The 101,359-nt window shown below is 38.5% G+C and overlaps 2 protein-coding genes across 9 annotated transcripts; both read right to left on the bottom strand.

The window, feature by feature from the left end:
• Positions 1-5,876: 5,876 nt before the first annotated feature.
• Positions 5,877-28,565, bottom strand: NUP42 (nucleoporin 42). 4 transcript variants are annotated; one of them, XM_073898950.1, is made up of 7 exons: positions 28,482-28,565; positions 25,114-25,342; positions 23,113-23,207; positions 18,068-18,144; positions 17,227-17,313; positions 14,177-14,261; positions 5,877-6,493 (listed from the first exon to the last, which is right to left on the bottom strand). In XM_073898950.1, exons 3-7 carry the CDS (start codon positions 23,186-23,188, stop codon positions 5,916-5,918), a joined length of 903 nt encoding a protein of 300 aa, XP_073755051.1. In that variant the 5' UTR covers positions 23,189-23,207; positions 25,114-25,342; positions 28,482-28,565; the 3' UTR covers positions 5,877-5,915. The 4 variants fall into 4 exon arrangements, with proteins under 4 accessions (XP_073755051.1, XP_025728795.1, XP_073755050.1 ...); XM_025873010.2 differs by lacking the exon at positions 28,482-28,565 and adding an exon at positions 27,740-27,952; XM_073898949.1 differs by lacking the exon at positions 28,482-28,565 and adding an exon at positions 27,437-27,582.
• A 5,965-nt stretch (positions 28,566-34,530) lies between these two features.
• KLHL7 (kelch like family member 7) lies at positions 34,531-101,043 on the bottom strand. 5 transcript variants are annotated; one of them, XM_025873007.2, is made up of 12 exons: positions 100,667-101,037; positions 84,868-84,998; positions 80,272-80,374; positions 79,274-79,367; positions 78,876-79,000; positions 73,891-74,066; positions 71,042-71,216; positions 61,431-61,573; positions 46,447-46,687; positions 43,664-43,865; positions 37,886-37,983; positions 34,531-35,971 (listed from the first exon to the last, which is right to left on the bottom strand). In XM_025873007.2, the coding sequence occupies exons 3-12, from the start codon at positions 80,348-80,350 to the stop codon at positions 35,688-35,690; spliced, it is 1,617 nt and encodes a 538-aa protein (XP_025728792.1). In that variant the 5' UTR covers positions 80,351-80,374; positions 84,868-84,998; positions 100,667-101,037; the 3' UTR covers positions 34,531-35,687. The 5 variants fall into 5 exon arrangements, with proteins under 5 accessions (XP_025728792.1, XP_025728793.1, XP_073755048.1 ...); XM_025873008.2 differs by having other exon boundaries at positions 100,964-101,034; XM_073898947.1 differs by lacking the exon at positions 100,667-101,037 and adding an exon at positions 100,017-100,207.
• Between the last annotated feature and the right edge of the window lie 316 nt (positions 101,044-101,359).

Below are 101,359 nucleotides of genomic sequence, written 5' to 3'. Positions count from 1 at the left end.
AGAACTGTGAGAAATAAATATCTGTTTTTTAAGCCACCCAGTCTATGATATTTTATGGTAGCTTGAGCAGACTAAGACACTGTTTTTCAAAAAGATTGACAAAATTGACAATGCCCTAGTTAGACTAAGAAAAAGAGGCAGAAGACTCAAATAACTAAAACTAGAATTGAATCAGTGCATATCACAACTAATATCACAGAAATTAAAAGGATTATAAGAGACTACTATGAACAATTCTATAATAACAAATTGGATAACCTAGAAGAATTGGATAAATTCCCAGAAATATACAACCTATCAAGACTGAATCATAAAGAAATAAAAAATCTGAACAGATTTATAACTGGTAAGGAGATTGAAGCAGTAATCAAACACCTTCCAGCTAGGACCAGATGACTCACTGAAGGATTCCACCCAACATTTAAAGAATTAACACCAATCCTCCTCACAATCTTCCAAAGAATTGAAGAAGGAAGACTTCCAAACTCATTCTGTGAAGCCAGCATTATCCTGATACTAAAACTAGATAAAGACACAAGAAAATAAAACCATAGAAAAATATTCCTAATGAGTAACAATGTAAAAATCCTCAACAAAATACAGTAAACTGAATGAAACAGCACACTAAAAGGATTATACACCATGATCAAATGGGATTTACACTTAGAATGCAAGGATGGTTCAATAATTAAAAAAATCAGTAGAACACTCCACATTAACAAATATAGAACAAAATCCACATGATTATCTCAGTTGATGCAGAAAAACACTTGACAAAATATAACACTCTTTCATGATAAAAGCACCTAACAAACTAGGAATAGAAGGAAACTACCTTAATATTAAATACATACATATATATTATATATATATATATATATATATATATATGAAAACCCCACAGCTGACATTATACTCAACTATGAAAGACTGAAAGTTTTTATTCTAAGATCAGAAACAAGGTGAGGATGCCTTCTTTTATCACTACCATTCAACAGAGTACTAGAATTCCTAGCCAGAGCAATTAGACAAGAGAAAGAAATTAAAAAGCACCGAAATTGGAAAGGAAGCAAAATTATCTCTGATCACAGATTATATGATCTTATGTGTACAAAACCTTAAAGACTCAACACACACACACACAAACACACGGTTACAATTAATAATTTTAGCAAAGTAGCAGGATACAAAGTCAACACACAAAAATCAGTTACATTTATATACACTACCAATAATTAATTCAAAAAAGAAATTAAGAAAATAATCCCATTTACTATAGCATCAAAATGGATAAAATATTTAGGAATAAACATAACCAAGGAGGTGAAAGACTTGTACATTGAAAACTCTAAAGCATTGCTAAAAGAAAAGAAAGAGGATACAAATGCATGGAGATATCCTCTGCTTATGGATTGGGAGACTTAATATTGTTAAATATGTACACTTTTCAAAACGATGTAAAGATTCAGTGCAATCCATATTAAATCCCAGTGGCATTTTTTTTCTACAGAAGTAGGAAAAAAGTCCTAAAATTTATATGGAATCTTAAAATATTCCAAGTATCCAAAACAATCTTGAAAAAGAACAAAATTGGCAGCCTCACAATTCCTGATTTCAAAACATAATACAATGAAACACTAATTAAGACAGTGTGGTACTGGTATAAAGGCAGATGTATAGACCAACAAAACAGAATAGAGCCCAGAAACAAACCCGTGCATATATACCCTAATAATTTTTGACCAAGTTGCCAAGACTAGAAAATGGGGAAAGGACAGTTTCTTCAACAAATAGTATTGGGATACCTGGATATCCAAATGCAAAAAAAAAAAAAAAAAAAAAAAGGAGTTGGACTATTACCTTACACCAAATACATAAATTAAAATGGATTAAAGACCTAAATGTAAGACCTAAAGCTATACACTTCCTAGAAGAAAACAGCAAAAAAGCAAGACATTGGAGTTGGCAATGATTTCTTGAATATGATACCAAAATTACAGTGAACAGAAACAAAAATAGCCTACATCAAACCTAAAAACTTCTGTATGTCAAAGGAAACAGAGTAAAGAGGCAGTCTATGAAATAAGAGAAAATATTTGCAAATCATATATCTGATAAAGGATTAATATCCAGACTATACAGAGATTTTCTACAACTCAACAAGAAAACAAATAACTGGATTAAAAAGTAGACAAAGGGGGTGCCTGGGTGTCTCAGTCGGTTAAGTAGTTGACACTTGGTTTTGGCTCAGGTCATGATCGCAAGGTCCTGGGATAGAGCCCCGCTCTGATACAGTGCGTCAGGCTCCATGCTCAGTGGGGAGTCTGCTTGTGGATTCTCTTTCTCCCTTTGCCTCTCCCCTGGCTCGTGCTCTCTCTCTCAAATAAAAATAAATAAAAATCTTTTTAAAAAAATAAATAAAAGGGGCACCTGGGTGGCTCAGTTGTTAAGCGACTGCCTTCTGCTCAGGTCATGATCCAGGGTCCTGGGATCGAGCCCTGCATCGGGCTCCTTGCTCCACGGGAAGCCTGCTGCTCCCTCTCCCACTCCCCCTGCTTGTGTTCCCTCTCTCACTGTGTCTCTCTCTGTCAAATAAATAAATAAATCTTTTAAAAAAAATAAAATTTATTTATTTATTTATTTGAGAGAGACCGAGTGAGAGAGAACACAAGCCAGGGGAGAGGCAGAGGGACAGGGGCAAGCAGAGCCCCCGCTGAGCAGGGAGCCCGATGTGGGGCTTGATCCCAGGGCCTGGGATCATGACCTGAGCCAAAGGCAGATGCTTAACTGACTGAGCCACCAAGTGCCCCTAAATAAATCTTTAAAAAAAAAATTAAAAATAGGCAAAGGACTTTAATAGACTGTTCTCCAAGGAAAATATACAAATGGTCAACAAGCAATTGAAAAGATACTTAACATCACTGATTGTAAGAGAAATGCAAATCAAATCAATGAGATATCACCTCACACCTATTAGGATGGCTACTATCAAAACAAGGAAATGAGTGCTGGGTAAGACCCGGAGAAGTTGGGAACCATGTTGATAGCAATGTAAAATGGTGCAGCTGCTATGAAAAGTAGCAGATAGGTTCAACACACTAAATGTAAGAGTTGCCACTGACTCAGCAATCCCACTTCTAGGAATATATCAAAAAGAATTCAAAGCAGGATCTCAATGAGATATTTGCACACCCATGTTCACTGCAGCATTATTTACAGTAGCTGAGAGGTGCAAACAACCCAAATTCCACCAACAGATGAATGGATAAAGAAAATGTGGTTCATACAGACAACGGAATAGTTTCAGTATAGCAAGATGAAGTAGTTCTAGAGATCTGTTACACAACAATGTGAATGTTGTACACACTACTTAACACTACTATAGACTTAAAAATAATTAAGATGGTAAATTTAATGTTATGTGGGGTATTTTTTACAGTAAAAAAATTTGAGCTATTATTACCTTTTAGGCTTTCCTTTCCCTATGAATATACACTTTCCCCCCAAATTGGACCACATTGTATGTACAATTTTGTAACACGCTTTTGCCCAATGACTACAGAATAAAAGCCTTTCCAAGTTATTCCCTATTCTTTTCGGTCATTTAGAGAGGTTGTCTAGTATTCCAACATATGAATCTACCACAATTAAAGGATTTCCTGTTGCTGGACACTAGATTGAATTTTTTTTATCCCTGTGAATAATATTGTGTAGCCAACTCATGTTATGCCTTTTAAATAGTGTTAATACCAGCTGTTTTCTCTCTCTTCTAATCAGCTCTCAGCTATTACACTCCTTCCCTTCTAATCTCTGATTAGATAACCAAGCTAGCTAAATCAGTTTACTTGTAATAAAACCTTGTTTGCAGTTCTGTCACTTGCTCCCATACTAGGTAAACAGCTGTTGCAGCAGATGCTAAAGGAGGCGGTTTTTGCTTATTTGGGGTAGACTTTCCAGTTAGACCCGCTCTCCCAGAATTGGTTCTTGCCTCACTGAATAAATCCAGATGGTGGCACACACTCTTGCTGTTGCTTTTCCCCCCTTCCACTCAGGCTACCTGGCCACCACCTCATCGGTACCTGTTTCTGATTTTCTGAAGCCCTGCTGCCCCTTAGCTAGGTCTAGGAGTTCAGGCCTTCTTGGACTCCTGATACCGGTATGCGTAAATACTGCTGGTTTCTACTTTGTGAACTCCTTTGCTTTAGTTTCTCACACTTTTAGGTAACCCATAGCACTTACTTGTGCTTTTTGACAATAGCACTACTTCACCACCTTGGATCTAAGTTCACCACGTGTGTGTGTGCGCACACACACACACACACACACACATAAAATAGGCTTCAACAATTACAACAAAACTCCCAAATCGCATATTACTAAGTAGCCTAAATGCAGCTAGATAGGCTCCTGTTTCCCAAACTTGCTTATAGAATCTCATGAAACACTTGGTAAAAAAACACATCCCCAGGCCTAGCCTAGTGGATATATTATTCTGGATATGTAATTTAACAAACACCCCATGAAATGCTCATAATCAGGCAAATTTAGAAATCCTACATCCTTAATTTGCATCCTCAAGAGCCTCCGGGACACTGGGAAGTTCAACTGGGACCCACAGGGGACTGGTAAGCCTGGTAGCATAGGGTTTATTCCATCATGTAGGAAAATCCTAGGAGTGAACCATAAGGTGGAATAAACATTGGAAAGTCTTTAGAGCTTGAGACCAAAGCAGGAACTTAGGATCTTTTTACTCTTTCTACACCAAGGATGGTTTCAAACATACACCCCTGGGCTACAGATTCCATCCCAAATTTGGGGTTTCCATAAATGTTAGCTGGGAGTCATATAGTTCTTTGAAAGAAGTAACATAGAATCTGGATCTTCTGAGGACTGAATTCTTTGCATAAACACTAAAATCATTTGGGGTGCATATCTTTTATTAGGTAAGGTTCTATTTTCACATTAAAAAGCTCAATCCCAGATCTATGTCAGGTAACTGTTCTGTAGTGTGAGCTATGTCATTATAGAAGCTTGAGAGAGAACAGAACTCTGACACATAAGCCTCAACTCATGACAAGTCTTTGGCTTCTTGGATCAACTATATGTAAGATATACAAGATATTACTCTATCTGAGGGCACAGGGAGATCGAAACATGTCTGAGAATTCTAATAGAAGCTCACCAGAGCTGGTGAATCCTGACCCCACCACATACAGTATTTATTCACATGAGACCACAATTTCCATTCCTCTTAAAATCTGCCAACTTGATGGGATAATATGAGGAATAAATAGAATTATACAAAAGTTAGGCCCTGATAAAAATCAGTCTAAAATTGTTGAAGAAAACTCAAATGGTGGTCCATGAAAGAGTCAAAATTGGAGGGGTCACAAAATTACAGGGGTAAAATGCCTTTTGTAGGTCTGAAAAATAAAAAGAAGAAGTTTAAAAACTGTTATTTCTCTAAGAGAATTTTCTTTAACATGAAGGATAGTCATGCTACTGATGTTTATTTGGTAAGTAAGCGAAATACTTAAGCATTTTTTTCCCCTAATGGCTTTAGAAATATTCTTCCTAAAAAAAAAAAATGTTTAAAGGTAAACCTCTAAAAGGTAAGACAGTAAAGTTATATAGATGAGAAAAGCACTTTATTCAGTGCACACTGACAGTTTTTTTCAATTCCATTCATAATTAAAGTAAAAAAAAATCTTGTGGAGTATTTTTTATGCTTTACTTAGAAAAAAAGATTGATTTTCAAGACCCCTAAAGTTATTAATGAAAGCTTATATTCCTTTTAAGTATATATGTACATATATACATACATACATATATATTTGAACTACTCAAAGCAATTTTAGACAAATCACTCAAAACAATTCTAAGAGCTGTTCTTTTCTGTATTTAAAATTGTCCTTTCAAATATTTACAAGTTCCGCAGGTGGTGGCTTTAAAGGAATTTTTCCCAGAGTAAATTTCTTGGATTGAAATTGTTCTAGCTCTTCTGCTGTTAATTGATCCCTGGGTGTGAATAATTCATTATCTGTTGTGGTGCTGCCATTTGAGACTGGGAGAGAGGTGGATATGCTACTATTTCCAAAGGTGTCACTAGATGACTTGGAAAAAGCAGTGTGAGAATGTGAGCCTAGACTACCAAAACCAGCCATAGAAGTGCCACTTCCAAAGGCTGGGGCCCCTGGAGTTCCAAAAGAGCCTGCTGCCATGGAAGCTGGAAATCCTGAAAATCCAGGTGATCCAAAACCAGAAGCTGCAGGACTTTTAAAAGAAAATGAAGCAGCAGATGTGACTGCAGGTTTCCCAAATCCAAACGATGGAACAGAAGTAGTGATGGCAGAACTGGCAGAGGATGCAGCTCCAAAAGCTGGAGTATTCCCGAACACAGGAGGACTTCCAGAAGGGGCAGAGGCAAATCCAGAGCGTGGTTTAAAACTAAAATTCTGAGCATTAGCACTGCTGCTGTTATTCACTGGAAAACCTAAAAAAACCAGAAAAAGGAAAAAATAACCCATTATAGTCAGAAAATGTAGCTATATTAACCACTCCTCCTTTTTTTTTTCTTATTTCTGCCACATCTGAATGTTGAGAAGCTTATTGGATGGAAGGAAAAGTGAAAATAAGAAGCTAGAACAAACCCACAAAACCCTATTGTCCTATCTTTCTGCTGTACTGATCTCATTTACCATCCTCACTCATGGAGACAGCTTTGAGAAACCTCTGGGATTAGCAGATGGACTTTCACTTTCTGCCTCAACTCCAAATAAATCAGCTACATCCATTATCAAAGAAGTAACTCTTTCTTTAGCTATATTCGTTTAAGCAAATGTAGAGGGGTCACTTCATTTCAGTTTCCTCTTGTATAAATGGAGTGATTCTCAAGCCCCTTCCAGCTCTCAACTAAGATGAATCTGATGAAATCCTACTCTAATAATTGACATCTCAAGTTTTTGGCTAAAATTTTTCCTGAGTTGCCATTTTTATTTTTATACTTTTTATGACAGTTCAAACTCCTCAGTCCTAATTTGCCTTTTTGTCTCTGAGAACCACTGGGTTACCTGTGTATCCTAACTTAAAACAATTTTTCTTTTAAACAAAAAAAAAAAACCCCAAAAAAAGCCAAAAAAAAAAAAAACCAAAGCGATGCAGTATTGTCACTTGAGAATACTATACTGTTATACACAGTCAAAAGAAGGTCCTCAAGGTGCTGCTACCATAGCTATTATGTATTCCTATAAAACTTTTGAAAAACCATTCCTAAAATATACTTTGAAAGCTGGAGCCATAGGGTCTTTCAAAAAAACGTGCCCAGTCTGACCCCTATTTTACAAATGATTGATGAGCCAAATTCTTTGAAGCTCCATTATAGAAGGTAGGAGAATCTGCAAGGATGATTTAAAAATCACTTAAACAGAGGGAGGAAGATGGTGGAGGAGTAGGAGACCTTAGTTTTCTCTGGTCCCTGGAATTCAGCTAGATAGCTATAAAATCATTCTGAACACCTGTGAACTCAACTGGAGATCTAAGAAAAAAATTGCTGCAATTCTACAAATAGAAAAGCGACCACTTTCTGCAAGGTAGGAGATGCAGAGAGGTGAATCCAGGTGATGTATCCAAAGATAAACCACGGCGGGGAGGGAGCCTCTGCAAGCTAGCTATAGGAAAGTGATACAGCAGTGGAGCGCAAAATGGGAACTTGTCAAAGTCTGCTCAGGTGAAGGACATCCCTGCCCGAAAGGCGCTCAGATGGTGAACTGGGCAGAATCCTAGGTGGGACAGTGTGATCTCAGGATCCCAGGGGGCAAAGGAAGACCAGGGGGGCCTGAGTGTGGCAGAGTTCCCAAGCATCAGAGCCACGAAGCTGGCTGCAAACAGCGAGCTCAGGAGTGGGCTTTCTGCTTAGTGTTCCCACAAAATGTGAACCGTGGCGTGGTCAGGCAACCATTCTCTGAGCAGGGGCCCAGCAAGTGGGAGAACTGTGGCGAGACTCCCCTTTTTCCCCAGGGAGGAGGGGTGCAGGTGCGAGCTGCAGGAGTCTGCAGGGTTTGGAGACTTGAAACAGAGTTGCGTGCCTGAAATACAAACACTTGGTCACAGGCTGGGTGAGCACAGAGTGCTGACAGAGACCAGGGAGACAGCTTTTCCCTGAGGGTGCACTGAGGAGCGGGGGGTGTGAGCCTTCAGCTCCAGGGTTAGACTGGGAGACTGCCATTTTCATTCTCATCCTCTAACGCAGCATGGAAAGCCGTCAGGGAACTAAAGCCACACAGAGCAATCTGGAGCACTTACACTTAGCACGGCTCCCTGGCAAGGGCAGTGCAATTCCATCCAGGACAAAGACACCTGAGAATCAGCACAACAGGCCCCTCCCCCAGAAGATCACCAAGAACATCTGGCTACAACCAAGTTTACTGATCACAGAGAACTGCAAAACTTCAGCGCTAGGGGAAAATAGTATATAGTATTCGTGGTATTTTATCATGATTCTTCAGTCTTTCAGTTTTTTAAAAAAATACTTTATTTATTTGACAGAAAGAGAGAGAGAGAGGTGCACAAGCAGGGGGAGGGTCAGGCAGAGGGAGGGGCAGGCTTCCTGCAGAGCAGGGAGCCTGATGTGGGGCTTGAGCCCAGGATGCTGGGGTCATGATCTGAGCCAAAGACAGACGCTTAACTGAGCCAAACGGGGGCCTTACAGTCTTTCAATTTAACTTTTTTTCCCTTTTCCTTTTCAACCAATTTCTTATTTTATCAACTCTTCTAAGTCTTTTTTAATTTTCATTTTTACAGTTACATTCTATCCTTTCACTGCATTTAATTTTATTTTTGTACATACATAAGTTTTTCTTTCTTTACAACTTTAGGATCTAGTTTTCTAACAAACAGACCAAAATACACCCAGGAACTCTTGTACTGCTCTGTTCTGTTCATTTGTCTAATTATATTCTCTCTCTCTCTTTTTAATTTTCTTTTCAGTTTCTGGCCTCTTCTGATTTGTTCACTGTATATTTCTCTGGGGCTGTTGTTGCTATTTTAGTATTTTGTTCTCTCATTCATCTATTCTTCTATGGACAGAATGACAAGACAGAAAAACTCACCTCAAAAAAGAGAACAGTACTGACTGCCAGGGACCTAATCAGTATGAATATAAGTAAAATGTCGGAACTAGAGTTCAGAATAACAATTACAAAGGCACTAGTTGGGGTTGAAAAAAAGCAGATGACACTAGAGAGTTCCTTTCTGGAGAAATAAAAGAGCTAAAATCCAATCAAGTTGAAATCAAAAAGGCTATTAATGAGATGCATTAAAAAATGGAGGCTCTAACTAATAGGATAAATGAGTCAGAAGAGATAATTAGTGATACAGAAGACAAAATGACGGAGACTAAAGAAGCTGAGAAAGAGATAAACAACTACTGGATCACGAGAGGAGAAGTCAAGAGGTAAGTGATACCATAAAGCAAAACAATATTAGAATAATTGGGATCCCAGAAGAGGAAAGAGAGAGAGGGGGGCAGAAGGTATACTGGAGCAAATTATAGCGGAGAACTTCCCTAATCTGGGGAAGAAAACAGGCATTCAAGTCCAGGAGGCACAGAGAACCCCCCTCAATATCAATAAAAATAGGTCAACACTTCGACATGTAATGGTGAAGCCTGCAAACTTCAGAGACAAAGAGAAAATCCTGGAAGCAACTCAGGACAAGAAGTCCTTAACCTAAGAGGGTAGAAACATTTGAGTGGCAGCAGACCTATCCACAGAGACCTGGCAGGCCAGAAAGGAATGGCATGATATATTCAGGGTGCTAAATGAGAAAAATACACAGCCAAGAATACTTTATCCAGTAAGGCTGTCATTCAGAATAGAAGGAGAGATAAAGAGCTTCCAGGACAAACAGAAACTAAAAGAATTTGTGATCACTAAACCAGCCCTGCAAGAAATATTGAAGGGGATTCTTTAGGCGGAGAGAGCCCAAAAGTAACAAAGACCAGAAAGGAACAGAGACAATATACAGAAACAGTGACTTTATAGGTAATACAATGGCACTAAATTCATATTTTTCAATAGGTACTCTGAATGTAAATGGACTAAATGCCTCAATCAAAGGACAAAGGGTATCAGACTGGTTAAAAAAGCAAGACCCATCCATATGCTGTCTGCAAGAGATTCATCTTAGACCTAAAGACACCTCCTGATTGAAAGTGAGGGGGTGGAAAACCATTTATCATGCTAATAGACATCAAAAGAAAGCTGGGGTGTCAATCCTTATATCAGATAAATTAGATTTTAAACCAAAGACTGAAATAAGAGATAAGGAAGGACACTGTATCATAATTAAAGGGACCATCCAACAAGAAGACCTAACAATTATAACTATTTATGCCCCTAACATGGGAGCAGCTGTTTATACATAAACCAATTAATAACAAAATTAAAGAAACACATCAACAATAATACAGTAATAGTAGGGGACTTTAACACCACACTCACTGTAATACAGATCATCTGAGCAGATCAACAAGGAAATAAGTGCTTTAAGTGACACACTGGACCAGATGGACTTCACAGATATAGTCAGAACATTCCATCCAAAGCAACAGAATACACATTCTTCTCTAGTGCACATGGAACATTCTCCAGAAAAGATCACATCCTGGCTCACAAATCAGGTCTTAACCGGTACCAAAAGATTGGGATCATTCCCTGCATATTTTCGGATGACAATGCTTTGAAACTAGAACTCAACCACATGAGGAAAGTCAGAAAGAACTCAAATACATAAAGGCTAAAGAGCATCCTACTAAAGAATGAATGGGTCAACTAGGAAACCAAAGAAGAATTTTAAAAAACTCATGGAAACAAATGAAAAGGAAAACACAACTGTTCAAAACCTTTGGGATGCAGCAAAGGCAGTCCTAACACGAAAGTATATAGCAATACAGGCCTTTCTCAAGAAACAAGAAAGGTCCCAAATAGAAAACTTAACCTTACATCTAAAGGAGCTGGAGAAAAAACAGCAAATAAAGCCTAAACCTAGCAGGAGAAGAGAATTAATAAAGATTAGAGCAGAAATCAATGAAATAGAAACCAAAAGAACAGATCAATGAAACTATGAGCTGGTTCTTTGAAAGAATTAATAAGATCAATAAACTCCTGGCCAAACTTACCAAAAAGAAAAGAGAAAGGACCCAAATAAATAAAATCATGAATGAAAGAGGAGAGATCACAACCAACACCAAAGAAATACAAACAATTATAAGAACATATTATGAGCAACTATATGCCAACAAATTAGGCAATCTGGAAGAAATGGATGAATTCCTAGAGACACATAAACTACCAAAACTGAAACAGGAAGAAATAGAAAACCTAAACAGATCCATAACCAGCAAGGAAATTGAAGCAGTCACCAAAAATCTCCCAACAAACAAGTCCAGGGCCAGAGGGCTTCCCAGGGGAATTCTACCAAACATTTATTTATTATTATTATTATTTTCTACCAAACATTTAAAGAAGAATGAATACCTATTTTCTGAAGCTGTTTCAAAAAATAGAAATGGAAGGAAAACTTTCAAATGCTTTCTATGAGGCCAGTAATACCCTGACCCCACCAAAAAGGAGAATTACAGACCAATATCCCCAAAGAACATGGATGTAAAAATTCTCACCAAGATACTAGCCAATAGGATCCAACAGTATATTAAAAGGATTATTTACCATGACTGAGTGGGGGATTTTTTCCTGGGCTGCCAGGGTGGTTCAACATCCACAAATCAATCCATGTGATACACTACATTAATAAAAGAAAGGACAAGAACCATATGATCCTCTCAATAGATGCAGAAAAAGCATCTGACAAAGTACAGCATCCTTTCTTGATTATAACTCTTCACAGTGTAGGGATAGATGGAACGTACCTCAATATCATAAAAGCCATCTATGAAAAACCCACAGTGAATAACATTCTCAAAGGGGAAAAACTGAGAGCTTTTCCCCTAAGGTCGGGAACATGACAGGGCTGTCCACTATCACCACTATTATTCCACATAGAAGTCCTAGCTCCAGCAATCAGATAACAAAAAGAAATAAAAGGCATCCGAATAAGCAAAGAAGAAGTTAAACTCTCACTCTTTGCAGATGACATGATACTATGTGGAAAACCCAGAAGACTCCCCCTCAAAACTTCTAGAACTCATACAGGAATTCAGAAAAGTGGCAGGATATAAAATCAATGCACAGAAATCAGTTGTATTTTTACACACCAACAATGAGACACAAGAAAGAGAAATTAAGGAGTCAATCCCACTTACAATTGCACCAAAAACCATGAGATACCTAGGAGTAAAACTAACCAAAGAGGCAAAGGATCTGTACTCAGAAAACTATAGAATATTCATGAAAGAAATTGAGGAAGACACACAGAAACGGAAAAACGTTCCATGAGCATGAATTGGAAGAACAAATACTGTTAAAATGTCTATGCTACCTAGAGTAATCTATATATTTAATGCAATCCTTATCAAAAGACCATCAACTTTTTTCACAGAATTGGAACAAATTACTCTAAAAATTGTATGGAACCAGAAAAGACCCTGAATAGCCAAAGGAACAAAACAGACACAGATCAATGGAACAGAATAGAAAACCCAGAAATGGGCCCTCAGATCTATGGTCAACTAACCTTTGACAAAGTAGGAAAGAATATCCAATGGAAAAAAGACAGTCTCTTCAACAAATGATCTTGGAAAATTGGACAGCCACATGCAGAAGAATGAAACTGGACCATTTCCTTACACCATACACAAAAATAGACTGAAAGTGGATGAAAGACCTAAATGTGACACAGGAATCCATCAAAATCCTAGAGGAAAACACAGGCAGCAACCCCTGTGACCTTGGCCACAGAAACTTCTTGCTAGACAAGTCTCCAAAGGCAAAGGAATCAAAGGCAAAAAAGAACTATTGGGACTCCATCAAGATAAAAAGATTTGCACAGCAAAGCAAACAGTCAACAAAACCAAAAGACAACTGAAAGAATGGGAGAAGATACTTGCAAATGTCTTTTCAGAAAAAAGGCTAGTAGTTAAAATCTATAAAGAACTTTATCAAACTCAACACCCAAAGAACAAATAATCCAATCAAGAAATGGGCAGAAGACATGAACAGACATTTCTGCAAAGAGGACATATAAATGGCTAACAGACATATGAATAAATGCTCCACATCACTTGCCATCAGGGAAATACAGATCAAAACCACATTGAGATACCACCTTACACCAGTTAGAATGGCTAAAATTAACAAGACAGAAAATGACAAACGGCAAGGATGTGGAGAAAGGGGAACCCTCTTACACTGTTGGTGGGAATGCAAACTGATGCAGCCACTCTGGACAACAGTATGGAGGTTCCTCAAAAGTTAAAAAGAGAGCTATCTTATGACCCAGCAACTGCACAACTAGGTATTTATCCAAAGGATACAAACACAGGGATTCGAAGGGGCACATGTGCTCCAATGTTTATAGCAGCAATGTCCACAATGGCCAAACTATGAACGAGCCCAGATGTCCACTGACAGATGAATGGATAAAGAAGATGTGATATGTGTGTGTATATTATTACTCAGCCGTCAAAAAAAAAAAAAAAGAAATCTTGCCATTTGTAACGACATGGATGGAATTAGAAGGTATTATGCTAAGTGAACTAAGTCAATCAAAAGAAAGTCAATCAGAGAAAGACAATTATCATATGATGTCACTCATATGTGGAATTTAAGAAACAAAACAGAGGAGCATAGTGGAAGGGAGGGAAAAATAAAACAATGACATCAGAGGGAGACAAACCATAAGAGAATCTTAATCACAGGAAACAAACTGAGGGTTGCTGGAGGGGAGGGGGTTGAGGGGATGGGGTAACTGGGTGATGGGCATTAAGGAGGGCATGTGATGTAATGAGCACTGGGTGTTGTATGCAACTGATGAATCACTGAACTCTACCTCTGAAACTAATAATACACTATATGTTAAATAAATGAATCTAAATTTTAAAAAATAAAAATATTTAAAAAAATAAAATGCCACTTAACACACCTTCAGACTTTATGATCTAAAACCTCTAAAATCCTATGTTTCTAAAATTGACGAAGTCTTGCATTACTTTATCATTTACCTGGTGATCCAAATGTTACTGCTTGTGTACTGCCAAATCCAAATGCAGGTGCTGCTTGATTTACTCCATCCTTTACATCTGAGAGCTTTAAAAAAAAAAAAGTAGGCAAATAATAATTGATGACTAATTCTCAATTACCTTTTCTATACATTTTATAGCCAAATTCAATTTTAAAAATGTACACTTAGGGGCGCCTGGGTGGCTCAGTCAGTTAAGCGGCTGCCTTCGGCTCAGGTCATGATCCCAGAGTCCTGACTGAGCCCCACTGAGAGCATGCTTCTCCCTCTGCTGCTCCCCTAGTTGTGCTCTCTCTCTTTCTGACAAATAAATAAATAAAATCTTAAAAACCAAAAAAACCCCTGCACACTTAAAAATATGTTTAACATAGAAAAATGCCCATAATATGAATATGCACAGAAAAAGATGGACCAATCTCAACGAGGTAAGAGCAACTGGCTGATGAATTATGGGTGATTTTAATTTTATTTATGCTTCTAAAATAGTTTCTAAATTTCTTCAATGAATATATATTAAAATGAAAAAAAATTTTAATAATACATTTCAGCGTCTCTAGGTTGATTATCAAGAAACCTAGATTTCGGGGCGCCTGGGTGGCTCAGTTGTTAAGCATCTGCCTTTAGCTCAGGTCATGATCCCAGGGTCCTGGGATCGAGCCCCGCATCAGGCTTCCTGCTCTGTGGGAAGCCTGCTTCTCCTTCTCCCACTCCCCCTGCTCGTGTTCCTGCTCTCGCTCTCTCTGTGTCAAAAACAACAACAACAACAACCAAACTAAAAAAAACCCCTAGATTTCATGTAAAAGCCTTTAGAGGCTATCCAATCTGCTTACTTTAATACTGGAACTGAAGTTGATTCACAATTACATTAAAAGCTTACTATTAAAATCTAGTATTTCCTATTCCCTGAGAATACTTTCTGTTCTTGCTATGTTCTACTCTAGAAATGTCTTTCATCTCTGCATAGTGAAATCTTAATCTCCTTCTCTTTTTTTTTTTAAGCTTTTATTTATTTATTTGAGAGAGAAAGCATGAGCAGGGGGTGAGGGGCAGAGGGAGATGCAGACACCCCGCTGAGCAGGTAGCCCGATGTGGGGCTCAATCCCAGGACCCTGAGATCATGACCTGAGCCAAAGGCAGACGCCCAACTGACTGAGCCACCCAGGTGCCCCTTTAATCTCCCTTTTGAGGAACCTTCCCTTACTCCATACCTCCAAGAACCTTTTCCTAATCAACTCAAACAGATATGATTTCTCTCATTTGGAAGCCTCAATAGCATTTTTCAAAAATCAGTTTCATTGCGGTATAGTTTGTATGCAATAAAATGCATCCATCATACATACATATGGATTTCAATGAGTTTTGATAAACTTAATAGCCACCACCACAATCAAGATTTAAAACATTTCCATCACCCCTAAAAGATCCTTTGTGTTCCTTCTCAGTCAAGCCTCTCCCAAACCCAAGGTACAGTGAGCCACTTATCTCCTTCCTATCACTATAGATGAGGTTTATTTTTTTTTCCAATGATTTTTATTTTTTATTTTGTTTTTTTTTTTGAAGATTTTTTATTTATTTATTTGACAGAGAGAGACACAGCAAGAGAGGGAACACAAGCAGGGGGAGTGGGAGAGGGAGAAGCAGGCTTCCCGTGGAGCAGGGAGTCCAATGCAGGGCTCAATCCCAGGACCTTGGGATCATGACTCGAGCCAAAGGCAGACCCCAACGACTGAGCCACCCAGGCACCCCCAAAGATTTTTAAAAATTTATTTATTTGAGAGAGAGAGTGAGCAGGAGGGAGAGGGAGAGAGAATATGAAGCAGACTGCACTGAGCACAGAGCACAATGCAGGGCTCAACCTCCACTCTGAGATCATGACCTGAGCTGAAATCAAGAGTCAGACGCCTAACTGACTGAGCCACCGAGGCACCCTGATGAAGTTTGTTTTCTTCAGTTTTTATATAAATGAAATCACATAATACGTACTTTTTTTTTGATGTTGTTCTAGCTTCTCTCCCTCAGTGTAATATTCATTAACAGGTAAATAGATAAACATATACATATGCTGGATTAAAAGAACAAAGAATGAACTACTTGGCATAAAGAATGAACTACTGATTCACGCTAAGCCCCTTGTGGGTGGAGTGTCCAAGACCCTCACCTATGGAGGGGCCCCTAGGCGGCTAGCAAAGAGCAAGGAAGTTCTAACCCCAAGGGAAGTTCTGCAGTTCTTTGGACTCAGTTATCCCTTCTGCATTAGCAGTGGTGATGGTGGGCCACCTCTCACACAGGAAGAATACTTCCAAGAAGTCCTACTAAAATTAAATGGCATCATAACAACTAAACAGTGAAGAAATGAGCTTACCCAAGAGTCTAACTGTTTAGGAGGTACATATTTAAGAAAGGGGTGGGGTGCTGGAATGGTCACATAGTCATTTACTAAGTTAGGCAATCACAACTCTTACATCCTTTTCAGGAAGTAGAAACATCACCTGAGAAACTATAAATATCTTATTTCAAAATAAGGTTCTTAAGTTTTTATGGGAATAAAACATCATAACTTTATTGACAGAGATAATGAATATGATACAGTCAGGACCATGTATCTGTGGAGACAAATGGGTATATATCTACTAAACGCATTTCTATATAAGTCAGGGGACATATGGTGAGTGTTTTTCAGTCACAAAAGTATACGTTAGTCTAAATGTATATTCAGATCATTTTTCAGAGCAATTTCTTTGTAAATGCTGATAACCTTATATATTTGAATTTATGTAATATTTTCAAAACTAGACCACTGAAGTAAAAAACTTTACCCTAAAAATAGTTTTAGGAAAGCAAAGTTATCTGTGCTTTTCTGACTAAGCAACAGAGAGAAAGCAATTCCAGGACTTTAAAAGATGATACAGTCTTGAGAATGTGTGTATCATAGTTCCTGACAGGATTTTAGCTTTGCTTTCCAAATCCAAAGTGAAATTCTCTGCAAATAAGCAACAGATAAGATACTTTCATAGAAAACTCTCCAATACTCACCAAGGCTATGTTAGTTGATGTATTTAGACTCTTCAGTTCATTTATTCTGTTTCTCCATTGATTTATTAACTGTTGAAGGGAATTTAGCTGAAAAGAGAAGACAGAAAAAAGTGAGTCAACTTTGAGGGTTTAAGTTTGTTTCTCCAACAACTTCATGTGGTTTATTTGCCAAAATCACAAAAAGTTGATAAAACATTTTTATGGCCCATAACTTGTACAATTTGCCCAAGATGTTCCAGCTGTAGCTCCCTCCCTGTTCTCCAACTCCTGGTGTCAGCTGGTTCAGAATCTCAAGTATGTGGCAGCAGACAGAGAGTTATATCGGGATGGGTGGCAAACAGGTGTACTGGTTGAAATGTCTGATCATGACTGTAGACAACACAAAAATACAGTTTATGTCATTTCCTTTAGGCACCATACTTAATCAGGCCCAGCTTTTTTATTTTTTGACATCTGATACGTGAGAATGTTAATATGTATAAACAGACTGTCTTTTTTCACTTTGTTTTTCTAGTATTCATCATGGTGTTTGCACCTAAGAGACGTTCCATAAATGTCAAATGATGAAAGGGTCTGAATTTTTCGGACTGATCGCTAGATAATTTGTAATAAAAATAGTGACATTCCTAGTTACATAGTGAAAATATATTATTACCATTTTAGAAAACCAACCAATTTCAAAGAAAATAATTTAGAAAATAAAAATAACAATAGCCTTGTCTTGAGAAAAATTATAGACCTCATCCACTTTGCCAACATACAAGCAAGCCACTACAAACAGAGAAGACAGTAATTAACAGCTAAGCTGGTATCAAGGTAGATGAATAGGAAACAAACTTACATAACTCTGTAAGTTATTGCTGGTTAAGAAGTTATGGTATTCAAGCCTCAACTCCTCTGGTGAAATGTCTGTAAAACCTGAAGTGAGGAATCAATTGGAATCTTTAAAATAAATACCAATACTTTTAATAGTATAGTAAAGCTAGAAGTGCTAGACAAGAAAATATGCTGATGTTGATAAGAAAATTTTCATAATCATAAGGAAAAATTTCAAAGCCTATAATCTAATGTTGAACAAAGTATAAAGTTAGAATAAAGTATAATTGGATATGTGATTTTCAAAGGGGGAAATTTTCTAAAGATAAATGGAATGGAAGGGATAACAAAGAAAAGAAAGGGTTGACCACATATACATTCAAACTTCTGTCTAAAAAATATTCAGTATGCCAGAAACTATAATAGGCAAAATTAAAAGGCAAACAGTAAACTGAGAAAACCGTGACTGCAACATATATGATAGGAGAAGAGCTAATGTCAATGTATAAATGGTACTTACAAATCATTAAGAAAAATAAGCTAATATGGGCAAAGATAATAAACACCCAATGCTTTACTTAATGGCAAAAATTAAAAATGGATGGTATTTATTGTTATTAAGGGTGTGGTAAAATGGATATTCTCCTAAATTGCCTTTAAGGGAATTAAAAAGGTATTTTTCTGGGAGGAAAACTGTCAATAAGCGTTAAATGCCTTAAATATGTTCACACCTTCTGTCCTTAATAGAATTTCTAGGATTTAACCTCAGGCATTAATTAGACATATAAAAAAAGAGTTTTATGTATGAAGATGATCATTCTGGTATTTTTAGTAGAGACAAACTGAAAACAACAAAGTAGAATATAAAACTAGATTATGATTCTAATTTCATATATTTATATGAATGCAGGAAATATGGTTATGTGTGTGTATTTGGAAAGACTCTAAAATGTTATAGTTGTTATCTCTATGAGATCAGGTGATCTTTATTTTATTTACATATTTCCATGTTTTTCAAGTTTTCTATGGCAACAGCCATAAATTTATAATTAGGAAAACTTTATAAGAAAGTTCAGAATGTTCAGGATATTTTCTACAGAGAATTACTTGTAACCCAGATATCATTAACTCCATGGACCCCTACACCCCAGAATAAATAAAAGACTAAATATTCAAATTAGAACCTTGGATTCTTCTAACAACTTATCTTTATACCATCTTTATTAACTGTTCAGGTCAAAAAACCTAGGAATCCCCTTGCCTTTCTCTTTCCTCACATCTAATTAATCAGCATCCTGCCAGTTCTTACTCCAAACAGATTTAACCAATTCTGTCTCCACTGCTAGTAACTATAACCCAGTCAGTCACAAGCATTTGTCCCCTAACTCGTCTCCTTGCCTCTATTTTGCTTCCCACCCCCTACCATTCCCTACACACCATTTCTTTTCATACAACAGTCCAAGTGAGTTTTTTCTAATCAGATCATGTCCTTTTCCTGCTTAAAGCTCCACATGGTTACCTAGTACAATTAGGCCCAACATGACCTGGCTCCTGGCTGACTCCATGGCCTTATGTCCTGTGACTCTTTCCCTCGTTCACTCTCCTCCAGTGGTTCAGGCCTCACTAGTCCTCAAACTTGCCAACCTTGTTCCTATAAGGGCCTATGCACTAGTTACTCCTATTGCCAGGACTGTTTTCCCCAAATATTCCCACAAGTGACACCTTCTTTTCACTTAGGACTCAGCTTCAATACTGTCTCCTAAGAATGGATAACCACTCTAGCTAAAGGAAACTGTCCCTCTAGTTACTTTCTCCTCCTTCCAGCTGTTCCTCCTCTGAACCACAGGACATGGAAAATTATGTGAGTGACTATTTTCTTAATTCTCTCAGGGGTGGTACAAAAGTAGTATCATTTTAGATACATAGGAAAAGTTAATTCATTATAATTGATGTCTAAGGACAGCAGTTGGGTGCCTGGGCACCTCAGGAGGTTAAGTGTCTGCCTTCGGCTCAGGTCATGATCCCAGGCTCCTGGGATCAAGTCCCACATCGGGCTCCCTGCTCAGCAGGGAACCTGCTTCTCCTTCTACCTCTCCCTGCTGCTCTTGATCTGTCTCTCTCTCTCACACTCTCTCTCAAATAAATAAAAAAAATATATATAAAGACAGCAGTTCTCCAACTTTTTAGTCTCAAGACCCAAATATGTTCTTAAAAATCATTAAACAATCCCAAAAAGCTTTTGCTTACATAGGTTATATTTATCAATATTTACCATATTTAAAATGAAAAATAAGAAATATAGAACATTATTTGTTAATTCACATAAAAATAAGAAACCAGGGGTGCCTTGGTGGTACAGTTGGTTTTGAGCGTCCAACTCTTCATTTCGGCTCAGGTTGTGATCTCAGGGTTGTGGGATCAAGCCGTGTCAGGCTCCACGCTTAGCTTGGAGTCTACTTGAGATTCTCTCTCTCTCTCCCTCTTCCTCTGCCCCTCCCCCTGCATGCACTCTCTCTCAAATAAATAAATCTTAAAAAAAAGGAACCAATTACATATCAACATAAATGAAAAGACTATTTTTCAAAGCAAAAAGTAAAAATTTAGTGAGATGAGCAGCATTGTCTTATGTTTGTAAATTTTTTTTATGTTTTTATTGCTAAAAATTTTTTATTGCTAAAAAATGTTAACCCTCTTCTGAACTTTCAGTGAGTCATCAGTTTTTTGCTGATGGAGGGTCTGTTTGTAAGTTTTTTTAATGTTTGACTTTAACAGAAGACTGCAGGATTATTATATCTGCTTCTACATTCAATCTGTTGCAATATATTGCCTGAAGTATATGAAGAAAGTCTGTTCTAACACAGATAAGTATTTGGAAATGGAGGACTTAAATAGCTTTTTCACGTAATTGTGGATTTTCTTCTTTGACCCTACATCAAAACTTGATAGGTGGTGGTTTCTTAAAGGCTAGCTATAATGCAAACTCAAACCATATTAATTAACCTTTTGTACTATTATATTAAATCCAGTGGTTTATCTTGCACTTAGGATGGATTTTTCAGCCATGCATAATTCTTACTTGAAAGCTTGAATTTTGTCACTGGCAATAAACAGTCAGTTGTTTTCTTTGAAGTGACAGGCTCACTTCATTAGTTTTTTTAGGAAATGTTGCCAAATACCTAAGTCTAGATAACCACAGTGATCAGTCATTCTTTCAAGTAAAAATTGTCTGTGAGAAAAGTGGATAGTTCAGTTTACAACTCAAATGATAACCAGTGCCTTCCCTCCAGATAACCATCAGATGTGAGTATGTGGCAGAAGCACTTTATGTGCACTTCCCATTTTGTCACACAGATCAAAAAGGTGTGCCTCAAGGGTCAAGATTAATAAAATCAGTATTTTTACCTCTTTATCAAAAATTTTAAGTGAAAAATGGCATTAAAAAAATTTTTTTTATTGGGGTGCCTGGCTGGCTCGGTCAGAAAAGGATGTGACTCTTGATTCAGGGTTGTGAATTTGAGCCCCACACTGGTTATAGAGATTACTTAAATAAATAAAACGTAAAAAAAAATTTTTTTTGTATTGACTACTATAGTCTGCTAGTACAGTAGGTTGCCTCTGCCTTGACTCATACTAAGATACAAGGAGTTTTACTCATCAATGTTTTTGCAACAACACTGCAAATGTCAACAGAGTGAAAATGGCAATTAATGTCTTAGTACTATTATGAAAATTGAGTTTTGAGCCTTTGAAAGGGTCTCAGGAATAGGACTGCCAGATTTAGCAAATAATAATACACGATGCCCAGTTAAATTTGAATTTCAGATATATAACACTTTAGTATAAGTATGTCCGAAATATTACATGGAATATTCAGATACTAAAAATATTATTTCTAAGGGGAGCCTGAGTGGTTCAGTTGGTTAAGCGTCTGACTCTTGGTTTCAGCTCAGGTTTTGATCTCACGGGTTGTGGGATAGAGCCCTGTGTTCGGCTCCCCGCTCAGCAGGGAGTCTGCTCCCCCCTCTTTCTCTCCCTCTACCCCTCCCCTGGCTTGTGCACTCTGTATCTCTCTCCCTCTGGAATAAATAAAAAAAAATCTTAATTAAAAAAAACCCCACTAGTGAAATTATCTTATTTATTTGTATTACTTACTGTCTCCCTCAAGAACATAAGCTATGTTAAGGGAGGGACCTTGTCTGTCTTGCTCATCACTATATCCTTAGAGCTTAGAATAGGGCCTGGCACAAAAGAAATTCTGTAAGTATTTTCTTGAATGATTGAGTGAATAAATAACTAAGGACTGGTGTGACACCAATGCTCACAGGGAATGAGCAGGTAGAGCTGAGACAGAGCAGGGATCCCAGAGTTCTGAGGGATTGCAAGGGTTCTCATCTGCTAGGTACTTGCTGTTTACTCAATAGGGCAGAGGCCCAGGACCATCCAAAGTGGGATTAGAAAATGTGGTGCTCTAGGTTTCAGCTCAGAAAGGGCTTAGGGACTATGGACCAAAGAAAACAGAAGGGAAAAGGGTGTTCTAAAAAAATGCTATCCCTGTAGCCCAGCTAAAGCTCTTTACCTTCACACATTATCTCCAGGATAGGTCTCAACATGCTTTATGAAAAATAACTATCTTTAGAAGAAAATACAGGGAAGAAAGGGAGAATAGAATCAGGCAGCCAAGGCCTTAATTGCAAGTAGGATGTGTGAATCTTCTATTCACTGCAGGCAGCTAAGAGGTTCTGAAGTTGTACCTGTAGGCAACCAAGAAAGCAGAGACTCTTTGAGGGCTTACAGAATTGGAATTGTGGTGGGTGCTGATTTCAGTATTTTCTCATGAGAACTACGTATCTTAAAAGAACTGTATCTTCTAAAAAAAAAAAAAAAAAGAACTGTATCTTCTAATCTTTATCTCTGAATTACGAAGTTCTGCCAGAATAGTGGGATACTTCAAACAATGTCCAAACTTTCCTAGCTGTAGCTAAGTATGTGGTTAGTTTACTTGGCATGATCTTGGTTTTAGAAAATAAGAGTTGTAAAACATATTTTAAAAACATACAATTTCTCAATTACCTGAAATATTAGGTTTCTTTTTCATTGGCGAATAAACAGAAAACATCCACTGCCCTGATGATTCCCAAATTTCCATATCTTTTATAATTCCTTCCCTGGGGGAAAAAAAAAGCAAAGGATCTTTTTCAATTGCTTATTAAAATTTATTGTTTATAATTTTCAATGATTGAAATTTTAAATTGTAGTAAATATGTAATTTTAGATTTTTTTTTTAAAGGTTTTATTTAGTTTAGAGAGCGAGTACACGTGCCAAGGGGGATGCAGAGGGAGAGGGAGAGGGAGAAGCAGACTCCTTGCTGAGGGTGGAGCCCGACCTGGGGCTCAATCTCAGGACCCTGAGATCACGACCTGAACTGAAATCAAGAGTTGGATGCTTAACGGACTGAGCCACAGGCGCCCCTAGATTTTTACCATTGTATTTTCTGAAGACTATTCTTTTTTTTTTTTAAGACTTTATTTATTTATTTGACAGAGAGAGAGAGAGCACAAGTAGGCAGAGAGGCAGGCAGAGGGAGAGGGAGAAGCAGGTTCTCTGCTGAGCAGGGAGCCCGATGCGGGGCTTGATCCCAGGATCCCGGGATCATGACCAGAGCCGAAGGCAGCCACTTAACCAACTGAGCCACCCAGGCGCCCCTGAAGACTATTCTTTAAAGCAGAATTCATGAACTAAGAACTATATTTCATGATTTTAACTATTATAGTATCAAAGAAGTTCATAGTTTTGGTTTTCCAGTAAACTGAACCATTAGTCAACAGATTTGGTAAGTGAAACTATTAAACTATACATATATTTTTTTAAAGGTTTTATTATTTATTTGAGAGAGAGAGATAGAGTGAGAAACAGCATGGGAGGGTCAGAGGGAGAAGCGGCTCGAGCCTGATGTGGGACTCGATCCCAGGACTCTGGGATCATGACCTGAGCCAAAGGCAATCGTTTAACCAACTGAGCCACCCAGGCGCCCTATACATATTTTAAAGAACTAAAATAAAATATACAATACTAACTTTAATCTTTCTTTGTTCATTATCATAAACATCAATGATCATTTAACTGGAAAAAGACAGAAAGCACCATGTAATATAGAACCATAAAATTTTTAAAGTGGGTAGGACTTTAGAGATCATTTTGTCTAATTCTCATGTTTGCAAAAGGGGACAACAGACCCATGCCCATATAGTTAATTTACTGGCAAAGCGGTGGATAGATTCGACTCTAAATTCAATGTTTCCCTCCCCCATCCAGAATGCTACGATTAATAAAATGATAGCTACCACAGAGACACTGTATTAAATTCAGGACTTTTACAACATCAAATATAGGAACGAGGGCTTTATTTGCTCCTTTACCTTTAAAAAAAAAAAAAAACTGTATATGATACATGGCTCAAAATGTTTTCCACTCATTCTAATTTATTATGGGAAATAAAAGACTAATGACTGTATTTAAGTTCTGTCCTGGGACCTGAGGCAACATTTACAGAAAGCCAGGGACTATTTTGGCACCAGTCACACATTCTACCATGATCAGGAAATAATAAGGAATCTTCTCCACAGTAGTGAAGGACATCAAATGAAACCAGTTTCAATGGAATAGCTGAAGTAAAAGTTTTAGGAAGAAATATACCAGCTGCTGTAAGTGACCACCAAGAGTACAAACAGCTTTAAATTACCTCATACTTTGTAAAGAACTAATATTATACAACAAACTTAAGCAGAACTACCTTAGAAAGATAGTCACAATATAGTGTTATCAATAGAAAAATGGAAAAAGCATAATTAGCCCTGAGAAGTTACTGTGCTGGTATGGAAAGGTGAAATAAAGTATACTCTGACATATGCAAAACAGTGGTTATCTCTGAGTGATAGGATCATGGGTGCATTTTCTTTTTGCTTATTCTGATTTTTTAATAATGTATCACTTCTTTTTTAAAGAAAATATTGTAGGTACTTTTGAAAAAAATGAGCAAATGGGTAGTAATTTCTCTGAAGGCTTCCACTTACAAAAGCTTCTTATCATCTTTCTGCGCATCAGAGCTGGGTGAAGCAAATGGATTCTGGGACAATCCAAACCCTCTGTTCCTGCTAGTTGAAGCTCCAGAATCGAAGGAACTGAAAGAAGGCTTTTCTTGATCTCTGCTGCCCCCCCATGGTGTTGATTTGGAGAAGCTGGATGGCTGGATAACGCTGGAATATCTTTGGCTGGTGGTATTCCATCCACGTCTGTTACTACCTGAAAAAAAACAATTTTATTGGCAATTCCTCTTTTAAATCTCTAAAAATTTCATTATATTATCTTACTATGTGCAGACATTATGTAAAGATTCAACAAGCACCACATTTCCACTCATTTTAAATCATAAAACTCTTCATTTTTCACTTATTTTTAGTTACTTGTAACCAACAAATCATGTAATGGTCTAATGGCATTTTTTAACAAGATTGAGAGGACTGCAAATCCATAGAAAAATAATGATATATTAGTAAGTTCAGCTGATATAACCTTATTAAGTAAACAGTCCCTTGACAGATTTAGGATGTATCCTAAATCATAAGCTCCTTCAGGATAAAAAGCTGCCTTTATCATTCTTTGCTCTCCTACTGGGCCCTATATAGCAGTAATGTCTGAAGAATGGACAATGTATTAAAAAGTTTGTTGAATATAAAATATTAGATTCTACCCTCTGTCCTTGAATAGATGCCTAAATCTATTTGACTCAGTCTTACCTCTGGGAAAACAAGACCTACCCACCTATCTTTCACAGGGAGGTTATAATTTACATTTGAATAAAATGTATTCAGTTCTATTATCAGCAGATTCTAATATTTCATAATTATCACAATAAGCCAACAGGACTCTCTTCCCTGTATCTGTATTTTAAAAAATCTTGGGGTGCCTGGGTGGCTCAGTTGGTTAAGCATCTGCCTTTGGCTCAGGTCATGACCCCAAGGTCCTGGGATCAAGCCCTGCATCAAGCCCGCATCAGGTTCCCTGCTAAGCAGGGAGGCTGCTTCTCCCTCTTCCTCTGCCTGCTGCTCCCCCTGCTTGTGCTGTCAAATAAATAAATAAGTAAAATCTTAAGTAAAAAAATAAATAAAAAATCTTATCACTTAAACTACCTCATTTACTCATCACTTCCTAGTTGGGACCAAGATAATTTGCCTTGTTTCTGACTGAATTAAGAGATATGCCATGAAATATATTAAAAACTGGAATGATGGGAGATCTACTCCTTCATGAAAATTCATCTCCCAATTCTAAAACTACTTAATAAAACCAAAGAGAAAAGGGAACAGATTGCTGGGCCAGATCCCTCATTTAAGGATTAGTGGTCTTTTATTTTTCTGAAGTTCCAAATCCTTTGGGGGATGACACAACCGAAGAAGTTCATTCTTTCTTTTCTATATAGCTTTTGGCCTTCACTTATTAATTATAGAAGCATTTGTTTCTGGGAGATAAATACTGTTTACTTGCTGAGTTTTATTTATGTTTTCTTCACCCATAGACCCATTCAATATTTATTTTCTAATTACTACGTCTATAGTGAGTCTCCACAGAATGTCAAATATTAAGTAACTTCTTCCAGGAAATACACTCACAAATATCAGACCCCGAATCCTAATTTTTGGTTTGGAATATTTCACAGGACTAATTCTGGGTGATGCAAAAGGACTGTCTTCAAGAAGAGGGATCAGACGTGAAACCACTATGCATCACAGACTAAGGGTCAGATGAACAGTCCTAAAAGAGGGAAGGGAAGGGAAGGAAAGGAAAGGGAGGGGGTCAGCATCTTGTGATACTTTTAAGGACTAAGTTTCAATCCTAATAAAGACCTAACTATTCATCTGACCTTAAAAACCTTGTGTTGGGTTTCATTTCTGATCCCTCCTCTCCTTGAACACAGTCCTTTCACATCATCTGCAATTGGCTTAAATATTCCAAAAACTTTGACAATGACTTAGACCCAGGAAGTAGGTCAACGCGGTCCTCCACACCCCCTTCCCTCACAGCTTAGAGTTCTTTACTGGGCAACCAACCCTTCCAGTTTTACCACCAATGTTATGAGCATGTACATTCGCCTAAGGTAGAGCTTTGCAGCTATTAGATTTTCCAAAGGCATTTGCTACTTCCCCAACGTTAAGCATCCAGGCTTTGATCCCAGCTGCTAGCCCTTCTCTCGAAAGAAGTTTAGTAACAATTGTATTTAGGGTAGCAAGGGAAAAAAACAGTACGCTTAAGGGTAGTAAAGCAAGGAGGCGTCTGGGTCGAGCTACACCAATTCTCCGGACCATTACCACCCACAGACAAGGTAGTTTTGACACGTACTTCCGACCTAAAAACTCATTGTTTGCACTAGTACCAAAGGCCAAGTCCCTGCCTTCATCCCCTCAACCACAATCAGCCGAATGCCCACACAGCGGATAGGAGCATTGTAGAGAACCTGTGCCGGGCCCGGTGGGCGGGGCCGAAAAAAAGGACGACGCGAGCACGTCAGCGTCACCTGACTGGTGCGCCGCCGCGCTGCGCCGAGCGGCAGGCCCCAGGCCGGACGCCCGTTCTCAGCCCGACAGCCCTAGCGCTAGGCCTTCCCCTGCTCTACCAGCGGCGGAGGATGGAGGAGAACGTCACCTGAGGGCTGTTGCTGCCGTCCTCCGCCCGCACCCCCGGCGCCGGGATGTTCGTTCCAGCACCGGTCTCCAAAGCGGCACCGGCCTTGAAGGAAGAACTGACAAATGGTCATTGCGACGGCGTCGCCCACGGAACGGTCTTCAGTCAGCACCCTCAGCGGACGGAGAGCCCAAAGCAACCGCAGGTCCCTCCCTGCTACCGTGACGTCATCTTCTCGCGCCCCTCCCCCCCGTGTCCAGCCCTGAGATTAGAGGCGTAGATTTTACCCAATAGGATTTGAGAAGAGCGGGGCGCCCCCCCCTCACTGAGTTGGGCTTGGGAAAGCGGAATGCTTGAATGGTAAACGTGGAGGAAGAGGTTCGTTTGCGCGTTGGGCAGGGCCTCGGACTTCAAGGAAAGCTTGAGGGTCCGGAATGAGAGGAAAGCAGGTTAAGGAAATTTAGATTTTCAGCAAGGCCCTGGAGGGGAGGAATAGTTGTGGTTTGAGAGACCGAGTTGTATTATTCATTTGTACTGTTGAGAAAGTAAAAATCCGCGCAGCCATTCATCAGGTGGATAACAGATAAAGCCAGTTATAAGGTAAACAGGAAACAGTGTTTCCTTCAGGGACAGCCTGCAACTGAAAAGTATCATAACCCCATCTTTGGATAAACACTACATTCTTACACTCTGAGAAAGCTAGTTCTTTAAAGTCCCCGTACACGCCGCTGTTTGAAATTGTATCAATAAGAATGAAACATACCACTCTTGCCTGGAGGAACTAAGACACTTTGACACAGAGAAGCAGTATCGATTTCTTCCCAGGTACAGAGCTTTCGATAAGACGTTCCTGAAAAAAAACATTCCGTATCTTTCTTAATTTTGTAGTTTCCAAGGAAACACGATCCTACATCCACTTCTCAGTCCAGATCCGATGTTGGTGCCCTTACACACAGCTCTGCTTTGCTTTGAGCTTATAAAATTTTACCTAAAATCTACTTAGCTCACAAATCTTACAGTTGTCTTTTCCTTTGGTGAGGCACCCTACTGTTCCTCTGGTTCGCGGTCTCCTTGGTTGCCAGGAGGCAGTGAGTATGACTGGGATTACAGGTTTGTCCCTGGTGGCTGAAGGTGATTGGCCATTGTTCTTGCTCACATCTTTGGATTTTGAGTACAGTGGAATCTACAGGAGCACTGGGAATAACTGCTACAACGTAGTTTAAAGTTTTTATTTTAAGTAATCTCTACCCCCAAGTTTATTTAAACCTAGTTTATATATATAAATACTAAGTGGGGCCCCTGGCTGGCTCTGGCAGTAGATCCTGCAACGCTTGATCTTGGGGTCATGAGTTCAAGTCCCACGTTGGGTGTAGAGCTTACTTTAAAAAAAAATCAATTTACTTATTTAGAAACGTATTGAAGATTTACAAATTCAGAATAAGAGACTGTATTGCAGACCTGATACCCCATCACCCAAATACTTTATTTCCTACAAATAAAGACATTCTCCTACATAACCACAGTACAGTCACCAAAATCAGGACATTTATCTAATCCTTAGATTCTGTTCATGTTTTGCCAAATGTCCCAGTGTCTTTAAAAGAAAAAGATCCAGTTTAGAGTTATTGTTGCCTTATTCATATTTCTTTTTTTCTTTATTTAGCCTTACTCTTACTTCTTTAGTCTCCTTCATCCTGGAACATTTCCTCAGTCTTTCCTTGACTTTCAAGACGTTAACATTATTAAAGAGCACAGCTATTTTGTAGAAACGCCTCAGTGCAGATTTATCTGATGTTTTCTTGTGATTGGATTCAGATTAAGCATCTTTGGCAGGATTATCGCGGAAGTGATGCCATGGTTTTCACATTGCACCTCTCAGGTTGTGTACAATTTCAACTTGTCCCATTACCTGAGGTGTTCACTTTGATCACCTGGTTAAGGTGGTGTCTGCTGAGCTACTACAATGACTTTTCGCCTTTGTTATTAATAAGAATATTGCGAGGAGATACTTTGAAAGTATAAAAATGCCATTCCTCCCCAAGCTTTTTGGTTCTTTCATTTATTTATTCCTATCAGTATGGCCTCCCAATTTTCCATTTTTATTCAGTGGGTTATAATCTATTACTGTCATTATTTTGAGGTTCAAATCATCCTCAATTTGACCAGTGAGAGACCTGTGATTGCCTTTGTTTTTTAACATATCCCATTAATTCTTTGAACACTTCTTTACTCCTTGGCCCAAAAGATGCTCCAGGCTCAATCTTATACTTTCCCTGATCTAGTCCTAGAATCAACCATTTCTCCCAGGAGTCCTGGGTCTTTAATGGTACTTAGAGGCCAAGATCTGAGCTTTGAATTTTCTCATTGTGTTGTTAGGTCTTTGCTCCCAAGCCCTTTCATGAGCATTGCTAGGAAATATATACTATAGACATACATTTACATCAATACGTATTTCTGTATATGTATTAGAAACTATGAGTTTACACTGATAACCTCCAGTTCGATCCCAAGACCACAGAATTTATTTTCCTCTTGTATTTCTAACTTCCTCCTTTGATAGAAGCTGGGTTCCCAGTATTCATACTTATTTTGAGCAATTCCCTTGTATTAGCCAGTTTCTCATTGTGGCCACTGACTTCTCGTCTATGCAAAGACCAACATGTGTAAGGACTCTGCTGGGATCAAAGATCTAAAATAATGCCAGTGGTGGCTGAAGCTTAAATAAGAGTGGGCATGGTGCTGTGTGAAAGTGGAGAGGTAGGCAAGGCCAGATCCCCCAGTTGAGATCATCTAGGTGGAGTGCTGATGAGACAATGGGAGACTAGGGCTGAGGAATGCAGAATTCAGTAGTGATCAGTTAGGGCAGGGGTAGGTGGAAATCAGGAGTGGGGTCACAGGAAGGAAACTTCTAATTTCAAAATGGCACAGTAAAAATAGTTCTGCCCCCCTTTCCTCTTGAAAATCATCTCAGAGAAAACAAGTAAAAACATCATCTTCGATTATACTAGGAGATAACCATAATCTCAAACCACAGTTTGTGAGGACTGAATGCACATGGAGGAATAGTAAATTACTTAGAAGAGAGGAGGAAGGTCCCATTCCTGAAAGGTGCACCCTGATGTCCCTAGAGAAGTCTGAAAAAGCCTCAGAAATTAAAAGCCACCAGTTACCATAGAAGGGTAGACTGAAAATCTCTATGTGGTTCAGTTAGAATCTAGCTCCATAAATCCACTCAGTTAGGCAGCTATCCCCACCTGTTGGGAGATAGGTTTTTTTCCTTGGAAAAAAAAAGGGTGGGGTGGGGTGGGGACAAGAGAGGCTTCGAGTCCGGGACATCAAGTACAGAGGGGAAGTTATGGTACTGACAATGCAAGCTACGTTTATTGAATGGTGAAGTACAGTCCTCTTTGCCTAAAGTCTAGAAATTCTGCAGCCAGCCTTAGAGTCCCCTTTTTTTCCAACTTGCCCTATGCACCCAAGGTGTAGGGGTTTGGAAGATTAGTTTTTTGAGAATCAAACATCCCTGAAAAGTATCTATAGATCTGATGGATTCCCAACAAAAATAGGTGGCCATTCACTCATCATATGATGAAGCTCACTGATAATTAGGCCCACCTTTGGACACACAAATTATCAACTTATTCAGTGTCTCATTTTAAATATAAATGTGCAATAAAAACTTAAATATATATTGATAAAAAAATAAATGTAAATGTGCAGCCAGGGACCAGAAAAGAGCAAACAGAAAAAATAAACAGACACACACTAAGTGTATAGAAAATGTTAAAGAAACTAAAGTATCTCCAGAGAGGATAACATGAAACAATAACAATGCTATATGAAATAATTATTTTTAAAAAAATATTCTTAGAAATTAAACATGGGTAGTGGAAACAAATTCAATGGATGGTTGGAAGATAAAATCAGAGAATCCCCTGCAAGAATTGAACAAACCAGATCCTGAACCCGTATTATAGCTGTTATTAAGGGTCAGATGAACAGTCCTAAAGAGGGAAGGGAAGGAAAGGAAATGGAGGGGGTCAGCATCTTGTGATACTTTTAAGGACTAAGTTTCAATCCTAATAAATACCAGAGGCTTAAAGCTCTGGAAAGGAAAATCTTTCTAGTTAGTAACATTTCAGTTTCCCAGCACAAACTTTTAAATTTTTATTTCTCCCAAAGTAGTTTGAATAGCCTTGTGAAGGAGAAAGTTAGGAAGATGAAAGTAAATTCAAGCTTTTAGAAGTCTTTTGAGGCAAATATAAGAGGAATATTTAAAGGATTTAGCACACGTTGAAGGATGCAACCTGAAAACGTCTCTTCATATTACCAACTTTTTGGGACTTAGTTTGGTGGCTTGTCGGAGTGGATTGAATTTTCTGCCATTGTTGGGGTATATTATTTTTTTTTAAAGATTTTATTTATTTATTCATGAGAGACAGAGAGAGAGAGGGAGAGAGAAGCAGAGGGAGAAGCAGGTTCCCCGCTGAGCAGGGAGCCCGATGCCGGACTCGATCCCAGGCCTGGGATCATGACCTGAGCCAAAGGCAGACGCTTAATCATCTGAGCCACTCAGGCGCCCCTGTTGGGGTATGTTAAAGGTGTCACCCTTAAAAAGCAAAATTTCTGGGGCACCTGGGTGGCTCATTCGGTTAAGTGTCCAACTCTTGATTTTGGCTCAGGTCATCATCTCAGGTTGTGGGATCGAGCCCCAAGTTGGGTTCTGAGCTGGGCATGGAGACTGCTTAAGATTCTCTCCCCCTCTCTCTGCCCCTCCCCTTCTCCCCCCCTTTTTTTTTTAAAAGGCAACATTTCCTTCAAATACTCCTTTATCCTGGTCTAGGCAGCAAATCTCAATTTTTAGCTGTTAATAGTCTATAAGGCAAAAGGAATATAGACTGCTTGGTTAATAATTGTTTATTACATGGTTCATTTTTGTGATTCAAAATTTCCTATAAGATTGTATGTCAGGTTTTTGAAACCTCGGTCACAATTGTAATTAAGTACTGTTTTTTATAGCAACATTTTTTTCCAAGCCATTAAACTTTCAGGTTCAAGTTGTGATTTTTAAAAAAGTATAAACACTGCTGTGTCATCAAAATAGTGTCAATGCAAAGGATGGAACATTAACATATCCCATGTTAGAAGAAAACAGAGCCCTTTATATGAAGGACAGGAATTTTGTGGGGGGAAAAAAGGAATAGAAAAAATACTTTCCGGGGTGTCCGACTTTTGGTTTTGGCTTGGGTCAGGATCTCGGAGTCTGGGGATAGAGCCCTGCCTCTAGCTCCATGCTTGACAGAGGGTCTGCTCGAGCAGTCTCTCCTTCTGCCCCTCCCCCTGTCAAGTAAATAAATCTTAAAAAAAATACTTGCCAATATATTGTGCCATTATCCTGGCATTGACAATTTTATAGAATATTTCCAAGGCAGAAAATAGGTACTAATGAGTAATTACTGAGATTACTAACACCATCTCCCCTAAAAAAACCCCAAACCCAGGTTTAATCTACATCAAACCTGTCTACATACTTATAACAGTGTGTTCTATCTAGTCAGTTGATACAGCCTAAAGAAAAGGCTAATCCATTTAAAATATTTCAAACAGTGCTGCACATTCCATATGGGAAAGTATTAATATAAGTAAATTGTAATATGACAAATGGATGTTCTTTTCTCCAAAAAAACTGGACATTTTTTTTCCAGTGGAGTACAGAATTGAAAACTCAACATAAAAATGTTCAAGACAGGCAAATCTAGAGACGGAAAGATTTAATGGTCATCTAGGTCTAGGGTATCTGGGGGATGTAATTGGGTTGGATAATGTCCCCCCAAAATTCATGTCCACTTGGAATTTCAGTATGTGCCCTTATCTGGAAACAGGTTCTTTGCAGATGTCCTTAGTTAAGATAAGGTCATGCTAGATTGGGAGGAGGGTTGGCCAAATCCAATGACTGCTGTCCTTGTCACACCATATGAAGACACAAGGGACGCACAGGAAAGAACATGTGAAGCCAGAGGGAGAGAGTGAAGTGGCACAGTTATGAGTCAATGAAGGCCAAGGACTGCCAGCAGCCACCGGAAGCTAGGGGGGAGGTGGGCAATTTTTGCCTTAGAACTCCAGAAGAAGGCAGCCCTGCCAACACCCTGATTTAGGACTTCTGGCTTCCTGAGCTGTGAAAGAGTAAGTTTCTGTTGTTTTAAGTCACCAACTTTGTGGTAATTCATTACAGGAGCCAAAGGAAACTAATGTGGGGGAAAATGGGGGAGTGACTGCTAATGAGCATGGGCTTTCTTTCTGTGGTAATAGGAATGTTCCAAAATTGTGATGATGATTGCACAACTCTGTGAATATGTTAAAGATCACTGAATGATACACTTTAAATGGGTGAATTGTGTAATGTGACTTATATTTCAATAAAGCTGTTACATGCATAAAAAGTCCTAAATAAAAATACACTTTTTTAAAAAAGATTTATTTTCTAGAGAGCACACGTGCGCGAGCACAGGGGAAAGGGGCAGAGGGAAAAGGAAAGAGTCTTAAGCAGCAGAGGAGCCCCACACGGGGCTTATCTCATAACCCTGAGATCACGACCTGAGCCGAAACCAAGAGTCGGATGCTTAACCTGATTGCGCAATGCAGGCGCCCCTATCATTATGCTTTTTATAATCTCTTTCATTTAAACATTTTTAGGATTTAAGATCATAACCCCCATATAAATAAAGCAATGAAAATTAGAAGCACAGCTTCACAAATTTTAAAAACCACTGTCTAATACATTTAAAATGAAGGATGAATAAAACTTAGCAGTCTATTTTAAGTTAAAAAATATTTAATATTATTGGATAAAAACACCGATGGTGACAGCTTTACATGGCTCATTCCATACATTCCATAATGTAAAAGGGCAAAACATTACTAGGAAAGAAATGAGTAGTTGGGTTTGTAGAAGATTTATTGACCAGATAAAAGCAATTAATACGAGATGACAACATTTAACTCAAATTATAACAAAACTTTTAGGGAGATAATTGGGTCAAATCTCTCTGATGTGTCCTGCTAAGGAAAAGAAATGTATCTTTTTAATCCATAAGAAGTTCAAAGTCAACATTGATATTGTGTAACTATCAGTGCTATTCTAGTAACCTAGAAATTTGCTATAAATAGCTTTATCTTTTGTTAATCATTCTTACTATGATTTTATTTTATTTAACAGTGAGGACTGAAGAGGCATAATCATTTTTTAACCACTGGGTAAAAGAGTACTATAAATTAAAGAGGGTGCTAAGCTTGACATTTTGTGTTTAAAAGATGGAATATATTTAATTGGATTGAATATATTTCATGAGGGCTTGGGTACATTTTTAAGCCCAAAATGTGTTTATGAAGTTCTGTGAGAGAATACATGTATGCCTTGACTCACTCTGGCTTGCTTTTAAAATGAAATCAATTTGGCACTATATGGAACAAATGAAGACAAGCAAAATTAGGTGAGACTAAGATGCTTCATCAGAGTTGCCTGTCTTGACTTACAATTCTTACTATTTCTTAGTTCTTGACCGAACAGAAACAAATAGACCTAACTACAGAGCACTTCTATGATGTATGAAAATAGAATCTAGAGCTAAGATGAGACTGCTTCACTGATGAGCCAATCCCCCACTCTGCCATAATTATAGTTACAAATGTGAAATTCATTCAGGAATTCATATTTTCACGAAATGCTTATGATTTTTCAAGTTTTCTTGCTAGATATGTTGTAGTTAAGTGGCCAGCTAATATATGGTCTTTGAATTAAATAAGGAAATTCATATAAAAGAAACACCTATTTTATAGCGATCTTACTTTACTTGAAATTTCCTTTAAAAAAACAAAACACCAAACTAAAACTTTGTAACCAAACTCTTGGAACAAAGCACTGGTGGCCATATTTTTGAGTCTCCGATAAATCTTGAAGTCCATTCACTTTTCATGTTTCAAGTGTTTCTTCATTTGCTCCACAAGTATCAACAACACAAATTAAACAACTTGTTACTGGAAAAGCTCGGACTTTGGAGTTGGCGACCCATTTGTCTGTCTCAGTATTATATTCAAGGATGTGTCCTAATCGACCCACACCTTGAAAACCAGCCAAGACATAAACTATAGAGCCAACTGCTGCACACTTCACTGTTACACCTTTCCATGGCATTGGTGAGACCATCTTCCATTCGTTTAATTTAATATCATAATATTCCACGTTGTCCAGACCACCTTCAAAAGAATAAAATAACATGAACAACTACAATTAACAATTCTAAGATCTCTTAATGTAATAATTCTTTGCATCTTCCCATCATTTTATTATGAACATTTTCCAAATATGCAAAACAGTTAAGAATCTTACAATGAATGCCCATATATCTACCATCTATTCTTTTTTTTTTTTTTAAAGATTTTATTTATTTGAGAGAGAAAGAGAGAGCAGGAGAGGGGGGAGGGTCAGAGGGAGCAGCAGACTCCCCGCCAAGCGGGGAGCCCAATGCGGGACTCGATACCAGGACTCTGGGATCACGACCTGAGCTGAAGGCAGTCGCTTAACCAACTGAGCCACCCAGGCGCCCTCTACCATCTATTCTTATTTTTACTTTAACACAATAAAAATTTAACTTAATTGTTACTTGAATCCTGAAATATGTATATTTATTTTTACAAAATTATAAATGTTCTATCTGTTCTGGGAAAGCAAAAAAGTCAGTGGATTTTCCTTCTGATTAACTTTGACTATAATTATTCAAAAGTCTTCTATCTTTCTGCCATTTATCTTTTAGCAGTTTATGGAAAATAGCAATGGCAAGAGACAGGAGAAGGGAAGAAGGTATTTCTTTGTTATACTTAAGTAATGCTTAAAGGTACTGACTACAATGAAGTTCGTGGACTATAGATTCAGTCCAGATTCTCCATTATTTAAAGAAATAATTTCAGATTTTTTTGATATTGTTTTGGAAGTTTTAATTAATGAAATAAGACATAATACATAAACATCAAGAATACATATTCTGTATTCAAAGATGGTAATAGCTATATGAACATCTAGAAAATCCTAGAGAATTGTTCAAAAACTACTGGAATTAACAAAAGAATTTGTAATTTGACCATGTAGACAATAATCATGGAGAAATCAATAGCATTTCTATATACCTTCTAGCAGATATGAAAAGGGAATGCTTTCATACTTTGTGAAAGTATAAAATGCCAAGAAATCGATTTTGAGATTTTTTTTTTAAAAGACTTGCCCAGAGCTCAAAGGTGAGTTGATTAACTAGTGAGAAAGACTGTGTTCCAGTTAAGAATAGTAAGTTACTTAGAGATGTGAATTTTTTACAGAATTTTTCAGATTTTTTTACTACAAATTATTTAAGGAAATAAAAAGTGAAATTTACATAAACTATAGTTTATGTAAAATAGTAATTTAAAAATATTAATATTTAAAAATTTAAAAATTTAAATTTAAAATTAGTAATTTTAAATAGTTTAAAAATTTAAAAATAGTAATATTGACATTTTTAATGCAATATTTAAAAATGTTAAGGAAACTTTGCCATTCAGGGCCTGTATACAAGTCTTTTTTTTTTTTTTTTTAAAGATTTTTATTTATTTATTGAGAGAGAGAGAATGGTAGAGAGAGAGCATGAGAGGGAAGAAGGTCAGAGGGAGAAGCAGACTCCCCGCTGAGCAGGGAGCCCGATGCGGGACTCGATCCTGGGACTCCAGGATCGTGACCTGAGCCAAAGGCAGTCGCTTAACCAACTGAGCCACCCAGGCGCCCGGCCTGTATACAAGTCTTAAAAGTTGTATTTAAAAGTTTGTAAAAATTCAAATGTTTCTGTCACTTAATAGTTAACTAATGTGACACTATTACCCAGAGGGTGTTTGGAAATGTGTGAAGCTGAGACTGTCGCAATGACTGATGGCCATTATAGGGATGTTAAATGTACTACAATGTTTCTTAAAATATATTAGTTCTCAGAAACTATAAAAATAAGTATAATAATATATATGATAAATGCTTGTATTTATTTTTTTAAATGCTTGTATTGAGATTTTAAGAAATGTTTCAAAAATTTATGAGAAGGAGGTATCAGCAAACTCACTGGGAAAGCTGAACAGTGAATTAATGTCACATACCCAAGCCATTCTGACCACCTACAGCAAATATCTTGTCTTTTACAAATACCAGTCCATGATTCTTCCTGGCCTCAATCATTGGACACAGCTCAGTCCATCTGAAAAATAAGAAAGCTTTTAGAGTACTTGTTCACAGGAAGTAAAGTACTCATACTACTTTAAAAGAAAGGTCTGTTATCCTAGTTAAGTGCTCATTTAGTACTCACATATGTTCACACCCACACACAAACACACACCTGAAAAGACTAGAAAACAAAAGCTTAATGTGGTTTTGGGTAATTCATTTACAGGTGGGGTAAACGGGGATTTTATTCCTTTCAACTCCGACAGAGTATGAGAAAGAGAGAACATCTGGAGACTAACACATCTTTGGAAGAAATCCATTTCCTAATTCACAGTAACTTGTTAAAATGGTAACAAAAAAGAAAGGGAGGATACTTAAGAAAATATAAAATACTATTATTGTCACATATGGTTTTTTAAAGAATTTTTTAAAAAAAGATTTTATTTGAGAGAGAGAGAATGAGAGAGAGAGAGAGAGCATGAGGAGGAGGGTCAGAAGGAAAAGCAGACTCCCTGCTGAGCAGGAATGCGGGCCTCGATTCGGGACTCCAGGATCATGACCTGAGCCGAAGGCAGTCACTTAACCAACTGAGCCACCCAGGCACCCGTCATATATGGTTTTAATTAATATTTATGTAGGAGTCAAACAAATTTAACACTGGGCTCTAGCAATCAGCAAATTAGTAGTATCTGTTACTTTTCATATGTCCACCTTCAAATGTACATTTAGAACTTTAGGCAGCACTAGTAACAGAAGTACTGTCATTCTGTCAAATTTAATAACTTACCAGCATGTTGTTTTGTTCATGGCCACTACTATAAATAATGAGATTGAGGAGCGCCTGGGTGGCTCAGTTGGTTAAGCGTCTGCCTTCGGCTCAGATCATGATCCCAGGGTCCTAGGATCAAGTCCCACATTGGGCTCCCTGCTCAGCAGGGGGGTCTGCTTCTCCCTCTCCCTCTGCTGCTCTCCCTGCTTGTGCTCTCTCTGTCAAATAACTAAATAAATAAAATCTTAAAAAAAAATAACAGGAGGGGTGCCTGGGTGGCTCAGTTGGTTGGGCAACTGCCTTTGGCTCAGGTCATGATCCTGGAGTCCCAGGATTGAGTCCCGCATCGGGCTCCCCTCTCAGCGTGGAGTCTGCTTCTCCCTCTGACCCTCCCCCCCTCATGCTCTCTCTCTCTCAAATAAATAAAATCTTTAAAAAAAAAAACAAGACAGAACGTAAATGTGGACACAAGTGTTGAAGAACACTAATTCATAGGTAGCAGCCTCATATACACAGACAAGTGTTATTTTTTTCTGTGAGACTCAATCCCTTCTTTCGCATACAATCCCACACATACGATTGACGTTTGTGATTGTGAAGGTGGTACTGGCACACAGGCTTGTGTCTTAATAGCTAACATAAACCAAAAGCGTCCAAGCAACAAGAAAAGGGTAACCTGACATAAGCGTAACTCTTTAATATAGTTATTTACATCTCTTCTTTCAAATAATTTACTAAATTTAACTTTTCAAAATATAATTAGGACATGATTAACTCTGAAATATTAACTGTTTTGTTGCCTTATATTCATAAAATTGTTTTGTTTTAAAAGTCGTTTGGCAGTTGCCACATTCATTTTCAGAGCACTCTGTAAGGTGAGGTGGGCAACATTGTTCCTTTCCCCCCCGCCCCCGGGGGTAAACACACATGCTCTTTCAGGTGAAAAGAGCAGCATTCAGCTCAGAGGTGGGAGCTAGTACTGGCCCTCCACTCCATCTCCATGCAGTGAGCTGCAGACAGTGGCTGTCAAAGTGTATTAAACATAGTATCTGACTTGGAAAAATTCAAAATATATACCCCTTTCTTCTCCACACATGTCCATGATATAAAGTAAGAGCATATTTTTATGTAGGGTGGTCCTTGACTTACAATGGTTCAACTTAGAATTTTCTCACTTTATGATAATGCAAAAGTGAAACACATACAGTAGAAACTGTACTTCACATTTTGAATTTTGATCTTTCCCTGGGCTCGCTAGATGATATTCTCTCATGATGCTGGACAGCAGCAGTGAGCTGCAGTTCCCCGTCAGTCGGGATCACGAGGGTGAAGAACCGATACACTTACAACCGTTCCGTACCCATACAGCCGTTCTGTTTTTCACCTGCAGTACAGTAGTCAATACATTACATGAGGTATTCAATACTTTATTACAAAACAGTTTCTGTGTTAGATGATTTTGCCCAACTGTAGGCTAATGTGAGTGTTCTGAGCATGTTTAAGGTAGGTTAGGCTAAGCTATGATGTTCAGTACCTTATGTGTATTAAGTGCCATTTTCAAGGTAACAGTATTTTCAACTTACAGTGGGTTTATCAGGATGTAACCCCATTGTAAGTGGAGGAAGATCTGTGTAACTAAGTCTCCTGAAGGTTTAGAGTTAGGAAGTTCCACAAAATATACTTTCTTCTTCCTGTAACTTCACATGCAGAGTATGTAATAGGTGCTTGCTCTCCCCAACCTGGACTTTAGTGTTTAGAAGCTTTTCTTAAAATTCTGACTGCAGAAATTGTGTCATGTCATTTCCATAAGGCTTCAATTCTTAGCTTCCAATTAAACCAGTGTAGTTACAAAACATTTAAGAAAACTGTAAAAATTGGAAAGAATTCTTATAAAAAGTAACTTAGATGGATAGATCACATTAAAAAAAGGAAATCACTGTAGCACATAACTTTTCATTTTGAGATCTGGAAAATTATAGTCACACTAGCTTTTCACTTAGGAAAATTTAAGGGCATTGAAGAGAATATAGAATATTCAAGTTTCATGCATAAGCTCAATATGTACAAAAGAAATGCTAACTTGTGTGAGTTTTAAGATATTCCCCAAACTAAATATATCCACCTAGTTTTAAAAAATATTGAGTTTGCAGAATTCCTTTATACCTTTTCCCTGCTACTATGAATAGAATATATTGATTTACACTCATAGTGCCTGAATAAAGATCTCAAAATTTAGAATCCTGGACTTTATCTAGTATGGGTTCTACTTTAGGAGATTTTTTTAGAAATGAAAAAATAATTAGGAAGCAAGATAATGAGACCAAAGTTTTCTAATTAGTATGCTGTAATACTTTTTGAGCATAATGTGTCTGGGAGGTAAAGTGGAGACTGATATAGGAGGGAAGAGAGTTGGTATACACCCCCCTCTTATAGTTTGGGACAAGATGGGGCAGATAGCTCAAGTGATAGAATGAGATAAGGGGTATCCCCAGAGTGCCCAGGCAAGTACAAAGATACATTTTGAAAAATACTGAGAATTAGTAAATTTGATGATCTCAAAGAGATTTTCTAGTCTCAACAGTTTTTTTAATTTAATTTTTTTATTTTTTTAAAAGATTTTATTTATTTATTTGACAGAGAGACAGACAGCGAGAGAGGGAACACAAGCACGGGGAGTGGGAGAGGGAGAAGCAGGCTTCCCGCTGAGCAGGGAGCCCGATGTGGGGCTCCATCCCAGGACCCTGAGATCATGACCTGAGCCGAAGGCAGTCTCTTAACCAACTGAGCCACCCAGGTGCCCCTCAACAGTTTTTTCAAAAAAAAGATTTATGTATTTTAGAGGAGAGAGGGAGAGAGAGAACAAGGGGGAGGGGCAGGGGGAGAATCTCCAGCAGACCACCTGCTGAGCGTGGAGCCCAATGTGAAGCTGGATCTCATGACCCTGAGATTATGACCTGAGCCGAAATCAAGAGTTGGAGGCTTATCCCACTGAGCCACCCAGGCGTCTCTGGTCTCCACACTTTAGCAAAAGGTAAGTCTCAAGGTAAGTTGTTTTCAATTCTATTTCTTTTTTTTTTTTTTTTAAAGATTTTATTTATTTGAGAGAGAGAGAAAAAGCGAGAGAAGGAACACAGGCAGGGGGAATGGGAGAGGGAGAAGCAGGCTTCCTGCTGAGCAGGGAGCCCGATGCAGGGCTTGATCCCAGGACCCCGAGATCATGACCTGAGCCGAAGGCAGACACTTAACGACTGAGCCACCCAGGCGCCCCTTCAATTCTATTTCTAACACTGGTAACCAGTTGAACAAAGAAATGAGAAAAGAACAATCGTAACTACAGTTTTATTTAGGAGAGGAGTTCTTTATATTTTAAATCCTTTAAAAATAGGTGGGAAGCATAAATAAATAATTGCACATGGTTAATCATATTTTATAATTCTTACTTTTCATTAAAAAAAATAGCTGGAGTGGAAGACTTCTATGTTTTGTAATCTGGCAATATTTCCTAAATATCAAACTCGAGCATAAGACTTGGTGCAGCTTTTTGGCATAACATTTAAGTTGAACATATTTACCCAATAATTTGTACTGGTCAAGGAAGAACAATCCTTTCAAATCAATAAATAAGTTTTCTTATCAAATCTCTTTAGATGTTCTGAGTATCAACAAAAGGTCTGACGGGGATATTAAAGTCACTGTACTTATCACCCCCCACCCCTTCAGTAATTGGCACATTACCTTTGGCTACATTGAACAGGTTCCATCACTAATTACAAGGTCAGAAAAACTGGCTATTTATTTCTTTAGGATTTTGCCTTTTATTTTTTATTTTTATTTTTTTTTAAGATTTTATTTATTTATTTGAGAGGGAGAGAAAGCACATAAGAGGGGGGAGGGTCAGAGGGAGAAGCAGACTCCCTGCTGAGCAGGGAGCCCGATGCGGGGCTCAATCCAGGGACTCCAGGATCATGACCCGAGCCGAAGGCAGTCGCCAAACCAACTGAGCCACCCAGGCGCCCCAGGATTTTGCCTTTTAAAAAGCATTTACTTCCCAGATTTAAGAATAATCGTAATGAATAAATATGTATCGAAACATACTTTGGTAAGCATGAACTCAGAATTAAGACATTATACCTAGGGGTATGATTTATTAATGACACAAATCAATATATAATGTTTCCAATTAAAGGCAAATTTACGGGGCACCTGGGTGGCTCAGTCAGTTAAGCGTCTGCCTTTGGCTCAGGTCATAATCCCAGGGTCCTGGGATCGAGCCCTGCATCAGGCTCCCTGCTCAGTGGGGAGCCTGCTTCTCTCTCCCTCTCTGTCTCTCCCCTGGCTTGTGCTTGCTCTCTCTCTCAAATAAATAAATAAAATCTTAAAAAAAAAAAGGCAAAGTCACTACTAACTAAATTTCCTCCTTCTCCCCTACATTTCCTGACCTCAAACAAAAATATTTTATGAATTTGATGAATTAGTCAGACTTGTCTCATTCCTAGGCATTTATTGCACAAACAGGAACAGAAAGAGAGGGGCTCCCACAGGGTAAATAAGGTCAAGTCATTTCTTAAAGCACAGAGGAAGGGTCCGGGACATAAACATATCCCGAACCTAGCTCATTCAAAAGTGTACACATTCTTAATACCAGAACTAAATTCTTCTGTTGGGTTCCTTCTACTTTTTGCCATCTTCTTCCTCTGAGCTTACAGAATATAATTAACTGTGAAATAAGACTTTTTTTTGTTTTTTTGTTTTATACACAGTGTAGTTTTAATGAGTTATGCATAAGGTTATTCCCATACACTTCTACACATAAGTTTACACACACATATCTAAATAAAGAAAGAAGTTACTTGAAAGACAAATTATACACAGCATAATTTCACTGAGTTAAGAACAGGTCTATTCCCAGATGATTTTAAAATAAGACTTTTAAATGGATACATACGTTTCTGTGGCAGGATCATAAACCTCACAGGAATTCAGCACTCGCCCAGAAACGTTGTTCCCTAAACTTCCACCACAAACATAGATCAGGCCATTGGCTTCCACCATGCCGTGGCTGCATCGCTGAGTCAGCATGCTGGGCTTCGTGTGCCAGCTTTCAGTTCTCGTGTCGTAGCACTCAAATAAATACAAAGCTGAGTTCCCTGTAAAAGAAAAGGGCTCCATCATGCTTCACTTAGTATATGTGTGAGCTGATGGTAGAGCTGGGTCATTAGTTATTGGAGGGAAGAATTTAAAGTTGTAGTCTTTTCTTTTTTGTTTTTAATATTTTATTTATTTGACAGAGACAAGAGACACAGTGAGAGAGGAACACAAGCAGGGGGAGTGGGAGAGGGAGAAGCAGGCTTCCCGCTGAGCAGGGAGCCTGATATGGGGCTGGATCCCAGGACTCTGGGATCATGACCTGAGCCGAAGGCAGACGCCTAGTGACTGAGCCACCCAGGTGCCCCCAAAGTTGTAGTCTTTTCTAAACTTAACAGTAACAGCAAAATGGAGGAATAGCTTAAGAAAAAGCTAACCCTGTTTGTATGAACCTTAGAAAAATATTTTTAAAAAGGATCTGCTGGAGAGACTTATTTATTGGTAATTGGAAATTGGTTTGATTTCAGAAGAAAAATTAAATAACATTACATATGTCTTCATGCCCAGTTATGCATGATGGGAATTATTCAAACTTTAAATGCTTACAGAGGAGAAAAGCATAACTACTTATAGATGGTAAATCCATACCTTAAACTCCAAAAACTACTATCTGATAATATTCTAAAGTTTATCATTTAACATTCTATAGTAGTCACTGTACCATTAACAAAACTATTTTTCCTGACTACTCTCAGTGGCTGTGTGAGTAAGCCCTGAAGTCATGCTGGCCCATTTTTGACTATACTCTCAAGGTATCACTGTATGTCTCCGGTGTGCTTTGATTACACTTTTTTTCCCCAAAGATTTTATTTATTTATTTGGGAGAGAGAGAGAGTGCACACAAGCACAAGTGGGGGTAGCTGCAGAGGGAGAGGGAGAAGCAGGCTCCCTGCTGAGCAGGGAGCCCTACGTGGGGCTCGATCCCAGGACCCCGGGATCATGACCTGAGCTGAAAGCAGATGCTTAACTGACTGAGCCACCCAGGTGCCCCTTGATTACACATTTTAACAGCAAAACATATACATCCTGTCTCATTATAGGGGCTCAATAAAGAGTTTTAGAAACGATACTAATAAAGCAACAAGTGCTTTTTTCCTTCTTGAGAAAAAACTTAAAATTTAACCAAATCGTATCTCATCTCCCACTCCTGGAGTTCTTGCTAATACTTAAAAACAACACCACCCCTAAAATTCTCAGTCACAGTCAAGGTCTACAGAAAGCAAAGTTCAGGGAGTAACAAATGGAAGAAGCAATGGTCCCAATTAACAATAACTTCTTTTTAACTTTTAAAAATATTTTCAATTAGATTCAGTTGGTTGATATGGCAGACATGAGAAACTAAAGTAAAAAACTGACTTAGTAATTGCTGAAGATACAAAGTTACCACTCTACTTTCTACAAAAAAGTGTTTCTATAGAACAGTTACTTTCTATTATCTTTAGGATTTATTGTATTTGAAATATGCTGTATTAGACATTCTCTAAAAAATGCTTTTGAAGGGGGGGAAGGTCACTTCTTAAGACACATTTTAAAAAATCTTTTTCTAATATTCATTTGATATTTTGTGGAAGACTAAAAACTTAAAACAGATAAATATGATGACCAAAAGTAGAACATTCTTTGGCCTAATATAAAAATCTCAAAGAAAATAAGGAATTAATTAACATTTGAATTCCACACCTTAGGTTTACTTGGTCTTCCTAGTTTCTTTATAAGCCCATTATTTAGCTAAAGAAATTATTTGAAAAGGTTAAAGCTATTATTAATCTAGTCTGTACCTAGAATATCCACTTAGAAAACTTATTCATTTAGAAAAAGACCACCACTGGACCCTAACAAATTACCCATTGACGAGAAAGATTTTTTACACCCAAAGCCATACCCTGTTCTGCTCAATGAGCATAAAACACCACTACCAGCCATTATATTACATAGTTAAAGAATAAAAGCAAATGAGAAAGATCATTCTTACTTTTGTCAGATACAAAGAAAGAAAAGGTAATAAGGTATTTAAAAGTGTGAATGTAATAAAGAGATTTTAAAGGGTCTATGAGTGAGCCAAACTCTAAAATCTTTAAAGCAAATAATATTATGTATGTAAAACTAATCTAGGGGCGCTGGGTGAGTCAGTCAGTTAAGCGTCTGCCTTCGGCTCAGGTCGTGATCCCAGGGTCCTGGGATCGAGCCACACATCGGGTTCCCGGCTCTGCGGGGAGTTTGCTTCTCTCTCTCTCTCTCTGCCCCTCCCCTTTCCTTTCCCCCCTCCCCCGCTTTTTCCTCTCTCTCACAAATAAATACAAATAAAATCTTAAAAAAAATAAAACTAATCTAGATAGAACTAAAATCCAGATGGTGTGAGGAAAAAATGGGACAATTAACATAATTGAGGAAGCTGAAGTTCTTGTAAAAGGATTTTTTTAAGAAAAGTAAGGTAAACCTTCAGGGAAATGGGCTCTAAATGTGACAGATATGTATTTAAATTATCTCAAAAAGACAACACCAACTGTTTATGCAAATATGAAAGCCAAGAAACATTTTTGGTAAAACACCTTCCCCAAAGAAAAATACTGAGTCAGTCCTTACCAACTTCGGAACCTCCAGATGTGTAAATTTTGCCTTCTGCAGCACAGGCAGCAAGGCTGTCTCGAGGCGTCGGAGGGCCCAGTTTGGAATACCAGCTATCCTTCACGACATTATAGCAATCCATTCGTTTTATGGGGAAAAGCTGAGAGCCACCCAAAATGTATACTACATTGTCCCAAAACACACATGCTGCATCTCTTCGTTTTTCAAAGGGGCAGCGGATGTCTGTCCAGCTATAATCCTATAAAAGGAAATGATAGGAAGCGGTCAGTAATGTAAAAATACAATTGATACAGATGAAGCAAAGATATAGTTGAGAAAATACAAAGTATAAGAGTATGTTAATTTGCTGAAGTACATATAACAATGTTTGGCTTGAGACAGGATCTAATTTAATCTTGTGTGATTTTTCAGAATGTTGGTTAGCTGGGGCAGAGGGCAAGAGGAAGATGGTGACTGCTTTGGGTGTTTTCTGGCTCCAGATTAAACTCTAATATATTTGGATGTGTCACTACCACCAGTCTTCTATTCCTTCTGTTATTAAGGATGATAATACAAGAAAATTCTAAAATAAGTAGTTTTATTATTTAGAAAAAAAACTTCTTTCAAACGTAAATAGGGACACCTGGGTAGCTCAGCTGGTTGAGTGCCTGACTCTTGATTTTGGCTCAGGTCATGATCTTGGGGTCGTGGGATGGAGCCCCATGTGGGGCTCTGTGCTCAGCGGGGAGTCTGCTTAAGATTCTCTCTCTCTCTGCCCCTCCCCCTGCTCACATACACTCTCTCAAATAAATAAATAAATCTTTAAAAACAACAACAACAGGGGCGCCTGGGTGGCTCAGTCGGTTGAGTGTCTGCCTTCGGCTCAGGTCATGATCCCAGGGTCCTGGGACTGAGCCCTGCATCGGGCTCCCTGCTCAGCGGGGAGTCTGCTTCTCCCTCTGCCTCTGCCCCTTCCCCCTGCTTGTGCTCTCTCTCTGTCTCGTTCTCAAATAAATAAAAAAAAAAATTAAAAAAAGAAAACAAGAAGAACAACAACAAAAAACCCAAATGCAAACATACCCATCCCTTCCCTGCCAGATATATAGAGTGGTTTAAAGAATCATTGGAGGGGCTCCTGGGTGGCTCAGTTGGTTAGGCGTGGACTCTTGATTTCAGCTCAGGTCATGATCTTGGGTTGTGGGATCTGGCCTCAAGTATAGCTCCACAGTCAGTGAGGAGATTGCTTGAGATTCTCTCTCTCCCTCTGCCCCTCCCCCAGCTCACACACATACATACTCTCTCTCAATCAATAAATATCTAAAAAAAAAAATCACTGGATAATATAAAGCTTAAACTGCTGTTATCCTACTGATGTCTAAAGCTAGAAGATATTTTGTAGACTTCTGTGATAAATTTTTACAAAATATTCAGTTGAGCCAGTTTATTCAGCTGGACTCTTAAGGCTGTGATATTTACTATGAAATACTTGAGTAATCTATTTTGACTAGTCTGCAAACTCACTTTTCTCTTCCTGATGATTAGAAATGAGCATGTATCAGTACTTCATAACAAGGGCTGTTCACAGGTTCATTTAGTTTCCTTACTGTGTCTGGCACATCCAAGGATATATTCTTTTGAATGATCTTTTATTTTTTTTTTTTTAAGATTTTATTTATTTATTTATTTGAAAGAGCGAGAATGAGAAATGGAGAGAGAGAGAGAGCACATGAAAGGGGGGAGGGTCAGAGGGAGAAGCAGACTCCCTCCTGAGCAGGGAGCCCGATGCGGGACTCGATCCCGGGACTCCAGGATCATGACCTGAGCCGAAGGCAGTCGCTTAACCAACTGAGCCACCCAGGCGCCCCTTGAATGATCTTTTAGACATGCTACTCTTCAAATTAAAAATAACTGCCCATGTAGGAGCTGGGATTAAAAACACAAACAAAATACATTTTCTTTTAGCTAAATGAACATTTAGGCACTAGGGTATGAAGTTCCAATAAAAAGGGGAAATAATTCCCAAGAGTTTGGTAACAGAATAGTTCTAATTTTCTAGTACTACTCAAGAGTTTGAGTAAGGAATAAATGAGTAGTCATATGTACCTGTCATATAGGGCTTAGGCTTCAGATTTAATAATTAAAAATAAATTGCACTCTTGGAACTATAAGCCCAAAGGAGAAATGATTAGCCAGTGTGTGTGTGTGTGTGTGTGTGTGTGTGTGTGTGTGTGTGTGTGTGTGCAGTATGTGTGTGTGTACACATGTGGGACAAGAAAGGCACATGCTTCTATCTACTTATAATATGGGCTCTGATTTCCTTAAATATCAAGTTTTTTTTGAATATCCTTAAGTTTTTTTTAATTTTTTTATTAAAAGATTTTATTTTATTTATTTGACAGAGATACAGTGAGAGAGGGAACACAAGCAGGGGGAGTGGGAGAGGGAGAAGCAGGCTTCCTGCCCGGCAGGGAGCCTGACGTGGGGCTCGATCCCAGGACCCTGGAATCATGACCTGAGCCGAAGGCAGGCACTTAACCACTGAGCCACCCCGGTGCCCCTATCCTCAAGTTTTTTAAATCTTTTTCAACTCTCCAAATACCGTCATTGGTTAAAGTACTAGACACTAAATGTTAGACACTAAGTTTGATCAATACTGACTATATTTAATATTCTGCCTAATAGTTTATCTTCTAGGCAGATGAAATGACCTTTGCAAGAATTTTACCTAGAATGCAAGTACGATTTCATTTCAGCTAAAATTTAATGTTTTACATTTGAGCTCATTAAATATACCCGTCAGGTGTTAAATGCACCTGTGTTTGAAAACACCTGGCTTTGGCTGTATCCATGTACGGAAGGAAGCTTTTTTCCCGTGTGTGTGTATGGGTAGATCTCACTGGAAAGTCTAATTTTCCCAATCTATACCTCATCCAAAACAGAATACTAAGAAGGTGATTTGATGTTTGCCCTTTAATAATTGTTATACTGCCTAGGAGATAACATGTGTAGTTGAGGAAACGAGCAGAGAAGGTAAAAATATAGGTGAGAAGTCAGACTTATAAGCTCCATAGATATGAATGCCAGGTCTTATCTTAGTTATGGGACTACTCCCAACGTGGGGCCTGCAGGCAGAGGAAGGGTTGCTTAAGGCTCCCTGAGGTCCTGGGCTACAGGTCAAGCTAGAGGGACATGCAGCTTTTCTGTCAGCAATAAGATAGATACATAGCAGCAGAGTTACAGTGTATGTGTGTGGGCAGAGAATTGTTACTCTAAAAACATAATTTAATTCAGTTAAGTTTTATTGAGTATCTATTTCATGCAAGGTTCTGTGCTTGGCTGAGGAGAAGATAGGAAAATGGGAAAATTGGATTCCAGCCTGGAAAAGACAAAGGTAGAAGTTTTGACAGATCACCCATCTATGCATCCACACACATACATATTCATGTATAAAGTCCTGTCTTCCCTCGTCCTAGTTAGCCTTTCTTGTCTCTGCTGTGATACACCACATTCTAGACTTTTTTCAAGCTCAAGGTCGAGGGCTCCTTTCCTTTTTGTAGGCTTCCCTGACTGCCTTGTTCTGAATCCCCACCACACTAAAGTCTGGGCTTGATGACTGAGTGTTCCATTACATCTTGTCCTGGGTGATTTTCCACCTGTAGTGCGATGCTACAGGACAGTGAAATGCTTCTTGAGGTGAGGGGCTGTAATAGCTTCTCTAAATCCAGCCTGCTATTTTCCTTGAGAGTAAGGACTGATTTTATACTAACCTGCATTCTGAAAAACACATGAATCTTCAAATAATAGAGATAACACAGATGTAGATTTTAATAATCAAGACAACCAAAATCCAAAATAAAAGAAATACTATTTATTTGTAAGACCTGAGAATTTTATTTTGGATCATTCTGAGAGGAAACCAAGCAAAAACAGGGAAAACAGGTCTTAGAAAAAAAGGAAAGCAAAATTAACAAAAATATAAAACCTTAAGATTTCTTGCAGAAACTTCAAGGAGTCAATCTAATCTGAGTTTAAGATGACCAAATTATAAGCACTTTCTGTTAAGCCATTTATCTAATTTTAGTTTTTTTTTTTTTTAAAGATTGCATTTATTTGAAAGAAAGAGAGCAAGTGAGCATAAGCGGGGGAGGGGCAGAGGCAGAGAGAAAAGCAGACTCCTCCCTGATCAAGGAGCTCAATGTGGGGCTTGATCCCAGGAACCTGGGATCATGACCTGAGCTGAAGGCAGACGCTTAACTGACTGAGCCACCCAGGCACCCCTTATTTTAGTTTCTAAGAACTGTTTAAAAAACAATCACAGAACTATGGCAACAATCTATATAGAAAGCAGGTTTATGCCAGATGCAAGAACATCCCTAGAAGTAGTTTCATGAAAAATGCATAAAAACACTTCTGGCTTCATTCATTTCACAAGATCACAAAGAATGCAGCTCTAGGGAGCTGGGAAAGGTGGGCACTGAGCTAGGCTGTAGAGAAGCTATGGGTCGCATGGAGTCACTTCACCTTTCAGGGATGTTAGCTCCCTCTCCCATGAAACAAAAAGACTGAACTAGATGATCTTAGAGCCCTCCCCCACTTTCAGCCCTAAAATCCAATGATCTTAGGGTCCAAATGATTTAGAAAAGCATTGCTGAACAAAGAGCTACTAGTTAATTTATTCATTATCGAGCACTTCCTTTCCAGGAACTATGCTGAAATATCTTAAAACATTACTTTAATTTCCTCAATAATCCTATGAGGTAAGAACCTTATCTAACAGATAACAAAATCTTAGAGAGTTAAGTACCATGTCAAACGTTATAGAGTTAGAAAGTGGTAACCCCAAGATTTAAGTTCAAATTTGTCAGACTCCAAAACTGCACTCTTAACTCCTACACAGCCCTGCTTCTCTAAAAATCTTATTACAGGGCCTCCTAGAAAGAACACTGGATTGGGAATGGAGTAATCTGGGTTCTTCCCGTTCCTGTTGTATTTCTAGCTAAGTCACTCCAGGTATCTGACTTGACATCAAAGGACCTGAACCAACCTCATCTACAAATCATACAAATCAGGAAGTTGGAAGGATGGCTGTGAAGTCCTCCTGCACAGCCTCCATATCTTATCACTTAGAAAAGCAATGCTTAAGCACTAAAACCACAGCTTCTCTGAAAACGGGGATTTCCCCCCGTCTTTGTATGGTATTTGGCCCAAGGCTTAGCACACTGAAGGGAATATTTCTATTGAGTGTTAGGCCACAGTTGTGGAAAAGTGTGTCTCATCCAGCTAAGCCAACTTCATTTTATACTTTCTAAAGGTCAAAGACTACAGATCCTGCACATGGCTCCTAGCACTGCAGTGCTGCCTTTACATTACACTGACTCCAGGATGCATCTTGTCACTCTGGCCCCTGGTCCTTTGGTGGCTGCACTATTGAGGGACAGGAAACCTGTGACAACCAACAAACAGTACCTGATGTTAGAAACCAGGCTTTTCTTAACTTTTTTGGTAAATCAAAATAGTTTCCATCTTTATCATTTGCTAGAGCAATTCTTCTCCCAGGAATTTACCCTACAGAAAAAACTGGGACAGTGTACAAAGTTGGCATATACAAGATGTTTCACTGCAGGGGTATTTTACAGGGAAAAATAGGAAAAAGGCCAAATGTGCATGAAGAAGATAAGCATTAAACAAATTATGGTATATCCTTAGATTTAGATAAATTATGCTATATCCTTATGATGGAATACTCTGTAGCCCTTCAAAAGGATGATATTTTCACTGACATGAAAATACCTCCACAATATAAATGCTGAAAGAGTAAAAACAGTTTCTGCAAGACAGCACATATAGTATGATCTCATATATGTAAAATGAGAAGACTGGAACAATGTTCCCTAGCTACTGATGACTGTCTTTTGATACTGGGAGTGCCTGGGCTTTCTCTTTTATATCTTGCTAAATTTGAATTTTCCACAGTGAGCATGTGTTTATTCTTTTTTTTTTTTTTAAGATTTTATTTATTTATTTGAGAGAGAGAGTGAGCGAGAGAAAGAGCACAAGCCCCGAGGGAGAGGCAGAGGCAGAGGGAAAAGCAGACTCCCTGCTGAGCAGGGAGTCCGATGTAGGGTTCAATCCCAGGACCCAGGGGTCATGACCTGAGCCAAAGGCAGACACTTAACCAACTGTGCCACCCAGGCGCCCCTGTTTTGTTTTGTTTTAACAGAAAAAGTAAATACAACAACCAGGCAAATGTTACCAAAAATATGGTACAAGGAAAACAACTTCTCAGAGCAAATGCTTATAACAGTGCTAAATGTTTTAACAAAAAAGTGAAAGTAAAACTAATGTAAGGTTTTAAGAACTGAAAAACTTAACAGCTACTATACTATGAGGCTGCATTTCAACTACAGGATAGATCAAAAACAGTCTTTGCCTTCTGTCCAAACAGCACAGTTACTAGGGTACTCTGGTTTTCAGAAGTAAACACTTGATCATGCCAAGTAATTTCACAGATTGTACCCATTTTGAAATACACTCATTTTCAACAAGGTCACACAAATATTTCTGGATACATATTAAACTCTCAAAGTCCAGAAAGGGGTTTAATAATCAGCCAATTAGGAGAAACCACTCTTGTAATCTGAGTTCTTCAAGAAATACAGCATTGTAGTTTGAAAAATGGCTTCCACTGTGGGTGCTGGGTGGGGTGGGTACAACACATGACTGTGTTGTAAACTGCTAGATAAAATGAGGAACAGCAAACCTGTTAAGTGGTCATTTCTCAGCTGTTAATGATTGTTAAACATTAGCACGGAGTCTGAAGTAAGGCCAGAGACCAGTTTAAAGGGAATTACTGATTCAGAACAACTGCTGTTATAAAGTCACAAAATGTTCTTCCTTTCCACTCTCAGATGAAAACTGTACCACCAAAACCCAAAAACTCAAACCTAAACTACTTAGAAATTTAAATATGAAATGAAATGCAATCCAAAAGTGAAACCTGAGAAGGATATTATGCTCAATAATACGGCTTGTCCTTTAAGTAGAAAATAAATGAAATAGGAGGGAAATATCCCTGTGCTGGCACTCTGCGAGTTATCTCAACAGATTTGCCTTTAGATGAACCCTGATATGTTATTTTAAATCTTGGCACAGGAAGGCATATTACCCTTTAAATGATTATCTCAAATCTCAAAATGCAGTTAACATACTCATTTAATAAAATGTCTTCACCAATGGGACAAACATCTGCTCTGTCTCAGATGTGCAGAGTACAAGAGATAATGCCAAGGGACACGAGTTAGGGAAGGTGAAGAGACAAAATGAAGAAATGAAGATGGTAGGCCTTTTTATATTTAAATATGGAAAGTGAGGAATCCGAAAGATGGCAGGGAGAAACTGAGCGCATGAAGATCAAAGAAAAGATGGAGTCAAATGAACATAATTGAAATTCACACAAATCCTGAGATTTCAACTTTTTGTTAACAGACCAGAAAACTGAAGTTTAGAAAGACTAGCTGATTTGCCTAAGCTCATATACCTAAACCTGAAATGCTCTTTCTATATAAAAGAGCTGCTTTCCTTTACCAAAAAAAAAGGCAAAAAAAAAAAGCCTCACCAAAAAAAAAAAAGACCAATGGCCTAGTCCTTCAGTTTTTCCACCTAATTTCTTTTTTTAAAGCACAAAGTTGTTAGATTCCATTCAGTTAAGTAATGCTTTGGAAGTCTGTATGAAAATTTTTAATAACCATACTTATCAAGCCAAAAAGATGCATTCATACTTAGGATTCAATATATTCTTGTCTTTTCTCTTTCTTTCTGTCCAAACTCTACCAATAAGCTTCCCTCAAGAAAATCTGCATGAAGCTTCCATGGACAAATCCAATTCAGGGGGAGCTCTTCAAATCAATAAGGCTGTTACTGCCTGTCCCATATTGGGTCTTTTTTTCTTTCTTTCTTTCTTTTTTTTTTTTTTAAGTAGCCTCCACCCTGGGCATGGAGCCCAACATGGGGCTTGAACTCACAACCATGAGATCAAGACCTGAGCTGAGATCAACAGTTGGACACTTAACCAACTGAGCCACCCAGGCGCCCCCCATATTGGGACTTTTAAATGGTTATGTTCAGTGGCTACCTCACTGACCTCAACCTCTAACTGCTTTATGCTTCTGTACATATTCCGTACAATGTGCTCTGTTGTTTCTAACAGCTGAGGGTAATTATCTCTATACCGGATCATCAATATTCAAAGAAAATAATCACACCAAATCTATTTGGACATGTTTTAATACTCCTAGATCTGACTGTGCCTCTGGGTCATCATATGAACAATTACCAAGGTAGCCAACAGAAATTTTTTAAGTGACATGGTATAGTAAATAGTGATAATTTATCTCTTTCTCTGTTGGTTACCCTCAGCCTGACCCTTACCCCTGTAGCCCTGTATTCATATGCCCACTACTCTCCAGCTAATCCTAGGATGGCTGGAGTCCTTTAAAATACCACCACACATAGATATCATCTTTAGTTTCCTCATTCCTTCCCACTTACAGCCCTCACTCAAACACCTACAGCTCTGTTTCTGCTCTCTCCCAGGTTTTTTAGGGGACTGATCTGTTAATTTATGATAATTAAAGAGAATGAGTCTGACATCATCACTTCCGTGGTTAGTCATATTTTCCTGGGGTTTCTTGCAGATGCAGTGACAAAAGGAACCAGATTCCTGAAGGGGGAAGTTCGTGGGACGCAACGGGCTGTCAGTTTCATTTTAGAACAAAACTACAAAACTGTGTGGTGCTTGAAAAGAGAAGAACAGAGGCTCTCAATATCTTGGAAGACATTCTAGGGAGGCAGAGCACTCTGCTGAGAATTACTTCAGAATGTGTTCCAGTCTCTTCCACATAAACGTGAGGGACCACTTGTCTAACCAAACTGCCTGCAAACAATCAAGCTTGAGGAACACTTACTGTGCATAAGCTGCAGAGGACACTGTTACCACTGGGTGCCTATTGTAACAACAACTAAGGAAGCTTAAGGGATACCCATGATGTCCCACACTTGCATTCCAACAATGCCAGCCCCTGGGCACGCAGCTATAGGACCAATCCATTTGGGATGACTGCTGCCCATGGATATTTTGTTCCTCTAGGTGCTCCTGATCATTTTAGCAGTGCTCTCCCTTTTACCTCGGTGTACTGCTTCTACAGCACTCTTTTGCTGGTAGCAAACACTACTGATAGACTCTTATAAAAGCCTTGTTAGTTTTTTAAGGTTTACACTTCTTTATGCACACATCTTTCACAATCATATGCAATGTACAACTGCCCACTTCCACCCTGATCACAGAGTGGGACCATCTCCTCAGGAGAGGGCTGTTTTAAGAGGTAAGGTGGCCATGATACTGTGAGAAAAAGCACGGCAATACCTATATTAAACAATATTTCCAACAGGAAAGTGTGTTCTAGGTTGAAGGTAATTTCATTTTTTTTGATTTAGGGCCCACCTATATTTAAATCCAGTCCTATAAGGCCAACTGACAAAATTGCTTATGAAATGTTACATAAGCTTATACTGCTTTATTCATCCTTTTGAACTTGAGTGTCCACACTGGGCCAGACACTAAGCTCAGTGATGGGTCTACTTAAAGAGTTCTGAATAAGAAATGTACTCAGGGTAAACCTTCTGAACCTGATGGTTCCATGTGATACAGCACCATATGGTTTTCTGCCTTTGTAATTTATAGGCTCTGGCCCTTACTTACCCTACTGGTCTTAGTCCTTATTTGTTTTTGGCAGGGAATATGCAGAATCCCTTTTTCTCTAGGGCACAGTCTCCTATTTCTCCACCATATTAAAGTGGTGAGCCACTTTACAAAGTTCTAAGCCCTTCAGAGTTCATCGTTTTACCGGTAGGAAGAGTCCAAATAAAAACTGGTCCGTTAGGTCAACTTTTATTTAGGCATCAATATCATAAGACATTCTCATTCTACAATTAGAGAATACCAATACTAAGAGAATAGAGAACTGGTTACATATAAACAACTTTCAGTAATCACTAAGAACTTGAAAACTTTAAAAACAGGTACAGGTGGGGAAAGGGAGGCTCAACAAGCTTTATAAAAGGACCATAACAAGAATTATATAATTTCAATTTGATACAGCAACCCAAGACTTTTTTCTATTAATACTCAGGAAAGAAAATTAAGATTTTCTTTATCATTTTTCAGTCAGCAATTAATACAAATATTTGCCTCCTCTCACCAGTGACATCCAAGGAAAAATCTAAAGACAATAGTTTTTAGGGATACTGTCTTAATTCTGGATAATTTGATTATGTAATACTGCTTCGACTGACCGCTTTGAAGGAGATCAATTCTGAAAATGATAAATTTTTGGCTAGTACAGGACATACAAATGGGTCCCACTTAATGAAGGTCAATTCTTGAATTTCTGAATTCTAAGTTCAAGAATTTTAAAGTAATTCCTGTATAGTACTTTCCATTAAGCAATCTATTTGAATCGAATAATGAAATAATGTTCACTTAGGCAGATTCGAGATTAATAATAATGAAATCAGCCTTCCCAATTATTTTATTAGAATAATGATTAATCAACTTATATTAAAATATTATATACAAAAAATAGTAATGGGTGAAAGTTCCTCAAGATAAACTTTTATAGTAAAAAGAAGGGAGGGCCTGGTACTTCTAACAGACACATTTAATAAACACTGAAGTGGGATTCTAATGGTGTTAGCTTCAGGGCATAAGAGATAATTGATAGAATGAGGATATTTTTATTGGTAGTTATTTTCTCATTTATTTGAATTTTTCCATTGAAAGTCTAAAAATTTGTGGTTGACTATACAAAAGAGCAGTAAGATGTATGGGCCATTGATAAGAGCAAATAGGAATTCTGAAGTTACAGTCTCATTTCCAGGCTTGTGGAGAATACGTGTTTCTTTTCAACTGTCCAATAAAAAAAAATCAAGGAAAATGTTAGGACTACAGACCAAAATAAAGTGCTAAGAGTCATTCCACGTTTGCCATATACTACAAACAATGCTTACTGTCTCCTAAATGAAATCAGGATTCTCCTATCCCTCTGTACATCAAAATAGCCACCTCCTTTATTTTAATATAAAATATTTTCTACCAAAATGTAGTTTAATTGCCTTTTTAAAAAACTGAAGTATAGTTGACACACAATGTGACACTAGTTTCAGGTGTACAACATTCGACAAGTCTGTATGTTATGCTCTCCTCGTTAAGTGTAGCTAGGTTTTTTGCTTTTAACTGTAAACCAATACCATAGTTAGGCTTTGGAAAACAAGAAGGGATTATGATCAACACCTGAAAGCTGCAATTCATAGAATTATAAAGTCCTATGATTTCAATTTTTGCTTGGAAAAAACACCTTATTTATAAATTTCCTGCTCTTGAATCAAAAGGATCCTGAAAAATCAAAAAGCACTGAAATTAAATAGGCACTGGTATGTCAAGAGTCTTAACCTTACCTGATGTGAAACAGATGGGTAGGTGTATCAATCTCTTAAGCACAATGCCATTGTGCTTATTGGATTGTACTGCATAGGCCAGGAAGCCTTGTGTTACCTGCCAGACACCCAGTCGTTACTGAGAAAGGAAGCCAGATGTCTTTGTAAGAAAATCAGCTTATATTCTGGAGACCGAGGAATGGGCCAGACACAGATGGATGAGCTGAGAGCAGCCCAGTAGGGACAGTCCAAATATGAAGGTGTTTAACCAATCCAATTCTGATCCTCCATACTTGGAGAGGTCTTTTTGCTATCTGACAGCATATCTCTTCTATGAATCATGGTGTTAAGTATTACAGTAAGCAGAAGAAGCCTTCTTTGGTAAGACCTCCTTCTCTACCAAAATAGAGAAGGAACTGCTGCTTTGTAGGAACTGCCAAGACCAGTGCCTCTAATTGTTGCAGCAGTGCCAGGTGTGGTCTTCTTCCTGGACCAGACTGAAACAACTACTAAAACTTGGCATATAGCTAACACTTTGGTTAATGTATATTTCTGTTACTGTCTACTCAGACAGTTAGATGGGATTTCTTTTCAGCTGGCAGGGAAAACAAAATAATTTCATCGTCTGACCCCAAGGATCTTCTGACTCTCTGTATGCTGTAATCTAAGCTGCAGGAGCCTTGGTCTATCTCACTTTACCAAAGGTAGCCATATACTGTCTTGTATATTGATGCCCATAATACTGATCAGGTCTGGAGAACAGGACATGGTAAGACAAGTGCTTGACAGAAGTTTATCCTAGAATACAGTGGTGGTCACTACAAAGTTCCCAGATGTCTACAGGTCTAGAGCAGGGGTTGGCAAACTATGGCCTACACACCAACTCTTAGCCCACTGCCTGTTTTTGTAAATAATGTTTTATTGGAACACAGCCATGCCCATTTGTTCATGTATGAAAAAAAATGGAAAATATTTATTTTCTGGTCTTTCACAGAAAAAAAGTTTGTCAAGTTCTGACCTACAGTAGGCTGGTATAGCTCCTTGGAAACAAAGGATATACCTTGCTGCCCCAAGTATCTCCCACATATTACAGATGGCATATCCCGTAATGGAGTGTCCCATTTAAATACTTTAACTGGGTAAACCAAAAATCCCCTCCAGTTGCAAGTAAAAGCTAGAGAAGGAGACAGCTTTCTAAATGGGACAGGCTACAGTAAAATGGCTTGGCTGCTTAGATTACCTGTGATCCTGGGGCAGCAGGATACTGACCAGGATGCTGCTTATAGGGGCGCCTGGTGGCTCAGTTGTTAAGCATCTGCCTTTGGCTCAGGTAATGATCCCAGGGTCCTGGGATTGAGCCCCGCATCGGGCTCCCTGCTCAGCGGGAAGCCTGCTTCTCCCTCTCCCACTCCCCCTGCTTGTGTTCCCTCTCTCGCTGTCTCTCTGTCAGATAAATAAATAAAATCTTTAAAAAAAAAAAAAAAGGATGCTGCTTATAGCTTGGATCATGTTCCAGTATGACCACAGAGCTTCTGGCACTAGGTCAACCTCCTTTAAGCAGGTATCATTTTTTTTTAGGAAATAGCTCCTGGCTGGCCACTAGGTCTTGACAGACAGCAAATGTCTGACATCAAGGAAAACCAGGTAACCATACCATTAACACATTTTGAATAGTTTTACCTAATCTACCAAATCACAAATAGCATGCCTTCGACCAATAATTTGGTATTTAAACATAGCCCTGGGCTTACAGAGGTTTCAAAGGCAGAGAATACCCAAATGAGCTAATTACAACCCTTTCCGAGGAGGCCTTCTCTGTCAACCAGGGTTATGTCTCCATAGAGGTAGTCCCTATAAATCAGCTGATAAATTTGAGAGACCTGAGCTTGGTTCATTTATGACAGTACTAGCCAACAGCAGACTGCTAAAGCATTATAGTCCCTTCATAAATGGTACCTGAAGGACAATTCAGAAGAAACCTTCTGATCTGGCAGAACCCTAGCAGTTCCTTTTACTTTCCATTATGCCCTTCAGGAGTGAAAGGCTCAGTAAGGTCAGTTTTTATCAATTCTTGACAGTGGCTAATGGTTTACCTAGATGGATGTAGACCTGAAATAAGTAACAATGTAAGATTATTGACAAAAAGATTTGAGGAAGGATAATGTAGATGACCCTTTAGAAAGGACACAAATTTCCATCCCATATGAATTCTTACCAGAGTACCCACAACTTCAGCAAAGTCTCTTAATAATTTTAATCACATGGATAGGACTGCATCTCTATCTTCCCTCTCCAATCTGAGGCTTGCTCAGTGGGTTTATGAGTGACCACAGGGGCAGTGATAGAAGCTGCATAAGCCAGCAGCTTTGGAAGCTAATGCACTTCCTCTCCCTAAGGTCAAGCGGCTATCCACTACTGGACAGCACCCATTTTGTCAGGAATATGGACCAATCCTAAGCCCTTGATTTGTTACCAAACCTTGGGGAACCAGTTAGTTACCTAATGCCAGGCTAATTACACTGGGACCCCCTCCACTGTTAAAGGGACAATGCCCTGCTCTCATTGGAATTGATACTGATTCTGAATTTGCATTGATCTTCACTATGTTTTGCACTCTTGACAACATCACTGTATGCGTTTTTACAAATGCTTTGTTCATCACCTCTACAGTACTACATAAAACACCTCCAAAGAAATGAGTATCAGATTAAGTATCCTGAAGTCAAGAGGATGCTTCAGCTATCTATCATCAACCAAAAATGGGCCAACAAAATGATAAAACAGACCATTATATGCTTTGGTTTAATACCAGTTATAGGTGATATCTTTTATGACTGTGCTCAGCCCCAGAAATACATACAGAACTAGCAAAATACGGTATTATCTCTTACATAGCCAAAACACACAGGTCTAACAAACAAGGAGTAGAAATGTGACTGTGTTCTCTCAAGGTTTTAACTAATAATTAAGAAAAATTGTGTTTCTAGACCTAAGACTCAGGCTTTGCTGGCCCAAATGGCATAACATATACCAGAAAACACATTAAAATTGGCGATCATTTCTAGATGGTTGAGTTAAAGGTAACTTTATCTTTTTTCTTTGTTATTTTCTTGGTTTTCCAAATTTTCTAGAATTACTATGTATTATTTTACATTAAAACATAACTACTAAAAAACCCCAAAAAACCACATACAGCTCCAGAATATTTTCACTGAAGATGACACATAAGGAAAGCAAGGAGTTGCTAACAAAATGAGATGATAGGAAAACTAGTTTTCCATTTTCTCTGATAGCGATTACTATGCAGTGCTCCAGAGCAATTATGGAAACATTTAAAATCTGACTAAGCCTCAATTTCCTTATTTGTTAAACAAAGAGAACTGTGTATCTCAAAAGATACATGAAAGAACAAATAAACTGCAGCTTCTCTAAAGGCGTGACCTATTATTACTAATGGCAGGTGAGTGTATATGTGCTCAAGGCTTTCAAAAGCAAAAACAAAAATTAGTTACCTTTGGGTTAAAATATCTACAAGACTGTGGCTGGGAGCCTCCGAATAGGGCTATGCGATAGTCATGTTTCTTTCTTCTGGGCCTTGTGCCTTCTACCAATTCCTCTCGATCCTCTGGAGACAACAGATGATACCTCATTCCACCTGTAGCAAAACACATGGCAACTGTTCAAGAACTTCAGGCACTTTAATGCTTTGAAAAGGAAATAACCAAATATCATAGTGCTTTTTTATTTCTGTAACTTTTTCTACTATCCCTCTATAGCATTTAAGCAAAGAGTGAGGGGGGAAGTGGCAGGAAAATGTGTAAGGATCTGAGTCCCAACCAATTTGTTATTCTTAGCAATCACTTTTATGCTAAGAATGCCCCATCCACTTATTACATACCAGTGAATTATCTGGCTCTTCAAGCAATGGCTGCCAAAATAATCATGACTGAAATTCAGATCTCCTAATCTAGCAGTTCTCAATCTTACCTGCACATGAAAATTACCTAGGAAATCTCTGAAACTACTACAGACCTATCAAATAAAAAATTTTGTTGGTATGGTCCAGGCACTAGTACTGACACTTAAAATGTGGTTCAAAGGCCAGCAGCTTCAGCATCTGGGAGTTTGTTAGAACTACTGAACCTCAGAATCTACTTAGTGAATCAGAATCTACATATTTAACAAAATCCCAAGGTAATTTAGATGCACACAAAACTTTGAGAAGTAGATGCCTTAGATGATTTTTTTAAAAGATTTATTTATTTGAGAGAGAGAGGGGGATCAAGTGTGGAGTTAAGTGACTGACTCCTGGTTCTGGCTTAGGTCTTGATCTCAGGGTTATGAGATCAAGCCCAGCATCCGACTCCATGCTCAGCACGGAGTCTGCTGGAGATTCTTTCTTCTTTCTCCCTCTGACCCTCAAGCTTGTGCTCTCTCTCCCTCTAAAATAAATTAATAAATCTTAAAAAAAAAAAAAAAGGCTTCAAATGGGGACGCTAAGGCAAAAAACACAGAAGCCATGAAAAAAAAATTCAGACTTAACTACATAAAATTTTAAGTTAAATTGCTGCATGGCAGAAAAAAAAAAGACAATGACAAACTAGGAAAATATTTATTAATCATATAACAGACCAATTGGAAAGATACCCAATTAATAAGATTAAAACCAGTTACGAATAGAAAATTCCATTAAGTAACTGAACACAGTTCCCAGAAAAAGAACTACAAACAACCTTAAACATATGAAAAGATGCTCAAGTGTTCTAGAGAAATACAAATTAAATCATACTTTTTCACTTATCAGATTGGTCATGATCAAACTGTCTGGAACATAGGGTATAAGATAGGTGTGGGGAAACACACGCTGATTCCTACACATTGCTGGGGGGGATGTGGACAGGTACAAACTATATGCAGAGCAATATACTATGATCTCCCCAAAATTACAAATGCACACACTCTTTAGTCAGTAATTCTTCTAGGAGTTTATCCACGTAAAGTTCAGTCAGAGAAGTGGTTAAAAGTTACTGTATATTCATACAACGGAATATTATACGTGGCTTTTAAGAAAAGTGAAAAAGGGTAGTATATAGCCATGGAATGATCTCCAAAAACTAATGTGGGATGAAAAGAAGCAGTATGTAGCCGAATACACAGTATAACACTTGTGTTTTAAAACTATATTTTATATAGTTATATACACAATTTATACAAGTATATGTAAGTAAATGCGTATGCAGACTATCTATGGAAGGATATACAAGATAGTAATAGTACCTCCAGCATGAGGGGATGAGGGGGTAGGGAGCAGGGGTATTGGAGAGATTTTCTTTTCACTATATACCCTTTTATATCTTTGAACTATATATGATGTGTAGTATTACTGATCCCAAAATAAAATAATGTCAACAATTCTTAACACATGCAAAACACCCTGTTCATGAGGCTATGGTGGCCCTTTATAAAAGAGACAGGTTGGAGAAGTTTGTGAGCAAATGAAAATCAGTATCAGTATTTAGCACTTCCTTTGTTTTGAAGTTTGGGTAAAAGCACTTCGTATTAGACCAGCAGGCAACCTTTGCAGCTAAGGCTCTGGTCCATGATCTAGGTCAGGGGTCAGACTTTTTCTGGAAAGGGCCAGATAGTAAATATTTTAGGTTTTGCAGGCCACATTCGGTTTCTGTCACATACTCTCCATTTGTTTTTGTAATCCTTTATAAATGCAAAGACCACTTTTAATTCAGGGCTAGCTACAGCCTGTGGCATGTCGTTTGCTGACCTCCCCTTCAGCCCTCCCACTCCAGGTCTAAGACAGCAGTTCTTAAAAGTGTGCTTTCCTGACCACCACCAGCGGCGATGGCACCTGAAAACTTGTTAAAAATCCAGATTACTGTACACTACCCCAGACTTCGGAATCAGAAATGCTAGGGTTTGAGAGCTACTGCTCTTAGGAGGGCTCCACACAGGCCACAAGTGCATTGTGGATACTCCCAACCAGAGAAGACAGATAGCAAAGAAGGAGAGAGACAGGACGGAACTGTTTCCAGGCAGCTCACTGGGTAAAAGTGGTGGACTGTGGCCAATGGTGTTGACCCCTGAAGGAAGCATAAGCTGGGGCTTCACTCACAGGCTTTTTCTCTCCAAGGACAGGGTTGGGGACAAACATTCTGACATCTTTCCCTGAGGAGCTCTTTGCTTCTTAGGCTTAATTGCTTTAGGAGTTATTCCTTTGAGAGTCAGGCATTGTCATTTGCAAATTTTGAGTAAGAAGTTGGTCTGGCCCTTTGTGGTGGCTTTGACTGTGTTTTTCATTTTTATTTTATAATTCATTTTCTTTTAGTTATAAATTCTTTTACTCTACTTTTCTACTGTCTTTCTGTTTTGCTTCCACTCTCAAAAGACAGCTCTAACGCAGATGGTAGGAAGGTTAACTAACTGATGACCTTAAGAAGGGAAGCTGGAGGTCTTCTTTCCCCCATTTAGCTCTGCCCGGGTCCCAAAGTTGGGAAGATTCTCAGCTGCTGTGCCAGTCAAGGAATTTTAGAATAACCTACTGTCTTTATTTAAAAAGAGAAAAGGGGAAAAAAATGTAATAAACAACAGAGTTTCCTGCTCAAGAGCCTTGATTGGCTTTCTGGAATCCTTGTACTTGGTTGGATTTCTGGAACAATCCTGCTATCCTGTTTCTAAATCAATTCACAATTCACATAAGAACTAAATACTGCACTTGACTGAGATTGGATAGTTGTCTTTCTTCAGCTTTACAGTATGAAGAAACAGGTGCAGCTCTTTGTCAATGAAACCAAAAATACAACACACGGTGTGGGAATGGAGGCATGACAAAAAACCTCATATTAACATGTGTGAAATCCAAAAGGTGAAAGCCCTAATCTAAATGCATCTTTTTGGTCCCAATTTTCATTCATCTCTCTGAACTTCAGAGACTAGGGGCCACCCATGCTCCACTTCTTAAAACTCTCCTTGTACCTTGGTTTTCAAGACACTGGACTTCAGTTCAAGCAGTTTAGTACATTCTTCTTTCCTGGTTCTTTTCCTCCTAGCACTGCTTAAATGTAGGTATTCACAAAAATATGTCCTTGACTTATACCCTCTTCTCTTTTTCCCTTGACATTTTAACTGGATTAAAATATTCCTAGTCTTTGAAAAAAATTTTTAACAGAAAGATATTATACCATATACTGTTTTATGCTTTTGCCAATTATGAAAAATTTGTAAATTATTCATTTAAAATATTTTTAGTAAATACAAAGCATTCCATTGTATGAATATATCATGATATTTTTCCAATTTAAGGGACAATACTGGGTCAACATACCTAAAAGCATGACAATATTAAGTAGTAGGTGTTTAATGAAAATTTTACTTAACTTCCAAATTAAGAGGCAAGTGATACTATTTAATAACTAGGACATTCGAACTTAAGGCCACTCTTGGGAAAGATGTCTTAGGCAGGAGGGAAAATGCTCACTCCTTCAATTATTTCCTTAACTTTGTGACTGAAACCAGCTATACCTTAAATGAAATGTCCAGATGAGGTACCAAAAACAACTTAATGGTTCAAAGTAGGTTCCATCTACCTTCTATGAAAGGCTTTCTTGCTCATCACATTAACTGAAATTAACTGCTGGTCCCATTTGTAGATACTGTCTATGTGGTTTTTTGGTTTAAGATGAATGGGAATTCAAAAGCCCAGGGGAGTTAGCAGGAGTATACTTAACTCAGCACATTACAGTCAGTACACTGCATATTTCATACCTTTTTAAAGAATAAGCTAAACTTCTATTTACAGCAGTATGACAGTTCAGACTTTCACAAATACTTCCCGGTACAAAAAAACTATAATGCTGGAAAGAATGAACATTAAAACATCGTTTTAGGGGTGCCTGGGTGGCACAGTTGCTTAAGTATCCAACTCTTGGTTTTGGCTCAGTCGTGAGAACTAACCCCACATCAGGCTCTGTGTTCAGTGCGGAGTCTGCTGGAGATTCTCTCTCCCTCTCTATGCCCCTCCTGCTTGTGCTCTCTTGTGCTCTCAGTTGTGGTCTCAGTCATGAGAATGACCCCCACATCAGGCTCTGTGTTCAGTGCAGAGTCTGCTGAAGATTCTCTCTCCCTCTCTATGCCCCTCCTGCTTGTGCTCTCTTGTGCTCCCAGTTGTGAGAACGAACCCATCAGGCTCTGTGTTCAGTGAAGAGTCTGCTGGAGATTTTCTCTCCCTCTCTTTGCCCCTCCTGCTTGTGCTCTCTCTCTCTCTCAAATAAATAAATAGGGGCACCTGGGTGGCTCAGTTGGTTAAGTGTCTGCCTTTGGCTCAGGTCATGAGGTCCTGGGATCGAGTCCCGCTTCAGGCTCCCTGCTCAGTGGGGAGCACTTAAATAACTAAATAAAATCTTAAAAAAAAATAAAGTGTCCTAAGATCCTTATTTTCTTCTGGAGGAGGGTAGAAATATTAATGTCTAAGGTACATATACTAAAATAGAAAGGATAACACAGAGTATAAAAGTTCTCAAACAGTAGAAAGAAAAAATGTAGGGGAAAAAACCTCAACCCAAAAGGAGAGAAGAGAGACGCATAGAAAAAGTGATGAACAAAAAGTGCAAAATAAGGTATCAGAAATAATTCAAATAAGTAGTACTTACAATAAGTTAAATGAAATATAATTTACCTGCTAAAAGATAATCAGAAAGAGTTTAAAAAAGAAAATTAAGCTATATGCTGTTTTGAAAAAGATCTAACTAAAACATAAGGACACAAAATGTTTGAAAAGACACAAAAGGATAAAGATAAGCCAGGAAAACACTAACCAGATAAAAATGCAGGTTAGTTATATAAATATCTAATAAAACAGGCAACAATCATTATTAGGGAAAAAGTAGATCACTACATGATGATAAAAGATTCCATTCACTAGGAAGATAACCATTTCTTTCTTTTTTTAAAGATTTTATTTATTTATTTGACAGAGAGAGACACAGCGAGAGAGGGAACACAAGCAGGGGCAGTGGGAGAGGGAGAAGCAGGCTCCCCGCTGAGCAGGGAGCCTGACACGGGGCTCAATCCCAGGACCCTGGGATCATGACCTGAGCCAAAGGCAGACGCCTAATGACTGAGCCACCCAGGAGCTCCTGAAGATAACATTTCTAAACTCATATTGATAAGCCCTCAAAATATATAAAAGAAAAGTTAATAGAAATCTACTATAGTGGGTGAATATAACACAACTTTGTCGGTAAGTGATAAATTAGACCAAAAAAATTAGGTCATAAAAGACACAAATGACAATTTTACAAAAATTGACAACTTTTAATAAATATTGAAGAACTAGTCTCTGATCACGATGTTCCTGGACCACACTGCAGTTAAGTTAAAAATCTATAACCAAAGGTGAATTTAAAAATTTTACTTCTACTAAACTTATTGGTCACAAGAGAAAACATAATGGAAATAACAAAGTATTTTTAAAAAGCAAGTTGAAGAATACATACAGTGTGCCATTTATGTAGAGTTTAGAAACATGCAAAACAATACTAGATGTTGCTTACATATATGGTAACTGTTTAAAGAACTGAATGGTAATCAAACACCATATTCAGGGCTGTTTCCTCTCAGGTGGAAGAATGGGAGCTGTCACTGGGGAGGAGTACACTGGATGCTTCAGCTGTACTGATTTCTCAAGGTGCTACATAAGTTCAGCAATATCTGCATTATTTTTACACCTTTCTGTACAGCTTAAATATGCATACCAAATTTTAGAATAACAACACTATAGCAATAATAATTAACTTTTATAAGTGTTTATTCAAGTTTAAGATTTAGGCAAAGTACATTCTTAATTACAGACACCTCCTACCCACTCAACTCATATCCACCTATGTACCACACACACACAACTAACCAGTCAAAACCCATGTCCACACCACTAGGACTAAAGGTATTCCCATTACAGTAAGGAAAAGACAAGGCTGCCATTACTCACCATTATTAGTTAATTGAACACTGTCATGAAAAAGCCATTTAATGTAATAAGGCAATGTAATAAAATAATAGAGGGGGAAAAGCTAAAATTATCATTATTAGCAGATAAAGGATTAAAGCCCCAGAAAAGAGAAATCAACTGAAAAAGTTTTAAAAGGGATCAGTAATGATAAATACAAAGAAAAAGATACAATTCATAATAGCAACAACAAAGATATCTAAAAAAAAATGTTTAAGTGTAGAAGTTATAAAAAGAAAATTATAAATTCTCCAGGATATAGAATTTAAATGAGGGACAACAATTAAAAGGTACTAGAATGAAATGGAAGAGACAGTGATTTTTGTGTATGTACAGATAAGTGGGAATTTATGATGTTTCAAATCAGTGGGAAAAGATGAACTATTCAATAATGATACTGGGCCATCTTGCCACTTTTACAGGAAAAAAACCCCTAGATTCTTATTTATTCAAATAAATTTCAGTTGGGTATAAGGTTTAAAATTAAAAAAAAAAAAGAAGAAGAAATCTATTAAGTGCATGAGAAGAATTTATAAAATTAAAAAAAAATCATCTTGGAATAAGGAAGATATTTCCAACTACACCTTAGAGCCAGATTCAGATTTAACAATATACAAGAACTTGAGATTGAATGTGCCATTTTAAGACCTTTTTTCCCCCTCTTCTCTTAAAAGCCATCCCAGACAAGGGAGCAAGAAACAAACACAAACTCTACCTTTGATAATAGAAGATATGTAACCCTAAAACTCAGTTAATGAAGATAGGTAGCAGATAGAATGCTAACCCAAAATGGATGTGGAAGAAGAGGCCAATGAGAAGCAAGCCAAATTATCCTGCAGAACACTGGAAAGAGTCATAACTGGAGATAGGAAATATCCCAGAAAGTGGGGTGGGGATGAAAACGAGAACTCTAAAATCCTGAACCAACAACATTTGAACTGCCAGGTCTCCTACACAGTCAGGTAACATGCCATACCTTCTCCACTGTAGGATATATGAGGACTGGTCTTTGGAGATATTCTAGTCTCAAGGAATAACACAAAGAAGGATATGAGCCTGAAGACAAGGATTAAATGAAAGTTTCCATATCAAAATATTCACTACCCAGGTTTTAAATGTCTGTACCCAGCTATCAGAAAATATCTACAGATACTGACATTTGAGGGCTCCTCAATTAAAAAACTGTGTTACATTGATTACCCTACAGTTCAGCCCAAGAGGTGAGAAGCCCAGTCACATATACAGCCTTATCTACTGGTTTTATAATAACTTAGTCTTATAAATATGACTCACAGATGACACCAAACATTTAAGAAAAGCTTCCGATAGCAACAAAAAGAGAAAAACAAAATTCAAAGGTAATATAGACAATACAGACAAGAAAGCATGAAAGGCACTACAGTGCTACTTCAGAATAAGATATTATAGCCATGAAATAAGAAATTAGAGAATAAATAAAAGCTCACAGAAATTAAAAAGAGCTGAAATAAAAGTGTTGATAGAAAAATTAAGACTATCTCCCAGAAGATAGAACAAAGAGGGAAAAATGGATAACAAGAGAGACAAGAAAGGATTAGAGACTCAACTGCTGAAGAATCACACTACCAATAATAAAGAACGAAGAAATCCGTTGAAAAGATAGAAAATGCCCAACATAACTTCAAAAAAAGAGAAAGAGGCACACCAAGTTACATTATTGTGAACTTCCTGAACATCAGGGATATGAAAAAAGATTTTATTTATTTTTTTAAAGATTTATTTATTTGAGGGTGCCTGGGTGGCTCAGTTGGTTAAGCGACTGCCTTAGGCTCAGGTCATGATCCTGGAGTCCCGCAATGGAGTCCTGCATTGAGCTCCCTGCTCAGCAGGGAGTCTGCTTCTCCCTCTGACCCTCCCCTGTTTTGTGCTCTCTCTCTCTCATTTTCTCTCAAATAAATAAATATTTATTTAAGATTTTATTTATTTATTTGAGAGAGAGAGAGAGCGCGTGCGCGCACATGCACACCCAAGTGGGGTAGGGGCAAAGGGAGATGATCTTCAAGCGGGCTCCCGGCTGAGTGCAGAGCCTGGGGCCAGGCTTGATCTCAGATCAGAACCTGAGATCATGACCTGAGCTGAAATCAAGAGTCAGACGCTAACCTGAGCCAAAACCAAGAGTCAGACACTTAACCGACTGAGCCACCTAGGAGCAACCCCTCCCCCACAAAAAGATTTTAAATACTTACAAAGAGGAATAAAAAATAAAAGGATCAGACTGACATCAGATTTCTCAAAAATAACACCAGAAGCTAGTTAATAATGGAGCAATGCCTTCAAAATTCTAACTGAAAATGATTTTCAACATAATTCTATACCCCGTTTAAGAATCCTTCAATGTTTTATGGTAAAATAAAGATATGAGATTCATCAAGTCTCCAAATATTTACTATCATATACACTTTCTCAGGAACCTTTCAGGGAATACATTCCATTCAATAGAGAGAATTATGAAAAGTGAAGACCTGGGTTCCAGGAGACAGTGGGTCTAACTTAGGAGAGGAGTGAAAGGACATCCCAGGATGGCAGAGAAGGGAAGTCCAAGACAAGTGTGCCTTAGGGTTAGAGTGCAAACAGTCCATATTGGAATATGTAGAAGGAAGGCTCTATGAAGGATGTTTCCAGGAAATAAAAGCAAAGCAACCGATTGTCTAATTGTACAATTTTATTAAGGAGCATTTTACAGAGGGGTTGGGACGTAGCCTGCAAATCAAGAAAAACTAAGTAAATGAAAAAATATGGCAGCTATTAGTTCCAGGCCAAAAATAAAGATCACAGTACACAATTTGGTTGAATAAAATAAAAAAGGAAACACCAGAAAAAGCTATCATACACAAAAGAAGACAAGGTATAAGTAATCTTTACCTTCTACCATACGTGTCCCTATAAAATAAGGGCTGGGGCTAAGTCTTCTCCAAGTAGACAGCTGACAACCCCAGTGGATTAATTATCTAAAAGAGCTAAGTCTTGAATGTTTCTCTCTGGTGCGGAGTCTGATCCGTTCTAAAGGGTTTAAGCTTAAGAGAAACTGGCTACAGGATCAGGTTATAAATGGACAGTAAGGCAACTTACTTATCACCATCTTAAGGCATTCAGGATTGTCTTGAATAAGTGGTTCAGCTTGTACTGTTTTACTTAAGAAATTCTTTGATATAAGAGGAAACCTGACTTTAGCAAGGATATCAACCATATATGGCTGGCGATTAGGTTCATCGTATTTCAACCATCTGACAGCAGCATCATAAACCTAAGGGGGGAAAACAGCATAGTAAAGTTCTTAGAAGGCAGCAACATTTCCAATTACCTATTTACTCTCATACTGAAGGTTGGGGGAGGATCTCATGAAGACACAACCACTTATTCCCAATATTTTATTCAGATATTGTCTTTCATTCCCAAACATTTGCCAGTACTTCACAACAGTTTACCCACTGCTCTAATGATTCTTGTAGAGAAATATTTTTTAGAACTAATTAGTACTATATAATGTAATCACAGGGAGGATATTGAATTTATGATTTTTTAAAACAAAATATAACTTCTTTTCAGAAGGAGCTATGATGATGTACACTTCTACTGAAAGAAATCTACTGGTCAATGATAGTTTTAATACATGTTCACTCGGTACCAGGAAAATAGGCTAATTTCCTCAGGGGGCTTCCATCCCAAGAGATATGAAGGTCATCTATGATTTTATTTCAATACGATATTCCTGAATTATGAATTGATAGACTTACCTGTTTTCCAGAAACTTTACGATATAAAAATTCTATATTTAAAAAAATACATTAAAGGATATTTATATAAGAATTGTTTTCAAAGCAGTACTGTAGCACTCATTTATCTTTACCAAACAAGTCTAACTGTATCAACACAATTTGATTTATAAATTATTAGTTTTTTTTTTTTTTAAGTAGGCTCCATGCCCAGGGGCACCTGAGTAGCACCATCAGTTAAGCATATGACTCTTGGTTGTGAGATAAAGCCCTGAGTTGGCTCTGCGTTTTGTGCAGAGTCTGCTTGAGATTCTCTCCCTCTGCCCTTCCTGCTTGTACTCTCTCAAATAAATAAATCTTTTTTTTAAAAAAATAAATAAATAAAGTAGGCTCCATGCCCAACGCGAGGCTTGAGCTCAGAGCCCTGAGATCCAGAGTCCTATGAGCCAGCCAGGTGCCCCACAAATCATGAGTTTAGACACACTGAAAACATACCTATTATTTCATAAACATACACATCTACCACATACATGTTTGAGCTACTTAAAATGGTTAATTTGGGGTTGATGTTAATATGGCCTAAGTTTTGATCTCCTAAGTTCTGAATTAATTTTTTATGGGAACTGGCCTATTTTTTTAAAAATAAACTTTTAATTTTGGAAAATATTAGATTTACAGAAAAGTTGCAAAGATAGTGCATACTATCATATACCCTGCACCCAGTTGTTAAAATGTTACATTAGCATGATACTCTTATCACAACTGAGTCAATTATTAACTAAAGTCCATACTTCCAAAAGTTTAGTTTGTCTAATTTTTTCCTCTGTCCCATAATCCCATAAAAGATACCACATCACATTTACCCATTATGTCACCTTAGGATCTTCTAGACTATGACAGTTTCCCAGACTTTTCTTGTTTCTGATCACTTTGACAGTTTTGAGTGCTGGTCAGGTATTTTGTAAAATGTCCTTCAATTTGGGTTTCTGATGTTTTTCTCATGATTAGACCAGGATTACAGTTTTTTAGGAGGAAGACCACAGAGCTGCCATGCCATTCTCCTTACATTATATTAAGGGTGCATGATATCAACATGACTTATCACTCAAAATATTAACCTATAAGTAGTGCTCATCAGGTTTGATGATCTGTAGATACTGTTTGCCAGATTTTCTTCAGACTAAAGTTACTTTTAAATTCCCTTTCCATAATGCATATAAATCAGTTAATTTTGGTCATAGAACTGAGGATTTTTTTTGTTTTGTTTTTTGTTTTTACCTAGTCAGGTCTTCCAGGTCCAACTTGTCAGCTTGCAGAATAATATAACTCATGACCTTGGGCCATTAAGAAGACCAGACAAAAAAATGGCTCAGTGCAAATCTTTTATCTTTAGAACAAAAGTAACTCAAAGCATATGATTTTACAGTATCTCTATTAGTTTTCTATTGCTGATGTAACCAATTATCACAAATCTATGGCTTCAAATACAGAGAAAGGTGTGGGACTGAAAAGAGGGATTAACTGAATGTCTGCATATCAAAGTGTTACTGTTAGGCCATCTAGCTCCCAAATGCCTGCACCCAGCTTACACCTCTGACAGTTTATTTGACAGTTCTGGAGGTTGAGTCCAAAATGGGTCACACTGGGTTAAAATCAATGTGTCAGCAGGGCTGCCTGAAGGCTCTAGAGAAAGCATTTCCTTGCCTTTTGCAGAATCTAACAGCTGCCTGCATTCCTTGGCTTGTGGCCTCTTCCGCCATCTTCAAAGCCAGCAATCACTGGCCAAGTCTTTCTCACATTGCCTCCCTCTTCCACATTTAAGGACCCTCGTGATTACATTGGGCCCACCTGAGGTTAAAGACCTCAAAGATCTTTAACTTAACCACATCTGCAAAGTCCCACTTGCCATGTAAGGTAACATACTCATTAGTTGTGGGGATTAGGATGTGGACATCTTTGGAGGGGAAGCATTGTTCTTCCTACCATGGTATCCAATAGCTTTATTTCTACCAAATGGCCTATCTCTCAAATAGAAAGCCCTTATAAGCACCCAAGATTTACTTTTCCTATGAAACAGATTTTGGAATACTCTGTTTAATGTAAAGAACAGATTCTTTACTAATATGATTCTTTTCCTTGTCATGTGTCCAAACATGAAACATAAGAAATCAAAAAGGATAAAACGTGAGAAGAAAATTTAGTCACCTGATCCTCTGCTCTCACAGTCAGTGTGTCCTGGTTGAGGAGATGTGTAACTCGCTTGACATCAAGTTGCAGAAATTCATCAGTTTTGTAAACTTCAGTAAAATGCTGATGAATGAAGTCATCTGCAGTTGCTTTCAATTCAGGACAATCCAGACACTCTGCTAGCACACTTATACCTAAATACAGAAGAAAACAAATGAATAGAAAATCACTTCAAAAAACCCCAAACATACACTGAAGACAAAGTATGACTCCAGAAATATGAGGCTGAATGAATTTCATAAATTTGGATCCTTTTCTGTTCTACTGATTTGTTTATTCTTATGCCAATACTATACTAACTTAAGTATGGCTGATTTTGATACTTTGTAGGAAAAGCCCCTTCAATGCTTTTTCACATTTTTCTTGGCTAAACACTTTCTCTTGCAAATAAATTTTAAAATAAGCCTACAACATTCTGCTGTAAAAAATCCTGATATGATTTTAAGTTCTACAGCAGTTTTAGGTTCAAAGCAAAATTTAATAGGAAGTAGAGTTCCCACATACTCTTGTTCCACACATGAACAACTTCCTCCATTACCAACACCTCACACCAGGGTGGCAAAGTATTATTATTATTTTTTTTGGTAAAGCATTATTTTTAAAATACATTCATTGATGGATTCAATTTGCCTAATGGGGGTGGGGGAGGGGGGCTTGATCCCAGGACCCTGAGACCATGACCTGAGGCGAAACCAAGAGCTGGATGCGCAACTGGAGCCACCCAGGTGCTCCTCATCTTTCCTTCTTGATTAGACTTGTTAACTATTTTATACCATTCTTTGAAATAATTAGCTTTTCTTTCTCTGGCCAATCTATAGTCTATTAGTGTTATTTTTCTATTTTATTAATTTTACTTTAAAAAGGTATTTTCTTCTACTTTCATTAGGTGTCAAAAAATTTTTTTTCCTACCTCGAGTACAATACTCAGTCAAGATAAAAATAAACGTATTTATTTGGAAATATTTAAGACTACAAATTTTCTTTAAATACTTCAGTCACATTCCAAAGGTCTTGATTTATTCTGTCCTTATTGTCATATATTTCTATATAGCCTGTGAGTTCATTTTTAATACCTCTTTAAAAATACCTTTTTAAATAATTCTTCAGTTAAGTATCTAAGTGTTCAGAATGGAGCGGGAGAAAATAGCTCTCCTTTTGAGGTTAGTTCACAGCTTTATTGCGCTGTAATCAGCAGATATAGCCTGTGTCTCTTCTCTTTTAGGTGCTCCAGATTTTCTGTGGCTGCTGATCAGTATTTGTAAACACTCCAAGGGTTCCCGAAAACTATTTGTGTTCTGATTATTGGGTAAAAGATTGTGATATCTAAACAACTTTGTGTTGTTCAAATCCTTACACTTTTCCTAAGCTTTATTTTTGAGATTTTTGAGATTTCTAGGCAATTCTTTGGTGTGTTTAATTTTTAAGTAAACTCCACATCACACGTGGGGCTTGAATTTACAACCCTGAGATCAAGACGCACAGGTTCCCCCAACTGAGCCGGCCAGGCGTCCCTGTAGGCAGTTCTAGGAGTAGCTCAAAAGCATTCAATAAATTCCTTTTCTGTTTAAGCCAGCAAGTCAGTTTATTTTGCTTGTAACAAAGGAAGTTGACCAGCACATCCCTATCTTGAGATCTTTACCTCTTACTTTGCTGTAGTACTTCCCCTAATACTTTTCTCAGAAGGCTATAGGTGGATTATACATTGTGTCTTTGCAATGTCTCCAGTGAATGATGTTTTAAAATGTAATTCTTTTTTCTCCCTCCCCCATTTGCATATCTTATGCTACTACCTTCTAACTTACTGTTGCAGATAAATTAACATCACTCTGATTCTTTCTTTTCTAAGTAAACTTTTATATTAGTTATCTATTTTTTTTTAGATTTTATTTATTTATTTGAGAGAGAGTGACAGCGAGAGAGATCACAGAGGGAGAAAGAGGGAGAAGCAGACTTCCAGCTGAGCAGGGAGCCCAACGCAGGGCTTGATCCCAAGACCCTGAGATCATGACCTGAGCCGAAGGTAGACGCTTAACTGACTGAGCCACCCAGGTGCCCCAGTTATCTAATGATGCAGGAAAAACAACCCCAGAACTTACTGGCTCAACATAACAAAAATATATTATTTCTTGCAATTCTGTGAGTCAAGTGGGTGGTTCTTTTGAACTGGGCTGGTTTAGCTAATCTCTGTAGTTAGCTGGTTGCTCAGCTGGGGACCGGATGGTCTAGATTGGCCTCATTTACTTATCTAGTAATAAGTAAGCTGGATGGTACAGACATCAGCTAGTACAGCTCATCTGTGCCCCAAATGGTCTCTAATCTTTTCATGATGGCAGAAAAGTCCCCAGCAGCAAAGAAGGGCAAGCCCCAATGCACAATCATTTTTTAAGCCTTTGCTCATGTCACATTTGCCAATGTCCCATGGATTAAAGCATGCTACATGGCCAAGTCTAGACTACACAGGGAAAAAAGACTCTCTACCTCTTGATGGAAAGCTACAAAGTCACATATATAAAGACTTATGCATATAGGGATGGAAAGAATTTGTGGCCAATTTCTGGCTAACCTACCATACTCTTTCTAAAAGCTTATAAATTCTTTTTATATTGATTTTTAAAAAATATATGGTAAAACACATGCAACATAAAACTTACCATTAGTGACATTTAGTTTATTCACCATGTTGTGCCACCGTCACCACTATCTAGTGCCAGAGCATTTTTATCACCCCAAACAGAAGTTCTTTCTTGATTTTGGAAGCAAAAAATATCACTAGGATATATCTAGGAGAGGAATATCTTTTTTTTTTAAGATTTTATTTATTTGACAGAGAGAGACACACAGCAAAATAGGGAACACAAGCAGGGGGAGTGGGAGAGGGAGAGGGAGAAGCAGGCTTCCCGCGGAGCAGGGAGCCTGATGTGGGGCTCGATCCCAGGACCCTGGGATCATGACCTGAGCCGAAGGCAGATGCTTAACGACTGAGCCACGTGGGCGCCCCTAGGAGAGGAATATCTTACTTCATCAGGTCTGGTACTTAGTATAACTTAGTGTAAAAGGTAAAGTTTTTTTAGGCTCAAATAAGTTTTCTTTTACTACTTCTTTGATACTGCTTTTCCTCCACCTGTTCCTTCTGGACTTCCTACTTCATGTCAGTGTCCCTTTATCTTCCTTCCATGTCTTTTATGTTTTCACTAATGATTTCCATTTCTTTGCATTTCTGTTTTGTTATCATGAGGCAGTTTTCTGTTTGATCTTCTTTAGTTTGATTTTTAAGAATATCCATTCTATTTTTCAATTCAATTGAATTTCATGGAAAATCACAGCTTCCCCCATCCCTTCATATGCATCCTTTCTATTTTAAGTTCTCTACTTCTTACATTAAATTTGTCTATAGGAAACATTCATTTTGGCTGTTTAGCTTGATATTCTGTCCTCCAAACTACTGGGGGGACTACTTTAATCTAATACTACCTTAATCTAGTACGATCTTTGCCCAATTCCATCAGGTGCCATAAGTCCCTTTAGTATTCATGGAAATCAGCTTGTTGGGGTCTTCTGGGCAGCAGATAACTGACAAGTGGTAAAAACAAAGACAGAGTTCTCTGATCAGCTCACAGGGAGAGCCACACTCAGGGCTAAATAGAAAGCAGGCTGAAGTAGTTCCCTTGGGTACTGACAGTATACTTGGCTCAACTGGCTAGGCCACTATATTTGCCCCAGGGTTAGCCAGAGAATCAGTCTCCCTTCTAGGCTGCTATGCTGTCCTTCCTCTCAGCTTTGAAAACAATGAGGACAGAAGGCACCCAGAAGTAAAACTCCTAAATGGTCTCCTCAGAAGCCAAAAGCCTAAGATGTGGTTAGCACAAACTTGCTCCAGGTTCCACAGTATGCTTTGTACCACCATATCCACTCCCTACTCTGGCTGGTTTTCTTTTAGATGCATCACCTGGTTGGAAATTTAGAGCAGTAGGGTGTTAGGGAAAAATACTTATGTCATCATCTTCCAAAAACTTCTCTGAATTCCCTTTTTACAATAAATTTTGTGAGAATATTTATGTAAGGAGAAATAAGTAAAATCTCAGGAACATTAATCTTATTGATGAATGGAGCCCCAAACTATAGCCCAGAGAAACAGACTCATTCCAGAATGTCTTTGTTGTACAGGTGAGATTAGAGACTGGTCTTTTTAAAGAATGTATTTATTTATTTATTTATTTATTTGAGAGAAAGAGAATTGCATGAGTGCAGAGAGGAACAGAGGGAGAGGGACAAGCAGACTCTGTGCTGAGTGTGGAGCCCAACATGGGGCTCCATCTCAAGACCCCGAGATCATGACCTGAGCTGAAATGAAGTTGGATGCTTAACTGACTGAGCCACCCAGACGCCCCCTACAGCAGTTCCTTAATTAGTATCTTAATTTATAGTCTAGGATTTTTAAGTCTTGTAGTATACAATAGCTAGCACATCTGACAATGTGGAGAGGCAACATGGTGTAGTAGTTAAGAACAAGATTATTTTAATTTCAACCTCAGCACCTCCATATACTAGCTATAAGACCTCAAGCAATATATACAACCTGTTTTTTCTCATTCAAGACAGACTTCAGCAATCTTAAGTGCTTCAAAGGTGAACATTCATATTTATGATATCATATATCACACCACCACCAGATGCAATCCTTACTCTCCATTCCAGATTCATAAAAAATCATTATTAAAGCTATTTTATATTTTAGAAAATATTAATACAGTATTTAATGGGCTTCTTGCTGCGCAGGTTAATAGGCACCTCCCTAAGTGTCTCTTAAAATGCATTTTAAGTGTATTTTCTAGTGGACGTCTTTAAAATTAAATGAGGATACTTATAACCATACTTTTTAAAATTAAAATACACATTAAAATTTGTTTTTGTTTTTATTTTAAGTTAGGAATCTGATTTCTTACCAAGACAATTTGAAGCATCAACTTGTTCTTTCAAAAAATCAACACACATTTTCTTCACAGGTTCAATCTGGTACTGGTTTGCTGCATCTAACAAAGACTGAACGTTGTTGCTATTCACAGAAATTCTGCAAAGAAGTTAAAGTGAATATTAATTTCCTACAATTTTTTATTATTTAAATAATGCTATTGTAAAATGTATCCTACTAGCCCCTGAAATTAAACAGAAAATTAAACTTTTCAGTCCTTGCATCAGTATGGCGTAGATTCCTCAAACTTCCCCATCCTTGTAGTTTTTCATGTTGAAGAATGTGGAGGACATCAATTTGTCACTACAATACTCTGCCATGGTAGATCCCAACCTTACTTCTCTACAACAGAAATGATCCTTCTTAACTTACCTAGCAGTATAAGCAAATTCCACAAGTTGTTCAATAATGTCAGGTTCAGCATCTTTGAGTTCAACTTCAAAGGACTTTGATTCGAGCATGTTAGCTAAAATGAAGAGAAGAAATATAAATGGCATGAGTACTATTACCAGTTTAACTGAGGACCAGATCATTCCAGGCCACATTAAATATGGAAATGAATAATAGGACAGAGATCTCTCTGGAAAAAAAATACCCAGAAAGCCCAACATTCCTATAATAAATGCAAATTCTCCATACTTGAGATGTGTCTTAAATTAAAATAAGCTAAGAAATTAGTGAATTAGTGTATTTCTTAAAAAAAAAAGGCCAAGTAAACATATACATAAAAATAGATTTAGTACTTCCCCAAGTTCTAAAATAAGTTAGTAGCACTCTTCTAAATTGCTATGAGCAAAACTACATCTGATGTAGCTGGCAAACATCTACAAGAATAATGACAATTATATATATAGTAAGCTATAGCTAGCAAAGTTCTCATTCTTTACCAAAAACCTCATAGGTAGCCAGAGCACCAAAGAGAAAGCTTGAGGCAGATACATTACATAACCTGATCAAGCTCATAAGACAGTACTAAGCAAAGGAACCAGGATTTGGACCCAGTTCTCAACTCTAAATCTAGAGTTTTTTCTAGTATGATATGCTGTATTTCATATTTCATTTTTATTTAGTTTAACTTGCTAGATAAATTATCCTAACATTTATTTTCTTCTTTGCCCTTCCATCTAAGGTTAAGAAGAAAACTGGGCATTCAAGTAGAAACTGTATCTTCATCCATGAAAGTCTTGGGCCTGTAGGGCTAATGAAAGGACATTTTTCTTTTGCTCAATCCTCATCATAACCACCCTTCAATCTCTTCATTGTTTTATGGCCTTAATTTCTTAAGTGCTTTAAAAACTAGGAAGATATTTTCATTTAGACTCTACCTCATTCTCATGAAAAAATATTATGTTTTACTTTAAGATACTTACTTGTGAACATTAAGTTAAAAAAATGACTGGCTGCTGCAAGGACAACTCGATGAGCAGGTATCTTTCTTTCCTGGACCATAAGGATCACATCACACAATGTTTTCTAGTCAAGAGAGAAATAAATGAAATTAAAAGAGGCTCTCTGGGCCTGGCTTAGCAAACATACAAAACCGGTGCTTGACAAATGCTTTATCTCTATTTTCTATTTAAATCCAGTCTTTGTCCAGCACAGAATTTGTTCATCAGACACATTTAGAAAGGACTTACAGAGCTGCTATCATGATTTGCTGTATCAAAATGTGGCACTGAGCTTCCCAGCAGTAAAAACAGGGGAAAAAAGAAAAGATCTTTATAATCAGAAAAGTAGTCTACTAAGCCTTTAGGGAAACCAATTTTTTTTCTGACACAAATTCTAAGGTATTTCTTATGGTGAGATTTTATGAGAACATTAAATGAAATAAGAGCAATGTCCTTGATGGTTTTTCAAACATAGCAATCTGGGTTTTTAAAAAATTATCTATTCTTGATAAGTTCCAAAGTGCACACTGTACTTCCCAAGAAAGTAGCTTACACAGATCTAACTTGAAACAAAAACGATTCAGAATACAGAGTGGACAAACCAAATGACCATTCCACACTCTTTCCTTAGTAACACTTCTCTCAAATGTACGTCTGACAGGAGCTGGATAGCAACCACTTTTAAATTGTGATTTCTGACCAAGGCCAAAATGGTGTCACTCTAGGTTGCTGAAAGAAGGCAGAGTTAAATACTTACAATGCTGACGAAATGAAATATTAATGAAAAAACTCAAAGTTTACTGGAACCCTTAAAGATGAATTTCAAGGAGAAAGAATACCGTTTTTGTCAAACAAAATTTCAATTTCTTAATGAAGTTAAAGATATAATGTACAGGTTAGTCTCAGAGAAAATCTGGAGCTTGTGATATGTCAGACACTCTTTTAGCACTGGGAATATGAGGCAAATAATACTTTCAGGGTAAAAAAAAATCTATCACAAATCTAAATAGTGGCTTAGTAGCTCAGAGGATATGGCATTTTGTAAATTTTAAGTATTTACTAAAACTATTAATACAGGGGACCTGGGTGGCTCAGTCAGTTAAGCATCTGCCTTCGGCTCAGGTCATGATCTCAGGGTCCTGGGATTGAGTCCCCTGTTGGGCTCTCTGCTCAGCAGGGAGTCTGCTTCTCCCTCTCCCCCTCCCTCCTGCTGTGCTCTCACTCACTCTCTCAAATAAATAAAGTCCTTAAAAAAATAAAACTAATACAATTTCGGATAAGTAAGTCACTATATTCTACTTTATTACTCCATGAATAAAAATCCAAGTGAGATGGTACTGCTCAGTACAAGAAAGGAAATGGGCTTTATTTCTATTTTATAGTGGGCTAAAAGATGAACAAAATTTCATTTTTACAGCTATGTGAAGATTTTTTTGTAAGGCCTATGGACTACTGCTTAGATATCACATGCAGATTACTTATAATTAAAGCCATTGTTATCCCAATAGTGTCTTGAATTTTTAAATTTTTATTTCCTTTGATTTGGTGGGGGAAGTACAGAGTAGGCATAGTTCTTAGGTGATTTTGCCACATACCATACCAAAAATACCAGGCAGCAAAACCAGATCAACTATTTGGTTACCACCAAACCAAGCTGATCTAGCTGCTCAAGAGAAGAAAGAAAAAGGAGGAAAGGAAGGGAGGAAGAAAAAGAATTCGGACAGAACAAACAAGTCAGATAAGGGAGGGGGTTTTTGGCTGCTGACAGGAAGTTCCAGAGGATGTACAACTATACTGAAATGCAGTGAAAAACCTTTCCAAAATATATACTCAGCAATAGGGATTTTTAGTGCCATGAATTTATAGGCACTTTGGGAAGTTAAAGAAATCAGAGAGATCTCTGCACAGCAATTTAGTCGTCTCTAAGAATAATCTCCAGCTGGATATTAATGTTACGGAAGGAATGGGAGGAACCTTTTGTATCCAAATGGTACATCTATCTGACTGTACTACAATAGATTAACAGGTTTCAACAGGAGATGGGACTGACTTAGGCTCTGCTCAGGAAGAGTGTATCCGCAGATAGAAAATGGGAAGAGACAGAGATCTGGGTTACACTGGAGAATATGAAAGGTAACAAGTCCCATGTGAATTGAAGAGAAACTTAAACAAAACTACCTTCTGAACAATACATGTTCACTGGATAAAACAAGAAAAAAAAAACCCTGGCAATTTCTGTTTATATCCCCCCATATTTGTTATATCTTTATATTTATTATTTTCAGCTTTTGAATTTTTAGTCTCTTAGATATTGCATAGATTTGTGTGACTTAATCTGAAAATCTCACCATCTAAAATTACTTTTAGTAGGATTTAGATCCTTCATATTTATTACTGATAACTTATGTTTCCTCTTACATAGGCCATCTTCTTTTACACAATTTATTATGCTTCCTTGCTGTCTTTTTTCTTTAACTACCAGGTGGTATTTTAGTCACATTTTCTTTGCACTTTTGAACTTTTTTCTTCTTTTAGTAGGGACTTACTTATAGATCTGTCAAATATTTGCAAAGTGAATTCAGCAGGGTTATTAGTCAAATATTGTTCTAGGAATGCAAGGAGGCTTCAAGAACAATAATTCTTTAATATAATCAGCATATTCACAGGTTAAAGAGAAAAACTTCAACAGATGGCAAAATTAAAAATTCATTTCCTTTTATACTCTTTAATAAAGAAAATGATGTATCTGTATGTTGAAGGTGTTTTGACTCAAAAGCAAACATCACATTTAATAGTGACACAAAAGAAGCATTCTCATTTAAGTTTGAAAAGAGACACAGATGCTGTCACTACTATTATTCAATTATTGATTTAGCCAAATTGAAAATTGCCTCTGCCTCGGCCCCTCTGGCCAATTTACCAGTCTCTAAGTTTAGCAAGCATCTTTAGCCCTCGTGATTAACTAAACCTTTCTTTGTATGGGAACCAAACTCTCTCGCACAACCTCCCCCCGCCCAGGGCACCAATACACAACTTTCAAGCAAGGCTATAATGTCTGTAGCTGGTACCATTGAGTCTGCACGCAATCAAGAAGTGTTACAGATCACTGTGCTCCCCTTTACTGATTAACTGCCCTGAAGTTCCTTTAAAAATCTTTGGGCCAGGCAAAAACCTCAGAGTTGGTTTTTAAACAAAAGTCTGCCTTCCTCCCAGGTGGCCTGCCTCCTGAATAAAGCTCATATTCCTTTCCAATCAAAATATGTCTCTTAAGTACTGGCTTTTTGAGCAATGAGCAGCTAGCTGACTTGGGTTTTTAGGTAACAAAATCAGTAAAAAAATAAAGATAAATAAACTTAACACTTACAAAACTAAATAGTAAGATGGCTAGACAGAAATAAGATAAATATGAAAAAGCAATTAACTAATCTATATGTGAGCAGTAAGCCACAAAGAAACACAAATGAGGAAAAAACAAAAAAACAACCTGGCATAGCAGCAACAAAATAATTAAATGTTGAGAAATAAACTTAAGAAATGTGAGGGATCTACATTAAATAGGAATTTAATACAGATAAAGATACTATTTCAAAAATGTGGTAAGAAGCTGGAGCACCCACAATGTGTAGGGCAGTGATACTATTTCCTGTGATACTGTAACAGGATACATGTATACATCTGTCAACATCCACAGAATGTACAACACAGAGACTAAACCCTAATGTAAACTATGGTTAATAACAATGTAACAATATTGGCTCATCAATTTTAACAAATGTATCCTACTTGTGTTAGCAAAATGTTAATAGTAGGGGAAACTGGGAGGGAGAGAGGGAAAATGGAAACACTGTACTTTCTGTTCAATTTTTTGGTAAACCTAAAACTACTCTAAAAAGCAGTCTGTTAATTTTAAAAATGTTATGAGAGAATGGATAATTGGAAAAATGGTATTAGTATAACTGTTACCCACTGAGGGGAAACATTAGATTTCTCTCTCATACTGTAGTGTCTCTTCTCTGGGGCAAGTTAAGTACTGGGAAGGAAGGTTCAGTCCTTTTCTCCCCTGTTGCTTGTGGAAGAGGTTCTATAGGATGAGCAAGAATAAAGTAGAGGTCACTGACCCCACATTGCCAGGCCTTCTGGTTCACTTTCTTCTAAGTCTGCTCCAAAGTGGAACATAACTCATCTTAAATATTTGGAACCAGAAGTGGAGGAGGGCTGCTGAAATCCGTATGCAGAGACATTCAATGCACTGCAGACAGAGAGAAACTTAGGTGATGCTTTAGTGCCTATAATTATTAGGGACTTCTGCAGGAACAGTCCTTTGGTTAGGAAAGATTTCACTTCAAAACAGGCAAGCATTTCAGGCAAGTGTTGGTAGAATGACCTTCTGCTCTCTCTACATGTTTGCCAGTAGGACTGCAAAAGGCAGTAGGCTCCATGTAAGCTCCACAGCACTGTGTGAGGCTCTAACTTTTAACAATATGTGCTGGCATTCATAAGAGGCATGCAATCAGCTAATTCTATCCCCAAATTCTATCCTTCATCATATCCCAAGAAGAGGACTGAGGAATGACTAACCTTCGGATTTATGTAGCTTGTCAACAAGGTTCTGCAATCAGTCCCGCCCAGCGTGATTTCAAGGCGGCCCTGGGTATAAATCCCTGAGTAGACTGTAGATTCAACTATAGTTGGGTGGTGGATTTAAATCACTGAAAAGATAAAGGGAAATGGAGCCCTTATTATATGGGGGTAAATCATCTTCTTGGGTTGAGATACTAGAAAAGCCTCAACAAAGCCATAATAAACTCAAAAGCTAAGAGAAAAATTAAGAAGGCCTTAGGAATCTTATTTGCTCAGAAAAGCAAGAAAAATAGCACTGGATTTAAACACACATAATTACAATAAGGCAAGTGGGAAAGTAAAACAAAGTTAGACACCCAGATTAATAGAGGAAAAGCAGATTTCTTCCTTAAGGGAAACATGACAAGTTAGGTCAAACAGCTTTAAAAGGCAGAGGAAATACAGTTTGATATAACTGCTCTTTAAAAGATGAGGCTAGGGAAAAAAAAAGTTACTTTTGCTGTTATTTATTCAAGTAAGGTGATATAAGCCAAAGAGATATACGCAGGAAGAAAAGTAAAATTCAGCAGTAGTCTAAAACAGTTCTCAGAAAAAGTGTGGATCAAAGAAATTTTTGTTAAGAGCGCTCTTAAAGCTAAAGGTAAGAAGTCAAACACATAATTAGAGGACTACCCTTAAAGACTGAGACACTTTTAACAGGTAATTACATTAAATTCAGATTTGTAAAGTTTTGGAAAAGGAAGATCAGCAATAAAGTAGTTCATCCATTATGTAATTTGCAATGTGATATGGGTGGAAAGACAGGAATGCTACATACTATAGTAGAACACATCTGGGAAGTCTGTGGAAAAAAGACTCCAAGGGAGAGTACTAGGTCACATTAAAGGGAAGCCAAATAACCCAGACATAATCCAAGCCTAAATTAGATGCTGAACCTGTCCATAGTTGTAATTACTTTACTGAGGGTGAAGATTGGCAGCAGCTGAACCAATCCTGAACACACTGACCTTTTTTTTTTTTAAGATTTTATTTATTTGACAGACACAGTGAGAAAGGGGACACAAGCAGGGGGAGTGGGAGAGAGAGAAGCAGGCTCGATGTGGGGCTCGATCCCAGGACCCTGGGACCATGACCCAAGCTGAAGGCAGACGCTTAACGACTGAGCCACCCAGGCGCCCCCACATGGACCTCTTGATTTCCACTGTGACGGTGTCTATAAGAAAGGCACTAAAGGAAGAAGAAGCAAAACAAACATTTGGGCCCAAAATCAAAAGGAAAGGAAAAGTAAGGAAGGTATTCTTATCTAAACAGTGTTAGCTCTATACTATGTAGAAAGGAAAGGGTTCAACCTGAACAGGTTAATAACTCCGTTGGGGATGCCTGAAAGGAACAAATAGACAATAGAGTCATAGCCTATTTTGACACACAGAGGTAACAAAAAGGAATGTCTGTTACCGCTGAGTTTCCAAAGCCTGGAAGACTCAAATAATGAGGAATGGCAAGGTTTGAGGAGCACACTGTAAAGGCCACGTTGGTCCCTATGCGACCACAGGCTTTAGAGGAATCAAAAGTCATTCTCCAGCTGAGATAAATGGAAAGGAAAAAAGACCCCTCCAAGAGATAGGATTAGTAGTAGAAACAAGGAATTTCACAGCAGGATAGGATCATAACGGGGACACAGGGGTACAGAACAACCAGTTGGATCAGAACTGTAGAGAATGCAAGGCCACAAACTGCTCTGCATGACTGCCTGCTACAAATGTGGATCATTCTTCTCTCAAAAGAAAATATTTCGTCACTACATAGAATTCAACTGCCAACAACGTAAGGTTCAAAAGAGAAATAAAAATTAAGATTTAAATGTGCAGGACAGACAACAGGGGAAAAAGGGAGACTCCAGAAGACCTGGCAGTTGGGTAAATCCCCCTGGCAAATTTTTCCAAGAACAAGGTATTCTATGTCAGTGAAGCATTATTACACAGAGATGAAATTCCTTCCCTATACGGTAAAGTGTCCTATTAGCCTCTTGATAAGTGATTCCTCTCACCTGAGTTTAGAGTCTGCAAATTATAGACAGCCAACAGACTGGCAACCTGTGCAAGCAAAAAGCCCAGACATCCTTATGTTTTCTTTGAAGATTCTCTGTTCCCTAGAAACCGAAGTTTCTGTTGTTTTTTTAGTCTGGGAACAATAATGTGGGTTAGGACTTTATAGTAAGGTGTCAACATCTGCACTATTAATTGCAGAGATGGGAGATTTGCTTGTATCTTTTCAGGTTTGTGGGGGCGGACATGATGCTGTGCTAAGGTTTCTAGGGCCCTGCAACATTCTGAAAACACATGGCACCAACTACCTTGAAATTGGAGAAATTCACCTTTGGAGTTGCTAAACTATCTTAATATATTCCAATGGAAGATAGCCCAGGCTGCAGATGCTGAAGAAAGCGTCCCAGAATCTACCCAAACACTTAAGCAAATGCTTTCTGGCTGAGACTGAGCAGTGTAAGAAATCAGAGAGAGCACATATTTGGAACGGACTTTAATTTTAACTCACAGGAATATCACAGATGTGGGAATTTAACAATGAGGGGGCCATAAGAGTCAAATTTGGGGGATTTTACGTTGCTAGTACGGAATTAGATGAAGTGTTTTAAGCTGTCATTTGGTTGTTCACTGCAGATAATCTGGAGAGCTATGAATGAAATCTTGGCCGAGAAAAATTTGAGATGGGAAATAGAAGTGAATTTCCAGTCTGGAGTTAATAGATTACCCATTTAAAAGCTTTCTGGAGTAAAAAATTTAAATAACCTTTCTAAGTGGGTCTACAGAGGATACACAGAAGATCAGTTACTGTAGAGAATGCCTTTAAGATAGAACAAAATGCTCCCTGTGCAGGTAAAACAACAACAACAAAAACCAAACAGAAAACCTTAAAAAAAAAACCTTGGAAATAAATTCTTATTTACTTGGTTCAGTTACCTTCTGTTGGGAGTTGGGATGGGGCTTTGGTTCCTGGTCTACTATTCAGCCCTCTGAGATTCTCATCAGGGAGTTTACATAAAGATTAATAGCCAAGTGAGACATAATAAAACACACTACTGGGGCACCTAAGTGGCTCCGTTGGTTAAGCATCTGCCTTCGGCTCAGGTCATGATCCCGGGGGCTCAGCATTGGGCTCCCTCCTCAGGGGGGAGCCTGCTTCTCCCTCAGCCCCTTCCCTGGGCTCATGTATGTGCACTCTCTCTCAAATAAAATCTTTAAAAAATTATATATATTAAAAAAACACACTGTTGATAAATGTGTGAGTACCTGGTAATCCCCATCTACTCTCACCCGTATACCCCAATAATCTAAATTTTGGAATTTGCATATTCATATGTCCTGTAGTGGGGAATAAAAGACAGTGGGGCCCAAATCCAGCTTAAGAGTCCACCATAAGTGGGGGTCCACTTATGAGTCCACCATAAGACATACCTTACCTATTCTCCTTAGCTGATGGAGATCTTAAGTAGATGTGAATCTCAAAAGAATAATCACACCATTAATAAAACAGCAAAGTCTTAACTTCTAGCTTCATTAGATTACAACTTCTCTCTCATTGGGCAAAACTTGTAGGACAGAGAGATGAGCTCAATATACCTCATTTCCTTTCCTTTGGGTGAGGTGAAGGTCAGCCCTGTTTTCCCAGCCCCAGCCCCTTTGCCCTCTGTTCCCCACACCACATACAGAGACAAACACACACATATATATAAATGTGTGGGTGTATGTGTGTGTGTGTTCATTCTCCTTTCAGGGAAAAGCCTTATAACAGTGGTTTTCAAACTTTTTAAGCAGCAGAATCCATTTTCTTTTCTTTCTTTTTTTTTTTTTTAAAGATTTTGTTTACTTATTTGACAGAGAGAGACACAGCAAGAGAGGGAACACAAGCAGGGGGAGTGGGAGAGGGAGAAGCAGGCTTCCCGCTGAGCAGGGAGCCCGATGCGGGGCTCGATCCCAGGACCCTGGGATCATGACCTGAGTCAAAGGAAGATGCTTAATGACTGAGCCACCCAGGTGCCCTGACAAAATGGTGTCTATACAGTCAGACTTAGCCTGGCAACCAAGGGATGGAAGAAGCTCCCCTCACTGTTCACTCACAAATATTTTGCTTCTGATCTCAGCAATTAGTCTTTCTGCTAGTTTAAAAATATGAGGATCCAAAAGAAGAATGCTTCAACCAAGTGACAGAAAAATGTTTTTACAGAATTAGAAGTTAAGACTACAACCTGGGAATTCTGGCATCCTCCTGGCACTGGGTAAAAAGAACAAAAGTTATTACATTTGGTTAGGTGCCTGAACCTGGCCATGAAGGAAAAAAAAAAAAGATTTCTGTTCTCTATGGGACAGAAGACAGCTGGAGCTCAGGGGATCCCCTTGGGTACCTTCTTGTCGTTGGGAGAGAAGAGTCCTCTATGGTTCTCTTGAATTCCTACATATCCTCCTGGACATGCCAAGAAGGCAAGACCCTGACACTTTTTACCTGGGGCACCATTTCTCAGGGTTATGTTGGCAGCAAGGAACCATAAAGGGATGTGATAGTCTTCCGCATAAGAATAAGGAATAGGCTTGCTTACTGTTTGTATAATATGGCAGATTCCTTAAGCTCAGTGTTCATTCTGTAGCTACAACACAAACCCACTGTGTGTATAACATCCATTTGGGCCCCAGTGGGTCACCCTCATACTACTTGTGGGGCGAGGGGAACTGACACATACATGTGGATGCCCATGATGCTGTGCTGTGCGTAATCAAGTCTGTTGTCTCTAACCTAGGAGTCTCATGTCTTCTGCCAGCATCCATTAAACAGCAACAGGCTAAATAATCAGCTTATAAATACCATAAAATCAAATCCCAGGCCCTTTGCTTGTACTGCTAAATCTAGTAATAAATGTTAATAAAAGACTAAAGTGACCCTGTACAGGCAAGACCAAAGGTTCAAGGTACCTAGGAATAAAGGATTAGGTCACCCCATCAGATAAAGAACCTTGAGGAATTGGCTAAAGACAAAGAATAGGAATAGGCAGTGAAGAAATCATGAATAAAAAAAAATTAATAAATCATAAGCAATGAATGTGGCTTCTATTTTTATTTTCATCCTTGCTCTTATATTTACATAAGTTTTAACTATGAAACTTTTCCCTCCATAATCATATAAAGAATCATATAAAGAATCATATAAAGAATTTCCCTCCATAATCATATAAGACTTAGGCCTTAAAATCTTGAAATGATGAAACTTGACGACTTTTTTTAATGGATTCTGGCAATCTAGCATTCAGTTTCCTGCCTATTAGAACCCCAAGCTACCATTTCTGGAAAAATTCCTCATTATGAACTACGTTGTGAGAGGGCAATTCTCAGAGCTTGTCTCTCATTATGGAAGATAAAAGTCAGTTATTTCTTCTGTTCACTCAGCAGAGCCCAAATCTGGCAAACAATCTAAGGCCAGCCAATTATATACCTACTTTCGGGATTTTGAATTTTAAGCAAATAATAGAAAGAGGGAGGAAGAACTGTCTTTGCGGCAGCGGCAGCAGCAGCAGCAGCAGCGGCAAGCAGTCAAAACTGCCCCTGCCCTGTAATTGACTCGAGCCTCTGAAGCCTAGCTAACACAGAATGCCAGGGTTTCTGTTTGTCTGCCATGCCTGCTCATCTTCCAGCCTGTGGTCAATATGGTAAGTTCCTGATGTTCTTGCAATAAATTATTTTGACTTAAGAGACAACATATTTTGGTTGCCTGGTAACCAATAATTCCAGGAGATACACTGTGATAACAGCAATACCAATAATATTTGACAATGCTGAATAACTTATCAAGACTTTTTAGGGGCGCCTGGGTGGCTCAGTCGGTTAAGCATCTGCCTTCAGCTCGTCATGATCCCAGAGTCCTGGGATCGAGCATTGGGGTCCCTGTCCAGCGGGGAGTCTGCTTTTCCCTCTTCCCCTCACCCCGCTCTTGTGCTCTCTCAAATAAATAAAATCTTTAAAAAAAAGAGTTTTTACATTCTCTCACTATCCCCAACATCAGTAAGGTAGGTCAATATTATGATCACTATTGTGCAGATACAAACATAAAAGGCTAAAGAAGTTGTGACTTGCCCAATGTCACACAATTAGTAAGAAGACAGAGCTAGGATTCAAACCCAGATCTGTTGATTCCAAAATCCAACTTATTTCCAGTATAGTGTACTATTTCCCACAGCAATGAGTGACTAAAGGCAACACTACTAAAAGAAGTTTTATAGAAGATACAAAGCCACTTTATTTTTTTAAAATTTTATTTATTTATTTGAGAGAGAGAGAGAGAGAGCACAAGCAGGGAGAAGGGTCAGAGGGAGAGGGAGAAGCAGGCTTCCCGCTGAGCAGGGAGCCCGAATGCGGGGCTCGATCCCAGCACCCTGGGATTATGACCTAAGCTGCAGGCAGATGCTTAATTGACTGAGCCACTCAGGTGCCCCACAAGCTACTTTAGAATAATTTTTCATGATGAAAGCTTACAGTATAATATTAAATTGTGATTCAATGTAAGTGCAATTCAAAGAGAAGTTCTAAAAAAGAACTCATTTAATCCTGGCATACCATTTTCCAGTAGGTTAACCTGATATTTATAGAATTTATGATATTTAGCATAGATGGCATTAAGAATGTCTCTCTTAAATATTAATCAACCACATTTTTGACAGTTTAACAGAACGTAACTAAATTACATGCTGTATTATTACATACTAAAATATTTAATATGCTGGCTATTTCAATGATACGAATTTTTGTAGATGTTCACTGGAGTAGCTACCTGACTTAAAACTCTCCCCTCTCAGGAAATGGCCTCAGTACATAAAAGGAGCCTTTCAAGATATGTTTGTGCTACACGACCTTGTTCTCCTTAGCAAAGATAATTGATTCAAAGGGTTAACACTCAACCCAAGCTAGGTCTATCAGATCCTCTCTATCCAGGATTTGAAACTCTGAAAGGGAAACAGTGGTAGTCACAGCTGAAGTCCAATGAAGGCAGTGTCCCAGACAAAGGCTAGAGGCCTTTGGGGTTGGCATGAAGAGTTCTTGCATCTCCCAAATCTTGACTGTCTTTCTTCTCTTCAGAAGGAATTTTAATACAATCATGGCTCCCTTAAGATACCCTTCTGCATTCATTCAATACACATGGGTAAGTGTCATGATGGTAGTATGCACTTTATACTACTGGAGTTTATTTTTTTAAATGTGGAGATAAATATATGTTTAGTTTTTATTTAAATTCCAGTTAACGTGCCATGGAATATTAGTTTCAAGTGTACCATGATTCAACTCTTCCATACATCACCTGGTGCTCATCACAAGTGCCCTCCTTAATCCCCTTCACCTATTTAACCCATTTCCCCCCCACCTCCCTTCTGGTAACTATCAGTTTGTTCTCTATTATTAAGAGTCTATTTCTTGGTTTGCCCCCTCTTTTTCCACTCTGCTCATTTATTTTGTTTAAATTCCATAAACGAGTATACTCTCTAGCTCCATCCATGTTGTTGCAAATGGCAAGATTTCACTCTTTTTTTTTATCACTGGGTAATATTCCGTGTGTGTGTGTGTGTGTGTGTGTGTGTGCACACAACTTCTTTATCCATTCATCAGTCAATGAGCACTTGGGTTGTTTCCATAGTTTGGCTACTGTAGATAATGATGCTATAAACATTGGGGTGCATGTATCCCTTTGAATTAGTATTTTTGTATTCTTTGATTATATACTACTGGAGTTTAAAGAACATTAATCCCATCCTGAAAAGCCTGGGCCATACAGAAGGCAGGTCCCTCTCCATCTACTCACCACTTTGTCCCTCCTTTGTCCTCTAAAATCTGCCTCCTCCCCCACCACTCCATTAAAACTTAACTTGCTAAAACCACCAATTTTCCAAATCCAGGGGACACTTTATCTTTTTAGCCTCCCTACTACATTTGATACTCCTGTCTCTTCTTTGTAACTTGTATCTTGGTTTGAATGACATTATTCCCTGCTGTCTTTCTTCCTTCCATACCTTAATCTCCAATGCACTTTTATTCCTATCCTTCAAAATGGTTGGTGCTCCCCCAGAGTTTTATCTTCTGTCCACTTTCCTTCTTACTCTGCCCTCAACCTCTAGGTGTTATCAACCATACGTATGACATCAACTATTTACATAACAAATATTTGAGCACCTATGTTGATGTTGGCAATAAAGCACTGAATAAGACAGTGTCCCTGCCCTCATGAAGCTTAGAGCCTAGCAGCAAAGACATACATTAAAATAAGATGTCATTCTTGCCTTTATATAGATGATCAGTGCATGAACACAAGGAATGGAGTATATATAATAGAGGCTCTTGACATAAAGTAGGGCATTCAGGGAGGAAGTGGCAAGCGTGAGTAGAAGAGAAAGAGAATTAACAGGCACTGCTACAACATTTCAGGCTCTGAAGGAAGACAGGTGCCTGGAGTGAAATGGCTAAGAGAAAAGTGGTATGATATCTGACTGAAATAGGTTGGGATTACATCAGACAGGGCTGTGAAGGCCTGGTTAAAGAATAAATATTCATTACAAATCCATGATAATTAACCTCAAAAATACTGCCAGCCATCATACCAATTCTACTCTTCACAAAAATTACTTTCCTCAACCTCTAGCTTCATCTTCCTCCTTCATTTTAGTGGATGATCTCATCTCCTACTTTTCAGAGAGAACAAAGGCCTCTGGACAGAAACTCCTTTATTCTCCTGATTCCAAACACACCTATATACTAACCTCTCTTCCTTCCCACGCTTATGGAAGAGAAACTGTCCTCCTCCCAAGAGAGATTACCTTTACTTTAGATCTCATCTCAGGAATCATCTATCAATTATCCATTCTGTCTCATATACATTCAAGCTCTACACCTCAAATGAATTCTTTTTTTTTATTTTTAAAAGGTAATGGTTTTAATTGAATTAATGAGATGAAAAGAGAGTGAAGCCCTGTTTGCTATAAAATTTTTTAATTTAAATTCAATTGAATTAACATATACTGTATTATCAGTTTCAGAGTTAGAATTTAGTGATTTTTAAGCACACTTATATCTCTCCAATTTAAACAAATAAAACCAAACGAACTTCATTTGACTCCCCTACTTCCTTCAGCACCAAATTTCTCCAATAAAGCTGTTTCAATTGTCTCATATCTTACTCAAGATAATCTGACTTCCATCTGTCTCCCTATCAAAACAACACTCACTACAGTCAATAACTCTCCTGTGTTGCTATATCCTGATTTCTCATAGGCTTCAAAATTTGCCATGCTCCTTCTGAAACAATTTCTTCTCAGATTCTGAAAACTCTCATTTTCCTCTTACTCTTCTGGCCATTTTTTGGGAGGGTGGGGGGCCTCCTTATAGGCTCATTCCTTATCCTTTATCCTAGACTCGCCATGGTTTCAACAAAGAAGTTATCTTCCATCTGCAAATAATCACAAATTAACACTTAAATTTTTTTAAAGATTTTATTTGTAAGACAGAGAGAGAGTGCATACGCGCGCACACACACAAGTGGGGGGGAGGGGCAAAGGGAGAGGGAAACAGACTCCCCAATGAGCAGGGAGCCTTACATGGGGCTCCAACCCAGAACCCCAGGATCATGACCTGAGCCTAAGGCAGATGCTTAACAGACTGAGCCACCCAGATGCCCTTTTCTTTTTTTTTTTTTTAAGATTTATTTATTTTAGAGTGAGAAAGCAGGAGGAGGGGCAGAGGGAGAGGGAGAGAGAGAATCTTAAGCAGACTCCCCACTGAGCTCTAGCCCGATAAGGGACTTGATCTCAGGACTGTGAGATCATGACCTGAGTCAAAATCCAGAGTCACATGCTTAACCAACTGAGCCACGCAGGTGCCCCTAAGATACATTTTTTTTAAAACAGATTTTATTTATTAATTTGAGAGAGAGAGAGAGAGAGAGCACATGAGCAGGGGGGAGAGGAAGAGGGAGAAAGAGAAGCAGACTCCCCGCTGAGCTGGGAGCCCGATGTGGGGTTTGATCCCAGGACCTGGAGATCATGACCTGAGCCAAAGGCAGACGCTTAACCATATGAGCCACCCAGGCGCGCCCCCCCCCAATTTTTTTAAGTAAACTCTACCATCAAGTGGGGCTCAAACTCAACCCTGAGACCAAGAGTTGCACATGGTATGACTGAGCCAGCCAGGTGCCCCACAAATTTAAACTTTTAACCTGTAACTCTCCAGACCTGTCAATTCATCATAAGTACCTTAATGTCTCATGGGCACTGTAAACTGAACATATCTAAAATACAAACTATAATCCTTTCCTCAAAGCCTTGATCCTTTTCCAGTATTCCCTAGTGTCACCATCTACCTAGTTATGCATTCTAGAACCCTAGAGGTCATAACCGAAAACTTGTATTGAATCCCTCAGCATCCAGTCAACCACCACTATCATAATAGCAACAAAAATAGCCAACATTTATTGTGAACTTATCAGATCCTGTTTAAAGTTATCTTAATTTGGTTATCTAATTTAGTCATCACACCCACCTGTGGAAGTTATCACCAAGTCCTGTCAATTTTACCTCCTAAATTTCTTGACTATGTCACCTTCAAGGGACCATCTCACTGAGTTAGTGAACAACTTCCTGTTTGGTTTGCCAACAACCCCTCTGAGAACTCCCTCATTTGCCACAGATCAGGAACCATCTTTTTCAAAAGAAAAACAAATACCTGCAGATCCCTCCTCTCTCTCTCTCTTTCCCTTTTTCTCTTGCACAACACACATCTGAAGGGGTTTTAGAATAAAGGCAAATCCTCCTAACTTGACTTAGGAGACAGTGCATGGGCAGGTCTCTAGCTACTTCTCCAGTGTCATCTTACACCATCCTCCCCCTTATGTTCTGTGCTTCAGTCACACCGGCCTTTAATCAGCCTCTTGAATTTGCCATTCTATGGTAAGTAGGTCTCTGACTCAGGGCCTCTGCATCTGCTGTTCATCTACCTAAGAAGCTCTTCCTTAAGGTGCCTAGTTAACATGTACTCTTATTTCAGCTCTCAGTTCATGTACCAGTTCCTTGGGGAAATCTTCCTGATTTGATGGTCAAATCATCCAATCATACCCCTCACTGTATCACGTTCTTTAATAATACCTACCACTGTTGCAATTTTACATTTCTTTTGTGTGACTGCTTGACTAATGTCTCACTCTCCTACCAGACTAAAACCACACGAGAGTAAGGACTGTCTGGTTTTGCTCATTACTGCAACTACAGAATCTAGCAAAATGCCTAGCATGCAGTGGGTCTTAAGTATTCATCCAAATGGATGAGTTAGAAAGCCAACTGAGCCAGAGGAGTAAGTCAACAATGAGCCAAAAAAAGGTGGGGGGGGGGCAGTGAATCTACCCACACTCTGGTTTTAACAGCAGGGAGAGAGTTATTATTTATAGAGGAATGTTGAGACAAAGAATAGGTGGACTGGTTTGGATGGTTGGTTTAAAAGCTAGAGAAATTAAAACATGCCTAAATGCTAGACTCAGGTAGAGAAGAAGTTAAAGATGCTCAACAGAGATGGAATAACCAACAATATAACTTTTCTGACTAGGTTAATACTGAGGGAGCCAAAGCCCAAGTGAAAGTACTGGCTCTAGATGGAAAAGAGGCAGCTTCTTCACTGTAGCAAAATTAAAAACTGTCAAAATAGGTGTATAGATATGATGGTGGAAATTTAAAAGTTAGATAGTTCCAAAATAATGTCTGCTATTTATTTATGATATCAAAAGGGGGTGATGTATTGAAAGTGAAAATACAGAGGACTCATTTTAGAGGAAAACAGTAAAATTAATGGAGATCACCAGTATTGACAGCTGAGTTGAAATTAGGACTTACCTGGCAAAGAACTGCCAGTAATGGGATATTTTCCAGCTGTGCTTGGAAACCTTGCACAAAAAAGGTAAATAGTCATCGGTGCTTTTTACCAGACGGATGTGAAAAAAGGATGGAAGGTCAAGAAAGCCTGGGGCACTGGAAAGGGAGTGAAGAGAGAGATTATCTCCTAAACTGGACAGACAAAAGGAGAAGACAGCAGAGAGTTAAAAATAGGAAGGTCTGGATGATGGGAGATGTCAACGAGAGTTGTTGGCAGAATTAAATGAGACAAAGCATGTAAAACACATTGCACAATGGCTGGTAGAAAAGAAATGCTCAAGAAGTGTTTCTATTACTGAGGATTTAATGCAGAGGGTACAGATTATTCACAAGAGACCCTAAAGATCAATGACTAGTAACTTACAATTTTGAAGAGGTGAGTGTACAGAAGTTGATTCATTTTTAGTTAGTAAGTAAGCCCAGCTGACTGCTCAGTATCCATTCCTTAAATCAGTTTTGGTTCTCACGTAATTCTCAATAGGTCTTTAACATAAGCTTCTAAATTCTAATTATGCTTTAATTCACTTAACACGAGGAAACTGTAAACTGTAGACCACTACACCGGCCTTTAATCAGCCTCTTGAACTTGCCATTCTATGGTAAGTAGGTAGGTATTATTAAACAACGTAAATCAACTGCAGGGTGTAATAAGGAAGGTCTCAAAATATATCCCTCAAATGTTAAGGGTCTCCTAGACTTCATTAACGCAAGAGCAAAAGCAACTAGATATGAGTAGTGACTATGACCTAGCCCTGCTTTGTAGAGCTCCTCTGTAGTGTATCAAGTAATAAAATTAATCTAAACAAAAAGTTAGGAAAATAAAAAGGTGCTCAACCTAATTAAATAAGATGCTACTATATACCCACTAGAATGGCTAATGTTATAAAGACTGACAATACCAAGTGTTGATAAGGATGTAGAGTAAAAACCTAATACATGGCTGGCATGAGCGTAAGCTGGCACAACCTTGGAAACTGTAGGACAGTACCTATTAAAGCTGAGTGTAGCATAATCTATGACTCCACAACTCCACTCTTAGATATTTCCCAACAGAAATGCATACATGTGCACATCTAAAGACATGTACAAAATATACAAAAATGTTCAAAGTAGTACTATTCTTCATAGTGCTAAACTAGAAATAATTCAAATGTCCATAATGATAGAATGGATAAACTGTGGTATATTTCCACAATGGAATACTAAATACAATGAGGATGTACTAGAGCTACACAGAACAACATAATAAATCTCACAAAAATAATGTTAAGCTTTTGGAAACCAAGACTCAGGAGTATATACTGTATGATTCCATTTATATACATTTTAAAACAGGAGAAAACAAATCTATGGTGATAGAAGTTAAAACAGTGGTTACCTTTGGGGGGTGGCTAGTGATTGAGAAGAGTGTAAGGGGGGACCTCTAGTGTACTCTTCATGTTCTATTTCTTGTCAGCAGTGGTATGTTTATTTTGTAATAATTCATTGAGCTGCATGTTTATGATTTATATCCTTTTAGTGAATCCTATACTTCATTGGAAAGTTGACTTTAAAAACAAATGGCTAGAAATGACTGCAAGGATGATGAAGGAAATGGCTCCATAAGAAGCTGAGGCTGCTGGCTCTGAAGAACCCCCACTGGCCACTATGTATAGAGTTGGCTGCTAAGTTAGCGAGAGATGAAATGACCTAAATCATATTTATCTAAGATCACAAAACTAACGGTAGAGCAGGAACTGGAATTCAGACATTCTAATTTCACCGCGTTCTCAACTTCCTGTAAGAATGTTTCTGGGTGTGTACAGAGGGGTCCTTGTCATCCAGGCACTCATTATTCTGATCCCCAAAGTAATGAGGTCATATGGGGAAGCAAAAATAGTCACAACATAATATTCACTAAAGAACAAGAACACTTATAAAATTGGTTCTCACTCAAACACTCTTTTGCTGGCTCAGACGGGTTTCTATTTCTGCTAATTCCCATCAACTGCCCTTGTCAGTCATTCCTGGTGAGTCTCTCTTGTGTTATGATGTTATTCAGAACAATAGGAGTACAACGTAAATCAACTGCAGAGTGAAACTGCACATCTTGCAAAAGATGCAGGATTCCATGAAGTTGGTAAAAGTTCTATTGGAGAATACCCGAATAACATGTAAAGCCAATGACAAAGAGAGAATCTAACAGATTAAGGTCAGTTAACCACTGTGGAAGAGATCCCTGGTTGTTCCACCCAGCATCTATTTTCCCCTTCCTACTAAGTGACAGTAACAGAATCCTGATTGTTCAGCAACTTTATTTCTAGCTTAACAGTAAATAAACATATGTTAACATAGTCTAAACCTAAGTCTAAGAACGGGATATGAATCAATTTTTAAACCCAATGAGCTAAACGTACAGTTTCAGAAAAATCCCCTCTTCCTCAAGTAAACAACTGATGCTGCAAGCCAGCTGCACCCTATCTACATAAGGAATGAGGCAATGCTTCACCATGCTGGTGTCCATAGACAAAACCACATATCTAGGGGGAGTGAGAGGGCTGTTGGAAACAAATTCGAGCACTGGTGAAGGCTGTTCACCCTTTATAAGCAGACACTTGTTAAATGCACCAGTGATATGAAGTCACTGGTGTTGTAAATATAAAAAGCTTTACATGAAAGGAACTTGAATGTATACATGGAAATAGATACATGAAAGTAAGTTACACATAATACTGAATTCAGACGTTCACAGCTACTTCAGCACAAAAGCCCCAGGAAAGATTTAAAGGCATTCGGACAGGTATCTACTGCATTCATGCACCACGCCAGGAGCTGATGAACAAAGACAAGATCCCGGCAGTCAGAGTTTGCTTAAAAGAAACTAGTATCTTCATACAAATCTTAAATTCCTGTACTGTTTTCCATATTCTCATTAGAACCACTAGATAAGCAAACGAGGTTTTGCTATTATTCACACTCACATCCTGCTTTTGTCTTCTTTAAAAACAGAACCAGGGTTACAAAACAGAAACGTTCCCGCATCTCCTTAGATGCGTATTTTTTAGAATAAAGCTTACGGAATAAAAAAAGTAACCAAGTGACTTTCCTATGCTCTTTGGTATAAGATGTTATGGAATTAAAAAAACAAAACAAAAAACCTCTCTAGTCTACATTCTCCGTGTTAAAATCCATTCTTTTCATAACCCACCTTTCGCCGACGTGAAGACTTTCATTAATGCGCCACACATCAAAGACAACAAAGAGCTCCTCTTCATAACAGAGGCGCACAGGGGCCTTAAAAGACTGAGCGGTATTTATCGGTGACTCTTTCTGCTCTAAATTAACACGTACAGGAGGATTTGTCTTCAACTAGCTCCACCCGGCTAACACAGAGGAGGGGCGGGGATCGTTATTTAAGAGTAGCTGATTTCAGGCCAGCACTGCTTTTCCCTTCTGTGGGGGCTTCGGGTTGGGCTGTGCCAATGGGCTTCTTCGCACAAGATCTCACGACACCTTAAAGCGGCTCGCCAATGGAAGGATCCTCGCCTCACAAAGAGATAACTAGGGCAGAGCTGTTATACAACCGATACGCGACGCCGAATGCCAGCCCGGCGAGTCCCCCAGGAGTGTGACTTGGGAGCCACAGCATCCGCAGACGAGGAGACGCTGCTGCTCGAGAACGGTTTAACGCGACCCTCTACTAAACAGCAGCTTGACTAGCGTGCGAAAATGGGAGGAAGGGCGAGGACCGAGGAAGAGAGCCGCGAACCACCGGGCGCGGTTTCGGCCCAGGGAGCCAGGGGCGCGAGTCCCGGACCCCCTCCCCCCTGGCGTCCGTCACTCCCACAAAGGCGGTACCTGTTTCCGCATGTTATTCATGACGCCCATGAAGCCCGCCAACAATTTAGCTTCTTCTCGAGCAGCAAGTTTCTTCTCGGTCTTCTTCTTGCTGCTCTTCTCCACCCCGGAGGCTGCCATCCTCCGTCAGCTCGGTTCACGCCCGGGGCTGGCCGGGCCGAGCGAGGGGTTGCACGCTCCGGGCACTCTGGGGCTTCTGTTTACCAAACAGCGCGGCCGGGACTGCGGCTGCAGCGCCTTGCTGCCGGCGCGGCCACTGCGGAAGGACAAGGCCTGGCGGCCCCCTCAGAAACTCACCGGGAGGCGACGTCGCGGGCTCGGCGGCGTCCCGACAGAACCGGAGCCGGGCCGAGGAGTCTGCGCACTTCGCTCGCGGGGGCGGGCGCGCTCTGAAGGGAGCAGGGGGGCGAGGCCTGCGCGTCACAGTGGCGCGCCGCTCCCAGCGACGCGCTGCGGGCCGGTTGCCTTTGTCGGCGCTGGCCGCCGGCGGAATTTTCACTTCCAGCCGCTCCAAGGCGTGCGTGCCCTTCCTTTTCCCTGAGTCAGGTTTTACAAATTTAGGTTATGGGACGAGATTTTCTTTTTTTGGATAGGTAGGCGGTATCTCCTGTTGGTGTAAGCACCGTAGGAACCGGGTTGGTGTTTTCGTCCCTGCAGCATCACAGACTGGCAAATTGTAGACGCTCAGTATAT

This window comes from Callorhinus ursinus, unplaced genomic scaffold (genome assembly GCF_003265705.2).
Source record: "Callorhinus ursinus isolate GAN/ISIS: 27379988/994484 unplaced genomic scaffold, GSC_fseal_2.0 scaffold12, whole genome shotgun sequence".
NCBI lineage: Eukaryota > Metazoa > Chordata > Mammalia > Carnivora > Otariidae > Callorhinus > Callorhinus ursinus.
This window is presented reverse-complemented; position numbering and strand designations above follow the sequence as displayed.

Bases quoted from the DNA above. Each gene is read 5' to 3' on its own strand.
- NUP42 (XM_025873010.2), bottom strand. From the start codon at position 27,851: ATGACCATTTGTCAGTTCTTCCTTCAAGGCCGGTGCCGCTTTGGAGAC. The intron at 17,314-18,067 runs GTAAGTTTGTTT...TTCTCTTTTCAG, and splicing joins GCAATAACTTACAGAGTTAT to CTAAATTCCCTTCAACAGTT. The intron at 6,494-14,176 runs GTAAATGATAAA...TGGTTTTTTTAG, and splicing joins AGTAACATTTGGATCACCAG to GTTTTCCAGTGAATAACAGC.
- KLHL7 (XM_025873006.2), bottom strand. From the start codon at position 100,786: ATGGCAGCCTCCGGGGTGGAGAAGAGCAGCAAGAAGAAGACCGAGAAG. The intron at 79,001-79,273 runs GTAAGTTAAGAA...ACTTCTTTGCAG, and splicing joins GAATTTGCTTATACTGCTAG to AATTTCTGTGAATAGCAACA. The intron at 61,574-71,041 runs GTAAGTTGCCTT...GTTTTGCTACAG, and splicing joins ATGCCTTAAGATGGTGATAA to GTGGAATGAGGTATCATCTG.